The sequence below is a fragment of the Phascolarctos cinereus genome, unplaced genomic scaffold, assembly GCF_003287225.1.
Source record: "Phascolarctos cinereus isolate Bilbo 61053 unplaced genomic scaffold, phaCin_HiC Scaffold_4;HRSCAF=312, whole genome shotgun sequence".
In the NCBI taxonomy this organism is placed as follows: domain Eukaryota; kingdom Metazoa; phylum Chordata; class Mammalia; order Diprotodontia; family Phascolarctidae; genus Phascolarctos; species Phascolarctos cinereus.
Genome location: NW_027555847.1, coordinates 623,145,928 through 623,254,863, shown reverse-complemented (window position 1 = coordinate 623,254,863; position 108,936 = coordinate 623,145,928). Strand labels below are relative to the sequence as shown.

At 37.4% G+C, this 108,936-nt stretch overlaps 1 protein-coding gene across 1 annotated transcript; it reads right to left on the bottom strand.

Moving 5' to 3' along the window:
• Positions 1-43,507: 43,507 nt before the first annotated feature.
• On the bottom strand, positions 43,508-104,806 carry FAM91A1 (family with sequence similarity 91 member A1). The gene is made up of 24 exons (XM_020964956.2): positions 104,465-104,806; positions 92,336-92,420; positions 90,799-90,950; positions 89,646-89,703; positions 79,586-79,653; positions 78,561-78,674; positions 77,417-77,507; positions 75,640-75,702; positions 70,910-71,016; positions 69,093-69,131; positions 68,574-68,686; positions 68,078-68,193; positions 67,269-67,381; positions 66,558-66,644; positions 64,261-64,393; positions 63,736-63,884; positions 62,413-62,547; positions 62,130-62,243; positions 60,577-60,649; positions 54,096-54,248; positions 51,916-52,020; positions 50,851-50,974; positions 49,843-49,912; positions 43,508-46,543 (listed from the first exon to the last, which is right to left on the bottom strand). Exons 1-24 carry the CDS (start codon positions 104,534-104,536, stop codon positions 46,358-46,360), a joined length of 2,520 nt encoding a protein of 839 aa, XP_020820615.1. The 5' UTR covers positions 104,537-104,806; the 3' UTR covers positions 43,508-46,357.
• Between the last annotated feature and the right edge of the window lie 4,130 nt (positions 104,807-108,936).

The following is a 108,936-nucleotide window of genomic DNA, read 5'->3' as shown; positions in this document are numbered from 1 at the left end:
ACAACAACAACAGCAACAAGATGGGCATTCAATGAACTGCCAGACTTTCAGGATTTTGTTGCAAAAAGACCTGAAATTAATAGAAATTTTGAGATGTAAGATCCAAGAGAAATATAAGATAAACATCAAAGACTAATTTCAAGAGACTCAATAAAGACAATTTACTTTTTATATGAGGAAATGTAAATTGTATGTCTAAGATTGTTATTAGTAATTGGGTAGTTTGAAAGAAGGACTGGGGTACAGCTGAGTATGATGTGATACTAAAAAGTAAACTGTCTAGGAAAAGCTAAAAAGATTAATTATATTATGCAAATGAGGTATGAGAAGAATTGAAACAGGAATTAGATGGGAAAGGAGAGCTGGTGGTTCTGGAACCCTACTCTCATCAGGAATAGGTTAAAGCAGGAATGAGTTAAAGCGGGAACAACAGATTAGATATAGATATAGATATAGATATAGATATAGATAGACATAGACATAGACATAGACATAGACATAGACATAGACATAGACATAGACATAGACATAGATATAGATATAGATATAGATATAGATATAGATATAGATAGATATAGATATAGATATAAATATAGATATAGATATATACACATACGTGTGTGTGTGTGTATAAGCCATAAAAGTCTTCCAAATTCAGAAAGAAATAAAAGACTAAGGGGGTAGGGAGGGAAGAGGGGATAAAGGAGAGATCTTTGGAGATGGGGTAGGTTAAGTAATAAAAGGGCAAAGGAGCAGGTAGAAGTAAAGCAGAGGAGTCAGGAAGGATAGGAAACATAAAACAAAGATCAGGAGTAGAATTTATTAGTGAAAAAAAAGGCAGGGGTAGTAATCATGGTCTCAGACAAAGTCAAAGCTAAAATTAATCAAAAGAGAAAAATAGGGAAGCTATATTATATGCCAGCCATATTAATCAATATTGTTTTAGAATATTTAAAATGACTGGACAGTATAACATTGGAATATTGCTGTGGTATAAGAAGTGATGAGTTTGGTGGACTTAGAAAAATATGGAAAGACTCATAAATTATTTATAAAGGAAGATGTTATCCACCCTCAGAAAAACAGAGGACAAGTATAGTACGATATTATATAGATGCATATGAATGTATAAGTCTACGTATGAGTATAATTATAGATATCTAAGTATATGTATGTGTATGGAAGTGTATGTATGTATGTGTACGTGTGTGTCCATATATGTTCGTGTATATGTGTGTATACACACAGACACACACATACATATATATGTCCATGCTTAATTGTAACCTTCTTGGAGGAGGGGTGGAGGAAAGGGAAAAAAGAAAAAAAAGGAAAAGTGCACAGCAGAGAACAAAAGAAAACTTGCAAGGAATCAAAGAAAAGATGGACAGCTCTGAATACAATGTATAGTATTTATTATATAGGTTTTCTTGAAATGGAAATTTTATTGCTCTATATTTGGAATCTTCTTTTACATTCTGCTGTGCACACAGCAATGGTTTTTTCCTTTTATTTAGTATTTGTTTTAGGATTTAAGTTTATAATGTTTCTTTTCTTATTGTATATCTAAGTTTTAGTGCTTAAGTTTAAAATAAATTAATTTTTAAAATGCTACAAATCTTGTTTGGAATATGTTAAATTATCATACGTAGTAGGTCTAAAATATGTTCTATCTAAAAGGTGAGGGAAAACCTAAAGGTATCTCCTCAAAGTGTCTTAATCACAACTTGTGCTGTCTTTCCCTAAAGTATTTTGTTTTTAGGGATCTTTCTGGAGACACTGTTTGTACATAAAACACAGTGCTGTGTGTGGTGCATTAAGTCTGGATAACTGGACATTTTCCTCAGTAACTGCTGACCTTGACAAAGCTTCATTCATGGACAGTTTTATTCCATTTTAAACTTTGTTCTATGGAACATCCAAAGGAAAACTTTCTTCATGTCTCCAGTGAAGAATCATCCCTGTCAAAAATGGCAGGAGCCAACAAATCCGCACTGACTTTTGTAGTATTTTTATCAAATAAAGTTCCCTGAATACAAACTTTAAAAAGAAAGATAGAACAAAGTCCTCCATTATAAAAGAAAATGGTTGAACTAAGTGATTCCTAAAGGTCTTCGCCAGCTCTGAATGTTATTCAATCCCTAATTTCCCACATTTTAGACATACTAATACTAATGAGACTATGACTTTCTGCCCACTCAAGAAGGGTTTTATACCATATAGGCATGTCTCACTCAATATCATTAATTCATTCCATGAAAAATGCAATATGAGATGGAATATTATTAGCCACATTATTTAGTGTGATTGGAATAATTATACTTCTAAATTCATAAGCTCTTAGAATATAAAGTGACCTCAGAGGTCTTCTGGTCCAACCCCTACTCAAAAACTCTTCTGAGGTCCCTGACAAGTATTCCTATTCCATTCAAAATCTGCAGTGCCAGGTAATTTACTTGTGCCCTGGGGTGGGGGGGAGGGGGAGAAGGGAGGCAGCTCACAGCCCATTCCATTTAGAGACAGCTCTAGTTATCAGAAAGTTCTTACATTGTACCTGTAGCCTATTTGTTTTATCTCTTATATAGATTATATATAATTTAGATCATTCAAAATGCATCAAGAACCTTATACTTGCTTACCTCTAAGTTCATCTAGCCCCTTACGTCCACTTACACTGATGTATGTTGTCCTCCTACCATTTATCTCTGCCAATTTAGCATTTTACAACTTAAGAAAACAAAATGTTCCATTTTAATTCAGCAAATAGTTCACATTATCTTTTGTATCATGTACTCACTGACTAGGCTTATTACTTGCAATTAACGAGGATATATTATTCAATTCTGTGTATTAATTAATTAATTCTGTGTATACATGAATGTTGGGGGCAGGGGAAAGATGGGAGAGAAGAAGTAGTTTGTTAAATAAGAAAAGGGTATTATATTCCCTAATTTCAGGTACCTGAAGTCCAAATTGGAACTTTCTGGAAACAGCTTGGATTTTCCCATTTGTTTACAAGATCAGTTCCTAATGGGATTTCAGGAGGCTATCAAGCCTTTTATTTCCACCATTATTGGTACAAGTCCAGAAGACTTTACCAGTTCTGGAGCTTTGATTACTATTCAGTCACTCAAGACAAGTAATTCATGGGAAGGAACTAAAACACTGAAATTCTTCATGAATCTCTATGTAGTGATTATTCTCTAGCCCATTATCCTAGAGCCGGTTGACTACATCTCCTCCTTAGGGTACTAGAGGTACCTGAGAGATCTGTGAGTATCTCTTCTCTAATGCCAACAGCTTGAGCCTGTACCAGTTATTAGCCACAAATGAAGAGCGTATCAGTTCCATTTAACCACTTAACATTGATTCTCTTTTACAAAAAATGGCATTTGCTTCAGGGATGTAGCAAGAACAAAAGAGCAAAAATTTGCCCCCAACACCTCAGGAAAGCATTCTCCTCCATCCTTTCTCAGTCTCTGGGGAGAGTAGGCTCAGACTTAGCACTCCATAAAGTAAGTGTTTCCTGAATACTTATTGGCTGTTGTTGATTCTTTGCTATGAAATATGTCTTTTGAACCCAAATGAAGTAAATCCCAGATAGCCTGGGTGTATGTAGCACGAGTGCAGAAGAAAGAGCAGCAGTTTGGAAGTCCTGTCCCAGGTGCTAGTTCTTCTACGCCACCTGTTAGCCATGTTGCTGTTGTTCAGTTGCTCAGGCATGTCCAACTTGCCTTCTGCCTCCTTGAAGGCAATGGATTAGATGACTTCGAAGGACCTTCCAGTTGTAGATATCTATGATTCTTGGAAGAGCTGGGGAGGGTGGGGCCAGTGGTTGAGTAAGCCCTTTCACTTTTGGAAGAACTTAACCTAGACTCTAATGAGAGAGGTTAGCTTTATATGTTTCAAAGGATAAAAATCACATTACATTGATAATACTGCCCACTGTGAATGAAGGACTCTACCTTGACAGAATCCATTATTTTTAAAATTTTACCTTGACAGAGATTTCAAGGCACTATATTCATCCCTTTCTCTACTTGTATGGCAACTGCCCTAGTTCAGGTCCTTACCACCTCTGATATGAATCATGATAAGAGCCTCCTAATTGGTCATTTTGCTTCCAGTCTCTTCCTTCTCCAATTCATCTTCTTTGTAGCTACTGCATTTATATTCCTAAAATAGACCTGACCATGTCATTCTGCTCAATAAACTCCAGTAGCTCTCTATTGCCTTTAGGATAAAATACAAACTCCTCTATTTAGCATTTAAAACCACTTACAATCTGCCTCTAAACTACCTTTCCAGGCTTATTGTATATTCTTCTTCATATGTTCAGCATTCTACTCGCAGTTCAGCGAAGTTGACATTCCACCTCCCCTCTCTGTGTGCCTCTGCATATGTTGACCATTTTTGTCATCTCCTATGAAAAACCTTTCTTGATAATCCTAGTTGTTACTTTCTTAAATTATCATACATAGTATATCTGTTGATATGTTACACCCCAACCCCACTCCCAGCAGAATCTACTATCTCTGAGGGTGAAGACTGCATTTTTTTTTTGGTCTCTTTATTCTCAGCACCTAGAACAGTTCCTTACAGTGAGAGCTACTTCCTTGTGTCCCTCACACAGGAAGGGTCTAAATTGTTGCATATCTGTTAAGCCCTTCTTCTTTGTGAGAATGTTTTCTTTTTTCTATCAGAAGAAACTTTTTCAACATGGATCACTATCTCCTTTGGTTTTAGGAAATCTGCCTGTCTTTCATGAGTAAGCAGTGAGAACTGATGGATGATAACCTTGAAAGATTCATGATTTCTTCAGGGTAGGCAACACCCTCCTTCTACCATCTCAAGTTTCTGAAAGCAGACATCTAGGCTGATAGTAATTAATATCTGAATAAGTCTTAGACACAACCCTGGTCAAATTCTACTGTAAGTGTAAAATATGTGGAAATCCCAATGAGCATGGGTATAGTGGCAAGAGCATGGATCTGGAAGTCAAGAGACCTGCCCTGATTATGACCTGAATCATACCATGATACTTAAAATTGGTGCATCATAGATTTAGAGTTGGAAGGGGCTTTAGAGGACTTTTAGCCCAACCCATTCATTTTATAGATGAGATACTTAATAAATGCTTTTTTGAATTAGCTTGTGGGATTGGATCAAAAAGAATTTTATATGATAATATTTATTATTGTTGTTATTGGGCCACATTAATATTAATTATTGATAGGCATATAACATTTATATGCAACTTTATGTTTATAAAACATTTTCAGATAAATTATCTCATTTGATGCTGACAACAATCCTGTGAGAAGATAGCACAAGTATCACCCCTATTTTAGAAATGGAGAAACTGAAGCTAGGAGAGACTAAATGACTTATCTAAAGTCATTAAGCTAGTAAGTGGCAGAACTGGGACTTGAGCCCAAGACTCCTGATTTCAAGTTCAAGGTTGTCTCTATTGTGAAATATGTAACTTGGCAGAAATATCTATATAAAAGTTAAAATTTTCCAGTTATGTTTTGCTGTCTAAGTATCATAAGTTCTTCTATCTGCTTATATGTCTGTGTCAACAGAATTAAAAACTTTATAATCCAGAAACATAGCATTATTTCTTCCTTTTGCCAAATAAATAATCCAATTTCTGTCTAGAGAAAAGATAAATGTATAAAGAAAGTACATTCTGAGACAGTGCCTGGCACAGAAAAAGAATAAATATCAAGTGATTCTGGGGGCTTGGTATGACTCTGAATTCTGCTAATTAACCCTTAGTCAGAAGTAAAAGTGAATTATCTGTTCTGCAGTCTTGCAGTGGTATATAGACACATCTTTTGAGAGGGGATAACAGGAAAGGATTGGGCTACTGTTTCATGTTTTAAGTATCTGTTAATTCACATTTATGAGTCTTTTGCATCTTGAGATTTTCTTTTGTGGTAAAGGAAATAAATATCTGTCTTTGACCTGAAAACTACTTCATATATTGAGTACCTTTACAACAAGGGATCCTGTGAACCCCTTTTTGGATACACCCTAGACATAAGCCTTGGCTAAATATCATTTAAGAGATTTTCCATGGAACTCCAGGGTGGGGACGATGAGACACAGAAAGATCATAAAAGTCCGACTCAGTTCTCTTTGGTGTCAGGCTGCCCTAAGATTGAACCATGTCTATGGAAGCCCAGAGCCAAGGTCCCTTTTCTGGGAGAGAGGGACCCTCTGGGCCATGGATAACACAAGTGCTATGTGCAGGCTGAGAAGTTGCTGCTGTTCAGGCATTGAGTCACGTTCAACTCTTTGTGACCCTGTGGACCACCTGTTTAGGGGAGCTTTTTGGCAAAGATGCTGGAGTGGTTTGCCGTTTCCTTCTCCAGTTTTATTCAGGCAGGGGTTAAGGGACCTGCCCAGGCTCACACAGATAGTAAGTGTCTGAGGTCAGATTTGAACTCTGGTCTCTCTGACTCCAGCCCTGTGTTCTATCCACTGTGCCACCTAGCAGCCTCAAGTTTGAGAAGACTTAGGTGGATCTTGACAAGCAGAAAGTGCTTGACCTATTCAAATCTGGTACATCAGCAAATAAAGCCCTTGTTAGCACCCAGCTTTGACAATGCTCCCTTCTTATAGGATAAATGGTTATAACTGGGTTTTGACTTGCTTTGAACTGATTCTAATTCTTGAGCTTTCTCATCCAGGTTAGTAGGAGCCTGACTGGTACTCATCAGCAATAACTCAACCATAGGAATGTTGCTGCCTCCATTGTCCTTCACAAACTTAGCCAAGGGAAGGATGCTGCAACAAGCAGGCCAAACCGCTGACCGCTCCAAATCTCACTATCATGGCAGGTACCTTCCATTATTAAACTCGCATCAGGGACTGCCAGAGGTATGGAGTGAAAGTACCTACATTAAAAGTGCAAAAAGCACAGAGCATCCCTCAGGCCACCCCCTCAAACTGCCCTGACAGTGCCTGACTCTAGCCCACAGACTTTCAGACTAGTTATGTCCCAGACTTCTGAACGATAAGTATATAGTTGAAATATTAACTGTTCCATGCCAAGGATTAACATAGGTTTTCTCCCATGCCCAGAACATAACTTTCATGACCCTTCTCATATAACAGGATTCATAAGATCATAAATTTAGAATTGGAAGGGAAAATAAAGGAATAAGCATTTATTAAGTGCCTACTATATGCCATGGAAGGGCAGCTAGACAGTGGATAGAGTGCTTGCCCTTGAGTCAGGAAGACTTATTTTCCTGCGTTCAAATCTGGCCTCAGACACTTAACAGATGTGTGACCCTGGGCAAGTCAATTAACTCTGTTTGACTCAGTTTCTTCATCTGCAAAATGAGCTGGAGAAAGAAATGGCAAAATATTCCAGTACCTTTGCTAAAAAAAAAAAACCAAAAACCAAAAAAAACCCCAACCCAAATGGGATCACAAGGAGTTGGACATGCCTGAAACAACCGAACAACAACAACAAATGTGCCAGACGTTGTGTTGAGCACTTTACAAATAGTCTCTTACTTGATCCTCACAACAACCCTGGAATATAGAGTTATTATTATATAGGCTATAGGACGTAGGCTATTATTATCTATACCTTACAATTAAGGAAACTGAGGAAGATAGAAGTTAAGTGACTTGCAGAGGGTCATACAGATAGGAAGGGTCTGAGACTGGATTTGAACTCTGGTCTTCTTAATCCAGGCCCAGTATTTTTCTGCACCACAAAGATGTTTACTCCTGTTGAAGGTCTTCTCTTCTTTCCATGTCCTGCCTCAGTGGCCCCTAGCAGCCAATGAGCCCAACATCCTCGTTTTACAGATGAGGAAAACAGGCTTGTTAAGTGACTTGTCTACTGTCACATTGGGCAAATGTGAGGTTGCCTAGATTGAAGAACATGTTTAAAGAAGAAAAAGGAAATAGGAAAAATCATCCTCTCTACTTTAGTTTTCCCATCTATAAAAGATAAATCTAGTAAGTGTTTCAAGAAGGATTTGAATTCAGAGCTTCCTGGCTCAAAGCTCAATACTCTTCATTTTCTACACCACCTAGCTTTCTTTTCCAATTAAAAGTCTTCTCTGCCTTCCAAGTCCTTCCTCTTCCAAGTTACCTACTCCTTCCACTCATCCTCCACCCTCATTTTCCCAGAGACCACTCTGTATAATCTCTCTTTACTCCTGTCACTCTCTATCTTGTGTTACTCTGACCTGTGTTCATGTCATTTCCCCAAAAGTAGATTGCAGTAAGCTCCTTGAAGGCAGGAACTGTCACTTTGTCATCTTTTTATCCCCCAGGTCCTAGCACAGTGTTTTGCACAAAGTAGGGATTTGATACATTTTCTGTTGAGTGGAAATACTGCAGCATCTGTAGTAAAATGGGAAAAAAAAGAGTCAGATAAATGGGAATATCCTGTGATTGAAATGATCTCTAGAGGTACAGTCTGCTCTAAAATTCCAGAATTCTCTTTCTCAGAGAAATGCAAAGAATCAACATTCTTCAGAATCAGATACAATAAAGGCTGAAAAAAAAACTAACTAGGGCAAAGCAAAGATGGAGTTTTCTGATGCCATGAGCAGGAAGCAAGGGCCCACCAGCCAAATATATACATCAGAAGTATGGCATAGTGGATAGAGCACTGGACTTCTGGTCAGGAGGACCTGGGTTCAAAACCTACCTTAGAGGCTTACTGCCTTAGAGATCTTGAATGTCATTTAACTTCTGTGTCTCAGTTTGCTCACTTATAAAATAATGATAATGCCCCTTGTCTCACTGGATTTTTGTGAGGGTCAAATGAAATCAAGTATATAAAGTATTTAAGAAGGTACTATAAAGAAAGTACTTAATAATGTACTTAAATAAAGTACTTAATAACATCATAGGATGCAAATGGAGGCTCTTATTATTCTCAAGAAAACACTTGGAAAAAAAAAAAGAAAAAACTTATTCCTATAAGATCCCTTATTGGGAAGGGAAATAATTGGCAGGGTTTAGAGGGCAGATTATGGGGAAATATCTGAGATGACATTAACAAATGAACTCATGGGCTGGCAAACATCCTACCTTTGCAAAGGGATCCATGAAAGAAAGATTATAGGGCTTTAAGAACAGAAGTCCTTGCCATCTTTGTTTATTATAAGAATTCCAGAAATAGGGACATTTAGTCATAGATTTAAATTGAAAGAGACCTCAGAGGCCCTCTAATCCAACCCTTTAATATTACAAATGAGAAAACAGAGCCCAGAGAAGTTAAGTGAGTTGCCCAAGGTCACATAGGAAAAGTAGGATTTAAACTCAGATCTTCTAACTCCAAAGTTCATGTTCTTTCCATTGGACCATGAAGTAAGCTGAAAAATAAAGAGCAAGCCAGCTTTGATTGATGCCTGTGTTTGATCCACACTTTTCATGATGATGATATAACAGAACAAAAATCCTCTCTGTGAACATATTTATTGTCTTTATAAATTTTTTACTTTTTTTAATTAACAAAAAAAGTATCTTCCTTCATGCCTCTTCCCCCACTACCATAACTGAAGTAAAATAAAATTCCTGTAACAAAAATACATAGGCAAAATAAATTTCTGCATTGGCCATGTTAAATAAATACAAACTTACATATACAAATATATACATGAATGTGTGTATGTATGTATATATATATGTGCATATGTATGTGTGTACATATATGTGTATGTAAGTATATGTGTACATGTTTCAGTCTACATCCAGAGATTATGACCTCTTTTTCTAGGGGAAGGGAACATATTTCATCACGGATCCTCTGACATGTAGTTGGTGATTGTAGTGATCAGAGTTGTTAAGTCTTTGAAAGTTCTCATAAAATGTCTTTATAACTTATAACTTTATAAATGTTTTATAAAATGTCTTTGTAACATTATTGTTGTCGTATAAATCATTCTCCTGGTTCTGCTTGCTTCATTTATACTGTATCAGTTCATATAATTCTTCCCAGGTCTCTCCAAAATCATCCTCTTCATCATTTCTCACAGCACAATAATATTTCATCATATTCATAGAATGTCATTTGCCCAGCCATTCCCCAGTTGATTAATACCCATTTAATTTTTGCTACTATAAATATTTTTGTACATATGGGTCCTCTTCCTCTTTCTTTTTTTTTTTTAAATTATAGACCTAGTATTGCTATTACTGGCCAAAGGGTGTGCAAAATTTAAGAGCTTTTGGGAAATGGTTTCAAACTGCTTTTCAGAATGACTAAACCAATTCACATCTCCATTAATAATCCATTAATGTATCAATTTTCTCACAGTCCTTCTAGCATTTATCATTTTTTCTCTTTTGTTAACTTTGCCAATATGATTCTTTAATGCAAATATAGCATCTTCTCCAACTTAACCCCTTGTAACCATGGGCTTCATCCCCAGGTTGATGAATACTGTAGGATTAAGTATTCTAAGGGCACATATTCCTAAACTATAGGTCTCAAGCCGCCACCAATGTGCAATAGAATTCGCTGAAAACAAAGGCAAAATATCTCTCCCTCCCAAATAATCCTGTGGTGCACTCCCCCATACATATACACAGTGTCAGCAGGAAAAATGAGGTATATTTGTTTTGCATGACTTCACATTTGTAATGGGTTTTGTAGTTCTTGCATTCTCAATGAGTGGGAGAGGGTGTCTAGGGAAGGGAGAGAATTTGGAAGAAAATTGAAATTTTAAAAAAGAATTTTAAAATCCAAGCTCATTTTTTCATATGTTAAATCCATTCCTGAAATGCTGTGGATAAAGTGAAAATGTGTATTTAAATACTGTTTTCTCATTGACTTTCACTATTTTGAAAATGAATTTTTATGATCAAAGTTTTGGCTTTAATCCATAATTATAAAAAAATCACATTGAAGAAAAAACAAGTAGGGTATACTAAAATATAGGCACACATATAGAGAACATATGAGGCCAAGGAAATTCACGAGTCTGACACTGCAGGACCCTATTGTCCTTTCTCCTATAATAGAATCTTCATGCTGCTTTCTAAGGGCACAGTGTTTCTACTGGGCATGTGGCTCCATTGGGCTCCCTAAGCCTTCACTCTTCCACAGCTCCACTCAACTCTGTAGCTAGACTCCCAGAGCCTTTATCTTCTAGACACAGTGTCTCCTACTGGGCAAGTTGCTCTTTTATAAGATGCTATTATCACTGAAGTGGTAGGGATGCAAAAAAAAAAAAATCTCCTACTTCCTGCCCAATTCTGAAAAGGCATAATTTTCTCTCAAAATCGGGATTTTTAGTTCCTGTTTCTTTTAAAAACTTCCAGAGATGACTCCTTGACTGACAGATTCCTCTTGTCTTGACTGAAGCCAAAACCATCTGACTTGTTTTTTAAAGACCAGCAGGATTGTGACTGATTCTTCAGCCAGACAATAACTAGGGACCATACTATGAGTCCAACATTTTCATTGAGGGTCTTCATTGTGCATCCTAAATTAATAAAGGTTAAATTTTCTTTCATATCCTTCCTACCATATTTGCACTCCCAAGTTAAATATTTGTTGTCCCCAGCAAATCAGTTGGGGTGCTTTGGCAAATTTGTACATATTCCCAATTACAGATGGCTCTCTGGTGATTTCGGGTTTCTAGGATATCAGAAAACCTTGTCCTGTGGACCTGAAGTTGGACTAGATGCTGAGGTCCTTTCTAGCTCTGCATCTGTGATTCTATGCTAAGTGAGAACAAGATCCATTCCTCCAGCCCTACAGCTCTCCTCTCTCATTCAGTTTGGCAGAGTGGGAGGTCATGATGCGCTGTAAAAATATTTATTGAAAGTCTTCCTCTAATTTGTTTTCCTACTATGGCAAAGAAGACAACACACAATGGTGTGGGCTATAATTTACAGACCAAAAAAGGGGAAAAATGCTAATAGGAGCACAAAAGAAACACAGAAAATAGCGATAACATTTCCCGTTCTCATTGGAAATCCCAGCTCTGATATCTAGTCACTTCTTATCCATCAAAAGGAAGACATAAGGCTTGAAAGTGTCAGCTTGTAGTTAGTTCTAAGAGGACTGAATATAAGATTCTTGAGGACAGAGATTGGGTCTGTTTTGTCACAGCTAGATGGCACAGTGGATAGAGAATGATGGATAGAGCTGGAAGGCTGGAGGTTTGGAGGAATGGATCTTCTCACTTAGCATGGAATCATAGACCTGGAGTCAGGAAGACCTGAGTTCAAACCTAGCATCAAATAGTTACTGGGTGTGTAGCCCTCGCTAAGTCACTTACCCACTTTCTGCCTCAGTTTCCTCATCTGCAAAATGACACTATCTACCTCTCAGAGTTGCCGTGAAGATAAAATGAGGTAATATTTGTAAAGCACTTTGCCAACCTTCAAGCACTGTGTAAATGATAGCTATTATTATTATTTACCATATAGTAGGCACTTAATAAATGTTTGTTGAATTGAATTGAACCACTCCTGCTGATTTGGGGATTACCACTGTGCACAAAAAGGCAGGCAAGTCACACTTCAATTCATTGGATGACTCCACCATCACTACCAAAAACATCCATTTCAATATGCACCAAAGACTGATAACCTGAGCCTCTGACCAGGTCACTAGCAGTGATCTAATGAGCACATAGCCACTAACAGAGCTCTGTCTTCCATTGAAGGAAAACGGCTTATGAGAGATGAGTCACAGCTCAGTGTCAGAGCCAGGAGTGGTGAGCCAAATGATAGACCACTGAGGCCTGGAAGGAGAAACTCTTTTCTCTTTTCATTTGGCTACTCAATTTAGAGGCATCCAATGGTGCCAGGTAGAGACATGGAACTGTGGCCAACATCCACCACCACAGACGTGGTCCACCAGGCTCAGCTGCACAACATCACAGAGTGATAAGCAAAAAACCATAGCCTAGGGGCAGGTGGTGGTACAGTGGATAGAGCACCGGCCCAGGAGTTAGGAGGACCTGAGTTCAAATCTGACCTCAGACACATAACACTTACTAGCTGTGTGACCCTGCGCAAGTCACTTAACTCCATTGCCTAGCTGCCCCCCCCAAAATTAAAAAACTATAGCCTCACCCACATTCATAGGGCCCATTTTAATGGGCTGTATGCTCCACAAGGGCAGAAACTATCTCTTATCTGAACTTTGCATCTCTTCAAGCACCTAGGAGATAGCAGACACTTCCCATGCTTGTTTGGTTTTTTAAGTTTCATTAAGCACAAATGAATAAGAGAGAAGAGTCCGCATTTCTATACGGTTTAATATATTCCTTACCTTAAAAAAAAAGCCTATTGAGATAGGTAAGGTATTTACTGCAAAAGAATAGAACTTGGGGTTGGAAAAATTAGACATTATCTAATCCATCTGCCTCATTTTACAGGTGAGGAAACTGAGGTCCAAAGATACCTGCCTACCCATGTCACCCTTCTCAGGATGTCATAGGTCAAAAGGAGCACAGCCTGGTCACAAACTCAGGTCTCCTGACTCTGAGGTTCAGTTCACCAGGTCAGATGACACAGGTGCCTCTGTGTCAGCTCTTTTGTTGTAGAAAGAAGCAGGGATAAGACTTTTGGACCCAGAGCAGCAGGAAGATTAACAGAGCAAACAGATGGTTTGGCTGATAATGTTAGAGGCAGGAAAAAAAAAGATAACCTGGGTGAGGTAACATAAAATAGGGTGTTGTTTTGCCCATATAGGTAGGTTATATGTGTCCACATGGGTCTGGATTTGTCTAGATATGGTTCACAAGGAGGCAGGAATAGATTTCTCTAGACTCTAGACTCTAAAGTCTTCTCCCCTGTGCTCTTTTTTAAAATATTTTATTTTATTTTTAATTTATGGAAAAAAACAAGCATCTCCATAAGATAGTTCAATAAAAAAGATGATTATACATGAAACTGTAGGTCTGCTATGCACAATTTGCTATTCCTTTCAAATATACAACAAATTACCATGTAAATTCATTTTTTTTCTCTTTTTTCTTCTACCCTACCCACCCTGCCCCAGAGATGGCTACCACTAGACACAAATAGATATATGTGTAAAATTATTCTATATATACTTCTATTTATCAGTCCTTTCTCTGGATACAGATAGTATCTTTCTTCATATATCCTTTATGGTTAATTTGGGCATTTATAATAGTCCATTCAAAGTCCTTCGTAAGATAATATTGTTGTTACCATAATATAGTATTCTCCTGGTTGTGCTTATTTTGCTCTTCATTATTTCATGTAAGTCTTTCCATGTTTTCTAAGATCACTGAGCTCATTATTTCTTATATAACACAGTAGTATTCCATCACAATCATATGCTACAACTTGTTTAGCCATTCCCCAATTGATGGGCACTCCTGCAGTTTTGCCACCACAAAAAGAGCTACTATAAATATTTAGAACATATAGGTTCCTTTCCTTTTTCCCTAATCACCTTTGGAAATAGATCTAGCAATGGTTTTGTTGGGTCAAAGGTATAGGTAGTTTAATAAGTCTTTGGGAATAATTCCAGATTGCTCTCCAAAATGGCTGGATCAGTTCACAATTCCACCAACAATGAATTAGTGTCCCAATTTTTCCACATCTCCTCCAGCATTTGTTGCTTTCCCCTCCAATCATTTTAGCCAATGTTATCTCAAGCTGTAAAATGTTATCTCAAGATTGTTTTAATTTGCATTTCTCTAATCAATAATAATTTAGAGCATTTTATATGACTATAAATTGTTTTAATTTCTTCATTGGAAAACTGCCTGTTCACATCCTTTGACCCATTTATCAATTGGGGAATGACTCATATTCTTATAGATTTGACAAAGTTCTTTATATATTTTTGACATGAGACCTTTATCTGATAAACTGTCTATGACATTTCCCCCCGATTTTCTGCTTTCCTTCCAATCTCAGCTACATTTGTTTTATTTGTAAAAAATTTTTTAATTTAATGTAATCAAAATTATCCACTTTATACCTAACTTTGCTTTCTATCGTTTATTTATATGTAAATTGTTCATCTGTTCTTAAGTCTGATAAATAATATGTTCCACGTTCTTCTAATTTTCTTGTAATATCTCTCTTTATATTTAGGTCATGTATCCATTCTGAACTTACCTTGGTAAATGGGATAAGATATTGGTCTACACCCAGTTTCTGTCATACTGCTTTCCAATTTTCCCAGCAATTTCTACCAAATAATGAATTCTTATCCCCAAATCTTAAATCTTTATACTTGTGAAATACATGGTTATTATGTTTTATTTGCTGCTGTAAATTGTATGTCTACTCTATTCCATTGATCTACCTTTCTATTTCTTAGGACCAGATAGTTTTGATAATGACTGCTTTATAACATAGTTTATAATCTGGTACTGCTCAACTCCTACCTTTATTTTTTTTTCATTTTTCCTTTGATATTCTTTTCTTTTTGTTCTTCCATATTAATTTTGTTATTTTTTCTAATTCAGTAAAATCAATTTTTGGTCATTTAATTGGTATGGAATTAAATATATAAATTAGGTAAAATTTTCATTTTTATTATATTGACCTTGCCTACCTATGGACAATTAATATTTCTCCAATTATTTAATCTCTCTCACTCCCTTTTATTTTAATATAAATTTATTTATTTATTTTTAGTTTTCAATATTCACTTCCACAAGTTTTTGAGTTCCAAATTTCTCACCCCTCCCCCCACCCCAAGATGGCATGCATTCTGAATACCCCTTCCCCTGGTCTGCCTTCTCTTCAATCTCTCCCCCCCCTTCTCTTATCCCCTTCCCCTTCTATTTTCCTGTAGAGCAGGATAGACTTCTGTACCCCATTTCCTGTATTTCTCATTTCCCAGTTGCATGTGAAAACTTTTTTTAAAAAACATGTGTTTTTAAAACTTTGAGTTCCAAATTTTCTCCCTTCGTCCCTCCCCACCCACCCTCATTGAAAAGGCAAGTGACTCAATATAGGTTGTACATGTGCAGTTATGCAAAACACTTCCTTAGTAGACATGTTGTGAAAAACTAACTCTATTTCCCTTAATTCTATCCTGCCCTCCCATTTATTCTATTCTTTCTTTTGACCCTGTCCCTCCTCAAAAGTATTTGCTGCTGATTACCCTCTTTCCCATTCTGCCCTCCTCTCTATCACCCCCCTGCTCTCTTGTCCCCTTCTCCCTCTATTTTCCTGTAGGGTAAGACAGATTTCCATACCCAATTGAATGTGTATGTTGTTCTCTCCTTAAGTCAAATCCAATGAGAATAAGATTCCCTCATTCCCTCTCACCTTCCCCTGTTGCCCCTCCACTGTCTCTCACTCCCTTTTAAGGCAGCTTGTGGTTCCTCTCAGGAGGGGAACCAGGAGGTTTAGCCCCCCACTCTCCTCGGAGAGAGGAAAACTGGGCTAGAATGATATCTATCTGCTCCTATAAGAATTGTTAGTCTAGGGGAAGTAATTTTCATATTTAAACTGGACTCCTTATCACTATCCCTTAATGGGAAAGGAAACCTCACCCCTTTTGTCCATGGATTAAATCCTTTCCCACCAGATGTCAGTTCCACAATGAACACACATAGCAAATAGCAAGTAAACCCATTTACTCAGTAGCAAGTCAATAGCAAAACAGAAATCAGAGAAAGTATACATAGGAGGAGATATACTAGATGATACAGAGGGGAATTATCTTTCCCATTGGGAGTGAGGTGAGATGAGAGAGAGAGAGAGAGAGACAGAGACAGAGAGACCCAGAGAGACAGAGACTCAGCTCTCAATGCAAAATTCCCCAAATTCTTTAGTGTAGTGTGCTAGAGATAGGGATGTGATAAAGACAGCTAGCTCCTCTATGTATCGGCTTCTTGCTAGAATCTTTCTCCTGAAGAGAGTCTGGAACCAAATGTCTTCTCTCTGGAAGCTGGAAGCCAGAAAACTAGGATCTCTTTTCCCTCAAGATCTCACCAACTCCCTCTCTTCTTGCAGGCAAGGAATATTGAAGAACCAATCACCAGTGATAAGGAGATTGGTCTTGAGAAGATTTGAGGCTACTGACATTCTTTTTGCTGTTGTGACTTTGCTGCTGGCAATGTTTAACTCTCCAGGCCTTTTAATTAAAGCGACATTTACCCGCTTATTGACAATGCAACAGCTCCCACTCACTGATCCACAAACATCTTTTAAAAAAAAAACACATGCAAAACAAATATAGATGTTATTTTTTAGGATGTAGAAATTGGAAAAGCTTTGAAACAGAGAGTCTGTGTCTTGAGCTTATATCTTCAAATATGAGCTGCTGAATCATTCAAGTCTGCTGCTTAATGGAATGAGGGAGCCCTGAATTTGAATTGCTAAAACATTCAGGTCCATTGGTTAATGGAGAGAGAGAGAGAGAGAGAGAGAGAGAGAGAGAGAGAGAGAGAGAGAGAGAGAGAGAGAGAGAGAGAGAGTCTAGGGTATTAGCTGGCAGCACAGGATCATAAAATGGACTGGGTGCTAAGTTTAGAGTTATCAGAACTGGGTTTGAACATAAACTTTAACACACGCTTGTCATATTGAATCATTCATTTAGAGATGGAAGAGACCTTCAGGGTCTTGTAGTCCAATCTCCACACTGAGCAGATGAGGAAACCAAGGCAAGGAGAAATGACTTGCTCAAGGTCACAAGGGTCATAAGTGGCAGAGTTCAAATTCAAACTCAGATACTTCAAATCCAGCATTCTTTCCGTGGCACAATACTAAAGGAAGCAGAGAAGTATGAAAAGATATGAATGAATTGATACATAATAAAATAAGGAAAAAAAGAAAAAATACATAATAAATACATAATATATATAAAATAACTACACTAGTGTTATCTTCATCATTATCATTGCTGTTATCATCATAGATAGAAAATATAGGGAGCTTTAAGGTTTGCAAAGCACTTTACAAATATTATCTCATTTGAGATACAACCACCTTGGGAGAGAGGTACTATTCTTATTCCCATATTACAGATGAGAAAACTGAGTTAAAGTTTAAGTGATTTGCCCAACACATCCTCATTCCAAATCTCGCATTCTTTTTACCATGTCACCTAGCTGATGATGATAATGAAGAAGAAGATGATAATAATAGCTAGCATTCATTCAACTCTTTAGATTTGTGAAGTTCTTTACATATGTTATCTCATTTAATCTTCACAGACCCTCTATGGAGATGATGCTACTATTCCTATTTGACATTTGAGCAAACTGAGGCGGAGAAGAGTTAAGTGGCTAACCTAAGGTTATACAGTTAGTAAGTGTCTGAGGCAGGATTTGTTGGACCATGAGAAATCGTAAAAGCCAAAATTGATCCTAGAGAACAGATAATGACAAATACCTCCATCTCCCTGGCAGAGAGACAGGATACAAGAGGGCAGGATGTTAGACACATACGCTGTTAGATGCAGCCATTGTATTGGGTATTTCAGAAAACAAATCCGCTTCTGCAGCTGGCGGGGCAACAATAGTCCTCCATTTTGGTGAGTCCTACCTTCCCGCGGAACCTCTTCAGTCCCTGTAGCTTAACAAAGAAATAAGTCACATGATTCCTTGCTGCATTGATTTCTCGTGCACTAAACTCTCAAGTTCATGCCTTCCCATCATGGGACTCTTGCTGTGACAGTTAAAACAACAACAAAAACAACAAAAAACAACCCTCTCTTCTGAAGGGCCGCGGCTCCCTTGCACAGACTTTCTCTGCTGTAGGCCACTCCATACCCCCTGTCTAATATAGCCCTTATCTAGAAACTTCTGCTTGGTTCCATGGTTATATAAGCAGAAAATCTTTTACTAACCAGTCCCTGGCAACTCCCGGCCCACCGCGTCAAAGCCATCTAAGTGACGCAAATAGATAGAATGCAGTGGACCTGGATCAAGAAACTCTGAGTTCAAATCCAGTCTCAGACACTTATGACAGATATAAAGGCAGCTAAGTGGCACAGTGGAGGAAATGGGAGACCTGGAGTGAGGAGGACCTAAGCTCAAATTCTGTCTCAGGTACTTACTAGCTCTAGGCAGGTTACTTAATCTCTGTTCACCTCAGTTTCCTTAATTGAAGATCGTTGTGAGGATCAAATGAGATAATCTTCGTAGAGCACTTAGGACAGTGCCTGGCAGTAGTAGGCACTATATAAATGCTAGCTATTATTATTATCATCATTATCGTCATCATCATCATCATCATCATCATCATTACTACTTACAATGGGAGACCAGTCAAGTGAACCTGAAATAACCACCTTCCCTTTGCCCCCATAAAACCTATGGCCCATGGCCTCCTCTTTGATCTGCCCCAGTGTGGCAAGAACAAAGAATCCATGAGTGTCAAGAGCTTGGTGGAACCTGGGTTGCCAAATCCAGGGACAATATCTTGAAGGGACATCTTTGATTCCCGCTTTTTCCTGCTGTGGCCTGAAGACCATCAGGCCTGGGGCATTCTCACTGGTTGTATCTTTGACTGTTCCTGTTTGAACACCTTTATTTCCAGCTTAAACCTTCTCTCGTGTGAGTTAAAGTACACTACAAGAAAGGCCTAGGGCCATAAATTTTATTAGATCTAACTAATTCTTGCAAAGACCTCCTTCAAGTGCCCAAACCACTGCCCCTGACTGGCACAGTAGACATTTTAGCATCTCTGTCTGGCACTAGCTCCTCAAGGCATGAGGTTCTCTGTAGGCACTAGGAGGAAGCCTTTTTAGGTTTGTGTGTGAGAGACAGTCTGATGACACCAAGACAGATTGAAGAAAGTCCGTTTCTTCTCACAGTCCCTGGGTTCCTTCTTATCCAGAAATATGTCCCTTCTTGTCCATGCTCCAATTTTGCCTGGTAGAGATAAGCAGGTTAAGTCTAAGCTTGACACATGACAGCATCCAAAAATAGTTGAATACATCTATCATGAACCCCCCTGGGTTTTCTCTTATCCAGGCTAACACCCCAATTCCTTCAACTCATCATCATCTGCCATGATCTAGAGGCCTTCTTAATCATCCTTTGGTGGATATTCTCCAACTTGTCAACATTCTTTCAAAATTCTTAATAGCAGTGTGGAGCAAAGAATATGGCAGCTGCTCCTCCCTCCATGTTATAAAAGTCTGAATTCTGAGGTTCTAAGTAGGGGACCACCACAGACACTAACACCCTCATATATAAGAGTATCTGTTGTTATCATTCAGTCCTTTCAATCATGTCCAACTCTTCATGACCCCATGTTTTCTTGGCAAAGATACTGGAGTGGTTTGTCATTTTTCCTTTTCCAGCTCATTTTACAGATGAGGAAACTGAGGCAAACAGGGTTAAGTGACTTGCTCAGGGTCACACAGCTAGTAAGTGTCTGGGGCTGATTTGAACTTAGAAAGATGAGTCTTCCTGACTCCATGCCTGGCACTCTATCCACAACCCCATATAAGAATATGTTTTTATAAAAATATGTGATAGATAGATGGGTAGATAGATAGATAAATAGATAGATATCCATTGAGTCCTTGAGTGATGTCAGGAAAAAAGAAAAACAGATTTTGATCCTCAATTCTTCCATCTTTTTTTTCCAGGGTACATAAAAGTTGTCACAATTAAATGACATGTAGATTTGTCCTTGGGCTGATGTGACAAATCAATAAAATATTTCCCAAAATATCTGCATGTCAATCATAATATTTCAGTCCTAATACAGTCTCTTCACCACCACCTCATATACCTCCCACCCCACCCAAGGCAATTTGGCAGCATTGTGTATGTGAAGTGGTGCAAAATTACCTTACTATCCATAAATAACCATGTGTCCTAATCTGGGGGAGAGTTTTAGTTATTAAGGTACTAGTTCATTTGGCTTTTCACTTGGGTTGAAAAATGCAAGGGCTCCTCAGTGGAGATGTGTGACATGCTTATTCCAAAATAAAATGTAATCTGTCTAAAGTCCTAGACAATAACTATTTTGGAAATATTTAATTTTAGCAGCAAAAACTTGCAAGAGATAATCACATGGGAAAATTCTTCCTCCTCAAATTTCTTCAAGCATTTTGTCTGGATCTCTCATTTACCCATGTCACATCCTGCCTTGTGTCTTACTTTGTGGGCTGATCATAGTCCCCTTGTTAGATTGTAAACCCAGTGAAGGCAGGATCTGTCTCATTTTTCATGTCACACGGCCTGGCATATATTAGGCACTTAATGTTTGTTGCATTAAAGTGAATGCCTATGAAGAAGCCCAATACAGAATAATTTTCTAGAGAGTAATGTGGACTGACAGTGGCTGGCAACAGATGTCATTTCCTGGAAAACTGCATAATGAACACAATGGAGACAGAGAATGTTTTTGGCCCAATGTCACTGACCGTTCTCATTCTTCCCTTCCCTTTTTGTGTTTCATTTAAGTTCATTTAAAAGGGCTTTAATCAGAATGGTGGAAATAATTCAAAGGGGTTAATATTATATGCCCAGCATATTGCATTCCATCCCCTGCACCAACCTCCCAAGGACAGGCCAAAACACTCAGAAGTCCAATGCTCCTTGTCAGAGCATGGTTTCCATCCATTGGCCCTCCTGTGTTATAGAACACTTCAAGTGCCCGGTTCTGCTAATTAGCAAAAGTGAGCAAATAGGGTAGATCTAGGCATTGTCTTTGCTTCCAGATACTTTTATTCCCCAATCTGCTACTATTCTCCTTATCTTGCTAGGTACATGAATTTAATGGTGTTCTGTCCCTTTAATTCTTGACTAGCCTGAGAGGGTTCTCCACTATGGGACCTAAGTGGCCTGGATATCATAATTCTGTCAGGAAGATGGAGGTGCTCTGACCATTGCGAACCCAAGCATCATTTTTCCAATTCCTTCCATCACATTCAAACTTAGGTTTTTAAAAAAATCTGTCTCCCCAAATTTCTCTATTACTCACAAGGCCACACACTCATTCGGAGGTTTTGTTTGTCTCTGATGGATATTTAAGGAGGCAGAAGTGACACATATAGAATCCTTCAGTTCAAAGGGACCCTGTCAGCAGTCTTCCAGCCCAGGACATTGAGAGCAAGACCCACATAACTCAAGGTGAGCATGTCTGCACTCTAAGCTTGCTCCCCCAGAACACATGGGTAAACATTCCCATTTCCATAACTGTTATCAGAGTATTTTGTCTAAATAGCCAAAATGCTGCCAAGACTTAAGCCAGCCATCAGATTTCTGCCTCAGTAGACTATAAGCTTGAAGCTGCTTGGTTCACATGACAAAAAGTCATTCTTTCCTTTGGAACTGGGAAAGAAATCACAGTGCCTTGGGATACCTGGATATTCTTTTACCTGCCTTGTAAGCGTGTTCTTTGTCTTCTTGAAAGGCTAGATGTCTGACTCAAGAAAAAGATATCTGCATTAACACCCTACTCCCATATAATTATGTATCTCTTGTATTGTATGTTGGTATTATCATTATATAATAAATGATACAAGTGGAAAGGCCCTTTCAGTTTAAAGCCCTCCTCTCTCTCTCTCTCTCTCTCATCCCAGGTTTGTCCTAAAGCTTCAAAAGTCATCCTAGGGATACAGAAAAGGACCTGTTTAAACAACACTCCCCAATCCTGGACTCTAGAAAAGGCTATATTCTACATCCCTCCACCCATATTGACTTTTCTCTTCTGAGGTAAGTATCTCTAAGATAGAAGCTAAGTCTTTCTAATTTCATTTGGGATATTTGTTTGTTTTAACCCAGTCTAGATTTCCTGCTACTCAACTTCATTCTAATCTTGGGATAATTTGCACGGCTACACTAAATGCTGCAAATAACCACCCTGGCAAGAAAGCAGCATTCTCAGGAAAAAAAATTAAGAACTCACATTCCTGCTGTCTTCACTGTCTGACAAATTTCCAAAACATAATAAATAAACGCCATTCTGCAATAACAGCACACTCCCTTCCCCCATGAAGAGCTGAATGACTTGCAGCAAGCTTTTTCATCTAACTTTTCCACAACTGGAAAATATCTTAAGGTGATATGAAAGATTTCAAAGACCTGTCGAATATGTGAATCTCATTTTCTCTCTAACAGAACCTAAGGATGATTTATTTTTCTCTAGTCTCTTTCAGAAGGAGCCCTGCCAGAGCCATTCTTAGATAAGGATCAAGGTATCATGGCTTTTCTCTCCTTGGCTACCAGAAACCACTTTTATCCAGGTGAAATCAGGATAAATTGAGGATTTGTAGAAGGTTTGAAAAGGAAGGGGACAAGAAAAGGACAATGCAGCTTCAAGGAGTGAATGGAGAAGAAGGGATCTTATGTTGGCCATGGGGGTTTTGAAGGATCAGACATAGATCCAGAAGGGACTTTAGAATCCATCTAGTCCAATACTCTTATTTGACAAATGAAGACACTAAGGACCCAAAATGATGGAGAGATTTGCCCAAGGTCACTCACATAAGTAGTAAGTAGCAGAATAAGGATTTGAACTCAAGTCCTCTGACCCCAAGGTGTAGTGGATAGAGTACTGGTCTTGGAATCAGAAAGATGCCTCTTCAAGGGTTCAAATCTAGCCTCAGATACTTATTAGCTGTGTGACCCTGGGCAAGTCACTTAACCCTGTTTGCCTTAGTTCTTCTTCTGCAAATGAGCTGGAGAAGGAAATGGCAAACTGTGCTTCAGTATCTTTGCCAAGAAAACTCTAAATAAAGTCACGAAGAGTCAGATATAACTGGAACCACTGAACAGCAACCTCTGACTCCAAATCCACAGCTCTCTCCATAGCAACACTCAGTGATTTGTATCTGGGACCTGGGCCACATCTGAGGAGCTGCTTTAATGAACCCCACACCCATTCTTCCCCAGTCTGCCTATGGTCCAAAGCCTGAGTCCCCCAAGTCAAAGGTCCCCTTTGCTACATATAGCCTGGTACTTAATTGGTAGAGTCAGACCAGAAGGCACTATATGTCTTTGCCAAATATTTCTCCTCAGAGGGACAGCTTCTGGTAAGTTATTGCACCCTGTGAGCTCTCTGTCTATAGCAGCTCACTGCCATGACATTGGCCAGCCTCCCAGTAATCCACAGAGAGAAAGAGACAGTATATAAGAAGCTTTAAAAAAGAAATGCCAGGGAAGGGCTGGGGGAAGCAGCTGGGGGCTGGGCAATCCCTATGTTCTATTCTGGGTCTCTTCATAATTCCTGGTCCCACTCATTCCCTGTTCGAGGTCAGATTGCCTTGTCCCCAAAGGTGGAAAAAGAGCACTACTGCCAGGCAAGCTTTTCCAGAGAATAATTCAGTCTCACAGAAATTAAACATCTTATCTTCAAAAGATTACACATTTCTAACTGGAAGAGATTTTAGAGGTTATCTATCCTAACCCCTGGTTTTAGAGGTGAAGAGACTGAGGTTCAGAGACCAAGCCTAAAGTCCTACAGATGGTTTAAGGTTTGCATAGCACTTTACATACATTATTTCATTTGATCCTCACTATAACCCTGTGTTCACTATTATCACTATTTTACAGATGAAGAAACTGAGACTGAGAGAGGTTGTGACTTGCCTACAGCCACACACCCTGTTAGTAGCTGAGGTGAGATTTGAACTCAAGCCTTCCTAGTTCTAAGTCCATCACTCTCTCCACTATACATCCTAACTGCTAACATGGGAGGTTTGTTGTTACAGTTCATCCTTCCTTCTGGAAGAAGACCAATGACACCAGAAGGGTGATGTCTTGACTTGTGAGTGAATTGGATTTAGACGAGGCAGGGCTGTGCTAGTTTCAGCCTCACTCTCTTCCAGAGTCTAGTAGCAAGACATAGGTCAAGACAGCAGATGCAGTGGGAGACCATGGACCTTTAAAACCAAGGTCTTTCCCAGGTCTCAGCTTGTCTGAGGCAATGCTTATTCAATAATTAAAGGCTAGTTTGTCTCCAAAAAGAGTCAATCTGGGAGGAGAAGACCCTCAGAGTTTCTGGCCAGGACAGAAACAATTGCTATTTATACTCACTCTGAGCCCTCAGAACCCAAGCAATGAGGGAGTGAGGCTTGGGCTGGGACCTATTATTGGGCAATCAGTGACAGCCAGAGTGATTTGGGTTTAAAGGCATAGTCAAGTAACTCCATTTGAAACACAATGGATTTTATCAAAGCCTGGTTTTTCAGAGCTATATTTCAAGAGATCATAAATAAAAACTACATGAGACATGAGTTAATCATCCCACTTAAAAAAAATAGAAATAAAATAGATATGAAAATGGAAGGTGTACAAAAGAATAGTGGGTTGACTGCTCAAAAGGGGAGAATCACAGGTCAGAAGTCCTTTCCAAGGGCAAAGCCCACTGTAGGCTAAATGGGGAAGGTCTCAGATTGTTCACCTACCTCTGTGTTCATCCATCCTTGGAATCTTCCCTCAGCCAGTTCCCACTTTCAAAAGCTTCCTGACTCAGTTTCTCTTACAGTAGTTCTCAGAGACTCTCAATCTCCTACAGAAATGAAATACATTATTGACTACAATATAATAACAACTGCCAAACACATAGCACTTTACAGTTTTCAAATTTTTTTTTTCCAAAATACTGATCCAAACGATGCAAGTATTTATTTCCCTCTTTTTACAGTTGAGGAAATTGAGCCCATAAGTTGAAACTTGCCCAAGGTCACATGGTTATGCCAGGAAGATAGATCAATAAAGACACACTGATATTTCTCCAGTTTCTCCGGTTTCCAGAAACCCATCTGCTCAAAATTCCCTTTTTTCCTTATTCTGTCTTCTAACCCCTGAAAAGCATCCCATCTGGTAGAGCATTAGAATATATGATGTCACTTTGCCCATAAAATTCTGAGGCAATTTTCTCTAGGCTCTCTAGTCTTCCCCAGGGGGAAATTCTAAACATTTTCAGCCTCTAACTATATCCTTCTATAGTACCCCAGGGACTAAAGAAACCTCATTCACTTCTCTAGGTTCCCTGTGTACTGTAAACATATTTTAACCATGTGGGATAGTGGAAACAGCATAGACTTGGAAGATGAGTCCTTGGATTTGAGTTCTGGATCTCCTATTTAATATGTGGGTGATCTTGGGGGCTGAATTAGAGAAATTCTAAGGTCTCTTCCTTCTATACAGTCTTTAAATACCTGTTTTGTTCCTGTCTTCTTTTTTTCATCTCTTTTCCATTTCATGCTTACTCATTTTCCTGCTTTCTCATTCTTGCTCTCAGTACCCAAAGTCTGTAACTCATTTATTTGTTGAGTGAATGAATCTGTTTCACTCTCCTAGAGTCATCTGGACTTTCTGGGTTTTCAGTCGTCATAAAAGGCAGTGGAAAGACCACCAGATATGGAGAAAGGAGCCTTTGGGTGGAGTCCTGGCTCTGTCACTTCTTAGCTGTGTGACCTGAACCATTTCAGTTTATCAGTAAAATGATCCTTTTCAGTAATTTGATGCCTACTCCCATAGGATTGTAGTGAAATAGTGTATGCAAAGCATTTTATCAGTATAAATAAAGCACTCTGCAAATGTAAGCTATGATTTGGTTTCTTCTTCCTGTTTCCTGACAGTCTCTTGTCAGTGATGTGGGATGAAACCCTGAGCCCCAGGGACTATCACAAGGTTGTTGTCAGGATCAAAAGAACCATTCCATGGGCAAGTGCTTTGTAACTGGTTATTGTTGATGATGATGATGATGATGATGATGATGATGATGAGTCATGGTTTTCTTGGCAGAGATACTGGAGTGGTTTGCTATTTCCTTCTCCAGCTCATTTTACAGATGAGGAGACTGAGGAAAACAGGGTTAAACAACTTTCCCAGAGTCACACGTTTAGTAAAGGTACTCTTACTGTTTTCATCATTTTCTTCAAGAAATAAAGGTTCTTGGACTCATCTGCCACAGAGAAACATCTCATATCCCATTCCCCAGATATCTTATACTTAAAATTTACATAAAGATGCAGTCTTAAAGTCCAGGATTGGGAATCAGGAAACTGGGTTCAAGCAAAACAATGTGGTATAGTGGAAAGAATGCTAGATTTGTAGTCAAAGGATTCTGTTCTAAAAGTAACTTCTTGTATGACCTTGGGCGAGTCACTACCTTCTATATCTCAGCATCTTCCTCTGTAAAATGGATGGATTGGGTTAAATGACCTTCAAAGTCTTTTCTGGTTTCAAATCTATGCTTCTATGATTCCCATTCCTCCACTGACTTATCACATGGCCTTCATTTATTACAAAAATGCTAGTAAGTGGTAAGTGACAAACTCTCTGTACCTCAATTTCCTAATCTGGGATAAAATTAAAGATTATCATACTTAACTAAAACTTTGTTTACATAGCACATTAAGACTTGCAAAGTGCTTTACAAACATGATTTTATTTTATCCTTACAACAACCCTGGGAGGTAGGCGCTGTTATTATTCCCATTTTATTGATGAAGAAACTGAGGCAAACAGCAGCTAAATTACTTGCCAAGGACCACACAGCTATCAGTGTCCCATGGTGGATTTGAACCCAGGTTCAGGCCCAGCACTCTATCCATCACACAACCCAGCTGCCTTGTCTTATCTGCTTCACATAATGGTTTCAGGATAATACTAAGTGACATTGATATGACTTCAAAGTTTGCATAGCACTTCACATACATTATCTCAATTAAGCCTCTCAATAACTCTGCAGGCAAACATGACACCTGATGATTACACCTGCCTCCTCTAATGAGGAGACAGAGGTTTAGTGACTTGTCCATGTCTCACAGCTAAATGTCAGTCAGGATTTGAATCTGTGTCTTCCTGACTCAAAGAACAGCAGGTTTCTTTTTATTACTTCAAGGATCTGTAACTTCACAAGAAAGAGCACCCTCTTCATCATAAGTCACAACCCCGCCACACCTCAGTATAATTTCATGAGTCACTGTGACTGATGGAATTGACCATCTGGTGTCTAATGTCCTGGTGATGAGCCAATCTCTCCCTATTTCTCTAGGCTGACCCTCAGAATGAAGGTGTACATACAGTTGCTAGTGAGCCTAATAAATGTTTATTGACTGACATAATCCCTAATTAAGATGGGCATACCTTCCAGGATAGGGAGGTGACAGTTCTCTTCGGCAATGTTGTCTTCAGTCTTGGGAGCCATGGTTTAAGAAGACATTGATATACTTAGAGAATGTCCAGAGGAAGGCAACCAAACTGGTGAAGGACCTTGAGTCTATGACATGAGATTGAAGTAACTGATCATGTTTGACTTGAAGAAAAGACTCGGGGGGATTTGATAGTGTTTGAAGAGGTCTCATATGGCACTTGGATTAGACTTGTCCTGCTTGACCCTAAAGGGCAAAACAAGGGAAAATGGGTAGAAACTACAAAGAGATAAACTGAGGTTGGATGTCAACTACCAATTAGAGCTATGCCAAAATAAAATGGGCTCCTGGAGTGACTGCCTTCCCCCTCTCTGGAAGACTTCAAGCAGAACCTATACAACAACTTGTCCTGGAATCATAGAGGGGATTCCCTTCTAACTCTCAGATTCAGGGGTTCTGTTTAATGTCACCTTGAGAAGTTTTTATTTTATCCTGGAAGTGATCAGGAACCACTGAAGATTCTTGAAGAGGGGATTGATATGGTCATATCTATGTCATAGAAATGTCATGAGGAAGACTCAGGAGAAGATTTTTAATGCCAGATCAATAATAACAGCTCATATTCCTATATCACTTTCATTACAATAACTCTGAAAGTTATGAAGTATTCTCCCTATTTTATAGATAAGGTAGCTTGGGCTCAGAGAAGGTTAAAACAATACATCTAATGTCATTTATTCATTAATTTAATGACCATTTATTAAGCACCTTTAATGTATAAAGCCTTGGGCTAGGCTCTAAGATTCTAAGGTACAAACAAGCCAGTCCCTGACTTCAAGGAATCTATATTCTCCTGGTGTTGGGAAGAGAAGCAGACAAGGCAATGCAGTTTATAAGTGACACAGATGGGACTTGAGTCCAGTTCTATTGATTCTAAGCCCGGTGTTATTTCTGCTACACACGTAGCATCCATTGAAAAATACACAGGACCACACAGATGTACAGTACTGAATCAGATTCTCTAAGAATAGTTTTTTCAGACAGGTGTCATTCCTGTTCCTCTTCCCATCTGAAGTAATGAAGGATGGTGTTACTGTCAGCGGCAGATTATTTATTGATTTTGTGTTTGTTTATGTAGCATCTTTCATCCATGGAAATTGGATAGATGACTTTTAAAGCCAGAAAATGGAAATGTATATAATGATACCTCGACATTTGCATAGGGATTCATGATCACAGAGCCACTTACACATAATACCTCATTTGTTCTTCCTAACATTCTGTGAGGCAGAGTATATATCATTACCCTCTCCCAAAAATGACAGGTGGGAAACTGAGGCTCCAAGAGACTTCCCTGAGGTCACATACCTAATGAAACCAGGACTTGAATTCAGGACTTCTCACTCTATAGGATCTCTCAATTCTACTATGAGAGTACACCAAGCACAGTGCGTGGCACACAGCAGTTGCTTAAAAGATAGTTTTTCAATCGAGTTGAAGTAAAGAAGTTGAGGTCCTTCTCTTTCCCATCATTAAACCTCTTGTCCTCAAGAGTCAGGGCTTTTGAAGTTCCATCTTGGAGTTAAATTAAGTAGGATTCCTTCTGTGCGCTCTCTTCTTTTCCCAAGGTGCTTAGCACAAGGGCCAAGCTCAATAAATTTAATATCTTTGATTCCTATGACCATTCTACTTTCTTTCTTCCCACTTAGACTCTAGTTGTTTTCAACCTTAGGCTCCTCAAATATATGGGTAGCACATACACCAAATAGAGCACAGGACTGGCAATGAGCAAGACAATCAGCATTTATTAAGAGCCGGCTATATGCCAGACATTGTGCTAAGGTCTGGGGATACAAAGAAGATAAAAGATAGTCCCTGCCCCATGGTTTGCCCTGGGTGAGCTCAAGGAGCCTGATCTTTCACCAGGGGAAACAGTCTCCCTCTTCTCACAGCTATTGCATCATGCCCCAACCCTTGCTACTTCAAGGACAATTCTGTTTTTGGATCTGGACTAAGATCCAAAGGTGAAAGTTGAGAAAGAAAAGGAAAGAAGGAAGGAAGGAAAGAAAGAAGGGAGGAATGGAAGGAAGAAAGGGAAGAGGGAAGGAAGGAGGGAGCAAGAAAAAGCAAGAGAATGAAGGAAAGAAAGAAAGAAAGAAAGAAAGAAAGAAAGAAAGAAAGAAAGAAAGAAAGAAAGAAGAAAAAAAAAGAAAGAAAGAAAGAAAGAAAAAGAAAGAAAAGAAAGAAGGGAGGAATGGAAGGAAGAAAGGGAAGAGGGAAGGAAGGGAAGAAAGGGAAGAGGGAAGGAAGAAAGGGAAGAGGGAAGGAAGGAGGGAGCAAGAAAAGGCAAGAGAATGAAGGAAGGAAGAAAGAAAGAAAGAAAGAAAGAAAGAAAGAAAGAAGAAAGAAGAAAGAAAGAAAGAAAGAAAGAAAGAAAGAAAAAGAGAAAGAAAGAAGAAGGAAGGAAGGAAGGAAGGAAGGAAGGAAGGAAGGAAGGAAGGAAGGAAGGAAGACATTCAGAGTACCAACATTAATTAAATATGGAATGGATAGTTTTGTTCCTACATAGAAAAGGCAATGCTATGCAATAAAGAATTACAGAATCATTAGTGCAGAATATAGTAACTCATCACTACTAGTACAATTAATTCAGAGGCTTATTCAAGGCTCTTTGGGGCATTTGCAATTGCTTCTTTGTGAGGGCTGCTGATTCACCATTTTGCATCTTGCCTCCACTGAGCACAGTTTCACCCACACCAAATGGAATCCTTCTTTCCATTTTTTTCTCTCTGTTGGAAGCTCTTTCCATTTTGTCCTGTCTGCTTCTGTTACTGTCACCACCACAACTTTTCTGGTGGCTGCTACCCGCCAGTCAGGTGCTCAGAAAGGGGAAGACACCAAGGAAAAATTGCCTTTTAAAATCTCACCAGGTCTTGTACCAGATGAAAGAAGATACAAAGAGGAAAGTGGGCTCTATCATAGGCACAAGACAGCCTACGAGGTCATGAGCTCTTGGCTTGTCACTGCATAGTGGCCCAACTCTCCTGATAGCTCGAAGAGTAGTCCTTGCCCTTCAAATCTGGTAAGAAAAGGAGTCCTGAGGAGTCGGGATCACTCCTGGAATATCCAGGGAGTTCTAGTTCAACTATTTTTGGTCACTACAGAGTACAAATCTCTGAGTCATAAGACCTACTGGAAGGATAACCATGAATTCTCTAAGTTGGGAGGCAATGGGTCCCTCCATCATCTGTAACTGGAAGCACCATCTTCTAAGCTTCCATGTGTTTGCCTGGCTAAGCATGCCCTAGGTGGAGGAGTAGGGACAGGGGGAAAGGAGGACAGTATCACTTAAAGGGACACCACACCATGGTCATCATTAACTTTAAGCAATAAAGGTTACTGGACTGCCACAGGGAGTCTCTGAGAAGACTCACAAGTCTGGGATGCAGCTAGCAAACCTTCTCTCAATTAGATTAAATGCGCAGCTCCTGCCCCTTTGTAGCTGTGCCTCAGGTGACCCATTCCAGAGCAGATTCCACTGGGAAGCCAGCTTCTCGGGTCTCCTTCTGGGATCAGGGCCAAAGCTATCTTTAAAGCAAACAGCCACAATGATGTCATCAGGTTTGGCTCCCAAATTATTCTCTGATTCTATTAATAATTCACCGAATAGGAAGGGGAAACAGTTTACCCTGAGTGCCTAAATCCAAAGGCAGGCTTCAGCTCCTGCAAAAGGCTACATTAACAAGCAGGCACGATGGGTGGTCCCTAATGACCCTCTGATCCCTCCTGCCCACCCCGTATATTTTCCACCTATCCCCCATGCCTGATATCCCAACTCCCCCATGAAGCCAATGCTAATCCCTTCTCTGCCCCCCCTTTAATCTCATTGCATTTTATACTTTCATATTTGTCCCCACGTATGGAAGCATTTTAGTTGCTGAAAGAGGCAGAAAAAGAACATTTGCATGAGGAAAGTTGAGAAAAATCAGTTTGAAAAGCAGCACAACCTCTCAGATAAAAGGTTGAGGAGAGACATCAACCGAGACTGAATAAAACAACTGCCCCTCAGATAGATGTACTGAGAGGACTGATTGCAAGGCACAGCAATGGCCCCAGGGAATTGTGGTCCATTGGATCATTTGCATATAACTTCTCACAGTGTACTGGAGCCAGCTCCACAGAGTGTATTGTTCAATTTTTCATTGTGAGCACTTGAACTCCAGACATGTGCAAATGCTACAAATCAGGGCTTGCTTCATTGTTTTAACCAAGTGACTTAGTTATGGAGAAAATTAAGATTAAAATTAAAAATATGTTGTGGATACATTTTTCCCCCAGAGAGTCAGTTGTGAAATGTTTACCAACATATTTCTGGTCATAAGTGACAAAATCATAAATCAATAACCATTTAGGGACTATGAAAAGATGACATTAAGGACTATAGGGATCACACTTGCCAGGACTGAAATGTTAATAACATTAATAGTTTGTACTTATATAGCACTTACTATGTACCTGGCACCATGCTAAATGCTTTAAGTATTATCTAATTTTAATCCTCACAACAACCCTAGGAGGTAGGTGTGATTATTATCATCCCCATTTTACAGTTGAGAAAACTGAGGCAGACAGAAACTAAGTGACTTGACCAAGGTCACATGCTTAGTAAATATCTGGGGCTGGATTACAAACTCAAGTCTTCATGACTCTAGGCATAACTCTCAAGCCATTGCACCATCTAGTTGCCTGTTCCCCATCATGAGTTAAGAGATGGGTCACTGCTTGGTATTTTGTTAAGGAAACCTCACCTTTGTTTTTCAGTAAAAATTAGCTTTATCTAAAGCATGAGTTAGGAGCACCTAGGTAGTGCACTGGATACAGTGTCAGGCTTGGAATCAGGAAGACTCCTCTTTACGAGTTCAAATCTGGCCTCGGACACTTACTAGCTGTGTGACTCTGGGCAAGTCACTTAACCCTGCTTGCCTCGCTTCCTTATCCATAAAATGAGCTGGAGGACATGGCAAACTGCTCCAGTATCTTTGCCAAGAAAACCCCAAAATAGGGTCATGAAGAGTCAGACACAACTGAACAAAGAGAATGAATTAAGCCGGCCCATAAGTCCATTCATCTTACTTAGAGATAAATTTTACAAGCATTTATTGAAAGTTCTTAACTAGAATCCCTGAGTATTGCACTATTTGAACTCCTCACACATGAAATTTAATTCTGTTGGTCTGCTTCTCCTCTGTTTGGTTCCGCAACACTTGTCACTACACTGCCTAGATCTGGCTCACCTGTGGACCTTCTCCCTCAGGATCTGAACTTCCCAACTGTCTCTCCACCCCATCCCCTGCTGAAACCACATGTAGGCAAATGCTTGTACTCATACAGCACAACCTGACAGGCATAAATCTAGTATCCCCCGAATTAGGAAAATGCAATATTTTTTAGGCACCATTAAGTCCTTTCCCCCTCTTTCACCTCCAAATTCTGCGCCATGAACAACCCCTACATGGATGAGCTCTCGGGACAGGCTACTGGGTCTCTGTGGGCACACTCCTTGGTCATAGTTCACATACATGCCCAGTGGAAGGATGGTAAGGCCCAGGTGCTACTATATAAAGCTAATGAATTTAAACTGTTATTATCACTTGATGCCTCCCTCATTATGGTGTGGAGGTAACCCAGCGTTTTTCAAGGCTACATCAGTACAGTGCAGGTCCTAATAAATTGGAAAGGCTTCCAGTACCCAGACATGGTATGATAGTTGTCTGGTTAGGGGATGAGGAATAAGCATCTATATAGCACCTACTATGTGCCAGGCCCTGTGTTAAATAAATGCTTTTACAAATACTGCTACCTTATTTGATCCTCACAACAGCCCTTTGTTGTTGTTGAGTCATGCCTGACTCTTTGTGACCCCCTGTGGGGTTTTCTTGGCAAAGATACTGGAGTGGTTTGCCATTTCCTTCTCCAGTTCATTTTACAGGTAGAGGAAACTGAGACAAATGGGGTTAAATGACTTGCCCAAGGTCACATAGTAAGTGTCTGAGCCCAGATTTGAACTTCCTGACTCCAAGTCTGGTACTCTATCCTCTGTGCCACCTACTGCCCCTATAATCCTTTGAGGTAGGTACTATTAGCCACATTTGAGGGAACTGAGGTAAACAGAGATAAAGTGACTTGCCCAGGGTCACAGAGCCGCTAAGTGTCTGAGGTTAAATTTGAATTCAGGCCTAGAGCTCTATCCTTGAGTCACCCACTGTCTCTGAGGCACCATGATGGAATATATGCCTATTCTCTCTAAGGAGTATTTAGCCTAGAGAAGATTTAACTGCAAACATCATCACTGTCTCCAGATATTTAAAGGACGGCCATGTGGGAGAGGGATTGGACTTATTTTACATGTCCCTAGAGCATATAATTAGTAGCAGTGGTTGGAAGTTGCAGAAAGAAAGATTTTTGCTGGAATTAAAGAAAAACTTCCTAACAATTAGAGCTATTCAGAAATGGAAAAGATGTCTTTGGAAGGCAGGGGGTTCCCCTTCACTGGAAGTCTTCAAATGAAGCCAAAATACCCACTTTCAGATATTGTGGAGGGGCTGAATGTTTAAGACACAACTGTGGCACACTGAAAAATACACTGGCTTTTGACCCAGAAGACCCAGGTTCGAATCCTGCCTGAGTTACTTGTTATCTGTGCGATCACTAACCACTCGGGGCCTCAGTCTCCTCATTTATAAAATGAGGATGTTGTACTAGATGGCCTTTAAGATCCTTTCAATCTAGCTAAGTGTTTAGAGGCTTATCAGCAGAGGGTTGATCGCCAGGTGATGATTCTTCTTGGCTATAACATCCCACGAAGAATCTTCTGCTATAGCATTAAAGACATATAAACTGCCTTTCTAAGTAAGGAAGACCAACACTAGCGAAATCATTGCGAGGTAATGAAGTAAGAATAAATGAACGAATGAATGAAATATCATCATTAACCAAAAAGCCTGGAAGCATTGCTACGTTATACATTAGCTACAGCGAGCCTCTTTTCTGCAATAATTATATTCCATAATAATTATATGCAATAATATTCCATAATAGTTATATGCAATAATATTCCATAATTATATTCCATAACCATAGGGACTTATAATAGATTGATAATACTTCATCACCATAGAAGTGTTCTGCAAGTAAATGGTATGGATTAAGCAAGGAGTAAGCTCATTCTCAGGAACTGCCATAACAAAGAAGAAAAAGAACAATTTTATCCAAAGCAGCGTTCATTTTCTTTGAGCGGTATAGAAGGAAAATCTTCCCTTTCCCTAATACAGGTTAAAGTTCCTGAAACTGAACCTTGGATATAAAAGTGAAACACTGCCACCTGGAGGAGAAGGAAAAATATGCAAGTGAAGTTTTCCAAAGCCCACTTCCTCTGCTGGGAGCTCTTTCTAGTCTGAGTTCAGTCCACACGAGGGTAAATGGTGATTTGACCAAATCCTGAGTCTGGTAAATCAAAAGAAGAGATGACTTGCAATACAAACCAGTTGTTACCCTCCCTAACCCACTCCTACAACCTCCAAAAGATGTGCTGTCCTGGTGTATTTACAGATGTGTGGTATTTACAGACACAGCTGATGATCCTCTTGTGGTCTGATCTGGCCACATCTGCAGCACTGTGTTCTGTTCTGGGCACTATGTTTTAGGGAAGACATCGAGTAGGTCCAGAGAAGCTTGATCAGGACGATGAGGGGACTAGAAAGCATGACAGAGATGAAGACTTAGTGCCTTCAACTCTAAACTAGTACTTAAAATCCAAGTACTATAAGGAAATATATTGACTTTAATTCATACCAAGGAAATGACTGATCTACAGAATTTACTAAATTCAAAAAACAAGGGAATTAGAATGAGTTTTCAAGCATGATAAAGTTAATTTCCTAAAAAAAACCAGTAGGCCAGTACCTTACCATGTAAAGTTAACTGTGTTGTCTAAAATAGCCTTTGCTCAGATTTTTTTTTAAGCATCTAATATAAAAGTTGAGGCTCTAAAATTTATTTGTATTTATGTGTTAGGTGTGATGAATGAAAAACAGAGAAAGAGAGAGGGAGGAAGGGAGGAAGGAAGGAAGGAAGGAAGGAAGGAAGGAAGGAAGGAAGGAAGGAAGGAAGGAAGGAAGGAAGGAAGGAAGGAAGGAAGGAAGGAAGGAAGGAAGGAAGGAAGGAAGGAAGGAAGGAAGGAAGGAAGGAAGGAAGGAAGGAAAAGAAAGAAAGAAAATGTTTCTGGCTACCCAGCAATCAATAAATTAATGGTCAGTGGTTTCTCTCAGCAACCAGAGATAAAACACATGGAAAGCCTGAAAGCTTGCAATAATCCTTGAAAGGGAATTCCCTTGATAACTGAAAATCAATCCTGATTGGTGGACATTTAATGAAGAGGTGGGCTAGAAGTCTTCAGCTCCTCCTGCTGAGAACGCGGCTTGATCATGAGACTCAGCCACCTTCAGCAATCTGGACAGGGAAATCCATCTCCATCCAGACCACTCTGGTTGGTTTTCTCCTTCATGAGCTGGGTCACCCTAACATCTCGTACAAGGACAGGGCCGCATTTCCCCCTGGGTAAGAACTTGCCTTAACTGGATTCCGTTTACATTCTAAAGAGAAGTAAGGTCTTCTCTTTGGGTAGGGTCCTGCCCAAGATTGAAGAGCATGTACCTCAAAGGCTAGGACAATCTCATCAATCAGCCACGTCCTTCAGAGACTGACTTTTGACAGGGTCTGGGCCAGAACTGAGGGAATAAAGGAGAAAAACTTGGATCCTAAATTAATAATTGGTTATTAATATAATAGTAAAATACTAATTTTTCTCACAGAGAACAAACAGTTTCCAAAAGCAGTCTGGGGTGAAGACTGGTTAGACCCTCTCCCTCCAGTCTCTCCCCTCTCCAATCCATCCTCCACACAGTACAGGCCTGACTATGTTACATTAACCCTGCTCAAGAAGCTCCCCACTGCCTGTAGGATAACAAGCAAACTCTTCTGCTTAAGATTTAGTTTTTCCTTCTGTTGAATCAAAATATGTGCCTCTGTAACTTCTCCAGATTTGCCCTAGTTCTGCCATCCAGGGCTAAGCAGAGAATTCATTCAGATTTTCAAATATTTGGACCAGCCAGATGATGTAGTGACTAAAACTCTGTACCTGAAATCAAGATCTAGTTCAAATCCTGCCTTAGAAATGTATTAGATATGTGACCCTGACAAAAACCACTTCAGTTCTCTCAGACTGATTCCTCTTCTGTAAAACATATAAAAATAGCATCTACCTGAGATCTAACATCTGTCAATGACTTTGCACACATTAACTCACTTCTTCCTCCTCATTATTATTAATTAATTGGAGATTCATTATGTCTTCCCTAAATCTCTCCCCCATGCTAAACATTCCCAGTCATTCTATCTTCAATAACCTTCACATAACATAGTTTGGAGTCCCCTTACCTTATCACTCTCCTCCACATTCATGTCCACAACTGAACATGATACTCCAAATGTGTTCTGACCAAAAACAAAACACTCTTGTTCTGCACATAGTCTCTTAATACAATCTGAGATCACTTTTTTGGCAGTCATTTTATGTATTTAATATAAATATAAATTATTTACAAATTTAATAGTAACCACATAATTCATAACCACATAAAAAAACCAAAAACACCACCTGACTTTACTGTGGCCTGCATGACTACTCCCAACCTGTTTTTGTACAATTGATTTTTTTGAACCCAAGTGCCAGGCTTTATATTTATTCCTATTAAATTTCATTTTATGCTCCATCATTCAGATCTGTTGAAATCCTTTTGAATCTAGATTCTGTCACCAATAGCTATTCCTCCTACCTTAATGTCTTTTGAAAACAGAGGAGCACATATATTGATGTCAACAAAATTATGCAAAGCATACAAAGTATTTCTTAAGATCTGGATTGTCATTCCAATTCTTTTTACAATGCATATAAGAATATGTTTGCCACTTAGGATTTTTATAATTACAAATGCAATTATTCCTCTGTGAATATAAATGAATTAATATTATTTGGTAGACATTGTATATATGAATACAGATCTTTATGTAGCTTTACTGGTAAATTTAGACTTTCTCCCCAATATTAAGATCCAGAGGTTCCTCATGCCTTTTCCCCTCCTCTAGGTTAGTATTCATGAATAGAATCTCAAGGGGAAGTTGTAAAGTCTTTTGAGCAAAAGCCTTGGCAATGGAAAAAGTTATTTAAGAGATAAAAACACCTGAGGACACTATTTTCCTGCTCTCTATTCAATGTTTTTCAGTTTTACCATTTTGCTTTATACTCCTATATTGACAGAATGTTTCCAAAATTACTTTAAATGCTTGTCTCAAGCCAGATTTTACACACACACACACACACACACACATTTATATAGCCTCCAGTTGCTAAATAACACATTTATATACTCTAAGCAAAGGTGAGAGACTTTCAGTTCTATGCTTGTCATCACTCCATTAAGCCAAACACTAGCCCCAGAATCCCTGGAAAATAGAAAATTGACATTACTGACATGTAGCAGACATGGGGAACATATGTATCTGTGCATATACATATGCATTTATACACGTATACATATATATGTTATAAATACATGTAGAAGACAGGCCTATATGTGCATGCATGTAAGATATATTATCAACATTTCAATTTTCTGGCTCCATATACATGGTAATTTGGTGAGCCACCCATCTGGTGCTGAAGTCTCCATAAGCCATCTGGGAGTTGCAATCCCCTCCTCCTCACCCTAGCTGACTGATCTCAGACTGTAAGCCTCTGTGATGCCTAGATGCTGATGACAGACCCTTTTTGACCAACCACAGTGCTGCCATCTTGCCTCATCCACACCCCAAGGTGATCTGAGATTGCAGGCTTCTGCAATGCCCAAATAACTGGCAGAGATTTAGTTTGAATCCCATAGAAACTACCCCATTTACAATCCTCTTGAGACTTCTTCTGGCTGCAAAGAATATCTTTCAATAAATCTCATTGGGACTTGTAAATTGTATACCAATAACCTATGTGCTTCTCTCCTTTCTTGGTGTGCTGATTATCACAAGTATTTAAAAGGCAAGTCACTAAATGTCAGGAGTATGGACAGGAGAATCCAACCAACCCCTCTTTTAAATTATTTCCAATGAGCCCAGAAGTCCATTGAATTCCTTCAAGTACCAGCTAAAATCCCATCTTCTACAAGAAGTCTTTCTTCTTAACCTCTCTTAATTTTTGTGTCTTCTCTCTTTTATTTCCTATTTATCCTGTATATAGCTTGTTTGTATATGTCTGTTGCTTTGCTGTCTCCTTCATTAGATTGTAAGCTCCTTGGGGACAAGGACTGTCTTTTGCTTCTTTTTATAGCTTTAGCACAATGCATGGCACATAGTGAGACCTTAATGTTTATTAGCTTATTGACTGAAAGTAACACTAAATCATTTGGCAAAAGGAATAGAGCAATGATTCAAATCATTGATAAAAATGTGGAATAGAAAAGGGCAGAGAAGAGTGTGAGATAGCATTTGCCTAGGAGGCCCCTGGTCTTTAACTAGATACTGAATTCATGTAACTCTATTATTGTTCAGTCTGCATCTTCCCATTGTGTCCATGAGTATATATCATAAGATACTGACGAATGCTTGGGCATACCATAAAGGCAACCATTTCGAAAACAGAAATGAGCTCTATGAGCAAAGACCTGTTCTTCATTAATTCATTTTGACATTTCCAGAATGTTCTTGTTAAAACATCAGTGTTACCCAAGCAGTAAAACCCATCGACCCGATTCATTTACAAGGAGCAGTGGACAAGCAGATGGTGTTTAGATCTGGAGAGAAAACAGGTACTTTTATTACTCAATTATAGCACTTTACATTTTATCTATTAAATTTCTATTATTTTGGTGTTTGCGCTGGCTATCAAGATTGCTTTAAATCCTATCACTCAACAAATTAGGCATCCCTCCCAACTTCATGCTATTGCCATGCATATTGACAAGCATCCATCTAGGCCAAGGGTGAGGAACCTGCAGCCTCAAGGCTACATGTGGCCCTCTAGGTCCTCAAGGGCAGCCCTTTGACTGAATTCGTACTTCACAAAACAAATCCCCTTAATAAAATATTTTAATGAAATGCAGGTCTGACCATATCAATTTGCCTACTCAAACTCCAATGACTCCTTATCACCTCCGGGATCAAATATAAAATGTTCTGATATTCAAAGCCCTTCATAACCCAGTCCCCCACCCCACCCCTATCCCTTTCCAGGCTTTTACATCTCACTCTCTACCACATACTGTTTGATGCAATGACACTGGCCTCTCGGCTGTTCCTCAAGACCCTGCATCTCTCAGCTCTGGGCATTTTCTCTGGTCGCCCCCTGTGCCTGGAATGCTTTCATTCCTCATCTCTGCCTGCTAGCTTCTCTTGCTTCCTTCAAATCCCAGCTAAAATCCCTTCTTCCACAAGAAGCATTTGCCAACCCTTCTTAATGTTAGCGCTTTTCCTCTCCCCATAGCTTGTCTGTGCATTGTTTGCTTGTTGTCTCTTTCATTAGATTGTGAGCTCCCTGAGGGCAGGTGCTTTTTTGCCTTTTCATATCCCTGGTACTTAGTACAGTGCCTGGCACATAGTTGGTGCTTACTACATGTTTACTGATTGAATACTTTGTCCACATCATTTATTTCCCTCATTAGCTAGTCAACATGGAAAATGAAGTTAGTCTGGTACACTCTGTTCTTGACTTTAAGCCTGGCTCCTGGTGATTGCTACTTGCCTTTTTAAATGCTCATAAATCATCCTTTTAATACCAACATTCTGGGACTTTGCCAAGAATCAACCAAGCTCACTGTTTTATAGTTTGCAAAGTCCTTTCCTCTTCCCCTTCTAAAAAATTGAGATATTTCCCACATTTCTGTTGTCATTTTTTAAGTCATGTCCAACTCTTTGTGACCCCATTTGGGCAGAGATACTGGAGTGGTTTGCCATTTCCTTTTCCAGCTCATTTTATAGATAAGGAAACTGAGGCAAACAGGATGAAGTGACTTACCCAGGGTCACAAAGTATTTGAACAGCAAAACTAGTCTTCCTGACTCCAGGCCCAACACCATATCCACTGTGCCACGTAGTCCTGCCCCACGTGGTCCTGCAGCGCCCTCCCATTAAGCATATACAATGGTCAGAGCTCTCCTCATCAACTGGGCCCCCAGAAGGCTAGCCCAAGATCTAGGTACTTTGTGGCTCAGAGCCCTTTAAACCACAACTCACAATTTTCCATTCTTTATTTTATATTAGCCAGCCAAATAAAACACTTAGTTCACACCAAAAAAAAATTTAATAAAACAGAATAAAACATTCACCCTATAAACTGAACTCAACCTCCCACAAACACACACTTAATGGGAAGCATCCCTTGCACAAGAATCAAGTGTAACACTGTAAGGGAACATGAGAACATGGCATAAACATGAAGGCAACTCACACCTCTGATACTGCAAAGCTGCTAGTGTTCTTTTCATTGTAGTGATCTCTACTTTGCCCCCCAGCAGGCATCAATTTCAACCACCACCTACTGGACATCTTGCTTCTTTCCAATGGCTTTCAGCAATCCAGCTATCTTCCGATTCATACGCTTCACCCAACATCCATTAGAAATGTTGCAGTTAGCAGCAGCTAGGTGGCACAGTGGATAGAGCATTGGCTCTGGAGTCAGGAGGACCTGAGTTCAAATTCAGCCTCAGACACATAACACTCAATAGCTCTGTGTCTCCAGGCAAGTCACTTAACCCCAATTGCCCTCACCAAAAATTAATTTAAAAAACCACTTTTTTTTTAAAGCTTGTGGTTAACTTCTCCCTGGTAGAGAGTTAATACAGCTCTGCCAACCAGTTCTTTTAGACAAGTCCACCATCAATTAGGGAGCATTGTTTTTAGTAAGCCTCTTCCCCACAGGAATGGCTATATATTTTCTAACCTTCCTTCTGTGCCTCAGCTTTAGTCCTCAACTATGGTGCTCTTTCTACTGCCTGCTATTCTGTCCTTAAGCAGCCCTCTCATTGAGGGCTGCACCAAAGTTCACAAACCTAGGCTGAAATCAGGTGGGTTCTTTAATAACTTATCTGAACATTCTCTGAACTATTCTTGTGTCTTCCCTAAGACTCAGTGCAAATGTGATCTAACATTGTAAAAACTACACTGCAGGTCTTAGCTCTCATCTCATACACACATTCTTGGCTAGGCAAATATTCTCAGGGCTCAACTTTGTCAAACAGAAAAGAAGTTGACTGATATTGTGATGAAGCTATGGATAACTTCCCTCCTTCATGCAAATAGTTAACAGACATGGTGGCTAGAGGTGGCCATTAAGGCTGGTGATCTTTGTCCCACTTTCCTCCAGGAGAACAACATACTCTGATCTCTTCATCTCTTGATCAGTTTCTCCAAAGATCAATGACAGGAGCAAAAGAAACATATTAGTTTGGTTCTTTCAGTACCTCGGATGTGGTTTATCTGGGCCTGAAAATTTGGACTCATGAAAGAAGCTAGGTGTTCTTTTTATTACTTCTTTACTTATCTCAGGTTCCAATTCTTTGATAAATATTTTTGTTCTACCTTTCCCAGTCTGAAACTAATTCTCCTTAACAAAGTAATTCTATCAACCCTTACCACCCATCTAGTTCACATCAGCAGTCTTATTTATCCCTTCTGTAATCATTCCCTTGCCCCTAACATCCCTAACAATTGTCTTCTGGATTGTCCTTAGCTTAACTCCCAGCCCTGGATCATTCAGAAATTCAGTCCTATGAACATGGGAGAGAAAGCTAGAAAACCAAATTTAGTCTGTAAGGGTGGGGGTTTTTGGATTCTAAGATGAAGAGATGAGACTTGATTCTGTGGCCAGTAGGGAATTGCTGAAAGCTTTTGCTAAAGGCTTCTGAGTGTGGGAAGAATAATACTAATTCAACAAATACTACACTGATCATTAATTGATAATTCTGGTTTAGGCAGATTAATTTTTCAATAGCTTACTAGCTAAATGTGTTATCCTATCAAAGAATTTCAAGCTCCATAAAAGTCAAAAAGTCTGACAAATTTTAAATAAATATACATTTACAGAATGAGTCCAGAAGAACAAATGATTTGAGATACTTTATAATTCAGATTTGTAGTTACGTATGCCAAAACAGAATTTATATACTTTGTATATCAGTTTGTGATAAGTGTTCCTCATAGGAATCTGTACTAGAGAAATATAACATCGTCACTCGCTTTTTATTCAGAGTAAACAGTTAAGCAGCATATGCACTTCTAAAATTTTGATTTTTTTCAAAGTGATCTTCCCAACTGTTCTAATTACTAAAATTTCACTGTACTACATAATTTCTACACTTACAGCAAACATTTAAAAGTGAAAACCATCTCACTATCTTGATCAGTAACAGTTTATTGTAAACATTTATGTTACATGTGTCAATCACCAAACTGAACACAGGGTTTATACGTTTCATTGTATACTATTAACAATGTCATACCAGAAAACCATCCATTGTTCTCAGTTACAATTTTGGTACTTTAAAATCTTTAAAATACAAACTGTGTTTGAAAGACTGAACAAGCGAGAAAAAGAGAACTGAAACTCTCAGGGAATAAACCAGCAGGAAAAATGGTAAAACTCAATTCCAAATGCTTAAGATAATTCCAGCTAAAAACACTGAGGAGGCTGGCTGCACTATCCCCCAACAAAAACAAACATAAAATTATCTGAACACATTAAATGAGGACAAGAGGACTACCACATACTTTAACGGCTCTACTTACTATAATAGCTATGTCCCATTTTTATAGGTTCTTTCCTTCTCTCTTTCTTTTAATCTTCAAAGCAGTCTTGCCTCTGTTTAAGCCACACTTAAAGACAATTATAAAAAGTAACAAAGCCAACTGGAATCATATCAAACAGCAACAAAATTGAGTTAAAAATCTTTAATGATCCTTCTCTTTGGTAGTCACCTAATAATTAGGTAACAGTCTATTTTTTAATTACCAGCTTTAAATGAAGAGATGTAACTTTACATGAGATAATGTTTCTTTTATGAGCATATATACAATTGTAATGAAATAAAGCTAAGTTTGTAAAACACAATCTGAAAACAGCAGCATTTTACATTTTTTGTTTACAACACTGAATAGGCTTGCCCCCATCCCTTTACCATATGGAAGCTCTACCAAGCTGTACTTCAAAGGATTCCTTTTTCCTTATCAATGGCAGAGACCAAAAACCAGAGTTGAACACAAGCTTTTTCAATCATTTTCCCTAAAATTCATGATCACTATCTTATTCCATCTTCCCCTCCATTTTCTTCAAAAGGAAATAAGGCAGAAAATCATTCCCATATTTTGTTTAAAAATTTATGAAAAACTGGATTTACTGCCAACAAAAACAAATATTCAATCATTTACTAGTGCACACATCACAGTAGGCCCAAAGTATTAGTATCTGCAGAATAAATAACTACCTATAGTTAGTAAAAACAAACTAGGTAAGAAAAATGTTAGAATAAAAAGCAGCACTGATCAAATTAAGTACTTGGACTTTCAGTGGAAAAACTGCAAGTTATACATTTACAGGAAGAGGAATGTACATTAACAGTTATGTGAGAAATTAGTGTGTGATTCACAGTTTAACAATCATTTTACTATTAGTATGCATTATTTTTCATTTTTTAAACATATATTTAATACACACTTGGTTCCTACTACAGCAGAAAACAAAATGTCATATTTACCATGAACATTTTCCAGCACTCACTATGCTACAGGTTCTTGGTCCAAATTTTTAAATAATATTGTGAGCACGCTGTACTGAAGGCATGGTTATGATTACAGTTTTAGAAAGATATATATTACCAGATTAAACATACAAATAATTGTTCTTTATAGAACAAGAAAAAAAAAGTATCAACAGAAATCTTTATGTTACAACCGTCCCTCAAATTTAAATGTTTTTCCATATATGCTGTTTTACCAGGATTTTTGTTAAACTGGCAAAGCAATCATCCTACAGACTAAACTAAACAACAGCACTGCACAAACTTCCTAAGGAAGGTAACTTGATAAATGTAAAAGTGAATTACTGAAGTATTCCAATTAATCGAGTTAATATTTGTCATACTAAAAGAATATAATTCAAGACAAACTTTGAAACAATACTCCATATTTCTCTTTATCTTTGTCCCTCAGGCCCATTTACAGGAAACAAGGATCCTGATTCCACAAGACGAAGGCTGTGTAGACACGGGCAACAATTAATTCAACTGAATGATTCATCATACTTTTTTTCTTCACTCAGTCAACTCTTACTGTTCCCTGATGTTAATTTGAACTAAAGCTCCCAATCTTTGGTTTGTAAACATGAAATCTGTTTCCATATAAATCAGTCTTGTGGTTATAAATGAAATGCTACTTATTAAACCGAAAATGGGCAGCAGTAGTAGCAACCAAACAAGGTCTCTTTTTATGGAAACATCTGATAATCAAGTCTATGCGAGAGATAATGAAGCTTACGTATCTAAAACCACAGTGCTTATACATAGGATGTTTTTCAAAGTTTCTCATGAGGCATCAATGAATCTTGATGTTCCAAGAGTTAAGACCTTATAAAAGCAAGGTCGAATTATTTTTAACTATACTGATTTACATACTTTCAACACTGTCCAAAACTGATATACATAATTTCTACACGACTGCTACAATTTGTAATGCCCCCATCATATCATCATACAACACTGGATATTAAAGAGTTTTTTGCATTTTTACTACTTTAAGTACCAGGAAGCCCCTTCAGTGAGTTAAATCTCTTTCCATTACCCCAAAAAAGTATAGGTAATAAAATACAAAATTAAACAGGATTCATGTTTGAGTAACTAACATATAAAATTACCATTGCAATATTTGTGGTGACAGCTTATAAATTTAACAATCATCATAAAGCCTATAAAGGGTATCCTTAGGTTTATAAAAGAAATGCAGATTGTCCCTAGATAAAAATACAGTGCTGACTGCTAAAAAGCTCTCTGTTGCAGCAGGATATGCAATAGTGAGTAAGACTCCAGACAGTGCAAATATTTTCTTCCAAACTGCAACACAACACACTTTTAATACCACTTTAGCATACATCATTATTCTGCAGCAGCAGTACACTTCTTAGTGGTTGGCACTAGAAATTAACTGTCAGAAAGAAAAAAGGCAGTAAGTGTGAACAACAAATGGTATGTGAATGAACTATTGCAAATTGACACTTGCAATAAGTACTGAGGAAGGTGATCGTCCATTCCACTCAGATAAGATGCCATCTTTAAATATTAAATTCTTCGCAGGAAGTGGAACACCCAATTCAGCACAAGGTGGCTGTGAAAACATACTTGAAAAATTGGCCTCAGTGTGTAAATCCAGGGTTGAAATTCCTTCCTAAAAAAAAATAAATCAAGAAAGAGAAAACATTAATTTATAAACAATACTATATGCAGACCATTTTAAGTAAAATATGTTGTTCCTGCTAGCTCAAAGCACTTGAACTTCATAGAATCTTAGCACTAGAAGGACCTCAGAGATTAATCAACCAATGAGCAATCATATCTTGGTGTTTGCTAGGTGCGAGGCACTCTGTGAGATACTGGGAATACAAAGACAAACAAATTAAACAATTCCTGCCCACAAGGAGCTTTCATTCTTTTGGGGAAATGACACATACAGAATAAATGCAAACCAAATCCAAGGTCGTCAGGGAGGAAGGGCCAAAAGGCTTATGGAGAATACGGTTCATGGGCATATATCTTCAAGAAGGAGGGAGGACATTCCAGGCATGACGGGCATACAGTGCAAAGATGATCTAATTCAACCCACACTGGAATGAGAACACCTTCTATAACATCTCTGACAAACGGTCAACTGTCTGGAACAACTTCTGAACTAACTTCTGCTTGACAGTTTCTAAACAAAGGAAAATTACTATCTCATCTCATAAGGCAACCCATTCCGCTTCTGGAATGCTCTGTTAAAAATTTTTTCCGTTACACTGAGCTGAAATCTCCTCACTCATTCAATCCCATCTTTCAATTCTATTTAATAAGCATAAGCTCATCTTCATAGTGATTTACAGGTTCATAATGCACTTTTCTCAAAATGACAAGGTTAAGTAAATACTGCAGAGTTTACAGATTAAGACATTAAGCATCAGGGAAGCTAAGTGTGACTGCCCAAGATCACACAGCTAAAAAGTGACAGAGCTGAGACTCAAGTTATGCCAATTTTCTAGGATCAAACAAAATAAACTTTACCCTTCCTCCACAGGGCAAATCTTCAAATAGTTGAAGACATCTGCCAAGGTGACTTTTCTAAATCAGAGGTCTGACCAAGTCACCATCCCCTGCCCCCTAGGTCAATGAGCTCCACTGGTTCCCTATCACTTCTAGCATTCTTCATAATATGCCCCCCTCCTACTTTTCCAGTCTTCTCACATACTGTTTTGAGTGTACTACACTGGTCTTATTTGTTTGCTCTTACACATGACAATGCATCCCCTCTCCCTGCTTCTGCAATTGCTATGCCTTATGCCTGCAAGGCTCTGGGTCTTAGTTTCCTGGCTTCCTCCAAGACTGAACTCAAATCTCACATTCTGCAAGATGCCTCCCAATCCCTCCAGCTGCTGGCATCTTTCTCTCTTGGATTACCTACATCTAGCAGGTATCTTGTATTTACCTAGTTATTTATATGCTGTCTCCTCCACGACAGAGGTGTCAAACTCAAGGAACCAAATTAAAATGTAATTGGGAGATGTTTAACAAAATAAATAAAAATACAACATGGATAACGTTAATTTGTGGTTTTCCAAGTCAATATGCATTTCCTTTTGAGTTTAACACCAGTGCTCTACAAGAATGTAATCTCCTTGAGGGCAAGGGCCATTTTTGCCTTTCTTTGCATTCCCAGTGCTTTGGCAGAGTGCCTTATAACCAAAGCTTCATCAATCCCTGCTGACTGACAACTGGATTGCCTGGTCTCCACTCCCTTGCCATGCTTTTTCAACTGATTCTTAAAGAGAGAATGGTTTCAAGTACCATATGCCATCCTGGACACAAGCCAGCTAATCAATGTCCTATTTAAAAGAACTGAAGATACTGTCTGACCAGAGGAAAACCATGGTTTACCAGGGCACACTGGAGCTATTCAATGCTGGAAAGGCAGCATAGCATAATGAAGGACAGAGTGCTTTCTAATGGACAGATGGGCTGGATCTAGAATCCAGAAGACTTGGATTCAAATCCTACCTAACACTGATAAGCTGTGTAACCAAACTCAAAACATTTACCTTTTCTAAGCTCAGTGTTCCCACCTATAAAATGGAAATATTTCATACTAGGTAGTATTACTAGTAATTAGCCCACTTGCCTATGAAACTGTATGTGAATAGCATCAGACCTTAAGAGCATTAAAGACGTGTCAGCTGTTGCTGCTACTATTGTAATCATTCCTGGTAAATTTCATAACTCTTAACAATCATGTGGCCCCAGAAGTCTCATTTTTCTCTATTTATCCCACCAATATGCAAGAACAATCATAAAACCTCAGATAATTCTTAGGTTTGGCCTTCAAAGAATTAGGAAGGATCTTTTCCATGAATGTCCCCTGGCCATGGAATGTAGTTTCTATTGTGGCTTAACAGAGCTATTTTCAAACTTTCTGAAATAAAATTTTTGTCAGTGGTCTCCAAAGTAGTGGCCTCCAAAGTGGGAGTTGTGGGATAACACAGAGAATGTGTGTGATCAACTAAATGGGAAGATGGTAAAATGGTACATCCCATCCTCTCCACAAAAGCCAGTCACGAGGTTTTTCTCCAATACAACTACACCTGCCCTTCATCCAATATAGTCCCATATTCCAACATTCCCCTACTCCATCCTCTCCCTATACTGTGCAACCTTCCAATCTTCACCTTTTTGAACCAGGTATCCACCCCTCAAGGTATTTATAACCTAACTCTGACCTTGTCCTCAGAAGGATAACTGCACTGATGCCACTGGGACAATCACCAGTTCTATTCCCTGGATAAGCCCCACCTCCCCCAAACCCTAAGCCAAAAAAAAAAAAAAAAGCATTTTACTGATAAGGTTACAAAATCAAAGTCTAGAGACTACACCTCTACATAACATTAGATTTCATTTATTTCACAGTATTTGTGAAGATGTACTAAAAACAAAAATATTTCATCAAAGTTAAACACAAGTCAGTAATGTAGTGCTATTAAAATGGCAAAGATTATACACCACAAAGAAATTTCACAAATAAAAATAGCTATGAAATTACAAAATGAAAGTCTCACTATATGCCAGAAAAGTATTCTTAGGCTAATATAAGTTGGGCACTTTAGGAGGTACATGAATTGCTTTTAGGCCACTGCACGGATTCCTGGTGAAAGAATTAAATAAATGCTAAAAGTATCATCTACCTTTTACCCTAGCTGGCTGGCTCCCATACCAAGAAACAGTTACACAGACAATGAGTACTTTAAGCAATAAACAACAGTCTGTAGTTATTCTCTATGGTATAAATCATTTAGTAATCTTAGATACGGACATTTTAAGCAAAAGCATTCCCCATTAAAATTACTCCTTGAACAAATTAGACTGACACAATGATAATGGCTTAAATGTCAGACTTTTTTTTAACTCTACCTGTTTGTGGTTTTGTTTTGTTTTGTTTTGTTTTACCTGGAATGAATGAACAAAATTAAGGACATGGAGAGAGAGTTTTCTACTGGAATGTAAAAGTTTTTGAAGGCTGAAAAAGAAAATAAAAAAAATTAGAACATAAATATGTTTTTTTAGAAAAGCATTAATATTGCATATTAGATTTTGTGATACAAATTGCCATTTTAATTAGCATTTACACTAGATGGTACCCTAAAACATTACCTGATAAAACTGTTGCATAACTCAATAAGTATAAAAGGGATCAAAAGTCTAGAAAGCCATATTTTATAAAAAGAGCCAATATTAAATTGATCAAAATATATAAGAAAGACAGAAAAACTGGCCTCAAAAAAAAAGTCTGGCAAAACATTTACATTCCCTACCATGAACTAATAAAAATAAAATTGAATTTGTTTTTTGTTTTTTTAAATAACAAGTATTTCGAGACACAGCCAATTAGCTACATTTGAAATATTCCCAAAAATTCAAAAAAGTAAGTCTAAAGAGCTGGCAGATTAAGCATACACCTGAATTAAATATTAACTAAGATGATAATCTATACCTTTCCTCTGTGTAACATTTTCCCTTTTAAAAACACTCACATACATTATTTTACCTTATGCAATGTTGACCAATTAGTATTGCTTCTCATCTCATAAATTTAACTTGCTGATAGTTATATTCAGTAAACATATCTTAAAAGTTAAAAATCTGATATAAAAAAGAATGCCAACCTTTTAAAAAAGTTTATTTTTCCCAAATTTAATCTTGGCCCTGTAATTCCAGTTCAACTTAGGAAAAAATGAAGTAGAGAAGATTATGTCTAAAAATAGAACAGGATATCACACCAAATCAGTATTTACTGAATACTATTATAATAAGACACCATGCTACAGAAAACTGGTAAGGAGAAGGCGGGCTAAGAGGGTGGGGATGGGAAGTGCCCCATTAGAGAAAAAGCTATCTCAGACACTGTTACATCAATCTGAGATTGAGGGAATATAAATCAGTAACACAAACCCTCACCTTTCTTTCCTACAAAGACCATGTGTAGCAATTTTCCTACAGACTTTACGATTCAATTCAGAACTAAATAGTGGAATTCCAAAGCACAGTTCAAGAGGAACCCATTCAACTTCTGTTGTAGCTACTACAAAAAAAAATACACATTATTAAAAAACCTTCAAAATCATTAAAATGAAAGCTCAAGTTAAATAAAATGGTTACCAATTTTGAAACTCTCTAGAATTTAACTTGACAAGTATTTACAAAGCATCTATTATATACAAGGCGTTGGGGACAAACAGACACAGATATCCTAACACTTGGCTTCAAGCAGCTTATATTTTATTGGGGGAAACAAAATGCCTATAGCTAAGGAAATACAACTGGGACAAGGGAGAATCAGATAAGGCTTCACATAGAAGGGAGTGCCTGAGATAAGCCTTGAAGGAAGCCAGGAATTCTACAAGACAAAGGTGAGGAGGAAGCAGCTTCCATACATTGAGGGTGCTTTTCACAAAGGAGTCAAGAGCTAGAAGACTGAGTCTAGAGAACAGCAAGTACACTGCTGCTGTCGCTAAAAAGAGAATTTATGAAGGGGAGTAATATACAATAAGGCTGACCAGGTAAGTGCAGGTCAGATTGTGGAGGGCTTTAAGACTTGAAGATTTGAGCAGAGGAGTGACATGAACTAATTTATGTCTTTGTAATATTATTTAGTAGTTATATGAAGGATAGAGTGGAGAGAGGGGACTGCAATTAGGAGGCGATTGTAAAAGTCCAGGTGAGGAGTGATGACAGCAGTGACTGTGAGAGGAGAGAAAAGGATGGATGAGAGCTGCAGAAATGCAGAAAAATGTATTAGAGAAAGAAGTCTTCAAAAAAATGCAATGAAACTGAAACAAGTATTCAGGGGTTACAATTTTATAACCTTTAATTATACAATTGTTAGGATGATATGAACAGGATTTTGAAAAGTTGTTTTTTCAAAAATCCATGATGAACACAAGAGCAATACCAACTTAATGAGGGAATTAAAAATAGTGACTTACAACATTTAACAGTCTCTCAAAATTCTAACAATTTTACCATCAACATTTTGCTTTGTTGTTGAATCTACAGTCTCCTCGATGACCATTTCAAATGATTCTGTGCTTCCATTTACATCTGATCCTGAAGCCAAATCAGGTTCACCTAATTAAAGATAATTAAAGATATTTACAAAGCATTCACATTCAGAGAGTCAACCCAAGTACTGCAAAAATCAGTCTTCATTCTTCATAAAAAAAAAACTTTAGGCAATAGGTTTTTTATACTATTTTTTCATGTCCACAAAATAACATTCAACAGGGGACACAGTAGATAGGCTAGGCTAGCACACCAAAAATTCTAGCATTAAGAAGGTGAAACGAGCTGACGGTCTAAGGCACTGTTTCTCAATCTTTGAGTATGAAGATCTCTTTTTAATGTCAAAAAAAAAAGTGTGTGGACTCCCACATGAAAACAGTCAAATCAAGTCAACAAGTATTTATTAAGCTCCTACTACTGTATCAAGCATTGTGATATGTACTACAAATAGAAAGGCAAAAGACAGTCCCTATTCTCAAAGAGCTCACAGTCTAATGGAGGAGACAACAAGCAAACAACTACGTAGAAACAAAATATACACAGGATAAATTGGAGATAATCAAAAGACAGAAGTCACAAGCATTAAGGGGATCAGGAAAGGATTCTTCTAAAAGGTGGAATTTTAGCCAGTGCTTGAAAGAAGCATAGGGAGTCAGGAGGCAGAAGACTGAGAGCATACCAGACATAGAGTCCAGCCAGTGAAAATGCTTAGAGTTGGGAGATGGCATGTCTGGTGCAAGGAGGCCACTGCCACTGGATCACAAAGTATGTGGCAGGGAGGAAGACTAAGAAAATTGAAAACATAAGAGGGGGTCAGGTTATGAAAGGCTTGGCAACAGGCTGGACATGGGATTGAGACAACACATAATAAAAAGTGGCCAAGAAGTCAGTAATGCTTTAAAATTTATATCTTGGAAATGTAATAGCATCTGCATAATTTTTTTTAAAAAAACATATACGTGTGAGACAGCTGTTATTCAGTCTGGAGCTACATACTGTTTAGTGCTAAAGATCAAAATGAATGTTTAGTGCAATATATGGATTCACAGTCCTTTGACAGTAACTGCTCTAACTGCCCAGAGGTCCTACTCAAAGTCTGGAAATGACCAGTGTAGAATTTTAGGAACTCTTGAGATGAAGGCAAACTGTAAAGCAAAAGAATGATGGAAAGCCGAGAAAGAAGAAAGGAGCCATTGTTAAGGTGAAAAACACACACACAGTGGACAAACCAGATGGAGAGTTTCCATTTGAAATCTCTTCTCATGTATAGTTTTCCATATGGTTGTTTATACAGTCAACAAAAGAGCAACTTAAATTTACAAAGATTAAGTTTTCCCAAACAACTGGTAACTGCATTTTAAAATCTCAAGAAATTTTTTTTAAAAATAGGACTACTTTATAAGGAAGTAAAGTAAAAACTATTCTTTACTCTTATCAATATAATTCTTTTAACAAACAATTTCGATTGCCAAGAGGAAGCAGCAGACTTAGTTCAGGAACACAGTATCACTTATCAATTTTCTTAGGCTTTTTGTTCTCTTTACATCAGTCTGCTGGTGGGACACCTGACAATATTTCACTGCAAGTCTTTCTAGAAGTGACAGGTACTAACTCAAGGCTAGGGACACACAGAGACTGTCATGTGCTCAATTCTTTCTCTGTGAAGGCTCCTGGCACAAAAGCAAAAGGTAGAACCCAGAATATTAGAGGCACCAAAAGCTAGGAACCAAACTCAAGTATAAGGTGCACTTGCTCTGTTTTTGACTCTTTTTAATCTTTTGCTGCTGTGAAAATAATTATTAACATACAAATAGAGTATGATCAAGGAATACAAATCTATGTTTAGGAAACTGAAATAATTCTTGTTTTCTTTTGAAATGACAGCAACACAACTGCATTCAAGGACTAGAACTTAATAATGTCAACTTTCACCCTATCTTTAATGCTTAGTTAGCAGTACAGCCTCAAGCAATGTAGCCTTACTGGAGGTTAAAGAAAAATATTCAAAAAGTACTTTCTTATCCTCTAATAAAAGAATTTCAGTCTCACAGGAAACATTCTCAAGTCCCTTACTGCTTTTTGAAGGTACTAAACGAAAAATCAGCTATTCCAACTCAAAAATAAATCAACAAATAGTTGACCTTTTTCATCAGACGCATCACTGAGTTTTCTACTGGCAGCATGACGGCTGGAAGCATTCAACATGGTGACATAGCCACAGAGGTGCTCTAAATCCACTTTCTCCCGTAACATCTGCAGTGCTTTATGAACACCCAAATTGGCTCGAGTCAACTCTAAGAATAGAAAGTAATATAAGAATAACTAACATTTATAAAACAATAAGGTTTACAAAAAACTTTGCAGACTTTATCACAAGTATCCATATCCCAGACTGCAGAGTACTTTCCTCTTACTCAAGTTATTATTAGCAATGTCACCTTTTGGGGGGAGAGAGAGAGAGATACACATACATACATATATAAAAATAAAATACATCAGCCAGATTAAACACAACAATCTCACAACTTAGCTGTTGCTATTCCAAAGGATACATGCACTCTCTTAGTGGAGCAAGCACTTGACCTCCAAGAGAAGCAGCAACCATTTGCACCAAGTTTATTCACTTTCTCATAAGGGCCAAGTGCTTACCTATGCTAATTTCAGTCGAGAGGGACAGCTTTTAGTACATTCTTATTGGGATCTTCTTTGAAGTTCTAAATCTGCTAGACTTCTTTACTGGGTGAACATACTCCCAGAAGAAGAGGAACAGGAATCAGGACTAGGGATTTTAGAGTTTCATAGTTATAGAGTCCAAAGTACTCATTTTACAAGTAAGAACACAGAAACCAAGAGATCAAAAGTGACTTTGTCCAATGTCACACAGAAGAATTGAAACTAGAACCAAATGTCCTGATTCTTATTACCATACTTCTTCAACTGTGTTCTATGCTACTAATCACTGAAATTTTTTGGAATCCTGACTCTGTCATCCAACAAATATATTACCAATCCTCCTTCCCATCTTGGTATCATGTCTAAATTTGGCAAACACACCTTGAAAACAGCTCTGATGTCACAACCCACAAGAGGCTTTTCCTGATCTCCACTTGCACTGCACTCCCATCTTAGTGCTCCTGAAATTTAGTGCTCTTTTTACTTATCTCTGTGCAAGGTTGCATCCCCACAGCAAAACTGAAGCTTCTTGAAGGCAAGGGCTCTTTCATTTTTGTCTTAGTACTCCCAGCACCCAGACCAGAGCCTTGTACATAGAAGGCACTTAATAATGTTTTTTGAATGTTTTTGATGTTTTCATACAATTCACTGTTAAAAATGTTGTATAGTTTAGGTCCTCCTACAATGGTCTCTTTGGTGACTTAAATGAAAAGGTGTGTCAAGGTGAGGATTAGGAGAAAGAGATGTGAAAATAGGGTTTATGAGAAACAAATGATGTCAAACATTTAGAGAATATTTAGAAACCTCACACCTCTAAAATATGAACATTTTCTTAAAAAAGAGTTGTCAGGCACTAGATAAGGCAAGCACCAAAAGAATGAAATGGATCACCAACCCTTAACAGGTAAGTAAAGATTTATTACTGAGCCAGGAATCTCTCCTGAATCACCACTCTGTGCACAGTCAGGTGATCTGCTCACCAGAGAGAAGATCAGCATGTTTAGTCAACAAGAGGAAAGAATACTAATGAGAAAAGGGTATGGCACACAATTAAGAAAATTTACTGAAGCAAGCTACTAAAAATCAAAAATAAAGAATGGAGATTGAAATAATATCAATAACTGTAATAACTTCATCCAGAAGGTAAACTAATGTAAATTATTACAACAAGGAGACCAAAAGAGCCCTGAAAATACCATGGTCAGCAAATATTGACTTAACTGCCAGAAAGAGATGGGTACCCCAATGGTGACACAGAACATAACTCATTTGTAAATATTAAGAAGAAGAATGGATGATTATGAGCAATATCTTCTTATAATGCAGAGAAAAGCAGAGGAGGGTAAAACCAGTCTAAAGAAACCTTGGAAAATATCTAAGTCAGCAAAGTCATCATGAGAGCACTGAAGGATAAAAAAGGAAAGGACTACAAATGGAAGAAAAATGGAAAAGATCTACAAAAGCAATTACCAAAAAATTGTTTTTTCTACCAGGGATAATAGAACTACCACACTTGCACCTGCACCTCACAACCCTGACATGTTTACAGAAGGAGTAAGAATGGCACTAATGAGAATAAAGGTTAAAAGCAGTTGACTGAATGAAGTTTATATAAAGAACAGCACTGGAAGAAATACAATTGTGAGGGCATCCAGGGATTCATTTACAAGGCATCTAAACAAGAGGAGGATACCAAGGGTGTTTAAAAAAAAATCTCAGACCCTTGATTATTTAAAAAAAAAAAGGCTCCAGGGAAAACAATTACCAACCTTTATGCCTCTTCTCCCATCTATACAAAATCTTTCCAAGGACAATCTATTCACAAATTGAATGTGTTACGAAAGACCAAGAAGGCTACTGCAAAGGATATTCAACAATGGACCTCATCTTTTACCATCTCAGAACTATAAGGTCCCACTGCGTGTTTGTTGCTTGTTGATTACAAAAAAGTATGTGATGCACAACAAAACGGGCCCTTACACGTCCTTTTGCAAGGCTCTCCCATCCACCAATCAAAATAAGTCAAGATTCTTTGTAAGATAAAACAACAGAAATAACCCTGTTCAATCACCCTCTAATAAACAAGAAGAAGAAGTATACTCGCCCAAAAATATTCACCACTGTACTGGAGAAGATCTAGTGCTGAGTCTACATTGAAGAGGGATCTCCTGTGTATGCTCCAGTTTGTGGATAGAACTGTGTTCACTGCATTAAGCCCTAAGACTGGAGAACCTCCTAGAAGACATCTGTATTTACTCAAAGTAATCTGTTCTGGAAAAAACAAATGGATGAAGAATGTCTATTGATCAAATTTTAACATGTGTCTGAATAGATACCCTAAAACACGTCAGAGAGAGAAATAGAGAATATCTGGGACAGAAAAAATAGATGGAGAATAAGCAGGATCCAAAGTTAAATGAGGAGAGCATGGTGAGTTTCTTTCAGGAAACTTCCTGATACTTTTACTGACCATCCATAACAGCAAAGACTCATCTTTTCAATACACACATTTTACTCAACGTGTTACTGCATGGCAGCGAAACATAAAACACCACTTCCTCTAAAAAACTAATGAAGCCCACCACAGAAAAGGCAGTGCAAAGATATATGAGCAGGCTGCATCATATAATCAACAAGAAGCTCTAAAGAATAACAAAAATAAACCATGTCATCAAAGAACTGTAAGACAGAAAGAAAAGGCAGGCTGGTCACCTGGCGAGAACAAAAGATGACAAACAAAGAGCCAGAGTGCTCCACTGAAACCCTCCTGATGTCAAGAGAAAGCAAAGTCACCTAGGACAGACAAGTATGGATGGGCTTCAATCAAATCACATAAATACAGGTACTCCAGAATCAAAGAGATCACAAATCCATTTGAGTATTTAAGTATTACTAATAAACCAAGGGAACTCAGGCAGAATAAATAAATGATTAGATAATTATATAAGTAAAATCATTTTAGAAAACCTCAGAAGTATAACTAGGTCTCTACTTAACAGATTTTAATGGCTGTTAATGAAATTAGCATAAATTCCATAAACATGGACATAAACTATATATCTAGGGTCCCTTCCAATTCTGTGATTCTGGTACTTGAGGCACGAGATTACTTCCAGTTCAAGAGACAAAGGAGACCTTCATGTAACAAAGGTCTGCACTCAAATGAATATATCCATTACATAACAGAAACTTGACAAATTCTAAACTTCAGGAGAGGGAGGTTTAGAGCTAGAAAGGGCAGTAGGGATGATTTATTATTTATTCCTCTACCACATCATCACCCTCATTTTATAGACCAAAAAATAAAGGTCCAGCAAAAGTTAGGCAAGTCACTCTTGGGTTCAGTATCAGCAAAAATTACAAATCTGAGACACCTACTGCTATCTGTGCCCTATTCCCGTATCTATGGAAGCTGTGAAGATTTTTCTGTGAAAGATTTTTTTTAAATGCATTACCAGACATTTAGGGTATATTTGTTAAAGGCCCAATTTCAAAAAATTATGTATTAGAAATAAGTGTGACTATCTCCAAGTTTCTACATGTCTATTTACATGTAGGCAAAAAAATATCCATACATTCAAATTAATTTCTTCCATTTCATATATATTCATGAGGGCTGGGGTTATGGGACAGGGCAAAGAGAAGTAGAGATAAACTTCTAATGTAGAAAAGTATGAAATCACAATTAATTACTACCTTTAAAATAATTCATGATATAGATATGATTTCTATATGACATAAGTGGAAAATGGCAAATCTTAAACATAGAGCAAAAAAGAACAACAGGGAATTCTACTACACTATTCTAAATTCTACCATTTTCTAAAAGGGAATACTGTGATGTCAAATATGTACAAATAAACCAATTATTCCAAGCTTCCAAATTTGGTTAATAAGAAAAGATTATTTTCTAACTAAAAGTTAGTAATTACTGCAGCAGGGTAATATAAATGTAGTAATGTAAAGTAGTAATGTTTAAAAGGTGATTTAGCTGAATTCTAGTTTATATATAAAAGACTAATATTTTGAACATAAATGCTTTATCAAAAAGTATTCTGTCCCTGAATAATTTTTAGTTTTCTCCCTATTTAAAAACATATACACAATAAATACATGTGTATAAAATGCATACGTCACAATATATATCTAGTATGTGTATACATACATACATGTATATGTCTATATAAATACACACACATATTTGCATTTGACAAAAATTCTGATGATGTGTTTATATCCAAGATATGAGTAATATGGGCTAGACAATCATACAGTTTCATGAATTAACAGTTCATCACACGATATTCAAAGAGTGCTGATCCCCAATCAATGCCAATCTGCAAGTCTCTAGCAGTGTACTCCAAAGTTCTGTCTCAACCCCGAATGCTTTCAACATTTTTCTTAATGACTTGGATGAATATACAGAAGGAACATTTATCAACTCTCTCTAAAGCAGAAAATTGGGATAAGTAACTAATACGTTGGATGACAGAATCAGGATTTTTAATAGCTTTGAAGGCTACACAATGCGCTAAAACAGATGTCAAATCGGTAGTCTGCAAAACTCTAATGCAGCAATGATAAGTCAAAATATTGCATGATACAGTTGTACAATCATGTTCTGTTGCATTCCATTCTTATGTTAATACTAGTTGAAAAACATTAATAACTATCTTGAAGAATGTAAGATGCTAATTTTTACCTTTTAGCCAAATCATGTATAATGCAGTGAAAATGTGCCCAGGAAAGTGTGATTTATTTTGTAACTTTATCCATTAAATTTTGTCATCTAGAGTACGCATTTCAGCAAAAACATATCTGCCAATAGAAACACATCTGCCAGTATTTTATCACACTTTTTATTAAATATTTAGAGAAAGTCTACCTTTGGATGCCAATTTATAGTTTCTGGGACCTCCCTCTTAGCTACTGAAAAGTGAAAGTAAAATTCTGAGTTGTCTTTTTTTTTTCTAGAAAATACACTGATTTATTTAAAATTCTGCCCCATCACCAGAAGAGTTTTCATTTTTGTGCCTTCTGTCTTATTATTTGGTTGGGGGAGGTAATTTTTTTTACACATAATAAATACCTCACACTCTTGCTCTAGAGATTAAGAAAAATTTTTTTTAATTCGGTACCTTATATTAAGCTTCAGAATACCCTTGAAAAATGATCTTTACTATAAAGCCACAACATTATACATATAGACAAAAACTATAACTGGGTAATGTTCAGCAAAACAGATAAAAATACAATACAACAGATATTACTAATTTGTGGTTTTCTAAGTCGACAGGCTGCCCACATGGATCCATTTCTATTTGAGTTCAACATCACTAGGCTAAAATACACAAGATGAAGTTTGATAAAGATAAATAAAAAGTGTGAAGTCTGTTGTTGTTTTATTAACTATACAAATAAAGGATGGTGGAGATCTGACTTGGCAATTCATATGCGAAAAAGCTTAAGAAGTTTTAGTCAAATACTAGTATGAGTCAAAAGATAACACAATATTAAGAGCAGTATCCAGATCACAGATTTAAAAGTCCTTCCCCACTCCATGCTAGCGTACTGCGTTAAATTCTGAGTATTCTTTTAAGAAGGATATGGCAAACTACAGCATTCAGAAGAGGGGAGCAGAATGGTGTACAGACTCAGCCATGCCACATAAGGCATGGTGGAAAGAATTAGAAACATTTCCCTGTATTCAAATATACAACTAAGGTTTTACTACACCTTCTCTTTGCCATAGGAGTAGCAAAGAAGGGATCTAAAATTGAACTCATTTTTCCTAACAGCAGAAAGATGTTCTGCTCCATTTTCTACAGTGAATGTTATGTAGAGATTAGCAAACCAACTGTGAACAATTCAAGAGTAAAAGATTACCCAGTCCCTCGCTCAGTGCCTTGGCACACGGGAGCTTAATAAATATTTGCTGAGTTGAATTACCTCCTTGCAGTTCCAATTCATCAAATGGGAAAGGTATATGCATGATTTCACCCATTCCATGCATGCCATGGCCCTAAATACCAAACAAATAAAAAAAAAGTCAAAGGTACATACTAAAAATCTACACCTGGTCATACTGATGCCTAGAGCTGAAGAACAGACAGCTCTAAGGCCACATCTAGCTCACTTCCTCGCCCACTGTACAAATGAAGTAACTGAGGCCACCACAGGTGAAATGACTTCCTCATGGTCACACAGGCAAGATCAGAGGCAGGATTTGAACCCAGGGCCTTTGACTCTTTGTCAGTGGTTTTTCCATTGTGACATACTGCCTCCTCATCTCTCCCTTTTTCCATATTCCAAAAATACTTCATATCTCTTTCCTCCTTAATCACAACTGGCATCTTATTCATCTCTTCAGTTTCTTAGGAAGAAAGATTGCTTCTTTTATCTTTACATTATCAGAATCTAGCAGAATGCCTTGCTTATAGGCATTTCATTTGTTGAATTGAGCCAAATTACAGAGAGCTTTGAAAGTTCACAAAGTACTTCACATAAACGATTTTAATTTGATCTTCACAGTAACTGTGAGGAAGGCACTCTAGACATTCTCATTCCAATTTACAGATGAAGACCCTGAGGCTCAGGAAGCTAAGGCACCCACTCTAGCTCACACAGCTGGAGGCAGACCCAGCATTCTTTCCATCGTACCACAACTGCCTCTACATGACACTAGATGGAGCCATATTAGTAGCAAAACTGCCCCCTGACATTCAACTTTAAACAACTTCCCACCCTGCTCCTGTCCTTTTTGAAAGGTTAGAGCAACAAATAAATCTCTCTATAATCTTTTTGATATAAGCATAAGGCTCCTAAATAAAGAACTTTACTTCAGGGGGAAAATTACACAAGCTAAAACATTGTGCTTTAAAAGAAATTGAACTTTCAAACTTGTTTTACTCTTAAGAGTATGATTACTAGACTTGTCTTTTCACTGTTATCCTATCTCATAGGCAAACAGTTAAAAATTTAAACTCATACATAAAAAGCACACAAAGAAATAAACATATGACATTTTCATCAAAAGTCCATTACTTATATTTTAGCACATTAAAGAAAAATATTGGCTCTATTAACTTGTATATGACATAATAATGGTATTCTTTTAGGTAAAAGCAAAATCAAGTATATTTTTTCTTAAAACTATGACATTTTAGAAGTTTATTCTCTATTGCATACAAAAGAACCTCACTAATTTGCATTATAATAATAACCAAAGAACTAGGAAGATTTTGAGTATCTTCTATTGCACCTAATTCACATTACAAATGAGAAAACAAGACCAGAGAGATTAAGCAACTTGTCAAAGGCCACACAGCAAATCAGTGGCATGACCAGACTAAGAATTTATATCTTCTGAAGCCATTCACTTTATTCTCACAATTCCAAATTAATCAAGCCCAAACTAAAGTTCAGTCTCATTCTAAGCAGAGAGCTGTCTAAGCAGAGTTAAAATAAGTCAAATTTTAGTATTTCAAATAAGCTTATAATACCTGAATCAAAACTGCAGAATGTGTTAAAGCATCATTCAACATTGTAAGCACATTCGAAGTAGGAACTACTCCAGGATCATGACCCCAGGAAGTTATTAATAAGCGATCATACCCCTACAGGATACAAATGAACAATAGATAAGCCAAAAATAAGTAGTCACTTTTAAACATAATTTTAAAAACATTTTTAATAATTAACTTTATGGTCAACAGCAGCTCCCACTCTCTCAGCACTACTCCCTCCCATGCTGGAAAAAAAAAAAGTCACACGCACTCAGAATACCTGAAATATATCTGGAAGTTTTCGCAGCCTTGTCCCTTTGGAAAGTAAGAGAGATGGTGGTCCTTGCCCAGTAATATGGTAAATGTATAATTTAAACCAGACTGAACTGACTTCTGGTATTGCTGGCCCAATATGCTACAACAACAACAATAAAACAGATCTCAACACCAAATTAAAGTGGAAGCTGAAATTATTAATTTCATGCATTCACTAAATACAGATGATGATCAAGTATTTTTCCACAAAATGTTAAATATTTCATTTCTGTCATTGCTACACTTGTGAAAATACACTTCAAATGACCCAAAAATATAATAGCCAGAAATCTGTACCAACAACTGAAAGACAAGGCAGCAGAATCTAGCTGAAAAGACTTTCACTGTACATCAGAAGTTAACAATGCAAAGGCAACATGTCACAAGTAAGACCATGCACTCGAACAAACACTGACTGAGCACATGCTTTGTGTGAGGCTCTGTGTTTGGTGCTATAAGAAATACAAAGATGTATAGGACAAAGAGATGAGTATACACCAAATACTAGTGGATCATAAGTATCATCTTTATACTGAATGGAAAATATTATGCCTGTAAAAGCATCCTTAGAAGTATGGTAATCTGATGACATGATGTTTCACTGGTATTCAAACCTAAGGTAACTAGAAACTTCTCTTGTTGTTATAATATATCTGCAATTCAAGAATTCTGCCGAGGGCTCCCCAGTGGGGGGGGGGGACTTTATACTTTGACAGACAGAGAACAAGAAGCAGACATAAGGAGTGTTGTAGAAGCCGTTTCCTCTCTTTACCCTGTCCTCTTCAATTGCATCTCAAGGGTTTGCCATGTGTACAAAAGTAGATGAAATAAAGTGGCAACTTCCAAAAATAATTTCTAAACTTTGGATAACTGTAGGAATATTCGACATAAAACTTAGGATGTCAGAGTCATTGATTTTCAATTATATAACATCTTCACTCCCATTTGCATGAGACTTAATCTGTCCTTATCAGACATTCCCAAGAAATGTGAGATAAAATTTCATAGCTTTCAGGAATGTGTACTTTAAAATATTTTATTACTGAATAAATGTTCATTATAATTCTAATTTTAGGATGAAAATCCTTATTGCCACGCAAAACTTCTCCAAGCAAAGGTGATAATCCTGTGGCTCCATAAGACAGTTGTTTATTGTCTAATTCTGATATCTTGGAGGTACCTAAGAACAACTCAAGGTTAAAGAGGATTATGATGACCTCCCTCTGTTGTCTTCTGGGTGAAGCATTACCCTTTGAGTAGATATTTATTCTTTTTACAATATTATTACCTGGGGAGTACAGCTGCTGATTGGTCGGATTTCATTGGTGAGTGGAGCCATGGAAACAAGTAGAGAATAATTTTTGTTTAAGACTCTACTACAGGTGGCAGGATCCAAACCAAGGAGGCTTTCACATCGTAAAAGATCCAAAGGAAAACCTGAATTATGAATAAGCACACACAATACGATGAGAATCAGTGAAAATCTGAAGGATAATGGGTAAGGGAAAGACTTTAAATGCCTTTTGTCTTGAATTTTCTTAATGAAAACAGTTCTAATCTGGGAGGAAAAATCACTACAACTATTAATAACTTCCTAACATACTAGCTAGAGAACAAAAAACTAAAGCTAATGCTTATTCACATCCTAACTTATAAAGTATAGCTGGCAGAGAACTATCATAAAAACATGCCTCTAGTTACAAACCCAATATTTTATCTATACCCCAGGATCAAGTATGTAAAGACGATCTATTAAATTTTATTGTAAATCTCACAGAATTATGGCTTTAAAAATCATATGCAGTCATCATACCATAATTAGGTTGTTCTGGTTGTGCCGTTTGTGCAACTAGATCTTTATTGTGACGTAAGAACAATATTGTGTTTCTCAGAGTAAGTGCATGATCAAAATATCTTTGTGCTTCTCCTTCACCAGTACTCTGCACCTAAGCCAAGAGAATAAATCCAACAGATAAAAAATTCACTTCAATAGATCAACACATAACATGGTACAGATAGACACTAAGTTCATAGTTAAAAATCAGTAAGTTTGTCCAAGCAGTATGAAACCCAGCCCTGCCACTTCATTTGTGTTTCAAATTAACACTCTCTAGCTGGAGCAATGAGAAATGAAACCAGCAGTGCTCATATGTGTGGAGTAATACTGCCACAATTTGAACAGTGGCTTCCCACTTTCTTCATGACATAAAACACCAAATGATTTTAAAGGATACTACAGAATTAACAAAATAGCATCCACTGCTGATCCATCAATATCAGATATATCACTTGTTGCTAACAATGATAAAGGCAAAACCAAGAGTGATTTATTAGAAAACTGACACCTCAGTAAACTCCCTAAGGAATAAAAACTAGTTCTTCTAGAAGAACTGAAGAGTCAAGAGCTGAACTCAATTTACTTGGATGTGGTGCTAACAAAGGCAAGGTCATGATTATATCTCTACACAGGCCAATTAATCTCACAAAGGGGAAAAATATAGGTTAGGGTCATGGATTGTACCTCTTTTATTGTCTAGTCCTGTCACAAACTTTGCATTGCTCATCACAAGTAGAAGTGAACACAAAATACAAAGCATGTGTCGTACTGACACTAGGTTAGTAATGTCACCTTCATATATGAAGAGCAGCATATATATATTCTAAGAATATGGAAAACCAGAGGACAAGTCCACAATATAATATAAAAAAACATTAATCCCGGTGAATAGATAAGGCCAACCAAATGAGCTAAATCAAAATTAAAAATTAAAAAACTGGGAGTAAATTACTGTTAAAAAAACTAAACCCTGGAATACAGAATACTTTACCCAGGATTAACTATAACATATAAAAGGGGAAAAAAATATGATAAAGCTGAGCTAACTTGGTAATTACAATAGTAATGAAAGACAGGATGAGGTTAAAAAAAATAGCCTGGGAATCAGAATTCATTGTATTAGCACACAAGGAAAGTTCGTAAGTAAAGAAGAGGCACAATAAGAAAAAGGGCTGATGTGATTTTTAAAATGTTGGAAGACCAGTGAAAATCCAATGTAAGATGTACAAAATAAAAGTAATGAAAATTATCTTAGAAATGTTTCCTTTACTAATAACAGGAACAGACATTCTACAAAAAAAGGAGTAAAACAAAAATAATATTAGGTTTTTTAAAAATAGAAACAAATTAGAATTACCACAAATTGAGTGAACAGAACATTAATATGCAGGGCTGATAAAAGAAGACCAGAAGGCACCATAATTATTAGTCAAGGAAGAAATTAGGCGCACAAATTGTTGGCAGACAAAGAGAAGGAACACCACAGAGAGGAAAATATCAAGGGGATAGAAAACACCAATAAAGGGGCAATCAAGATTTATAGCTAGGAAAACTAGGGCTGTACTCACTGGGAAAAAGTTGGTTAAGGGCAAATATGGCTGAAGTCTTCAAGACGCTAAAAGGGATAGTGAGAGTGGACATGAATAACTGTAATACCATGGGATACTGTTCCACATTTAAAGGTGGAACAAAAGTTCAGGTAAATCTCACCAAATGGTGAACGTAACAGTGGCATATTAAAAGATATAATTTAAGGAAACAATCACAAGATTGTATATTTGGGGCTGTAAGGGACACTAGCAGCTATCTAGTCTCTTTTATTTTACAAATAAGGAAACTGAGGGCCCAGAGAGAAGGGACTTGCCCAAGGTCACACAGCTCATAAAGTGGCAGAGGCAGGACCTGAAACCAAATCTGATTCCAAATACAATGCTTTTTCCACAACCCCAAAGCTATTCTGGAATCAAGTTACTTTCAGACCCAGATTTCTAATCCCCCTTCTACATAACTAAGTTAATTATTTCTATAGAGGTAGATTGATGGTCATGTCACTCTTTCCAGCAATCAGTGGACTCATTCATTCAATATGTCAGGGCCTCAAAGACTGACAAGAATAAATGCACTTAAAACATTTAAAGAAGAAAAATAAATGTATCGAAAAAATGGTAATACTTGTAATCTAGCTTCTTAATTTTATCAGTGCCCATTAGTTCTTTCTGCTCAGAAGGATGGATAACTACACTGAAATTTTCATATTAAAAGTTTAAAATTACCTTTTCAAGTTCTACAAGAAAGCTGTCCAGAGATTCGTCTGATAGTTTCCCAACTTCAAACATAGTGACTGCATGACTTTTCAAGTTCTAAAAGAGAAATCCAAGAAAGGAAAAACAAGTTTAATTTGTAAATATTTTCCAAGTTTTCCTTTCTTTTTTTTTTTAAACAATTCGAGTATGCTTCAATTTAATAAACTCCAATAAACTACATTCCACTCCTTCCCCCCACCCCACAAAGAAAATCTTTTTTTAAAAATCAGGGGATTCTTTATATTTGACAAAATGATTCAATACAAACTCTTAAAAAACAGACTGACCAGTTACATCTTAAATATGGCTTGGGTTACCAGAAAAGTCATTACATATTTTTAAAAATTAAATTATATTGATGTCTTTTTTTTTTACACCACCTGCATTTCCCACTGTTTCCTGCCTATCTCTCCCTCAAAGAAAGCCATCACTTACAAAAAGAATAGAAAGGAAGAAAAAATAGTTCAGCAAAACTAATGAATCAAAAAAGTCTAACACTATATGCAATATTTCAAACTCAATCTTTCTTACCTCTCCTCTTTGGGTATGTATATATTTGCATACTTGTTTTCAGAAATAAATCTATCATATAAAGCAATGTATATATGTATCACATTAGTTCCTATTTAACCTATTTTACAATTTTAGAAGTTTTCAAGTTTTAAGAAGAAATGTACATACTGGTGAAAGATTTCCCATCATTAAAAAGGCAGTGAGAGTGGAATCAAATAGGAAGGCAATACGCTTCGTGTATCCTGTAGACAGACTCAAGCTGCTTATGCTGGCTGTGTCAGCTAAATTTAAAAAAAAAATGTGCAATCCATATTTACAATCAGCTAAATCAAGAGCTTGCTTTGTTTGTACAATCACTAAAAACAGTTCACTAATCTAGAAATACTGCAATCTCATCACTTTTATTTCAACTTTTTTTCAACTAATGATGAGAAAGCATATATTCATTCAATGCAAAGAATACATGTAAAGAATACTGAAAGCATAACAGAGGCACCCAATCATACAAATATGAAATTAAACTCAAAAAACATATCACTGTTAATAAAGCTTCCATGTATATGAAAGATTTAATGAGAATAATTTTAACTTCATTTTTATTTAATGATATCTCAACAAATTCTAGAGATCTTCTTTCAGTCTTCTTAATATAGATGTCTTTTTCATATTTCACAATTGGATGATTATTTTAACCATCAAATTCTCACCAAGTATTTCTTTAAAAAATTTAATAAAATGTACAAGTTTTGAACTTTTCTATAAATATGAAAATAAATTAGTAGTCATCTTCATTTTCTTATGCTTATTTCCCATTCTCATTTTCCACCAAAAAAATCAATTTTTTTCAATTCTTAAACAACAGCAACAACTCTGAACATATGTGAAAGTTAATACTGTTTTGATACACAGGTTAAGTTCATTTCAAATTTTCCACATTCACAGACATAATGTGAATTAAACCAAGAGTTAATGCTCACCTGGATCTTCTTGACTATTTGTATCTGTATCAGTTGCTGAAGAAGCTTCTTGAACAGGACTCCTACTTTCCCCACCATCCCAAGAAAGGAACATCTTTTGTGGATCTAAAGTATTCCTGTTGAAGAATGAGTAAACTTAAATTGAACATACATCTATGCGTGACCCTGTGAAAACATCTACTAATGTTAGCACTTATATATTATATACAATTTTAAATGTATGCTATGTTCTGACCAAGACCTGGGGTATCAAACCAAAATTGTGTTTATCACAATTAAGGTCTAAAATACACATGAGAAATTAGCTGAGAGGCAGAAGGAGACAGAAGGAGAACCAGACTGGAAATTAAGAGATTTAAATTCTCATACCAGACCTACCACTAACTAGCCATTACCTCGGCTAAGTCATATTTTTCTCATCTGTAAAATAAGGGAGTTTAGAATTGCTAAGGTCCTTTGCACTTTAAAAATTCCATGATTCAATAAAAGTATTTACTTTAATCGGTTCACAGAAGGAACATTCCGCCATGATGAATGAAGTTGATCCAAATTAATTACTTGTCCTTTCTTATGGGCAAAACCTAATCGACAGTACATGGAAACTGCATTCTGAAAATAAAAATATACAGATTATTACTTAGATTAAAACAAAGTACCTATAGGGAATGTATGAAGAAAAATATCAGGACAGTTTATAACCGTGGTTTCTTAAACATTATCACACCCACAACTACCCAAGTAGTTTTTTTAGATAGCTGCATCTCCTCCTAGAAATACTGACAAATCTGAGAAGAAAATACAGGAGGGCCCAGAAAGTACTCATACAGGCCAGTTTTCCAAAGACTTAACAATTCTGGTTTCTGTTACTCTCTCAGAATATTCCTGAAAATCTCAAACCAGCCTCCAATCCACCTAGCCTCATTGACTTATATTAAGAAGAAAAAGTTGACAAAAACCATTAGGCTTTCAATTCAAACAACAAAATAAAATTAAATTTTTATATAAAATTACATACCTTCACTAGTGATAAGTCTATCTCAAGGACATTTGCAAGCTAGGAGAAAAAAGGCAAACATAAGAACTCAAAAATAAGAGCTTATAAAAGAGGATGCACATTAGCATTTAATGAACATTATTATTATAAAATTGAAAAACTATAAAAGTGATGCAAAGAACCAACCAAATTTAAAAAAAACCAAAACCCTCAGGTTCAGAAAGGATGTAATACTCATTCCTGCTTCTACAGGGCCGCCCAGGTGACTTCTCACAGCTGCTTAGCTTAGATGGGGGCATCCTAACCACTCCTAGACCTACTGGGCAGCTCCTAGCTGCCTAAAATGCTGACATGCCTCCTCTCCTTTCTCTACATAATGACTTCCCTTGGAGGCTCAGCAACTCAGACTCCTCTGGGGAGCGCACCTATTTCTCCCCCATCCCCATTATTCTCACTTCTTCCACACTTATCATGTATTTCTTTATCTGTGCACTTGCTCCCCCTGCCCACCTCCATGGAATTTTAAGCTCCCCAATGCTAGAGACCATCTCTTTTTCGTCTGTGAATGCCCAGTAATCAGCACAGCTTAGTGCATAAAGAGCCAGGAAGATACAGGTTCAAGTGTTGCCTCTAACACATATTGGCTGTGTGATCCTGGGCAATTCAGTTCACCACTCAGTGGTATAGAAACTCTCTAAAACCATAAGATGCTAAGAAAGAGCTAACCCACAGTAGCAGAGGGAATTTCTTCATTTAAGAATTTCCTATATCCAAGAAGTTACAGGTCTAGTACCTATCCCTACCTTGCACATAGTAGATATCTAACAAATGTTCCCTCAATTGAACTGGTACCATATGGTAGAAGCATGAAGACTGACGGGACTGCATGAAATAAAGAAGCCAGACAATAAAGGAGGAGAAAGAATAAGGACCCAAAAGAAGAGGACTCAATTAGAAGGATATGGTACTGTAAGTCAAGGAAAAGCAGAAAAGATAAGCCCCAGCCACCATAATTCACTATCTCTTCCATAGTCTTACCTCCATCAGACACCACACCCTGAAGAACTTTCTACCCTAGGGCCCCATTGTCTTGATAGATGACTACTACTCCCCTGAATCCATGTTTCATTTCACTTCCTTCTCTCTGGCCTCTCTCCCATAACCTTGCCAACAACCTTGTCACCCTCCTTCCACCTCCAACCCTCTTCCTATTCTTAGACCACTCTGCCATTATTCCTCAATATGGTATGTAAATCTACTCTCTTTATGATCCCACTCACCATCCCTGTAACCAAAGTACTCCTCCCTAACCACCACTCCCTGAGTTGTTGTCTCCCCCAAAAGAATATAAGCTCCTTGAGGACAGGGATTATCTTTGCCTTTATATTTGTATCCCCAGCATTTAGTACAGAGTTTGGGACACAGTAAGTGCAAAATAAATGCTTTATTCATTCATTCATTCATTCATTCCCAAAAGGAAGAATTACTAAAAAAAAAATTTTTATTTCATATATTCCCTGACTCAGTTATGATTTTAAAAGGTCCCTGGATATATGAATGTAGTTCTACAGTCTTTTGCCTCTAAATAGTAAGATTAAGGAAAGTAATTTGATAAAATGTATAGGATTAACTATGTTTTAAATTTCCAATATGAATGTATAAGAAATAATTTGAAGAAATTACTTTCTTATGAGCTATAAATTCCTAAAATACATTAGATTTTTAATACTATTTAAAAAACCCAATTTATCCAAATCATCAAGTCAAATTTTGTCTGCTTTATTACAAGTACATTTTGTTTCTAAGACTTTGTTTGTCATAAGAACTGTCACACTTACCTCTGCAACATTAGTGTGCTCATCTATTGAAACAAATATCTTGTAGAGTAGAGTTTCAAAATAATCACCTTGGACCCGGTTCATTACAAAACCTTCAAGCGGTGGTACTTAAAAGGAATATAAATTTCCTTAGGGATATAATTTTAATAAATATGAAACCATAGTTTAAATATCTTACCAGGGATAGAAAGTCAGTCACCTGAATCTGATTTTTTACTTAATTTTTAGTGACTCAGGGAAAGTTTCCAAAAACTGTCAATTAGCAAACACTGTCAAAACCAAATAAAAAACAAGAACAACACGGAATCTAAGTCGGTGGGTCCCCCAAGGTCATACAGTAAAAGCCATTCCTAACGAAACTGTCCATTTTACAGCACACCTGGAGAAGTGATGATATAACTTCTACCTGAGAACCTCTGTTGATGGAGAATACACTAAACCTACACAAAGCTCTTGAAGTGAGGACCATACTGTCAAGCATTTAAAAGCAAATGCTAAACAGATTACCAGAGATCATTCATTAACTCTATGAAAATATTAGCTGAAAAGATGACAGAGAGAATTAAGGCTGCTCCAGTGGAATTTGGGATTATTCTCTGGTCAACTACTGCATAAGGTCCAAGGCAGGGAGCAGATGCCTTTAGAAATGAGGTCAATGTCATGAAGAGCAGTGACTAGGTTGGAAGAAAATATGTTGCACTCTATCTCCCTATTCTTTTCATTTAGTACTCAATCTTTTCTCCTGTTCTGCTTCTCCTTTAATCTACCTCCACTAATCTCTCTTAGTTTCCTTATCTCTCTCTTTCCCCCGTCCTTTAAATGGCCATCACTTAGAATTAATGCAGCCCATAATTTAGAAACAGTTTTTGTATTTATTTAATTGAGCTTTTGCACTATATGTTCTTAATTTTAAAAGCAGATTTCAAATTTTTCTCTTGGAAAAAAGTCCTAAAGCTGATCATAAATTTATTTTTGCTGGTATATGACCTTAAGTTGATTTTTTTTTTTGTTTTTGTGGATCAGGAAAGTTTCCCCATTTCCATCTTACATCTTAGATCCTTAAGTTACAACTAAAATTAATTTTAACTTAAAAGTATAAACTGCCAATCGATACATTGATGTAAAAATGTTTAATGTGTATTTATCTGCCAACCAAAAGGTAATTAGTATGCTACAGCACTGGCATAGGCATACAACAAAAACAATGGCTGAAAACATTTTTAAATAATTGTCAAATAAACTGTAGTGAAAAAAAAAACAACTGCTACAAGTGTACAGAGAGGGGAAAGAAAACTTCTGAATGTAAATGTTTTTTGAATAACATATGGCTTAGACTGGGTCTCAAAGGACTGGCAGGCTTTGGAAAGGTAGGGAGGAAAGAAAAGGATATACCAGGTGGATGGGACAGTAGAAATAAAAGCAGAGAGGTAGGAAATTACAAAGTATCTTCAGGAGACAATGAACAACAACTAATGTTTATGTAATGCTTTAAGGTTTGCAAAGTGCTTTCCTCAAAACAATCTGTTTGGTTCAAGTGAAGGGTTTAGGAAGTTGAGGAGCTAGAGATGAGACTTGGAAGGAATGTGAAGACCAAAGCATGAAGGATCTTGTATGACAAGTAAAGAGTTTGGATTGCTTTGTATATGCAAAGCCACTGAAGATTTTTGATTCGGGAATATGGCATGGTCAAAATTGTGCTTTAGGAAGCTTTATAATATGAAAATGTGCATGATGAGTTAAGAAGAAATTAAAGGAAAAGAGACTAGAGACAAGGGAAAATGAGGCTATTTCATGAAAGACTAAATTCTGAGGTTTCATCTTAAATCCCTCAAATATGACAAAATACAAAAATAACATGTTGGGAGGCTGTATGAAGCCAGGTACACTGTTGGTACAACTGTGACTTAGACCCACTTATGAAAAACTTGGAATTTTAGTAGCAAAATCACTAAACTATTAAAGCCCAATGATATTAATCCTGGGGATATGTTCCAAGGAAGTCAAAAACACAAGGAAAGTTCCCCAAAATACAAAAATATTCAGAGAGACAATTTTGATAGTATCAAAAAAACTGAACACAAAGTGGGTGCCCATCAATTAAATACCAAGTGAGTGTCCACCATTGATAGACAGCTAAATAAATCAGGATATATGAATGGAATGGGATGTTATTGTGCCATAAGAAACAGTGACTTTTATAAAGAATCAGAGAAACTCAACAGATGCAAAGCAAAGCAGACACAAGCAAACAATTTACATATTAATGAAAAGGAAAACAACAATGAAAGACCTCAATCAATGTAACACCTAATCTTTCCTCCAAAGGACTAAGAAATAAAATGATATCTTCCTCCTCTGGACTATAACAGCTTCTTGCTGTTGCTGTTGTTGTTGTTTAGTCATTTCATTTGTAGCTGATTCTTGGTGACCCCATTTGAGGTTTTCTTGGCAAAGATACTGAAGTGGTTTGCCATTTCCTTCTCCAGCTCATTTTACAGATGAGTAACTAAAGCAAACAGGATTAAGTGACTTGTCCAGGGTTACACAGCTAAGTAAGTGTCAGGAAGATGAGTCTTCTTAACTTCAGGCGTGGTACTCTACCAGCTGAGCCAACTACAACCAGTATAACAGCATATGTTGCAGGCATTACCAAAGTGTTGGCTGGTTTTGCTTAAATACATTTATTTATTATAAGGGAGGGTTATTGTCAGGAGGGAGATAAAGAAGAATCACTGAAAAAGGACAATAGTGTTTAAAAATTTTTAATTTTTTTTAAACAAAGGAATAGCAGACATAAAAGGACAAATAATAAAATCACTGTGCTAAGCGCTGGGGATATAAATATGGAGGGGGGGCTGCTCTAGTCTCTAAGACTAGAAAGAATAATATTCACATTTATAAAAGGGTCATAAGGTTTACAAAACACTTTCCTCAAAACTACCATGTAAAATAAATACTGTAAATATAATTATCTCCATTTTACATGGAGAATAGTGGTATCATTAACTGAAATACAGAAATCTGCAGGAGTTAAGAGGGGCAAAATGAGAAGCATTTCTATTTATTTATATAGCACTTAAGGTTTACAAAGTAAACAAAGGTCATCTCATTTGATCTTCACAATGACACTGTGAGGTAGATATTGTTCTCATTATACAGATGAGGAAACTAATGGTAAGAAAGGTGAAGTGATTTTGCCCACAGTCACACAGCTATTACATATCCTCTCTACCACCTAGCTGACAGAAGTTCAGCTTTAGATTTAATTTGAATTCTGGCGGAGTAACCACATGTAAATATCCAAACATTGAGAACTATGAAAGTAGAGTTTGGGAGAAAAGTCAAGCTAGGAATAGATTTTAAAATGTTCTGCATACACGTGAGAGTTCAAGTCATTAGACGACATGTCTTCTAAGAGAAAGTCATTAGACGACATGTCTTCTAAGAGAAAGAACAGACAGAAGAAGAGACTTGAAGACTGAAGCTGCCCACATTTAAGGGGCAAGAAGACCTGGCAAAGAAGACAAAGAAGCAGCAGTACAAACAGCAGGAGGACAGCTGAGCATAAAGCAGCATTACAGAATTTCAAGGTGGAGCTGCAGCCACAACACCAAAAACTGCCAAGTTCTAGTGAATGAAGACACAGAAAGGTAACTGGATTCGGCAATTGTGATGTCCTTAGTGACTTTCAAAATCGCAACGTCAGAGACAAAAACCATACAGAGTTAAACAGGGAGTAGGTAGTGAGGGCATAGAAGCTATTATCAGAATCTATTTGTAGAACAATAATTTGGCAGTGAAAGAGAGAAATACAAACAATATCCAGTCAGAAAATACTAATGTACATTCCTTAATATCTAAATTAGGCTCTTGGAGCAGGTATGATTCATTAGGTTTTTCAGATTTTGTGCTCCCTGTGTTTCACATTTTGAAAGTATTTTCAGTATCAACTAACTCCTCTTTAGAATATGTATATCACTAAGTAGGTTCTTCTAATATAAATCATGTCTAAATATATTTTATGAGGTTAAATCTTTTTTATCACCTACATACCACCCAAAACTATAAATCACATAAGAACAGTTAACAAAGGTTTCATGTTGTTTGAAGGAGAAAATAAGCAAAGTAAATTCTTTCACTAACAGGGTCAAATCATGTCACAATAGGACAAATTTAACCATGTTCACCACTGCTATCACATTCTAGAGTACAGGACAGCTGGAGATTCAGAACTATTCTAAGACTCTTTTGTGTTCTCCACCACTAGTACAGAGCTTAAACACAAAAACATTAAAATGTCCCAAGGAAAAATAAGAAGACCAAATGCAATAATCATTTAAGAAATCAGGAAAATGAAATATTTATTGGGAAACTTAGTTATCAGAATGCCCCCCACCTTCCTTAACCATCCTACTCATCCATGAAAGCAGAACTCAGATACTACCCACTCCACAGACTTCTAGACCTCCCACATCAATAACAACCTTCTTCCTCAAACAGCATTCTGTAACTCTGCAAAGCACTTCTTATGAAATGCTGTATTACTGTAAAAAACTATCTGGGTTGGCATCTTATCCATCTATTAGACTGCAAGCTTCTTAAGAGCAAGGACCATCTCCTACATAAATATTGTTATCTCCCTTGGTGCCTAACACATTTTTCTGCATACAGTATCCACTACAGACACTTAATAAATGCTATAATGTATCATACTAATAGTACATACATACCTGCAATACAACTGTCGTCCGATATGGGTACATCAAGATAAATAAATCCTTTGTTATATAAACCTACAGAAACAAGAATACATTGTTTTAGATTTGCAAGACTAAACTAACTATTTTCTGTTCTCTTTACTCCCTCCAACATCCCCCCCCAAAAGACTGAAAATATTTTGCAAGATAGCAGACATTTTGCACTTCAAATTTTTTAAAAAGAAGTTTTAAAATGTGTTCGATATTTTTCATTTTGTATATTTATGACACTATTAACATTTTCTATATACAACTGTAATGGTTTTTTTAAGATTTAATTATCAGTAGCTTAGAAGATAAAAGGGATGTGGTTAACACTAATGAAGAGACACAGACAGCCAAACAGCAAAGGAGCTAGTGAAAATTTTGACAAGCTTAAAGAAAAAGTTAAGAAGCTTTCTGCCTGGAAACAGAAGTAAAGAGGAGGTTGAGAGCATGGGGCAAGAATTATGCCTACTTAGGAGCCTACTACAATGTTGCTCCTTTAGCTTAGAGACACTAGTTAAGTTCCTTCTCTCTCTCTTCACTCAAATGTAATCCTACCCTTCTTCTCTTTTACTCTTCCAAATCTCTACTACAAATACACAATTATAGGTTATATAAATTCTTTCATGTCTACTGCTTATATATTAAAGTTCATATCTGCCTATTACTATATGCCTTTCACACTAGTTTAAATCAGAGCTCTCCTGGCTTGTAAGATCCAAGAGAACCACAGGCTCAGAGGACCATAGGTTTAGAGCTGGAAGGCACCTTAAAAGCCACTGAGTCTAGTACCCTCATTTTGCAGAAGAAACTAAGACAAAATCTGCAGATGAAATGAAAATAATTTGCAGAAATTAAGGACCAGTGATGTTAAGTGAATTGCCCAGGGTCACATAGCTAGTAAATGTCTGAGGCAAGATTTGAGTTCAAGTCTTCTTGACTGTAAGCCCAGTTGTTCTACCTACTGCGGGAATATGTTTGCAAAATTTTCTTGGTATTTAACAAACAGTTCTTCATTTTGACAAACTACAAATAAAAATGTGTTACCATCTCACCCATGTTGAGTCTCAGAATTAAAAAGCTAAAGGGAAAAAATATATTTTTTTGCTCCTTTAAACGAGACTTTTCTTTATTTGTCTATGTTTCTAATAATATGAGGCTCGCTCCTCTTAACAATTTATAATAGCAGGTAGAATAGATTAAAACTCATCTCTAACTATTCCTCCAAATCCTCCAAACACACTGTCCCTTCTCTGAACTCCAAGGGTATCTACAGCCAATGCTATATTACTTAGCACTAACCCTAACCAGTTCACAGTGCCATTAATTGTTCTCTATTTGTTAAACACATGTTTCTCTCATCTCCCCAACTAAACTATCTGAAGGCAGGAACTATCTTATACCTAAAATCACAGGTTCACAGTTTTAGAGTTAGAAAGGACTTCAAAAGTCATCTAACTCCCTCTTTTCACAGATGAAGAAACAGGCCCAGAGAGATTTAAGTAATTTGCCCAAAGTTACACACCAGATAATTTTCTGAATATGCTCAAAATTAGATAAATCTCATGCTGTTTTAAGTTTCTAGTCCACTTATCAGTTAGTGTGGTTCTACTGGAAAACAATGAACATTTGACATGTCTGACTGTATGTTTCCATAGAAAACGTAGTTTCATCTACATTAACTGGGGAATAAATGTTATTAAACCTTAATGGCTTAAATACAAGTTCATATGTTGCCTAAAGGAATGTTTTAATAACCACTTACTATGTACTACGTTGTAGTCTAGAGATCCAGACAGCTGAGGACCTGAATCGATGATCTTATCAATAGCACATTTCTCAGACAAAGTGCATATCTGAAGAAAATAATAAATTTTTAATTAAGCGTTATCCAAATTGAATCCCTAAGTCTCTTAAAAACTGTTAAAATGTTAAACTAAAGCTGTAAGGGTTATAAAATTAAGAGTTCATTACTTTTTTAAGATACTTCACTCCATTTGTTAAATGTCCTATAAATTTCACCCCTAGGACATACAAAATTGTGTACATTGCTATCCATTTGGCTACCAGAACTAGAACCTTAACAACAAGGATTTCAAGTGAGCTTGCTATACAGACCTAAAAAGATACTTAGCCGTTTTCTGTTTGTTTGTTTGTTAATGACTATCCAGTATTTAGGCTGAGACTTTTAGTTTTATTTTCCTGCAGAAAATAGTATGTTATTAGAACCACCACAACTAAAGAGTTTTTTTTCACAATGCTTTATTATATCATGGAAGTGTCCTGGGTTCTCAAAGACTACGACAGCAGAATTCAGTCTCTTATGGTGCTTCCAAGCTGGAAAGACACTGAGACCAGATGAGAGACTATGCCCATCAAACAAGGAGCAGCCTAGCTAAGCTCAGTGGAGAAGGCTGATAAATTTTGGCATCCCAGGATATAATGAAGACCATCTATTAAGAATAAAGTGTTTCATCCAGAGAAGAACTATGGAGTCTGTTTACAGATCGAGGCATAATATTTTCTCTTTTTTTTCCTTTCTCATGGTTTTCCCTTCTGTTCTGATTCTTCTTTCACAACAGGACTAATGTAGAAGTATGTGGAATTTAATTGTACATGTATAGCCTATGTCAGATTTCAGGCAATCTGGGGGAAGGAAGGGAAGGGAAGGTGAAATTTTAGAACTCAGTATCTTATAAAAGTGAATGCTGAAAACTAAAAATAAATTGATTTTTAGAAAAAGAAGTGTTTGAAATTTGCCTAGATAGTAAGAGTATTAATAAAATCACAGATTTTTTTGAAGTACTAAAAGTAAAAAAGTATAGAAATGTATTTTTGTAGCAAATTCAAAACTAATCTAACCAAAAATTCTATAGTAAACTCAGAATAAAATAAATATCTAAAATTACCTTTATATCATCTTCTGTGATGTAACCAGCCTGAACCACCCACCATGCCTCTATAGTAATTTCTACAGGCTTCACTGGTAGAAGATCACGAGCAGTTTTCCTTCTGAAAAATTTCTGCAGTGGCACAGTCCATTTGAGATAACATTTAACATGTATAGGCATCCAAAAAAATTATGACTTTCCCTTATGCCAGAAGAAAATATCGTACCCTTCCTTTTAAGAGAACACTAGAGGCTGAATAAACATTGATTTCAAAATATGCTTTAAAAGACACAATAAGTATTCTGGATAGACAACACGAAGTTGACAGAAGGCCAAATTTAGTGGCAAGAAGCCCTGGGTTCCAGTCCTAGCCCTGATACATAACAGCTATCTGGCCATGGGCCAGCTGCTTCAGTATCCAAGGACAAACTCATTAAGGAGAGACATCCATCCCCAAGTGGCTCAAGTGGAAAGAGTTTCTAAATCAGGATTACCTTATGTGGATAAAATCATAGGTCAGGGGCAGGGAGGTATTCAAAATTATTTATGTATGCATGTATGTAGGTATGTACATGTGCATGCAAGTATGTTTGGGGTGTGCATATCACAAGTATTTTGAAAGGGAAAATGTATTCATCTCCTAGAGTTCTCTCTAACTCCTACTGACCCATTCCAATTCAAAAAATTTAAGTGAACATATGCAAATTTAAGTAAAAACTGTTTGAAAAGGTATAGTCACTTCTCCAATGTAGTTAATATTAAGAATGGGGAGAAGAGGTAAATTAAGAAATAAAAAAATGCAAATATCCAAACACTTTTTTATTTAAACATTTCTACGTCAAATCTTGTTTTTCAGCACACTAAAGTGTAATAAATTAATTGCAGGGGATAAATTAGATTTTTTGCATAAACATATATTTTGAAAGACTTTAATTTGATAAAAGAAACTGCAATCTATGATCCTACCAGTACAAAAATACTCATATTAAACAGAATTGTTTGATAAAAGGGTGGTTCTTGAACAGAAAAAAAAAACAACTTACTTTTGATGACCTACACTGATTCATAAGGTCAATATATTGATTTCTTCCTATGCCAAGAAGCCTTAGACCTGAAAATAAAAAACTCTGAATTACACATTCCTTATATACTTTTAATATTAATATACTTTAAATGATTCTTACTAATTTATTCTCAGCTTTTATTCTTCCTTGAATACTTAGCTGAATATTAAGTCCTAAAATCAAGAATAATTAGCAAGAAATACTTTGAAGCAGAATTAAAGGTATTTCATAACAACCATAACAACGAGCATTACTGTGATTACTGAATATTTCTCTGAATGAGATAAAATTTCAAAAAGCAGAAAATCTCTTAATTTCAAGAGAAGAGAAAAAAATTACAGTTTTCAAGGAAAACCTCCAACTTTTGCATGGGGTTTTAATTTAAGCCAGTTGTCTGGAACTTGGAATTCATTTGCCTATAAAAACAGATGTTAGGTCCCAGGTCAGTCTGTGAAAGCCTACGTACCTGAAGTATAGTACTCTCCTAATACTAACAGTACTTCATGGTGCAGTTGAAATAGTTGTGTGAACTTGGACAAGTCACTTAACCTCTCTGAGCCTCAGTTTCCTCATCTGTAAAATAGGGATAATAATACTCACACTACCTACCTCAAGAGTTGTCATGAGGATCACATAAGATAAAGGGTTTCATAAATCCTAAAGTGCCATATAAATATAAGTTATCATTTATAATTATCATCATGATTCATCTCATTCTCATCTTTCACAATCGAATTCAGAGAGATATGAAACAAGTCACTGGTCTACTATTATTCTTTCACATTTTTTGTTCCATGACCTATTACACAAGTGGACAAAATAACCATCTCTTATAACTGAATAAAGGTATCGGGATATGTAAATTCATCTTTGGGTTCACTGAAAGCATCTTTAGGACAACTCTAATAGGAGACAGGAAGATGGGGATAACATGTACCTCATTTCATTCCTATACCGTCTTGACTTCTTCCACTAGATCTCTATATTTTTAAAAATTTCCACTCCTTGTAGCTTGGACATTATGAGCATTTGGTACAGTGACGTCTATTAAAAAATATCGTTCATAAATTTTTGTTGGACCACGTAAGGAAGGTGAAATCTTAGTGTGTGTAAAGTGGATTTTTTGTTATTCTTTCTTAAAGTTTTCTTCCCAGGATCCATAGCCATAACAATCTCTACTTCCCGAATATAACATATGAGTTCTCACAATGATGGTTCAAAAAAGTTTCTACTCTGCAGTCACGGCAGATATAGGGGCAAAGTGATGTGAAATTGTGAGGCTACTGCTGGCAATATGCCTTCTTTGTCTGTTGCCCTATAAAGCACGTGGGCACTGGTCAGTGACCAGAGATCCCCATAGGAGTGAATGTGCAGGCCGAATGCTGTGAGTGCCTTAATCGGCCCCCATCAAGGCTCGGGAAGGGGAATCTGTGTTTGCCTCAACCAGCCCCCACTGAGGCTTGAGGGGATTTAGGGAAGTGCACATGCTGTGCTGGTCTCGACTGATCCCATAGAGACAAGCAGTAGTTGCCCCGCCCCCTCATGCCAGCCCCTGCAAGAAGGGTTGTCAGGGAATGCTGAAGTAGTTGGAGCTCCCATTATCAGCAACCTCCCTTTGAGAATAGTAGGCTAGAATAAAGTAAGCTTATTTAACCCCTTATTATGACTCCATTCTTGTCTTCCCATCTGACTGGATCAAAAGCAAACCTGCTAGTAAGAGAGGTGCTAGAAGCCCTCCTGTGTCTCCTTCCTAAGAAAGGGCATAATTGGTGTGTTTACTTGTCCAACAGACCATGCTAACTGTGTGGAATAGTTTTGTCTGTGATAAGCACAATCATCATCATCATCATCATCATCATCATCATCATCATCATCATCATCATTTATTAAGTTGGAAATAAAATAACCTGGGTTCTAGGTGACCTGGGTTGTGCTCTTGGGTCTACCATTAATTATCTGTTAAATCTTAGGCAAATCTCATCTTTTAGAGAGCTCATTCTAATCATAGCAAAATGAGAGCAATAGACCAGATGACCTTTTTAAAAATCCTTTCTAATACTAGAAAAAGTAACCACAAGGTGTTAAGAATATTTCTATGGAAAACACCTCTGTCTTGATCCTACCCCCCCTACCCCCCGCAAGAACCTTGCTGCACCAAATACTCCCTATTCTTTTCATCTTCAGTCTCTACTCTTTCTCTCCTGACTCTTTCCCCACTGACAAAAAAAACTACTCAAGTCTCCCCTATCCTAAAACCAAACAAAATCCTTCCCCTCAACCAGCAGACCCTCAAATTATCATTCTATATCTCTCCCTTCACTGCTAAACTTTTAAAAATAAGTAATGTTCACTTGTTGCCTATACCTCCTCACTATTCCATTTATCTCCATCTAAAGCAGGAGTTATTACCTTGGGGCCCATGGACCCTACATGAGTCTGTGCATTGATTTTTTTAAGGGGGGAGGGTATCTGTGGACTTGATTGAAAAGTTATATTTTTATTTCAATATACTTGGTTTCCTTTCAAAATCTTATGCCTTTTATTTTATGCATTTAAAAACATTATTCTGTACTACTGTGCTAAAAGAAATGATGAGCAGCTAAATCACTACTGATTAGAGAAATGCAAATCAAAACAACTCTGAGGTACCACACACCTATCAGATTGGCTAACATGACAAAACAGGAAAATTATAACTGTTGGAGAAGATGTGATAAACTTGGAACACCAAAGCATTGTTGGTGGAGTTGTGAACTTATCCAATCATCAACTGGAGAATGGCTGAATAAGTTGTGGTATATGAATCTTATGGAATACTGTTGTGCTACAAGAAATGATGAGCAGGTAGACTTCAGAAAAACCTGGAAAGACTTATATGTACTGATGCTGAGTGAAATGAGTAGAACCAGGAGAACACTGTACACAGTAACAACCACATTATGCGATGACTAACTTCCACAGATGTGGCTCTTTTGAGCAATGCAAGGATCTAAGACAACTCCAAAGGACTCATGATAGAAAATGCTATCCACATCCAGAGAAAGAACTATGGAGTCTGAATGCAGACTGAAGCATACTATTTGATCTCTCTTTTTCTTTTGTTGTTTTGTTTTGTTTCCTCTTTCTCATGGTTCCTCCCATTGGTTCTAATACTTCTTTACAACATGACTAATGTGAAAATGTCTAATCTGAATGTATATGTAGAGCCTATATCAGACTGCACACCATCTTGGGGAGGGGGAAGGGGAGAGAGTTCTTATTCCATGAACCCTTGCTTGATCTCCAGCTAAAAGCTCTGCTGCCTCAAGTTTTCTGAAAGCACTCTTTTCCGCATCTCTTCTGTGTCCCAGACTAATGGAACTGTCATTATTTTCCTCAGAATATCACAAGGCCCTTGAGAGCAAAGAATTTTATCTTCATATTCTCATCACTTATTAAAGTGCCTTGCATATAGTGGTTATTTAATAAGTTTGCTGAACTGAACTAAAAGGTAAGCATATTCAGATCACATATGAAGCTCAGTGCTGTATTCGGTTACAGCAATCACATTTTAGATAGGACAAAGATAAGCTGGAAAATGTCCAGAGGAGAGTGGATAGTAAGGGCATGCTATATAAGGATCAACTGAAGACTAGGAATGTTTAGTTTTAGAGGAAAAAAAAGAAGATTGAGGGGAGACATGACAGACAGGAATAGATATTTGAAGGGTTGGCACTTAAAAGAAGATTTACATTTGTTCTGTTTTGTCCCTGAAGGCAAACTACAAAGTGGCAATTTATGATTCATATAATGAAAATCTGCTAACAATCAGAACTAGCCAAAAGTAGAATGGGCTGCCTTATAAGAAAATCCAGGTATGTTTTAAAGGAGGTTCTTGGGACCCAGCTACACTACAACCACTAACCTACTGACTCTACACTGCCCCTCCCCCAAATATCCCAAAAGAACAAGAAGATGGACTACTGACCAAGCAAAGGAGGAATCTGGTGTGACACCACCTACCTCCCATCCCCCACCCCAACTCCACGAAAGCAAGAGTCACTAAAACCTTATACCCATCACCCTTGACTGGCAACAATAACCTTGAAATTATCATCTTTACTTTTTATCTATCACTATGATCCCTTTAGCTAACAATTTCACACCAAAAGTTTCTCTGGCCCTATCTCTGGATGAATCGATGTCTAGCTACCCAAGAGAAAACCATCCCCAACTCACTTTCTGTTCTTTCATCCCTATCTTCCTCAAACTTAAGCCCACAACCACGTCTAATCTCTTTCATTGTGCTCTCTGAAACTGTCATTCCATAGTGAACAAATTTCCTTTCTTCCCAGACCTTTCTCTCACGCTCCTTCCATTTATAGCAATCACTGATACGTGGCTCCGTGCCACCCCAGTTACACTAAATCCCTGATCCTCTTCTCTACCATTGGCTGTCCTGCACATTCACCCACACCTCTTGACACACCTGTACTGGAAGGGTAGCCAGAAAACAGTATACCTCACTGGTACTTGCAGAAACACCATCACTCAGGAACCTCTCCTCCTTTTAGACTCACAATCTAAATTTATGTCTATCAAGATTCTAATCCACAGGTCCTTCTTCCTCCTTTGCATTTAGCACCTGGCTCATCTTCCCCAGAAAATTACATCATCATCATCATCATCATCATCATCATCATCATCATCATCGTCACATTCCACACACATACACACACCTTCCACTGTTAATCACCTCTCTTCCTACTCTCTCATCCTGTCTATTTTTTCTCAGTATTCTTTGATGGATTACCACCCAGATCATGTCCCCTAACTGTGGGTGCTCTCCCTAAGACTCTTCTTTAGGACTTTTTCCTCTAAATTTTCTTTCTTGGTGACCTCATTAGCTTCCATGGGTTTAATTATCACCTCTATGCAGATAATTTGGAACTATATATCCAGCCCTAATCTCTCTCCAAGATAAACATCATGAGCTCTTTCAATTAGTTCTCATAGGAGAGGAATTCCAATCCATTCACTAACTCAGCAGTCCCCCTCTAGACATAATCTAGCTTAGGGGTGTGGAACCTGTGGCCTCAAGGCCACATATGGCCTTTTAGGTCCTTGGGTGTGGCCTTTTGACTGAGTTCAAGTTTTACCTTTTATTAAGGGGATTTGTTCTGCGAAGTTTGGATTCAATCAAAGAACCACACTTGAGGACTTATGGGGCAACATGTGACCTCAAGGCCACAGGTTCCCCCTCTCTGAGTCTAACTTATCAATGTCCTGCCTATAATGTGAAATCCAAGACTGACCACAGTACTCTAGATGTAGTCTGCTCAAGATAAGAATACAGCAGGACCTCACTTCAGGACACTACGCCTCTCTTAACATAGCCTAAAATCAAATTAGCTTTTTTGGTTGTCATATTATAGTGCTAACTCATCTTGAAACTGTAAACTGTAAATAAATTCCCCATATCTTTTTCACAGGAAGAACTGCCTAGCCATTCCCCCATCTTGTACTTATGAAGTTGATTTTTTTGGACCCACATTATGACTTCACATTTACTGCTGTTATAGTTCATCTTTTTAGGTTTAGTCTATCACTGTAATTTGGTCTATTCACTTGTTAAGATCATTTTGGATATTTTGTGTATCATTTGGCTATCATCCAATCTGTTAACCATTCAAGCCTAGTTTTGTGTTATCTGCAATAAAAGCATATTATCTTTGCCCAAGTCACTAATAAAAATGCTGAATATTACAGAGTCAAGAGACAGATTCCTGGGGTGTTCCACCAGAAAGCTTTCTCCAGGTTGAAACTGACCCATTAATGCCTACTCTTTGAGTCTAGTCATTAATGCCTACTCTTTGAGTCTAGTCATTCAATCATTCACAAATCTAATTAAGTTGAATTAAGTTGATATCATCTATCTTTCATCTCTCCATCTGGGGTATAATGATAGAATGAGAGACTGTTAAATGCTTTTCTGGAATCTGGATAAAGCCTTTCTGTAGCATTCCCTCAATTTGCCAGTCTAGTAAGTTCCCTATACAACCTTTCGCTTTTCTTTTTGAAGTCCTATTTGTCACTGCTTTCTTTTCTATTGCCAAGGATTAAGAGTTTTCCTCATTTGTGGATGACTAATTTCTTTTTGCATTCATATCTCAAAGAGTAAGTACAAAAATAAGAAAGTTCATTTACATTTTAGATGAAAAGCTGATTCACACTAGCTTGGACTAGCATGGGAACTTGATGGCAGTGAAGATGTGGGATAATGGGGGAAGGGAAAGAGACATACAGCTGCTGCCAAGATAAGGAAGAGAAATGACCCTACTACCCAGTCTAGTCAGGGTAGAATTCCAGAGAAAGAGAAACATTCCTAATTACTGCATTCCATTTCTCATCATGGAGAGATGGCACACCTGCCTCCACTGCAGTCATGAGCACTTAATTCCCAAAACACCACAATCATCCAGAGCAAGAGTCCCAAAGCAGAGCACATACTCCCTTACTGCCACACACCAGGCAAATCAACAAAGCTGCCTTTGAAATATTTCTTAAACTACCATATTTCCTTCTCACAATATACCACAGATTTCCCATTAAAATATTTTAAATGTTAGCCTACTAATACCTACTTAAACTATAATGTAATGAAATTATACTACTATTAATATTACTAGTGTTCCCTTATTCTAAGTTCCTCTTTTGTATTCAGGGCACTGCTATCCTTCTAGTCATCCAGATTCAACAAACCTCAGCATCATTCTTGACTATTTACTCACCTTTACCTGAGTCTCCCCCTATAAAATCAGTTGCCAAGTCTTGTCAATTCAAACGTCACATCTCTAGCACATCTCCTCAATTTATATAGCTTCCACACTAATTCAAACACTCATCACCTCTCACTTCAACAACTGCAACAGTTGCCTAATTGATCTGCTTCTTGCCTCTCTCTTCCACAATCCATTCCCCAGTTTGGGGTACTAAAAGCACAGATCTGACCATTTCAATTCCATGATAAAGAAGTCTCTCCCACATGGACTCAACATTCCTATGAAACCGGTCTATTTACTATGCCCCATCTCTGATATTCCACCTCCCACCTCTAGGCCTTTGCATGGACTGTCTCTCTGTCCAATGCCTGTAATACTCTCTCTTCACCTGTCTTTAGAATTATACTTTCCTTTCATGGCTCAGCTTAAATGCTACCTCTCATACAAGGTCTTTCTGGACTGCCCCAGTTGTTCATATTCTACCTCCTCCCAAAAATTACTCCATTTATTTTGTATCTACTTTACATTTACTTACTAGTCTTCATGCTTCCTCTGAGAAGAACAAAACTCTCTGAGGGCAGTAGGGTTTTGTTTTTGTCTTCACTGCCTAAGTTCTTAGCACTGCCTGGCACAGAATAGGCACTCGGTAATTATTTGTTGAACTGAATTCTAGTGCTATTAGTATAAGCTACAGATATACTGTTAGTGCTGTTGTTCACGTACAGTACAGATTTGTGTTTAGGTCTTCAATTAAATTCAGTAGTCATTTATTAAGTACTTATTTGTATATAGTGAATTGTGCCAGGCACAAAAAAAGTTCAGGTAAAAAAGTCCCTGTTCTCATGGCACTTAAGGTTTTGTAAATAACTATGGCATATAGACAAATAAGTATTTATAACACTTGATAACCAAGAATCTTGCATTTATTTATCTCTAGACATTATAAATACTTAAATATGTAAACATGTATACAAGAATAATTTGTATATACCGCACTCAGCAGAGCCTGGCACATAGCAGGCACTTAATGTTTACTGGTTGACTGATTGTGAGTAACCTTCTAATATAATGTAAACTCCTTGTAGGCAAGATCTATTTCTATCTATATTCCTAAACACCTAGCACACTCCTTTACACATAGTAGAAAATTAATAACGTTTGCTGAACTGAAGAACTAAACATAGCATCTGATAGGAGACTAAGATTTCACAAAACATTTCACAAAGATTAATTCTTCCAGAGAAAGGCAACTAGGATGGTGTGGGGACTGGACAGGTATGGAGTCCATGTTCTATGAATCAACTGAGGGAACAGGGGACATTTACCTCAGAAAACACATACGGGGGCATAATTGCCATCTTAAAATATTTGAAAGGTCTACACTTGGTCTGGCCCCAAAGTACAGAACAAGGTACAACTGGAGAAGCAGAATCATAGAATTTAAAAGTCAGAAGGGACCTCAAGTGACCACAGAGTCCAACCCATACAGGAAACAATCTACTATCTCTGACAAGACAGATTTAGAGCAATACAAGGGGGGAAATCCAAACAATCAGGCCTAGAATGAGCTGCTTTCAGAGAAAAGACTTCTTCCTATTCGAGATTTTCAAGTAGAAGCTGGATGATCACTTTCTGGCAATGTTATAAGAAAGATTATTGGTTAGATATGGTTTGGACTAAATGACTCCTGAGGTCCCTTCTACCTTCAAAATCCTTTTGATTCTGTTATCTAAAATCCTCTGCCTCCTTCTAATCCTCTATTTATCTTTACCATATTTGTCTAGATTTGTAAGTCTTCTTTAGGGAGTGACATTTTTTAATACAAGGCATATATAACTTATATTTTCAAATGCTCGACCAATGGAAGCCAGTTTTATAAATTACCTCTCCCTTCAAACAAAATCTAATATTTTATTTTGTGTGCTTTTGAACTTAGGTAAAAAGTTTTCCCTAGACAGTAAACAATACCTTAATTTTTATTTGCAATCTTTAAAAAATAAGAATTACCATGCCTTTTTAAAATCATTAAGAATCTGAAATCCAATGTTAAGTTTCATTTTATATATATTTGTTTTCTTTCTAAATGGGCTTATTTGAACATTCCCCCTTAATGAAAATTCAGTTTTACTTTTAAATTATATTAGTAAAACCACAACAACAGAAACTGGATTAATTACATGTTATTACAAAATGAATCATAGTTTTTCTCACTGATTATATGTTCTTTTTAAAAAAAAAACCTTGCTTATATTTTGTCTTGTGTAAGTAAATGGAAAGTCTATCCAAAACACAAATAGTTGCTTCTCCTTGCAAATGTATTTGTCAAATTTTTTTAAAAAGACCCTCATTCAATATACATAACAATTATTTCACCTCATTTATTTAACAGTTAGAAATTTAAAGAAAAATACTGAAATAATCACATCTATTCAGTTTCTAAATTATCAGCACTTAACCCATTTATATACTGTTCTTTCAGCTAAATGTTAAAGAATTTCTCACGTTGCCCTACAGCACTAGAAATTTAGGGGTTCCGCAACAACTAGGCACAATGCCTGGAATATCACAGGGTCATAAAAAATGTTTCCTGGATTAAATGAAACACTGATAAAATAAGAAATGCTAATTCCAAAACGGCTTTTTACTTATTCTGGAGATCATTCTTTTGGCCAATTCTCAAACTACTCTAAATTCACTAAATATTAAAAGGGACACCAAGCTCAAATACAATGTTCTTGGAAGATGAGTCTATTTGTACAGGTAAAACAGAATCAGCATGTTATATACTTACAGAACTCCCAAGAACATAATATATTTTATGTGATATAGATATATCTAGATATAGATATATATAGACAGATGTATCACTACTTGGCAGCTGTCACTCTCAGAAAAAAGACATCAAGAGAGTTACATTATATCCTGACAATACATCAAAATTAGATTTTTAAAAAATACATAAACAACCTAGTATCTACTAGTGGTCTCACTAATGCCATTCAAAACTCCCAGGAAAGAATAGATTGCCTCTAGAAATAAATAATTATTTCCCCTTTCATCCAGTCTAATTTCTCTTTGTCTTTGCTGATTAGATGAAGTACTGAACCTCAAATGAACTACTTAATACAATTCACATGAATCCTATTGTTATGAAAAATCAATACTGTCAACTGGTCTACAATGCTTCAAATTAAACAAAGTAATTCAAGACAGTGTCATAAAAGATACATACATCTGTGCATTACTCTGTTCAACATAATTGAATGAATAATACTCACAGTCAGCAGCAGTAAAATTGGGCAATGAATCATAGCTTTTCTCACTGTTCATTATGTCCTTTTAAAAAGAAAACAATATATTCTATAAAGATTTTAAGGGAACTTTGCTTAGGCTAATAATATGATTTTTAATGTAATTATTTTTGGTTATCCTACAAAAATTATGCTACAAGTGTAACATCATAGGTTAGTAATCTATACCATATGACACCCTGTCTCAATTTAAAATATTAAGAAATGTGACTTTCTCCCATTTTATGAGTTCCAAACAGTTATATTTCCTCTGCTCTGTGGAGATAACAGATGAAATAACTAGCAAAAAAATTAAGCTCAGGAGCCCAGCCCCTTCAATTCTCATACATCCAAATCCAGAGTTCCTCCATAAGAGAAAATTAAACAGTGGCCCCTCTAATAAAAAGCCCAGTAGACCAGTCAGCAGCAGACCAGAGAATAGGAGTTAACAGATGTTAGCCGAGAACTGAGCCCTTCAATGTTCTCTGTTCTTTTATGTGTAAGTCAAAAATAGGTTGATATCAACATCCTAAATCAGCCAACTATAAAATGTTTCCCCATTATTTAGTTACCTGGATAAATGTGGAAGTAAGACCCATTTCCTATACAGTAGCTACAAACCAAAAGAGCCAATAGTTTAGTGAACATTCTACAGTGGAAAAAATAGAATTGGGCTGGTTTGGGATAAGTGATCTAAAGTTTCTTTGAGCCAAAGGTACTATCAAATAGCAATTATTAAGGCAAAGGATTAACAGTGAAGACCCCAAAAAGCATGTTTCTTTATTCTTCCATTGATTTAATGCAATGTATTGGGTTATTTATACCACATGCATAGTCAGCAATTAGATAGTTATCTACTTTATTAGGGTTCATTAACCTTAACATTTAAAAATTACGAAGAACCTCAAATATTAAGAAATTACAATTTAAAACACTCAATTTTAGAAGCAAAAAAAATCTTACAACTAATTTTAACTAACAAATAATTACAATGTTACAAAAGAGGTAAAAGTGTGCATGTGCACACAAGTGCAAAGACTAACATCATTCACAATTCTGTCTTTGATTTGTGGTTTACAAGAAGTCTTTCCTATATAAGAGTTTATCCATTCTTAATTATAATTACAATGCTGAAACTCACCTCCATAATCCCAGTATAATAAGAAAATGGTGTTATCCTCAAGCCCTTTACCATAATATCTGATAAATGGTAGGGGTACAACATGAGATGTTCTCGACTGTATTTTAACAATTCCTCATAGTATTTGCGTTCATCCTTCTTGACATGCTTAACTGGTTAAAAGAAGTAAAACAAATCAGTAATTCTTCACTGTTGGTGCTTCTTATTATTTAAATCTGTACATCAATAACAGAAAATAAAAATCAAACAGTAAAAGAATAAAACAGGAAACTAGAAAAAATGGGAAGAACCAAATGAGAAAACGAAATTTCAGAGACAGAAATAATGGAGAAATGTTTTCCCTTTTCATCTAAGAAAACCAAAGGAATTTTCGTGACACTACAAGAAACAATTCTTAAGAAAAAAATAACTAGAATAACAAGATTTTTCTGTACCTGAAGTCACTGAACTTTAGAATAAAACTTTATTATATTTAGGCTCAGAAGAGTAATTTGATAGGATATGACTCCAAAAAGCTAAATAAGGCAAGGCTCCATTAAATGTGTTGTATAATATTAATTAATGTCATTTTTTTCTTGCAAAAGCTACTATATTTAGACCAGCAGAAAACTGAAAGATAGCTAAACTAAATGCCAACTTAGAGTAGAAACAAAGTAAGTAATAATCTGGGTTTTTTAATTTATGCAGCCTTCAGACTCTGACAAGATACTTTTAAAAGCAAGTTAACTTTAAAATGTCATGCCTAAAACAAACATTAAAAAATTTAGAGAGAAGAAAATGGCCAATAATAAAATAAAATGATAAATCTATCATTTCAGGATTTAAAGAAAATACAACAAAAACCACAAGAAACTAGGAACATTATGAATATAATATCTAAACATTGTTTCTAGTTATTATAAAAAGTGCTTATCATTAAAGTTATATATCTGAAACAGATACTAAGGTAAGAACTGTCATCTAGAAGGTAAAAATAATATAAATTCACATACTCCCAACCTACAAAACAACGAGGGAAAGGTTTAAATTGAGAGATTAAGTCACTGCTAGTAAACTAAAAGCAAAATACAGTATTCTACTATAATTTTCAGTGAAATCACAAAGAAAATATGGTAGCCATTAATGTACTACATTTGAGTTACTTTTTTTTAATCGGTAAGCCCATATGGGACAATGCAAATATACATATCTGTCTATTAATTTCCATGATGCAAAGTTCTGAATGAGAGTTTGGTTTGTTTTTTCAATCTGGACCTATGATTTCACTGATTTAGTAACTTCTGGGAGAGAAATTCCCTCTATCAATGTAGATCAGCACAGCAACTACATGGTCTGAAAGAGCTGCTTAGGGCACAGAAAGTAACTTGTCCAGGGTCAGAAATAATCTGAAATCATGTCTTCCCAATAGTTAGGCTGGCTTTCTATCAACTACCTCATGCTGCCTGTAACATAAAGTACACACTGAAAAACTGTGGAAAATTGATTCAAATTAAAAATCAATATCAGTACTATGCAGAACAACAAAATATCTACTTACCTAAGTTATTTCTGTATCTTAACTGATTTCTGATACTATAGAGCACAACTTGCTTTTCATATTCTCTCTGTGAATTTCCAAGACCCTAGAAAATAATTATACAAATTTAAAGTATTTTCAAAAATATAAATATGCAAATTTAAACTTCTTAAAATTCCTATCTAATTTCATTTTATCTCTCTTAACTTCTAACACTAGAAATAAAGAAGACTTTTTGTTGCTATTGTTCAATTGTTTCAGTCATGTCTGACTCTTCCTGACCCCATTTGAGGATTTCTTGGCAAAGACACTGGAGTGGTTTGCCATTTTTTTCTCTAGCTCATTTTACAGATGAGAAAACTGAGGTAAACAGAGTTAATGACTTGCCCAGGGTCACACAGCTAGTAAGTGCCTGAGGCAAAGATGTGAATTCAAGTCTTCTTGATTCCAGACTCAGTGCTCTATTGCCTGTACCACCCAGCTGCCAACTTTTAACATACACAGACACACACACACACACACACAGAAAATGTTCCTAGAATGCCATCTTCTAAAAACACATAATACAGTATTAAGACAGTTCTGTCTTATATTCCAAGGTTTGTTTACTAGAAATATCCAAAGTATCTCATTTTAATATTCACCTAAAATGCAGTGGCTTAGAATAAACAAGAAGACAGTCTGATGGTAAGAATAGTATATTTAACAAAGAGTTTGCTTTTATTTAAAAGACTGATCTCCTACTAATCTGATTTAGTATGAAAAAGTATATATATATATATATATATATATATATATATATATTTTATATATATAATCAGTATATTTTCAATTATATATATACATAATACAAAACATACTGATAATTTTTAATTCTATTTTTAGTTCAGTTGAGGTAATCACGGACATGCACCTATAAAAAGGATCAACAAATTTGCTTTGGACTAAGAACTAGTAATAAATAGTCTTGAGGGAGCTGGAGGGCGGGGGAAGGCAGTATAGTACCGAAGAACAAACATAAGTTCCCAAGCTTTGGTTCATACAGCCCAAGTCCCAAATTCTACTAATAACTCACACATTCTCGTGGTCAATCTTACCCTTCAATTTGACTGAGGCACCAACTGTTCTGCACACCTTCAAATCTTGTGCATCCATACTTCAATACTCCTGTGTCTTCACCCAAATTCTCTTCCTTTCCTTCTGCCCAGTTTCAAAGGAGACTATCTTCTTGCCAAAGCAAATCTATCTGTACCCTTGATTCCATTCTCTCCACTCTGACTCTCACTCGGTCTCTCTTCATTTCTCTCTATCCCTCTCTCCTCATCCTCCCTTCTCCCTCTCTCCTCCTCTCCCCTCCTTCCACGCACACTTTGCCAAGCTTATTGAAAGAGTAGGATACCCTCACTATTCCCATTATATCATTAATGTACTGCATGGTGAGTTAATCTTTTTTAAAAATTGATAAGATCATATAGCATAATGCAAATGTATATATATGCATATTAATTTACATACTACAAAGTTCTGAGTAGGTTTTTGGTTTGTTTGGTTTTTTTATCTCAACTTCCTAAAATCTGCCTTCCATTCGTACCATTCTACTAAAACTGTTAAAACTATTAAAAGTCAGTCACTCACCAATGGCCTCCTAATTGAAAAAATCCACTGAATACTTCTGAGTACTTAACCACCTTCTTGACTTCTGACATCATGGACAACTCCTTCCTTCTGATACACATTTTTACCTTGGCTTCCCAGATAATACATTTTCTTAGTTTTCAGTAGTCAGTCAGTAAACATTTACTAAGCACCTACTATGTGCCAGTCACCATACTGAGCACTAGCGTTACAAAGAAAGGCAAAAAACAGTCTCTTGCTCTCCAGGAGCTTGTCTATAGGAGGGAGACAACATGCAAGATATACACAAGATAAACTGATGACAATCAACAGTGAGAAGGCATGAGAATTACAGGAAATCAGGAAAGGCTTCCCGCAGAACATGGAATTTTAGCTGGGCCTTGAAGGAAGACAGGAAGTCAGAAGGCAAAGATGAGGAGGGAGAGCATTTCGGTCACGAGACAAAGCCAGTGAAAATTCCCAGAGCTGACAAATGTAGTATCTTGTGTGAGGAACGTCAAGGAGGCCAGGAGGAGGTTGTGAAAAAAGGACTTTAAATGCTAAACAGAGGATTTTACATTTGATTCTGGGGACACTAGGGAACTAATGAGACTAACTGAGTGAGGGAGAAGGGAGAAAAGTTGACATGGTGAAACTTGTGCTTTAGAAAAATCACTTTGACATCTGAGTAGAAAACGACCTGGAGTAGAGGGATCTTTGGCAGGGAGACAAACCAGTAGGCTATTTCAACAGTTCTAGGCATGAGGTGATGAAGGCCTGCTTCTCTAACTTTTCCTTCAGTAACTCCTCCTCCAGCTTTTACACTGTCATTTTCCAAGGCTTCCAATGTCACCAATATCTATCTCTGGCCCTAATTTCTCTGAGCTCTAAACCTGTATTCCTACTTCCCAGGAAACATCTCCAAAAGATGTCAACTCACTGATACCTAAAGTTTAACATGTTCAAAACAAGATTCACTCTTTCACCACAAACCTGTTCTTCCTGAATACATTCATTATTGCCTCTCCAGGCTCCACTTATGATTCTCTGGACTTTTGCTACTATGCCACAGAAGCCTCCTCAGTCCTGGACTTCTCATACTGGAAGTACACTCCACCCCTTGATTAGCTGGTTTCTCCCAGATTTTCCATTTCAAGGAAAGCATCCAGATCAGCCATGTCTTCATAACTCTCCAGGCTCCACTTCTGACTCCAGAATTTCTCTACCATGTCCTTCCTCATTAGAATATAAGCTCCCTGAGGGCGAGAATTGTCTTTCTGCTTGTATTTGTATTCCCAGTAATTAGCACAATGCTTGGCACATAGTAAACACTTATTAAATGCTTATTGACTTGATTGCTAGTCACATCTCTGTCTTTTATAAACTTAATATATTTGTGAGAATCCTTGTCTGAGAGCCTTTAAAGCTGAATTTTGTTCTACTACATCAGATGCTTTCTTAAAAAAAAAATCCACATAAACATGACAGGATTTTTAATTCTTACAACGCTGTGTCAAACTGTAATAAATGTATGGTTTGCTTTCTGGAGGAATGGAAGGAGAAACAAAAGCCTATCTTTTCTCTTATTTTCATCAAGAATACTCTCCAGGTACGACAACAAGCATAAGGATTGCCTTTTTGTGTTTGTTTAGCAAAAGCACAACTGAAGCTCTTTTCTATTCTTCTGGAATGTTCCCTTCTCTGAGACAGCTTGAAAAAAATTCTATCTCTGAGTACCTTTAGAACTGTATTGTTCCTGAAATGTTATATACCCAGAAGAGTTGACTTCATTTTCTTCACAAAATAATTCAACAGGGGCAGGTAGGTGGTGCAGCGGACAGAGCACCGGCCCTGAAGTCAGGAGGACCTGAGTTCAAATACGGCCTCAGACCAAACACTTGACACGTACTAGCTGTGAGACCCTGGGCAAGTCACTTAACCCCAACTGCCTAAAAGCAAAAACAAACAAAAAAAACCCCAACAAAATAATTCAACAAATGCTAATGACTTTTTCCTATTTCACATATTCCCTTGACTAGACTTTTCTCAACCACACTGCCTATTCCATATCTCACCTCCCAAAACTCTTTAGGTATGCCATGCCTCTTCTACTTAACAGTCCAATTCTAAACACTAAAGTGCTTCTTAGTTCTTCTAGGCTTTCTTCTGTCTGAAGCAATTTTTTTTAAAGGACACAATGTTAAAGGACACAATGTTATTCTTTCACCACATTTCTCATTTCTTAGAAGCACAGAGATTAGGTTTGAGTGCATAGTCTATTTGATTGCAAGTGAACTGTTGAATGAACTATGCAAATAGCAAGAAGTTTCTTTGTGTATCTGGAGACACTATGGCTAGATTCCATTCAAAGCACTCAGATGAACTGTTGTTTCTTTTGAAACCCATTGGGGATTTCGACAGATAGAACTCTGAAATGAAGACCGAGGATGAGCAACATAAATTTATACTGCCGCCTCTTTCTCATGTTAAGAAATATGACTGGGTGGAAGAAGGGGAGAAGAAACCTAGAAAGGCCGTTTTAGAAATTTAGAAATTAGAAATTCACTCCATTTTTTCCTTTGGGTCTGTGTCTTCTTTCACAATATCATTAATATGGTAATATATTTTGCATGATTGAACATGTATAACCTATATCATATTGCTTACTGTCTCAGGGAGAGGGGAGGTGAAGAAGGGAAGAGAAAATTCGGAACTTAAACATTTTTTTTAAATGAATGTTAAAAATTGTCTTTACATGTAACTGGAGAAAAAATATTACTGAAAAAAGAAAGAATTTCACCTTTTTGCTCACAATATTCTGCAGAAGGAGAAATTAGGAAATAGTTTAAATTAATTTTTAAGTACTTTGGGACACTAATAACTTATCTTTTTATCTCTTTTGACACAAACCTAGCCCTCATTTATAACTGCTGTCATAATGTGAAATTAACAAAATTTCCATCAACTACCCTCCTCAACTTCTCCCTAGAAAACTGTTAAACTTCTCAGAAACTATATCCACAACAACTTCACTGAGTGATAAATGTTGCTAAACAAAACGATTGTCATGCTTCTTTATATTTTTAATTATAAAACTGAACTTCACATATTGCCACCCTCTCCCAAATGGTCTCTTCTCACCAGTTTTTCCATTTCTGTCAATGGCATTATTCTCTGAGTTCCTAGACTCACAAACTTGGAAGTGTCATTGCTTTTCCTTCACTCCCCATTACATCAGCTTCCTAGCTGATTGCCCTGCCTAGTCTTGCTATTAACCCTTGATCTTGCTCTTTATACCCATTATCCAATTTCAGACCCTCAACCTCAACACTTCATGACCAGATTACTTAAACAGCTTCCTGCTTGTTTTCAATTTTTACTAGGCTTCCTACTTTCAATCTTTCATCCTATACACTTGTCAGATTAAGTTTCCTTACAAGTTACTTTGAACATTAATTTCATCTTGGGAAAGATACAACCTCTCTGTGCCCCTGCTTCCTAATTTATAAAATAAAAGGAGGAAAGATATATATCATCTCTTAGGTTCTTTTCTGCCTCTCAACTTTATGATCCCAATCACCCAGACTAGAAACCTTGGTATCATTTTCCCCTTCTTCAAACTCAAATCCAATCACCTGTAAAGTCTGGATTACTCTTGGGCATTTTCACTCGGGCATTTCCACCCTCACACCTCCACGCTTAGAATGTTCTCCCTCCTCATCACTGCCTCATACCTTCCTCCAAATCCCAGGAAAAATCTTCTATAGGAAATCTTACTTGATCCCCTTTAACTCTAGTGCCTTTCCTCTACTAATTTATTTCCAATTTATCCTGTCTATATTTTGTCTTTACATACTTGTTTGCATGTTATCTCTCATCTTTTGCCTTTCTTTGTATCTCTAGTGCTTAGCATAGTGCTTGTCACATAGTAGGTGCTCAATATTTCCTGACTGCCTGACACCCTACTCCAGTCTTACCCAATATCCTTCCAAGGTAATTTTTCTATCATACAGAATTAATCATATTTCTGAAAGTATATGACATAAACATGCAGAAGTGGGTAAAGTGGAATGTCCTAATATAGTTTGGAAGAAAGACTGAATTAAAATAGATGAAATGTCCACAACTAAATTACTTCCAAAGCAATCTAGTGCTCACTGTTTATCAAGACCTGGCCAACATGATAATGCTCTGGTCACAGTATTACAGGCCTTGCCTGACATCTGGACTGCTTATATTGCTGATGTATCTTCTAAACCAGGGTATCTGCTTTTGTAGCCTTCCAAGGCATTATTTATCTCTGTCCAAAAAGATGTAAAATCCTAAGTTCTTGCTGAAGAGAAACAAAAACACATAGTAGTAGTGCTATATTTCTCCTCTCTTTCTTGACTAAACCCCTTGGGAAAGCCATTTATAATCAGTTCCTCCATTTCCTTTCCTTTCATTGTCTTCTGAATTCTCTGCAGTGTGGCTTCCAACCTCATCATTCAAATGATTCAAAGTTACCAATGATCTCTTAATTGCTCAGTCATCATCCTTCTTGACCTCTCTGCAGCCTATGACACTATCAATTAGTCCCTTCTCCTTGATACTTTCTTCTCTCTAGGTCTTGTGACACTGTTCTTTCCTGGTTTTTTACCTGATTGTTCCTTCTTAATTCCAGTACCCACTAGTTAGTGCCTGCTAATAGTACATGGTCCCCAAGGCTCTGTTTTGGCTCTCCTCTCTATTCCCTCAATCCTATTTTGCTTGGTGATATCATCAAGTTTCTAGGGATTACGTTTATCATCTCTATGCAGATAATTCTCAGATGTCTTCATCTTGTCCTATCCTCTCTCAGGACATCTCCAACTGGATGTCTCATAACATCTTAAACACGCCATGTCCAAAACTGAATCATTATCTTTCCCCAAAAATTACTTCCTTCTTCCCAATTTTCCCATTACTATTGAAAGTATGACCATCCTAGTCATTTAGGTTCAAAATCTAGGTGTCATCCTTTACTCCTCATTCTTACTACCCATATCCAGTCAGTGGCCAAGTCCTGTCATTTCTACCTTCAGAATATCTCTCATATACATGGGCCCTCATCACCTCGTGCCTGGGTTATTTCCTGCCAGTTGATTTTCTTGTCTCAAGTCTCTCTCCACTACAATCCATCCTTCACTCACCTGTCAAAGTCATCTTCTTAAAGTGTACGTCTGACCATGTCATTCCCTACTCAATAAACTCCAGTGGCTCCCTATCACCTCTATAATCAAATATAAAATCTTCTGGCTTTTAAAGCCCTTCATACTCTGGTCCCTTCCTACCTTTCAAGTCTTTTTACACCTTACACCCTCCTGTACACTATTCAATTCAGTGACACTGGCTTCCTTGACATTTCTTAAATATAACACCCTATCCCCCACATCTATATATTTTCACTGGCTGTTCCTCATGTCTGAAACGCCTTCCCTCTTCATCTGCACCTCCTGGCTTCCTTCAAATCTCAGGTAAAGTCCCATCTTCTAAACGTAGCCCTTCCCAGTCCTCCTTAATCTTAGTGCCTTCCTTCTGAGATAATCTCCAATTTATCTTGTACATAGCTTGACTGTACATAATTGTTTCCATGTTGTCTACTCAATTAGCTTGTGAGTTCCTTGAGAGCAAGGACTATTTTTTTGCTTTCTTTGTATTTCCCAATGCTTAGCACAGTGTTGCTCACAGCCGACACTTTAGTCAATGCTTGCTGACTTGACCTGACTAGTGAAAAAATATGATATAAACTTAAAACAAATAAAATTTTAATTTGAGACAATCATACTTTACTTTTTATGGGAGCTATTTCTTTGAGGGATACAAAGGAGTAAAATTCCATTCTCTATCTACATGGAGTTTATAATCTAGTTGAGAGGATGATACATACACAAATAATTATAACATTAATGACATGGTATGCCAAATGCTGGGATACTTTCAGGATTCAGGTAGAGTCAAATACATATTTTTAAAAATGAGCAAAAAACTGTTACTAAGTGTACCTTTAGCATATTTTAAATCCAAAAGTTTAGTTTTCATTAAAACAAAGAACCAATAACATTGCCTAGCTAATGTCAATCAATAAATATTTGGGGCACACTCATAAGCTTTTTTGTGACTGCAGCCTGCTTTCTAATTGCTGTGTAAGATATCACCAGCACACTATAGGATGAATCCATATGCTCAGAGCAGAATATACATATATATGTTTGAACATTTTAGTAGGTATCATTTCTTGTGGTTAATGTTTGCCTTTTCAAATGCCAAGAACCTGGCATTACCTGTTACTGCCAAAGTCAATCTTCATAAGGGAGGAAAGAAGATGGGACTAACATGTTGAGCCACATCTGATTTTGCTGGCATTCATGTACTATTAAGTGGAATTTCAGAAACGGAACACTGGGGCAACCAAACTCTTTATCCCCATATCTAGAGTAGTACAGTTTCTTTTACAAGTAAACCATTAGGCAAAGCTTTGCCAAGATATACATACATATACTTTATACAGCAAACTACATATACCTCATTCCATTAGTTATGTTGTTTTTAAAAAGGTTATTTATCAGCAAAACTTGTTATAAGGGAACAACCACAGTATTCATCATATGTAACCAAGGATACAAGCAGATATTGTAGAGATTTGAGAAAAATCAATCTATGATTCCATGCTAAGACTTTAAAAAGATTGCCTCTAGTTCCAGTGACAAGATGGATGAGTCTGTGCTTTTCTAAGGAAGATTAAATATATACAGATATTGCCTCTAAAATCTTATTATCTTCTAAGAACTAATTCTTGTTCTTTCACAAAATTAAATTTCTTCAGAAATAATTACATAATTTACTCCTGCATATGCTTATGTATACATAGATACAAAAAGATAAGATATAGAGCTAAAACTATCAATGCTCTCTATCTACCTTTCCAAATATCCCATTCTTGGAAACTCTAGAGTAGAATATACAAACGATTTTACCTCATACTTAGGAAACTAGCAAAAATGTCAAAAGATAGAATAGTCAGTAAAAGGGTTGTAAAAAGAGAGAAACAAATATGTTAATATAACGTGAACTGGTCCAACCAATTCAGAATTATGCTCAGAATGCAGTGAAAATGTCCATATCATTTAACCCAGTGACCCCACTGATGAGCATATACCCCAAGAAAGAAGATAAAAAAAAGAAAAGTTCCAGATACACCAAAATGTTTGTAGCAATGCTTTTTATAGCAACAAAGAATCAGAGAATAAATGGCCCATAAAGTGGGTAACAGCTAAATAAATGGTGGCACACAAATTTAATAGAATATTACTACACTGTAAGAAACGATAATTACCAAAAAGCAAGGACTTAAAATGATATATGTGATGGTAAGCAGAAAGAACAAAAACAACAATCACAACTGAAAGCTGTGAAATTATAACGGCCAAGCTTGACCTCCCTTCCTTCCTTACAGATACTGAAGCTAAAGTTTATATACAGCAAAATATTTTTAGTAGCAAAGAACAAGATAGTAGATGCTGGTAAAGAGGGGGATGATATGGAACACAGCATGTGTCACACTGGGTTGATGCGTTCTTTAGCTTTGGCATAACTGTCCTTTTCCTTTTTTATCCTTTGTTCCAAAATATAGGTCTCTGGAAATAGGAGATAGGATATATTAATAAATGTTAAGTACCATAAAAACAAAAGATAGCAACAAAAAAATTTAAGGAAAATAAAAGGCATACTTTTCAAAATAAAAAAAGACACTGCTGTTGCTTACATTAGAAATAATGCTTAATAAAATGTATAAGTGTACATGCTATTGTGCTGGCTATTAAGTGACTGAAGGCTCCTGATCAGCTAATAAATACAGAAAGTTCAAAATTATATTAACAATTAGTCAAATGTGTGTGGGGAGGGGTAGTAAGAGTGATTTTTTTAAAAAAGAAAAAAGAAATGATTATCAATGAAGCATTTTTAAAATAGAGAGAAGGAAATTCAGAAAGGGACATAAACAAGCAGGGCAATGCTATACTGCCATATCATATAAAAATATGTATGTATATGCATGTATATTTTAAAGATGTAAATAACAGATTAACAGTTTCATGTAAAATCTTTTTCTGGACTTCTTTTTATATGGAAGGGTCCATGTTTATCAAAGATTTTCTAGAGATACTCCCTCTCAACCGTATGTAAAAAAATTAATGATATTAGGGCTAGAAAAGGGAGCTCCAGAGGCATAGTGGAGAAGGTAAAGAAATGTCATTTTAGTAGAGAACTAGCTGGTTGGCAGCACTAAGGAGGGCAAAAGACTTAAAGGAAATGGAGTAACAGTTAGAAATGATTGGGGGTGCTTCAGATTGTGGTGGTTAGACTCAGAAAGACTTTTAAAACTATACTTAGAATCATAACTTTAGAGCTGAAAGGGATCTCAGTGGACATCTACTCCAAACACCTCATTTTACTGACAAGGAAACTGAGGCCCAAGGAGTTTAAGTGACTTGCCCAAGGTCACACAGGTGGCAGGTAGTCAGTCAGAGGTGATATCTAAACCACTGAAACGAGGTCCACTGAAACAAGTGCTGGTCTTCTTTCCATCTATAACATGCTGCCTCTATTTAAAAATTAAGATCAAGAATGTAACTGTTGAACTTTGTTTCACTCAGACCTCATGTTTAAAACCTTAAAAACAGACTAAAGTTAATCTACCTACATACAAATACAAACTTTTATCCCGAATTTTCCCTCAATCTCATGATGTGTTTTAGACAAAATTTAAAATGAAAAACTGGAATAAGAATCCTGTAATGATGATCTCTTCCCCTCCTTCAACTATATGTAGTTTTTAAAGTCTTACAAAAATGGACCAAATCACATTATACAATTGGTTTTAAAAACAAATTTTAATAGTTTATCTCATAATTGGTGAAGACTAGTGCTTTCTTTACATAATTAAATTCTTCAAAGTACTACAGTACTGTGTGAAAAATCATTAGTCCCTTTCATAGAAGCAGCGGCCTTTCCAAGTAATTTAAATTACTGACAGTATTAGTAAAATGTTAAAGATGCTACCATGAAGTTCCACAATTTCATCTGAGAAATTTGTGCAGGAGGATTTTGCAACATTTTCTATATATGGCTAAATTTAGATTCAGTTTAATGTTACCAATTGCTTTAAAGTCTTTCTTACAAAAAGCCTATGCAATTCCACCTTTTTTTCAATCTAAATTAAGCACTCAATTTTGCCACCATTATTCATGTTCAGAGTAACACATATTCAACATTCATCTTCCCTCCATCACAGAGAAGAGAAATAGGAATAAAATAACTGATGGTTCTCCCAGAAGTTCATATGGAGGAAACAGGACCAGCTATAGAGTCAAAGACCTGGGTTCAAGTCGACTACTAACATTATCTGTGAGTCCTTGGGCAAGGTACTTTGCCTGAGTTTCCTGTAAAATGAAGGCTATGGACTAGATTGACCCTGAAGTCCATACAGAGCTATAGATCTATGACATACAAGCATGTATACGTAAATATACATACATCTCCATAAACAGATGATCCTATATCCTATGCTATATTCAGTGACAAACACTTAAAAGGAGTGTCAACCCAAGGGGTAAACAGGTTATGTTACAGACAACCAATCAGACCAGACATCAAATTTCCATGGGATTTTTTCATTTTCTCACACATACCCCAATATTCCACCATCATTTTTACTCCAGGTTACACAAATCTGACAATAGAAAACCTATCACCTTTTCAGGTGCAGGGCAAGCACAACCTCTTCAGGGGGAAAACCAACTCTGATATTCCTGTGATTAAGGGGAAATGCCATGCATGTAATTATTCCCCTGCCTGGATGGTTTTCCTAATCAGAAGCATCTCTTCTCAACACGGTGCCTCACATGACACACCCGCTGACCTTTCCTGCACAACCCCTCCCCCTTTAACTCTAATGTTCTCCCTCGGATTCCCCCCGATTTACCCTTTATGTGTTTTGTTTGTACATTAGGTTGTTCGCGCGTTTTCTCCCCCATTATTAAACTGTGAACTCCTTGGGAAGAGGGATTGTTTTCACCCATCCCTGGGCTTAGACAGTGCCTGAAACAAGGCAAGCGTTTAATAAATGCTTGATGCATTTATTATGCAAGCCACAGACTGCTATTTAAACAGCACTGAAATGCTGGCCCCAGACTGCTAAGGCCAGGCACTGGGGGCGAACAGAACGAGGTGGAACGCAAAAGGATGGGCTGGCACCCTAGCTCAAGCTGTCTGAAAACCTAATTCTGGGAGCGCGCCTACCTGACGTTTTCTTCTCAGGGAACGGGGCCTCGGGGGAAGAAGGGAGAGGAGGGTCACTCCGACCAGGGGCAGGGAATGGACTGGCCGGAGGAGCCCGGAGAGCCACGCAGACTTCGGTCCCCGACGCTCAGGGGCTTACTCTGCCCAAGCGCTCCCCTCCTCCTTCCGCGCCCTGCACGCTCGCCCCCCCCCGGGCCCGGCCGCTTCCGGCCGCCTCACCTGTCGGACGTTGGCCGGCAGCTTGCTCCAGGGGTAGTTGTGGCGGATGTGGAACTCCACGTCGATGTTCATGGTGCCAGGTGCCGGGCGCCGACGGGCTGACGGGCGGGCGGCGGCGGCGCCTCCCTCCTCCTCACGGCCCGGCCGGGGCTGCCTGAGGGAGGCTCCGCCGCTCACAGCGCCGCAGGGCAGGGCCGCTCCATGCCTCGGGCTCCCGGGACCAAGGGGACCGAACCCTCGGCCACCCCGTGGGACAAGGGAAGGGTGAGGGCAGCGGAGGGGCGCGTACGTCTCGACGGCTCCAAGTTTCTTCCTAGTTTCGACCCGCCGGAAGCGGCCTCCGACTACACGTCACTTCCGCCTGTGGCGGCAAGGGGGAGGGGGAAAAAGGGGCGGGGCGGGAAAGTTGGGAAAGGCCGCGTCCTCTTCCTCTACGCCTCATTAACCTCCCTCAGGGCCTCCTGCTTCCTCCTTACCTGTGGGGCGGGGACGCGGGCACTATCCGCACAGAGACGCGAGCCGCGGCGGGGCCTCCAGGGCCTCCAGGGAGGCGGGGCCTGTTGGTGGCTAAAAGGCTCGCAGCATCCGGCAATCGTGGATCCGGCTTTAGAGGGCAGGGATTGAAGTCCAGAAGAAAGACTCGAGTTCAAATGTGGTCTCAGACACTCAGTGACTGCGTGACCCGGTAACCTCAACCTCAGTTTCCTCATCTGTAAAATGGAGATAACAATAGCGGGAACACTATCGGTGTGATGTTGGACAGCTCACTTAATCAGCAAACATTTATTAAGCAGCTACTATGCGCAAGGGACTAAGATACAAAAAGGGGCGAAAGACAGTCCCTGTCCTCAAGGAAGAACTTACAATATAATGGGAAGACTATGCAATTATGTACAAAGCAAGCTCTGAACGCTTTATCTGTCCAAAAGAAGCTTAAGATGCATTGTACTGACTTTCTCGGTCACTATATCATCCCTTAATTCATACTTAGTTATTTATAGGATAAATAAGAAATAAAAGAGGGAAGGCACTGGAATTAAGAGGGATTGAGAAGGAAGGCTTCGTGTAGAAGGGCGGATTTTAGTTGGGACTTAAAGGAAACCTGGCAAGGTACTTTTATTTAACCTCTCTCTGCCTCTGATTACAGCATCTACCTCACAGGTTGATGGTTATTGTGAGGATCAGATGAGATGGGATATGCAAGATGCTTTGCAAGCCTTCAAATTAGTATATAAATGCTTGCTATTCTTACTTATTAAGTGCCTGCTGTGTGCTGTGTTAGGCTCTGGGGATTCAAAGGAGAAAGCCAAACAGAAGACTGTGGATACGAATAATATCTGGGTGGAGGAAGAGAATGTCAGATTTGGAGCCAGAAGACATAAGGTTGAAACTTGAGTTCTGTCATTTAATGTGGAGCTTAGTCTACCCTTCTACCAAATGAAAGGGCTAGAATAAATGACCTCCAAGGACTTTTCTAGATCTAAATCTGGACACCTTCGATCCCTGTGCTTTTTAACATTTTTATGCAAGGCACAGATGATTTTCCCATCACATTGGCAGAGAACATAAAGCATTTTCTTGTTTGTTGTTTAATCATGCCCAAGTCTTCGTGCCTCATTTAGGGTTCCTTGGCAAAGATATTGGAGTGATTTGCCATTTCCTTTTCCTCATTTTACAGATGAGGAAACTGTAGGAAACGTGGTTAAGTGACTTGCCCAGGGTCACACAACTAGTAAATGTCTGAGGCCAGATTTGAGCTCAGGAAGATGAGTCTTCCTGACTCCAGACCGGCACTCTTTCCACTGAGCCACCTAGCTGTCCCATAAAGCTTAGAGGTATAATTAACATAACTGAATGGGCAGCCTCCCTCCAGTCCTCCAAAAGGGGAGTACAAAATGGGAAAGGTGTGGATAATAATTAAAGCTAGCTTTTATATGGCTCTTACAGGCTTGCAAACCACTTCACATATATTATCTCATTTGATCTCCTCAACAACCTTATGAGATAGGAACTATTATTCCCATTTGGCAGATGAGAAAACTAACGTTAAATGATTTTTCCCAAGGTCACACAGCTAGTAAGTGATTGAGGCAGAATATGAACTCAGATCTTCTTAATTACAAGTTCAAATCTCTATCCACTCCCCCACCTAACTGCCTCAAATAAGTCAGCAATTCCTCTGGAAAAGATGTGGGTGTTTTAGTGAGCTGCAAGCTCAGTATGAATTAAGGGGTGATATAGAGATCAAGAAAGTCAGTGTAATGCATCTTAAGCTTCCATTAGAGAGATAAAGTGTTCAGCTGTGTTCAGTTCTGGGTATTATATTTTATGAAGGAAATTGGCAAGTTTGATTATGTCCAGAAGACTGCCACCAACATGGTAAAAGACCTCACCCTTATACCATTTGAGAGTCATTTAGAGAATTGGGAAAAAAATAAATTTTAAAATTTTAAAAAGAAAAAACAGAATTGGGGATATTAGGCCTGGAGAAGACAATGAAGGACACAATAGCTACATTCGAATATTTGAAGGGCCTTGGAAAATGGAATAGACTTGTTCTGCTTGACCCCAGAATGCAGAACTAGATGTGATTCATTGAAGTTGTAAAGAAGCAAATTTAGACTTGATATAAGGAAAAACTACCTAATGATGATTGAAACTACTCAAAAGTAAAAACAAATTACCTCATTACTTAGCTGGTTTCCCATTACTTGAAGTCTTCAAACAGTGGTTAAATAACAACTTGTCAGGAAACTCTTGGTCTAGTGTACATACTAGCCTCAGAGGTCCCATTCAACTCTGAGATTCTGAGATACAGTAAAGAATTTGAAAGACTTGATGGAATAAAGGGATTATGTCTGATTCTGCATAGCTTCAGCCAACAGAGAAATGAGCAATCATTGGAAATCATAGGAAGGCAGATTTCTGTTCAGTGCCTACAATTTGAGCTGTCCAACAGTGAGCCATGCTAATTGGTAAGAAGTAAGTTCCCATTACTTCGAGTGTCTAAGTTGTTGTTGTTCCTTCCTTTTTGAAGAGGACCAATGACATCATGGGGTAATGACTTGCTCGTGATTTGGATTTAAGTGAGGCAGATTTGCACAAAGTAGTCGCCTCACTCTGTCTTCCAGAATCATCATTCAGTGGCAAGACAAAAATCCAGATGACTGGTAATGGCCCAGGATGCCGTGGGGTGACCTTGGAGTCTTCAATGTCTAACCAGGCTCTAAGAACTCCACAGTAGCTGTTTCAGCCACCTTCATGGCCATTGGAACAAATTGGAACAAATCCGATCCAGCAATTCTACCAGGGAAGTCTTCATGTGCTTGGGGCAGACTCACCCTAACTCCCCCTAACTCACTGATGGGTTTGAGGCCTGTCAATTACCCTCAACCTGGTTTAGCCTGTCTGTCAAGATGGTTTTACAGGGGTGTGGCCACTGTACAAGCTACAGCTTCGTGGAGCCATTGGGTGACAGATGGACACCAAAGGTAAATGAGCAGCCCTGGAAAGGGCTCAGCAAGCCCTCACACCAGAGGTACTAGTCCTCCCTGAACACCCTATACACTCCAAGTGTCTGAGCAGATATTAGATGACCACCTTGCCAAGAATGTTGCATTGAGGATGTTATAGAAGACCCCTGCAAGGAATAGGAGCTTGTCACAGTTAGTGTTTCCCATCCTCTGCTCACTAAACCAAAATTTAGCTACATTAATTTTTTTCCCACTCAGAAAACCTTTTGTTCCTAAAGGTGTTCTTTGATTCCCTATCATGTGGGGGAATGGTTCAGAAAAGAGGGGTAACACTCTTTCATCAAGAAAAAGAAAAGAATGTCCCTCTACAAGAAGGGAAAATGCTTTCAACCACCATGGTCATTCATTCACAAAGCCTCTCTCCTCCTTGGGAAAACAGGAAAAGGGAAAGGAGCCCCCTGAAGTACCCGCTTATGCTTCAATCAGAGAATCTGATCACATAACTTTAGATTTCTCCGACTAGGATCTGAAAATGAAAAGTTAGTGGTAATAATAATAATAGCAGATGAGACTGATAGCTAACACATGTAATGCTTTAAAGTTTTCAAACTTCCAAATGAGATGTTTTCTCAATCCTCAGCCTTCTCGACCCCTCAGCAGCATTTGACATTGTTAACTATCTTCTCCTCCTGCATGTGATCATTATAAGAACTAACATTTATGCACTTACACTTTGAAGTGTGCAAAGTACTTTACATGTTGTCCCATTTGATCATCACAACAACCCTGGGAAGCAGGTTATTATTGTTATTCCCATGTTACAGGTGAGGAAACTGAAACTGAAAGGGGTTAATAACTCACTTGGAATCACACAGCTGGTAAGTGTCTAAGGCAGGATTTGAACTCAGATTTGCATGGCTCTGAGTTAGGCCCTCTTTCCACTGTCATCATAACACCTCTTAGCTGACAAGGATATTCTCTCTTCTCTTGAGTTTTTTT

Bases quoted from the DNA above. Each gene is read 5' to 3' on its own strand.
- FAM91A1 (XM_020964956.2), bottom strand. From the start codon at position 104,536: ATGAACATCGACGTGGAGTTCCACATCCGCCACAACTACCCCTGGAGC. The intron at 67,382-68,077 runs GTGAGCATTAAC...TTTTAAATTTAG, and splicing joins AAATAGTCAAGAAGATCCAG to CTGACACAGCCAGCATAAGC. The intron at 54,249-60,576 runs GTAATTCAACTC...TTCTATTCTTAG, and splicing joins TGAATTGGAACTGCAAGGAG to AGTTGACTCGAGCCAATTTG.